The sequence below is a fragment of the Artemia franciscana genome, chromosome 9, assembly GCF_032884065.1.
Source record: "Artemia franciscana chromosome 9, ASM3288406v1, whole genome shotgun sequence".
In the NCBI taxonomy this organism is placed as follows: domain Eukaryota; kingdom Metazoa; phylum Arthropoda; class Branchiopoda; order Anostraca; family Artemiidae; genus Artemia; species Artemia franciscana.
The window spans coordinates 41,339,484-41,455,148 of record NC_088871.1 but is presented as its reverse complement, the minus strand read 5'-3'; the positions used below and the strand labels follow the sequence as shown (position 1 = coordinate 41,455,148).

The 115,665-nt window shown below is 34.7% G+C and overlaps 2 protein-coding genes and 1 long non-coding RNA gene across 3 annotated transcripts in view; all 3 read right to left on the bottom strand.

The window, feature by feature from the left end:
- LOC136031423 (uncharacterized) overlaps window positions 1–1,946 on the bottom strand; it is a 9,615-nt gene extending 7,669 nt beyond the window's left edge. Inside the window, exon 1 of the long non-coding RNA XR_010618506.1 lies at window positions 1,900–1,946. This is a non-coding gene — a long non-coding RNA (uncharacterized LOC136031423). The remainder of the gene's footprint in view (window positions 1–1,899) is intronic.
- A 3,942-nt stretch (window positions 1,947–5,888) lies between these two features.
- Window positions 5,889–14,732, bottom strand: LOC136031422 (elongin-C-like). Its single transcript, XM_065710990.1, has 3 exons — window positions 14,574–14,732; window positions 7,110–7,297; window positions 5,889–6,108 (listed from the first exon to the last, which is right to left on the bottom strand). The coding sequence occupies exons 1-3, from the start codon at window positions 14,592–14,594 to the stop codon at window positions 5,967–5,969; spliced, it is 351 nt and encodes a 116-aa protein (XP_065567062.1). The 5' UTR covers window positions 14,595–14,732; the 3' UTR covers window positions 5,889–5,966.
- A 14,751-nt stretch (window positions 14,733–29,483) lies between these two features.
- On the bottom strand, window positions 29,484–115,314 carry LOC136031421 (uncharacterized). The gene is made up of 8 exons (XM_065710989.1): window positions 115,058–115,314; window positions 91,871–94,253; window positions 76,046–76,334; window positions 68,377–68,444; window positions 58,260–58,438; window positions 40,676–40,809; window positions 33,698–33,892; window positions 29,484–30,750 (listed from the first exon to the last, which is right to left on the bottom strand). Exons 1-8 carry the CDS (start codon window positions 115,161–115,163, stop codon window positions 30,307–30,309), a joined length of 3,798 nt encoding a protein of 1,265 aa, XP_065567061.1. The 5' UTR covers window positions 115,164–115,314; the 3' UTR covers window positions 29,484–30,306.
- Between the last annotated feature and the right edge of the window lie 351 nt (window positions 115,315–115,665).

Genomic DNA, 115,665 nt, shown 5'->3' with positions numbered 1-115,665 from the left:
TTTACCGACTCTTGAACATGCAACATATAATGGTCCATGGGAAAACAATCTGTATTCAGATCTATACCTCATGATTCTAATGATTGCCCTTGAGCTTTGTTGATGGTGATTGCTAATCGACCATTCCCTGTCCCGGTGTCCCGGTCGTCATTTATATCCCCCTGTTTCCCCCGGTGTCCCCGTTGTAGTTGTGTCCCTGTGTCCCGGTCGTCATTTATATTCCCTGTGTCCCGGTCGTCATTTGTATCCCGGTGTACCGGTCTGTATATACATTCGTTTTTTAGTTTTGTTTTTCTCCTTTATTTTTTTCCTTTTTTTTCTTTTTTAGTTTATTTAGATTTTCAGATTTTTTAGTTTTTTTATTAGTTTTTAGTTTTTTTTTCTTTTTAGTTTTTTTGTAGTTTTTACCTTCTTTTTAGTTTTGTTAGTTTTTTTTTTTACTTATGTCCTGGTCGTCATTTATACTCCCTGTGTCCCGGTGCTTTGTTGATTGCTAATCGAACATTCCTTTTGTCCTGGTCGCCTTCTCTTTGAGTGTCGTCATTTATTTTTTTCTTTTTTAGTTCTTTTAGTTTTTACCTTTTTTAGTTTTTTTTAGTTTTTTAGATGAAAATTTTTTTTAGTTTTTTCCTTTTTTTTCTTTTTAGTTTTTTATTGGTTTTTACCTTTATTTTAGCTTATTTTTCAGTTTTTTCCTTTTTTTTTAGTTTTTTTTTATTTTTTTTTAGTTTTTTACCTTTTTTTAGTTTTTTTTAGTTTTTTAGCTTTTTTACTTTTTTTATTAGTTTTTAGTTTTTTTGTAGTTTTTGCCTTTTTTTAGTTTTTTCAGTTTTTTATTGGTTTTTACCTTTATTTTAGCTTATTTTTCAGTTTTTTCCTTTTTTTTTTAGTTTTTTTTAGTTTTTTACCTTTTTTTAGTTTTTTTAGTTTTTTATTTTTTTTATTAGTTTTTAGTTTTTAGCTTTTTTATTAGTTTTTAGTTTTTTTTGTAGTTTTTGCCTTTTTTTAGTTTTTTTTAGTTTTTTAGCTTTTTTATTTTTTTTATTAGTTTTTAGTTTTTTTTTGTAGTTTTTGCCTTTTTTTTAGTTTTTTCAGTTTTGACGTCACCTGATCCAGTTTTTTAGGTGACGTCACCTGATCCACGATCCACAGACAACTTATTTTATATATATAGATAGTTTTTTTTTTTTTACTTATGTCCTGGTCGTCATTTATACTCCCTGTGTCCTGGTGCTTTGTTGATTGCTAATCGAACATTCCTTTTGTCCTGGTCGCTTTCTCTTTGAGTGTCGTCATTTATCTTTTTCTTTTTTAGTTCTTTTAGTTTTTACCTTTTTTAGTTTTTTTTAGTTTTTTAGATGAAAATTTTTTTTAGTTTTTTCCTTTTTTTCTTTTTAGTTTTTTATTGGTTTTTACCTTTATTTTAGCTTATTTTTCAGTTTTTTTCCTTTTTTTTAGTTTTTTTTTATTTTTATTTTTTTTAGTTTTTTACCTTTTTTTAGTTTTTTAGTTTTTCAGCTTTTTTACTTTTTTTATTAGTTTTTAGTTTTTTTTGTAGTTTTTGCCTTTTTTTAGTTTTTTCAGTTTTTTTTTTTTAGTTTTTTATTGGTTTTTACCTTTATTTTAGCTTATTTTTCAGTTTTTTCCTTTTTTTTAGTTTTTTACCTTTTTTTAGTTTTTTTACTTTTTGTAAAAAGTAAGAAAACCTAGCCTAGAGGCTTTTTTATTTTTTTTTATTAGTTTTTAGTTTTTTTTGTAGTTTTTGCCTTTTTTTAGTTTTTTTAGTTTTTTAGCTTTTTTATTTTTTTTTATTAGTTTTTAGTTTTTTTTGTAGTTTTTGCCTTTTTTAGTTTTTTCAGTTTTGACGTCACCTGATCCAGTTTTTTCAGGTGACGTCACCTGATCCATCCACAGACAACTTATTTTTATATATATAGAAGATATATATATGTGTGTGTGTGTGTGTGTATGTATAGCATGTATGTTTGCTCTTGTCTAAATATGGTATTTGTTGTTGGGAAGCATACAGACACTATGGGGGATTTTATGCAGAGGAGGGTATTTTTCATGTGAAGAATGTTCTATGGAGAGGGAAGTTTCGTGGGGGGGTTGAACTTTCCAGGGGAAATCTTACTATCACGAAATTCTTTTTATTTGTCTTGCTTTCTCTGGGTGACTCAATTTTAAATGACGAATCATTTTGGGGAAATTTTTCAGCAGGGTTGGCATTGTCTGGAGGATTTTTCCTGTATTGGGGGATTTCTGAGGAAAAATTCTGGATGTGGGGATTTTCCGTGGGGGAAACCTAAAATATTTCACAGAGGGAGAATTTCCTGCATGATCTGAAAAACGATCAGAAATTAAATAAAAACGAAGTTTTTTTTTAATGAAAGTAAGCTAAGGGGATTTTTTCGGTGGAATCGTTAGCAAGAAATTTTCCAGAAAGAAATAATCAGCGAAGATGGCATTGTCTCGAGGGAACTTTTCACTGGGGCATTTTGCATAGAGGGGGATGAGATCTTCTGTCATTATTAAAAACTAACAGAAATTAAATTTTTTAAATCTATTTTTTTTTTCAAAAAGTACTATAAAACTTTAGCGTGACGAGCGAAGTATTAAGGAGGGGCAGCCCCCTCTTATACGGGATAATTTAAATTTGTTTTAAGTTTTAATGATGCTCTTTATCTGCAGTTGATAAATCTTGGTTTTAAATTTAATTACTATAAAGAATTATAATAAAAAAGAAATGAAGCACAGTGTTATTCAAGAAACCCATATTTTCTTCCTGGCTTATTTATTTTGTAGCGAATAAATTGTAGTATAGCAAGTTGAATGCTCTATGCTTGATTGAATAAAAAACACTAATTACAAAGCTACTATTCAATTAAAAAAAAACATGCTATAAATTTTTGTATTGACACTAAGCAAGGTGTCATCTGTCGGGTGTTATATATTGAACCCAGAGATAAATCTACTGTTAGAACCTGTCTTTTGCTTCACCTCCGAAATCTTTACCCCCCCCCCTGTAGAGTTTGAAAAATGCTCTTGGTATTTTATGTATACCTTGTTTTTGTCCACCTTAGATTTTGAAAGATATTTTTAGCCTTATTATTAGTATTACTATATAAGAGTGTTGCAAAAGACAATCAGAAAAGAAAAATAAGGTGAAATATTTTTTCACTCCAATTTTTATTCATGGTGACTTAATTGTAGTGCATCAACTTTGATGTTTTATCCTTGGTTCAATTTGGCAACAAAATTGTACCCCTCCCTCTAATTTCAAAAATTGTTGTTGTCATTAGTATCACTAGAATAATACTAAAAGAGAAACAAGGTGAAACGCTGTTCAGATCCCCTATTGTCTCTCATCCTTATTTACTTTTAACGATTAAATTGTAGTATATCTACTTGGAGGTATAATGCTTGGTTGAACTTTGACTCTAAAAGTTATTTTATAGTTATTACTTGTAAGATGGTTTTCGACTTTGAATATTCATTTTTTTAACCAAATTTTTTGTCTTATTTTCAGGGATTTGAGGCCAAGTCTGCTCAGTTGGCTGTTGTCACTCCTGGTGCTGGAGACAACAAGCCCTATGTGCGAAGATAAGCTTTTGTCCTTTGTGGAGAAATAAAATCTCTGCCCTCATTTCTGTTATACATTTTTCATAGGCAAAATTGTTGACATGTATCTTAAAACTGTTGACTAATTTTGAACATTTCTTTAAAAATTGATAGAAAAGAAATCAGCTCCAACAAAGACTCAGAAGTCAGAAAAGAAATACATTAGCTTTTCTTTCAGTAATCTAAAACTTTGTGAGATTGTCATGGGAAATCTATAAAAAGAAGGTCATCCTTCAACATCTTCATTTTTTTTTTTTTTTAGAGAGAGAGAGAGAGACAGAGAAATTGAAAATGCTTAGTCACCTAAAAATTTTGTTTTGCATCTTTCTTTCTTTTTTTATAAATTCTCGAACGTTTTTTGTTACCCTGGAAAAGATTTTATATTGAAAAAGAATCTTGAAATTGTTTAATATAGCATTACAGCTCACATTTCTGAATAAGAGAATTGGAAGTTTAGCTCAGAAAATTGGACGAGATAGCTTTGTTTTGACAATCATTTATGTGACAGCTCGAAGCGAATAAATATGTAACAGTGTCAAGGCAGTTTTTTTCGGGAAGGGGCGTTTCAAGGATGATAAGACGGTAGAGACTTGCCCTAAAGTTTTTCGCATAGCCTCAAATCATACCTTTTCCTTTGCACATGAAACTATACGGTGATGCTTTTATAATCAAAGCTTTGTTGTCGCCTTTTTATAACACAATTGTGCACTTCCCTCGTCTTAGAGTGGAATGAGACTAGTTGGAATAAGACACTTCAATGAGGAATGAGTGAGCCAGGGGGAGAAAAACAAAAATAGATTTTGGGCAAATGAAGCACAATAGCCTTCATTGCCTCCTCGAAAACCAAAAATCAGAACGAAGCATAGAATGCAGTAATGTTGGGGAAAAAATAAGTTTTATAATAATAAGAATATGAACTACAAAAAGAAATCATAACCCTCCAGTATTTATACTGGAGGGATTCTTCTAATAAGTCTTTGCAGTCTTCAGTTTTGCCACCAAAATTGTTTATAAAGCGAGGACTACTGGCCCCTCGGGAACCTTTAAATGCCTTAGTCTAAAAATATTGCTACAAATAAAAAGGTATTAGGGGGTAGACTGCCTCTTTTTTCAATCAAACTCTCGTCCGTCAAGAAAAAAGGCTATAACAGTTATTACTAAAATATACTGGCTAAGGATTAATTTCCATCGATTTTTCACACGAAGTAATGGACTCGTCGAATTTGCTGGAGATACAAGAGGCAGTGTTTACTGTATGAATACTCGGAGAAGCACTTTCACCACGCAACGAAATAAAGCATATCTACTTACAAAATTAATAATTGAAAAAACGGTATTTATATTTTGTTATGGTTGTATTTATAACAAAATAATTTGAGCATAAATTTGGGAGCTTCCTAATTGACTTATAGTATATTTCATGTTAGGAGTTACATCAGCATGTGAAAGAATTCATTTACTCAAAAATATGATCGTGAAAAACTATTTCGTAGGTTTCCAAAAGTGATTACCGCTTAGGAGTTCAGAATATGTTCTATACCCAAGCAATTAACTTTGTAGGCACAAACACATATTCCAACACCTTTTCCACAAATTTTTTCCTAAAAGGCCTCTCAATTTTTGCTCGGTAACCTACCTATTTCTGGTACTGGTAGCAATACACAAACTATAAAAAAGAAGTGTTCTACAAATCAATTATTCTAAAAAAGATGCTAAAAGCGTGGAAGAAACGATTCCAAAATTGCTAGAGAAGCGACCGACGGGAATATATGATTTGAATTATTCGTGATATGAGAGCAAAATTGTCCTACTGCTCGAAAAGTCATTAAAATGGAAACGTAACTAAGATTTTGAACGCTCTGTAGCTAGTTAATAAAATTGTATTAGCTTATTTATGTTTAGATGTAAATGATAGTGTATAAATAAGTGGGAAAGGAAAAATTCGCTCTCATGGAAAGTGCTGACATGTTCAATTAGGATAAAAATTTAATTTTCTATTAGTGAACAACGATGAGTCACACAGTCCCTACACAAACCATTCAAAAGAGCTTAAAAATTATGTTCAATGCCAGTCGTACGATAATTTCTCTCTCGGGTTGTGCAATGAGTAGAACTATTACAGGCACAGAAAACACGTAAAAACAAACCAGAAACAGAGTAAAATCACCAAACATACTTATTAAAAAAAAAAAAAAAATTGAAATGAAAGTAGCAGATACTACTCTGCAAAAAGTCCTTGTAAAAACTCGTAATTAAATGAAATCATGTTGAGATTTTAGAATTTAATTCAAAAAAATTTTGAGATAAGCTTAGCTTGTACTAATAAACAAAAAAGGAAATACAAATCAGCAGTCTAAAAAGTTCGCTGCCATCAGTAGCTCCAAGGCAACTTCAGGGGCAATCGGGAATTCAGGTATTTCGGTGGTTGAGTTGGTATACTTGACCTTGTACTGAAAATAGCAGCACACCTTCTGAAGCACATGTGATCTATAAAAGAAGAGACATACAATAAACAAATTCAGAGACTAATGTGTCGGATTAGTTGCATAACTAGACTACAGTTAAGGTAATAATGACTTGTTAGGGCTTCAAAACATCATTGATTAATATGTTTTTAGTAGGTAATCAAAGAAACTAGACAAATTTTAAGGAAGACTTCAGTTTTCTCTGTGGGAATACGAGTTTTATTTTTAGGCAATAAAAATAATAGAAAATTGGAAGCAGTAAGGTATTTACAGTATTCTTAGATGGGACAAGGGAAAAATCAGTCCTCCATGAGGCAGCGTTTTTCCCTACATTTTACAGATTCACAAATTAACCTAACTACACAAGAATCAATGATAAGATAAAAGAGGTCAAAAACGCTTTCAGTGCAAATTTAAAACAATAGTTTTTGTTGTATGATTTTACCCATAGATTCTAAAAGTGGTCAGGATATTTCAATTACACACAGTTTTGCTCAGACATTGTTACAACAAAATTAAGAAGTTTTGCAATGTTAGTGAAAAAATTCTTAAACTGTCAAGAAGGTTTTCTTATTAAACTATTTATTCTACATTAAAACTATCAGATTCATTATTCCACCATATTTTCCCAAAATTTTTCAATGATTTTTCCTTTTTGTCAATCAAAGACAGAAGACACTTCACAAAAGAAAATTCATAACGCATTGAGAAACAACTGAGGTTGCAGATTCACAAAGTTTGAAGTAAAGAAAACTTGACAAAAAGTGATCATCTCCCGAAAACCTTAATAGCAATACTATTGAAAGATTTGGAATTATTTGTGACTAGAAGTTGTGTAGCTAGGAGGGGGACTGGGGTAAAGCGCCCCTCCCAAAAAATAAAAACATATAAAGGTGCTTTATTTGATTAAATGACTATGATTTTCAAAAAATGTTCTTCTTTCTTTCTTGTTCCCATCCAAAAAAGTTTGACTATTTCACCAAATATTTGATATAGAAGAGGACAGAATTAGCTTAAACTTACGGAATTTCTCTGAAGTTTACTTCATTTGTTTCATTTTCCGAAAATTGGCCAGGTCCACTGAGCATAGCTTTTATTGTTCCACTGGTCAATGCATATTCCCGTTTAATAATAAATTCATGTCCATCAGACGAAATTAGCTTAACATATGGTGAATCAACCCCAACTAAACCACCAAATGGCTCATCCATCTGAAATAAAAGTCAAATTAGATCTAAAACTATACAAAAAAAATGTCTTGCTGAAATGCTCTTGCTTAGAAGAGCGATTTTTACAACAAAATTATGAAGCATATATCCACCCAGCCAAAACTTAAGTAGAGGAAACACAAGATCCAATAAAGGGAAAGAATGTCCCTGGTACTCAAGATAAAGCCCATCTTCAAGAAAGAGAGAAAGGACCAAGCCCATAATTATCACCCTACAAGTCTTACTTCTGTTGAATGCAAGGTCCTTGACAGCATCATAGATGAGGCACTGGTCTCTCACCTTGAGAAATCAGTCACTTTCAAAAAGTCAACATAGTTTCCGTTAAGGTCGCTCAATTGATAAAAACCTCATTGGATCATGTAAGACTCTTGGATGATGGCTTTCAGGTGGATGTCATATTGCTTGATCAAGCAAAAGCCTTTGATAAAGTATAGCATCAATTTCTTCTCCTGAAAATGGAGGCTTATGGAGTGCATGAGGATATAGTTCCCTGGATTGAAGCCTTTCTTACTGGAAGAACTCAGAGGATAGTAGTTTATAATGCCACCAGTAAAACTGTTTATTCTGATGTAATTCCTGTTATTAGTGGAAATCCCACAGGGCGCAAACTTGGGGCCCATGTTGTTCAGCATATATATTAATGACTGTACAACTCACCTAAAAAACCCCTCTCAAGTCAAGTATTCTCCTCATCCCTTGCAAGTACTAGAAGAGGTCACACAAAGAAGCTGCAAGTCCTCTGCCATCAACGTGAGCACTGGCAATTTTCCTCTGTATGCACTGTCACTTACTGGAACAACCTCTCTGAAGCCACCATCCAGTCCCAAAACATAAATGTGTTTAACAAATGAGTTGATCAGGACTGGGCCAATATAGAGTGTAGACTAACCTGGGATGCCAGACCATAGTCATGTCACACCGCCAACAAGATATTTCCCAGGAGGCTCATCACCACCTTATCAAGCTGGACCTGTGATTTGAGGTAATTTAATGTACTAAAAAAGACTTGATCTAAAATAGAGCAAGTAGTAACAGCAAAAAAAGAACTATAGGACCCTGGAACAGTAAAGATTGCATAGTGCATTTTGCAAAAGCTTATATTTTACTTTTGAAGGAGGGACTGCATTCAAATTTTTACAGAGAGACTGTTTGCTTTATCTCAGCTCACTGTACACTGGCACAAAAACACACATGTGCCAAGGAAACTTTGAGCAGAAGTTTGAGGACTTGTTCCCTGATTCAAAGAATTGTGCATAGGTTAAAATAAAATAAAGAGATAGGGTGACTTTAGGGAGCCAGGAGGACAGTGTAGCTTCTAAAATTTAAAATTGATGCAAAGCTATGCAATTAAGCTATATCATGGCTAAAAATTTAGTTTTTCCCAACTTTCCTGACATTGACAACTGGTAATTTACTTGTAAATTATATCCTAAATATGGTTTCAAAATTCATAATGTGGAACTTCTGACTTCTTGTGAATTTTCTTATAGATTTTAAAACATCATATACTTATTAAATATTGGAAATTCTAGGCTTGCAAAGATCTGGAGTAGCAACTTTTTTAAATGTAGATGGAAAGTATATCCATAATCTCAAGATTCCCCAATATCCTTCTAACAAAGTCAGATACAGCCTAACACTACATACAATAAAAGTAGCAATTCAATAAAATTTTGGAACACGCAACTAATGTTTTTTTTTTACTCTCTTTCTAAATATAATAATTATTTCACTTCTGAATGCATGACCCCCCCCCCCCCTCTGATGGTCCTGTATACAGCTCTAACTGATGTATTCCTCTATTTTTTTTGAATCAGTTGATGCTTTCTTTTCTTTGTGAACAGACTCCTTGACCCATTAAAATCATTAAGGTTATATCTGATTGTAAAACAAGTTCCTATCTTTCAGATGTTGCATATAATTTAAACATAATTTATGCATGCAGATAACAATGGAGGTAAACATGCTAATCTAATTAATAGAAAACTTCTGTATATTCTAAAGCAAGAATTTTGTTGTTGAAGCATTTGCTCTTAGTTTTGTACAAACCTATATCCTAAGATTATTCATGGGATCATCAGGATGGAGGGGTATTTTCAAGTGAAACCATTATTATATATGGACAGCATATAAAAAAAAGCATCAAGTAGTGTGTTCACTTTGTCTCTACATTAGTAACAGAATAATAGATATATAGAATAGAATAGGTTTTATTTGCACAATCTCTTGTAGTCATAAAACTAAATGGCGCTTGTGCTTACAAAAAAGAAAAAAGGATTAAATCAAACGACAAAAAAAATCAGAACCCAAATAGTTTAAAATCAACAATTGTTATACTTTGATACAGAGAAAGGGATGAATGAGTTGGAAAAACGATTTGTGCGTGAAGGAGGTGCTGCTAATCTGTCAAATTTCTTCAACCTAGTACTTCGATGTTTCACTAAAACTGATGGTAGTATTGATCTGTATTTATCACTTCTGAGAAGATATTGGCCAAATTCAAGGATCAAACTGAGACAACGCTCTTGAAGAGAGGGAATTTGTAAAGTGGATAATGCTAACTTATATTTGGTAAAAGCATTGCACAATATTATTTTGACTGCTCTTTTTTGTATTGACTCAAGCTGGTCACTTAGGTAAATAGTGTTATTGACTTTTGGGCCCCATACAGGACATGCATACTCTAAAATTGGTCGAATGTAAGTAAGATAGGCTATCCTTAGTTGTGTCACTGAAAAACCAAATCAACGCATTAGTGTAAGTGTCCGCATTGCACTATTTGCCTTTTTGATAATTGTATCGACATGGAGGCTGAAAGAGCAGTCAATGCTAAACTTGACACCAAGCACTACTGCCAAAGATTCACTAGGATAAGGAGGAGGAGGGCACACAAAGTCTCTCTTCAGGGGATTAAAGCGAAGGATTTTAGTCTTTCCTTCGTTGATTTGGAGGCTGTTTGCAGTACATTCATCTTTGAAGTTGTTGATTATTTCGTTACAGAATTGGGGGACAGCCTCAGACTTCTCAACAATGTACTTCAGTAGGACTGACAAGTCGTCTACATACTTAAATCTTTCTTCATAGCTGGAAAGGATGAAATTTATCACTGCCAAAAACAGTAGACTAGCGAGCTTAGTACCTTGTTGGGTTCCGCATGTAAGCTCGACCCATTTGGAGTCGGTATCTCCTGGGAAAAGACTGTAAACGCACTGATAGCAGGCTTGTAAAAAATTGATCACTAAAAGGAGAATATGTTTTTGCGCACCCATGGTGCGTAGATTTGTGATAGCAACAGAATGGCGAATAAGATCAAAAGCCTTTTGGTAGTCTACAAGGAGAAGGTCGACTATAGCACTTCCTTGGTCGAGCCACTTGACAATGAGATGGTACATCCATACTAAATAAACAGTTGTGCTGCTGCCTCTTAAGCATCCATACTGATACGGGTCTAGATGTGCAGAGACCTGTGACATAAGTTTGTGGTAAATAAACATTTCTGCAACTTTAGAAAGGTTCGGAGTTATTGATATAGGCTGGAGTTGATCACAAGATTTTGGACACCTTACTTTTGGAATAACACGGACATATGCTCTTTTCCAAGCACTAGGGAATACTTGCTGAAGGAAACGTTGGTTGATTATAGAAGAGAGTGGCTTAGCAAGAAAAATGGCGAATTCACGTAACAGCTTTACTGGAAGCTCACCTGGGTAGGATGCACAGTTTGCTTTCAGTCTTAGGAGTTCCTTATAAACAGTGAATTCAGAGACCTCACATACGTCCTCAATCTCTGCACCAGCAATGATAGTATCAATTTCTGATTTGGTGATTGATGGAAATGAGGTACGAATGTCAGCAAAAAAAGAATTGACTTCATTAGCTGAGGTTAAGGTACCGTCCTCTTTGAGGAGCCTTAGATCTCTGAGTGTTGTCTTACCGGTAAGTCTTTTTACTGAGGAATGCCATTTGTGGGGGTCTATTTTGAGTAAGGGAGTAATTTTATCCCTCACATACTGCCTCTTGGCACGCTTGTTCAGTTTAACAATATGATTATGCAACTTGGCTGAAGCTACAGTATCACCAGCAATATGAAGGCAACAATGGGTTTTTATTAAATTCTTTAGATCATTGGTTATCCATGGTTTATCAGTGTCACTCACAGTAATGACTTTTATGGGAAAACAAGTCTGAAATTGCTCCTGAAGCAGAGTATTCAGCTATATATATAAATATAATATATTTACTATAATATATTTGTAAGTAAATATATATATTTACCATAATGTATGTATCACAGTTTAGATACCAATACAGCTATGAAAATTCAATTTATTTTTGGGAAACAGAGCATTGTAGCAATGCTAGCAGCTGGAGACAGGAAACTGGCATTGGTATATAAGCTGTGGTCTGAATCTAAAAGTTGGAGTAATTCATAGCTTACATACCAATATTTCAGAGCTATGGTGTCCCTGCCCATGGTGTTGTAATACAATCTACATGTCAGAGCACAAGCCTGGAGGAGCTGCCAAGTTCAGAGCTCTGTACCAAAAGCTTCTCATGGGCAAGATAGGAATTTTCATAACTGTATTGGTATCTAAGGCATCTAATATAATAATGTATATAACATAAATATTTAATAATGGTATCTAATATATATGAAAAAAAGGTTTATCTTAAAACTGAGTATTCAATTTCTTTTTCATTGATTTTAGTCTTTGGAAAATGCAATTCCTGTTACTTCATCAGAATTTTAAGTTATATCAGGGTTTTTTCTCAAACTTAAGAATTAATTTTAGAGATATTCAAAACCTTACAAATTAGGATGAAAGTGTGAGGCTCAAAGCACTTTTTTGTGCTTCATTGGAGCAAAAGATCTGCTTTGCTAAGTTTCACTTTTATAGCACAAAGATTGTTAAAGATCATCAAGGTTTAGTCCCCTCTAGAGGGAGTGAAGAGCAGCTCTGGATACACTGGAAGTAAATGCTTTAAAATATATCCCCAGGAGATTATATGCATGCCTGACAGTTTTGTTCACATAACTAAGCTACTTTCTAAGACAGGCTAAGCAAAAAGCCCCTAGACCTGGAATTTTGTAAATTTTCAGTGGGCCAAATAGGCTAATTTAGCTAGGATGAGAGTGAAAATGTCATTAGATGTCTTTTATATGCTTTTTCTAACTGAAAAAGTGCTTCTGGGGCTAATTGCATCTTGAGTTCTTCAAGTCCCAAAGGTATTTCATTTTTGTAACTATACAAAGAAGTTATCAACACTAGTTAAATGATTCAAAAATGGTTAAAAATATATCATTCGTTTGTAAACAAGTTGTTCATGAGCAATATATTCCAAAAATAATCATTTGTAACAATTCAAACCTCATTTCTAGGAAAAATCAAATATAAACTGTTTTCTCACTGTTCTAATTTAACTGTTGATAAAAATAGGGTGAAATTCTAGTTGATTAACTTCTTGCTATCTCAGAAATGGGTTAGGTTGGGAAAATGAAACTTTCAGGAATGGGTCTACAGGCTAAAGTATGTCCTGGGAAGGTATTTTGAAGTACCCACCTCTACTCCTTCTCCCTCTAGAGGCCCCTGACCTTTGATGACCTTCAAAAATATGTGTGTTATAAAAGTAAAACCTTGCAAAATAGATTTTCTGCTTGAATGAAGTACAACAAAATTGTTTTCAGCTTCACAACTTTGCTCAATCCCAACTTATATGGTTTTAAGGATATGCAAATACATTTCTTAAATTTCAAAAAAAAACATTGATATGGCTCAGAATTCTACTCAAATAACAGGAATTGTATTTTCAGAACTAAAGGCAGAGAAAAAGCAACTGGTAACAAAAAATTAAGGTAAAATGCTGTTTTGTCAAAATTTCAATAGGTATAGACTATCTTGTAGGCAAATTTCAGGGCTCTCTAGAGGGAGAAGGAGTGGAGGCGGGTACAAGCCCTGAAAGTTTCATTTTTCTAACTTAACCCCTTTCTGAGATAGCAAGAAGTGACTCAACTAGAATTTTACAAGATAAAATTCTAGTTAATTGACTTTTGGCTATCTTGGAAAGGGGTTAGGTTAGGAAAATGAAACTTTCAGGGATGGGTCTAAAGGCTAAAATATGTCCCGGGAAGGTATTTTAAAGTACCCATTTCTACTCCTTCTCCCTCTAGAGGGCCCTGAAATTTGCCTACATGACAGGTCTATACCTATTGAAATTTTGATAAAACAGTATTTTACCTTAATTTTTTGTTACCAGTTGCTTTTCCTCTGCCTTTAGTTCTAAAAATGCAATTCCTGTTAATTGAGTAGAATTCTGAGCCATATCAATGTTTTTTTGTTTTTTTTTCAAAATTTAGGAAATGTATTTGCTTATCTTTAAAACCTTATAAAATGGAATTGAGCAAAGTTGTGAAGCTGAAAACAATTTTTTTGTACTTCATTGAAGCAGAAGATATATTTTGCAAGGTTTCACTTTAATAACACACATATTTTTAAAGGTCATCAAAGGTCAGGGCCCTCTAGAGGGAGAAGGAGTAGAGGTAGTTGCTCCAAAATACCTTCCCAGGACATACCTAAGTCTGTAGGTTCATCCCTGAAAGTTTCATTTTCCTAACTTAAACCCTTTGCAAAATAGCTAGATGTCATTAACTAGAATTTTACCCAAAATAATACTGCATTTTCCCAGTGCCAAAATCAATAGAAGTGATTATTACATTTGTAAAGAGCATAAAAAAACATCAAGTGGTAGCCTATGTTCACTTTAATGGTAAGTCAATAATATGAACTGTAATAGGCTACATTTACCTAACTTAGTAAGGATGAAAATGAAAACATCACTGGAAGTTTATATGTGCTCTTTAACAATTCATAAAAATACTTTTGGGGCCCCTAAAGGAGCAAGATATAATTAGCCTCAGAATCAATTATTGAATTATGAAAGAGCATAAAAAAGGCATCAAATGACGTTTTCACTTTCATCCTAGCTAAATTAGCCTAAATGGCTCACTACAAAGTTACCTAGAATTTTACCTAGACTTCATGAACAGTGGCAGTTCTAGATCTGTGCAGGAGGGCAGCAGAGGATAAGATATATCCAAACAAAAGGAGTTCAATAAATTTCTCAAGAAATTAGAAGCCCAAAAATGACCACTTGTTTGGGACAGCCCAGCCTACAAAGCCTTTTTAAGTCCGCCGAATTGATATTAATCTAGCCTAATATGTAACTCATCGGAAGAATTGGCTGGAGTAGCAAAACTTACAGGTTGATCTTCTCCAGCCATGTTCAAAGTTTTTCCAATCCAAATTAAGCTACGTAAATCTTTTGTTTCTTCTTCAGAGCTACACTCTGACTCTTTTTAACAGAGTTGCCACTTAATAAAAAGTTTTCAAAATGCACTTATTTACTTTCTTACTTAACCCCCATTCTGTCCTTTGACCTTAGTTCCTCCTGTGCCGCCAGAGGCGCCCAGTGCATCCAGGAACAGCTGCCAATAATCCCGCATATGTGCTGCTGCCCAGAAGTCTTCCCGGTGGGATTGGACTATCGAATTGATAAGCTTCAGGCCCTGCTGGTATGTACGATTATGTGCCTTTTTCAGTATACCTCTTCTTTGGGTTCCCTCTGGTTGCAGCACGAGTACCGTTGTGGGAAGTCTATCTTCCGCCATACGGAAAACTTGTCCTAAGTAGCGCCATCTTCGTTGGCGTATGACAGCTATTATAGGGGCTGATGCGTTACAGAGCGAACTGTCTGGTTAGTTATTTGGTCCTTCCAGTTAATGTTCAGTATCATACGAAGACAGTTGTTCTCGAAAGCGAGAATCCTCTTTTCTTGCTGTTGGTTCAGTTTCCAGCATTCACACCTATAGAGGAGGGCAGAGAGGACGTTAGTGATGAATAGCCTAGCCTCACTTTCAGTCTCAGGGAGTATTTTTTCGATTGCTAAACTGCCTTAAGTCGATTAAAAGCTCCACTCGCTTGTTCAATCCTAAACAGTACCCTCTGTTCGCTTGATCTAGTTTGTTCGACTATACTTTCGAGGTATTTGAATTCCACTACCTACTCTACTGAATTATCCCGCACTTTATGCCAAGTGGTGAGTCTCTTGTTGCCATGTTTTTTGTATTATCCGAATTGATCTTCAGTCCCAAAAGACTTGCTTTCTGTCGTATGGCATCAAGAAGTTCCTGGAGCCTTTCATTGTTGCCTCAATCATGTTGATGTCGTCGGCGAAACCTAAATCAGCTAGTGGTTTATTAACGCGTATACATCCAAAATACTGTGCAATCTAAAAGTGCATTATCTATAACAAGGACAAGACGCAGGAAAAGAGGACACATTCCTGTTTAACATCAGACATGATACTGAAATACCTTGTTTTTATTCGAGGGTGTGAACGTAGCATTCCGTGGTTAAGTACAGCGCATTGATGAGGGATGATAGTTTATCTGGAATGCCGTAGTGCCGGAGGATTTTCCACAGCAACTCTCGGTGTATCGAGTCAAGGGCTATTCCGAAATCCACAAAGACAAGGAGACTTTCTCTGATTTCTAGATGCATGCAAAGAATGCAATACAATCCAAAAAAGGGATTGTTGGGATATCTGCTGTTTTTAGAGGAATTGGTCTGTTTTGGACTTTCTCAAAATATAGGGCCCAAATTTAAAAGATTTCACCTGGGGCTGTGACCATTTTGCCATTTTCGTCTTTAACTTGCCTGTTTAGGTTATTTCGTTTCTCGATGATTTCATTGATAATTTTGTAAACAGCTTTGGAATAACCGTGTTTGGCTGCTTCTTCTGTCAGAGCTGCCTTCTTTTCTAGAAAGTCCCGTTTATCTCCCCTTGCTTCATTAGCTTGTCTTGATGTTGATATAGATGATTTCTCAAGACTTTATCGTAGTCATCTCCACTGTTTAGAAGACGTTGTTTTAATTTCCAACGTTCTTCAATGAGGATCCATGTCTTCTTGAATAACCATTCATCTTGTTTTTTTTGGGAGAGTTTTTTTTTGTGTCCAAGCGTTTCTAGTGCTGTCTGGTTATGGGCTTCTCTTTGGGCCAGAATGACTCCACGCCACCTTCATTGTTGAAATCTCGGGCCAAGTTCTCAAACCTGTTTGTAAGCTGGATACTGAAGTTGTGACGAGCTGTTGCGTTTGAGAGTTTTTCTAAATCGTAGGTGGTCTTTTCTTTGGATTCTGACCTCTGTGTGGATTTCAGCTTGAGGGACAGTTTCAAGATCATCAAGGCATGGTCTGAGGCAACATCAGCTCCTCTGTTGGCCCTAACAACCTTGAAACTCGACTTCCAGTTTTTGTTTATCAGAATATGGTCTATCTGATTATGGGTCCGACCGTCCGGCAAGCTCTCTGAGTATTTGTGGATGTTTTTATGTTGAAACAGAGTTCCACCCATGATGAGGTCATTTCGTCCCTTGAGAGCGGTTTTGTTGTAACTAAGGTTTTCAAAATTCCAAGAAAAACGACTTTGAAAAATTTACCTTTGCTAGAACTTACACAGTACAACTGATTTTCTTCACAAATACATGAAAAAACGGAAAAAAATAACTAGGAGGTTCTTCCCAATTTGAGATAAAAAAGGTGAAGTTTTCATTGTCAAAACTTGAAATGAAATACAAATACAACAATCCAACCTTACCGAAATTTCATTAAACTTAGATACGACAAAATGGTGTGGGCAGCCTATTCTTTTCACCATTAAGGTACGACAAACGAGTTCTGATGCAGCAATACTATTTGAAAAAGTATAAAAATAAAAAAAAAACATCAGAAACGTTCACTTTTCTTGAGTTTCTTTGCTGGCCGCCGTTTTGCTTCAATGAAATCCCCCTCTGGACATGGGTCTCGCGCAGACGGAGAGGCATCCAAACATTCAGTAGCCCCCTTGGCCTTGTACTATTGTTCAATCTTGGTTTCGAAATACTTCTGATCTTGGTTGGAGATGAACTTCAGGAGATAGTTGACAATCTTTGATTTTCGTATCAGGTAGATCAATATTTTTACCACAAAGTTTGGGCAAAACAAAACGTTCAACAACACAGACAGCCGAAGTGTTGGGACGCTTTTTAACCGAAGTTCTTGTGATATAGAAGCCATTTGCAAGCCACCAGATAAGGAAGTTCTGAACCAAACTCTTTCAGCGTTATCCTGACGGAACTCTAAGTTTTTTTACGTTTGAATACGGCGACTAACGAGTACTTGTACAGCTTTGCTGGCTTTTGCAAGTCAAATAACTTTGACTGGGTCATTTGTAGGGCATTCAAAGGACGTATCTTTCTTAATTTCAGTAACTTCCTCACCAGACCTAGTGGAGAAAAAAAAAATCAAGGTGCTTTAGCCCCCGCTCAATAGTGCTATGTACAGCATTAACCTCCTATATAGTCGAATGACCTGGTTCACAAAACTTCATAACCATTTTTTCTAAGCGTGGAAATTTTCTTATAAAATTTTGAATGGCGAAGCTTATAATTGAGTTTCGGTTCTGGGACAAGCAGGAGTCTGACCAAGTAATTAACTGACAGATATCAGAGTAAGTATCAAGAAATTTTTCTAGTATGGCCACTAGTCCACTAGCTATTTCGTTTGCTCCACCTCCAGCCTCAAACTCGGACCAAATGCAACAGTTCACCTTATTGATTTTCTTACTGTTTCAGACAGTTTGAGAAACTAACTGTTTCATTATAAATCCATTTTTTAATATTATATAATCCACAAGCACAAATTTTCAACGATTAAGTTGGATAAATAAATTTTAGTTTGCAGTTTATACCATTTTCTTCATCCTTGACGCTAAATTTTCAATTAAAGTATGCGTTTTCTCAGCGCCAAAATTATTTATAGTTAGGTTAGGTTGGGATAGTTAGGTTAGGCTGGTTTAGTTAGGTGAGGTCAAAAAGTGTTTAAAATTTGAATTTCCGATAAAAGCGATTATTATATTTGTAAAGAACATAAGAAAAAGCATTGAGTGGTATGTTCACTTTATTTGTAAGTCAATAATATGAACTGCAAAAAAAATTCACCAACAGACTGCTGTATTACAAGGAAACATTACCAAAAAAGGATCATAGCCAAGATTTATTTTGACCCTGATGCGCAACAAAAATCATAACAAATCAACTATTTAATCATATCAAATTATACACTATATATGTACAATATATTATATAGTATATAGAATATATATTAAGTTCTTGGAACAAAATATTAGTGAATTCCACAAAAATGAGGTACCTTGATTCCTGTAAATATTGTGCAGCTTGTGCAGATGTAAATAATGTCCGTTTGTGTCTCATTCTGAAACTTTTACCAAATCTTTTCTTCTTCAAGAGTGTACGTCGACGGAGTTACGACAAAAATACCCATGTAATTTTCCCACATGAGATACGACAAAACCGCTCTTAACAAAACGGCAAAATGTGAGATACGATAAACGAGAAATCTAAAATTGAGGCACTTCTAGTTGAGATACAATAGAATGGTCGATGGAATCGGATAGAGCAAAAAATTTCACATTAGATGGCCGTCTTAACTCCACTTCCCGAAAAAGTTGCAGATACGACAAAACCGCTCTCAGGGGACGATTTGTTAGAGCAAAGTCAACTAACAAGGACCCATTCTCGTTGACCTTGTCAAGGCCTTGACTGCCAAGAGCTTCAGGACGGTAGGACTTGTCCCTCCCCACTTGGGCATTGAAGCCACCAACAAAGCAGACAAGATCATGGCAAGGGATATCTTCGGCGAAAGCTTGTAGGGTGTCCCATCCGGTCGGGTTGGCCGATTCAGGGCTTCTGTCTAATGGCATTATGGCAGTATATTCGCAATGTCTCTTTTTTGTCACAATATTCACAGTAATAAGAGGGATGGCCAGAAAAGTTCTCTTGTGTGGGAGAAATTGATTCTTCCTTAAAAGGATATTTTTTTAGCAGTTTGGCTGGGGGCATATACTGAACATGTCCTAACCATCGAAGCTGTTGGAGCCTGATGGTCTATATGGTTTTTGAGGATAGTCTAAAAAAGAAAGTAGCTGAATATCACTAACATGTAGAGTATGTTACTATACGATTACATAATGTAACGTAATCATTATATGATTACGTATGTAACATAAACGAATTTAATTAATAAAAGAAAGTGAAAATCTGCTTTCACAGACACCAAAAACAAGAAGAACAATAGGGAATTTTTAAGACAGTAGGAAACAAATTAGAATGAATATTTATTTATTTAATCATGGAAAAAAATTTATTTAATCATGATTTCCGCTTATCAATGGAAAGACTTATTAAAAAATTGGAAAACCTACGAAATGAATCTTCAATAAATAACCCTATTTATGCTCCAAGATTCACTCTTGGACCGGCTGTGGTTAACTTGTCCTCTAGAACGCTTGAACCATTGGAAATTCAAACTCTCGAAAAAGGTCCAAAATTCTCTTTTCTTCCAAAACAAGTTCCTGTGGCGGATTTGATTTCCTCTTTGGAGTCGTCTTTGCATAAACTTCATTCATCTATTTCCAAACCAGACGAAGTTAGGGCTTGTCTTATTGATACACTTTACAAAATAAAAAAATGGCTAATCCTCCCGCCAATATAAAACCAGATAATTTGCGTGACCCAAGAATTCTATCCAATCTCCGCAAAGATCCGTCCATTATTATAACTTAAGCAGATAAAAGGAATCCTTTGGTTGTCATGGATACGAAAGATTACGACACAAAAATGTATGCATATCTAAACGACGATCATACTGATCAGTTTGCTAACAAAATTATAAAAGAATTAAAAGATCTAAAACAAAATGGTAAAATTACTCCACAATTATATAATAAATTTTTCCCCCGAGGTAGCTTTTGTCCAAAATTTTATGGTCTACTAAGATTACATAAGCAAGGCATTCCTTTAAGGCCAATTGTAGCTTATACGAAAGCCCCCGCCTCCAACATTGGAAAATGGTTATTTACAGCCTTCAACCTTTGCTTTTTTCTCAAAAATCTTATATATGTAGGTCGATTTAGTTGAAAAACTCCAAAATGTAAATATTTCAAAAAATACAATCAAACAGTTCGTGGTAACGAACTGTAGTAAGGAGCAACCCGGCTCAATACTAACCAAAACTCTAAAAAATGGAATTTTGATACCAATAGCTACATCAAAAGAATCCCATTTTAATGCTGATTTTAAATATATAAGTTTTATCAAGTTTAGTCTTACCCATCAAAAGTTACGAGCCTGAGAAAATTTGCGTTATTTTAAAAAATATGGGGACCCCCCTAAAAGTCACAGAATCTTAACAAAAATCACACCATCAGATTCAGCATATCAGAGAACCGTACTGTAGAAGTTTCAAGCTCCTTTCTACAAAAATGCGGAATTTTGCATTTTTTGCCAGAAGGCAGATCACGGATGCGTGTTTATTTGCGTGTTTATTTGTTTGTTTTTTTTCCTAGGGGTGATCGTATCGATCCAGTTGTCCTAAGATGTTGAGATAGGGCTAATTCTAACGAAAATGAAAAGTTCTAGTGTCCTTTTTAAGTGACCAAAAAAATTGGAGGGCACTTATTTTCCCAAAGTCAATGGATCAAGATTCTGAGATAGCCATTTTATTCAGCGTAGTCGAAAAACCTTATAACTATGTCTTTGGGGACGACTTACTCCCCCACAGTCCTCGTGGGAGGAACTACAAGTTACAAACTTTGACCAATGCTTACATATAGTAACGGTTATTGGGAAGTGTACAGGCGTATTCAGGAGGATTTTTCGGTTGGGAGAGGGGTTGAGAATAGGGGGATAGGCTGGGGGAACTTTCCATCGAGTAATTTGTCATGGTGGAAGAAAACTTCCATGAAGGGAGCCCCTGATTTACTAGCATTATTTAAAAAAAATAATAAAAAAATTAATATGAAAAACCTTTTTTTCAGCTGGAAGTAAGGAGCAGCATTAAAACTTAAAACGAACAGAAATTATTACCCATATAAGGGGCTCACCTCCTCCTAATACCCCGCTATTTACGCTAAAGTATTTTTAGTAATTTCAACTATTTATTCTACGGCTTTTGTGATTCAGGGGTCATTCTTAATGAATTGGGAAATAATTTAAGCTTTAGTGTAAAGAGCGAGGTACTGACGAGGGGGCGAACCCCCTAATATATGTAATAAAAACATGAGAATACAAAACTTCTTTACGTAAGCTAATTTATAAGTTACGTATATCTTTTACTAATAAAAAGATTCGTAAAAAATTAAAAGTTCTAGTTGCCTTTATCTTAATTAACCAAAAAATCGGAGGGCAACTAGGCTTCCTCCCCCGCTCTTTTTTCTCAAAATCCTTCGATCAAGATTATGAGAAAGCTATTTAGCAAAAAAAAAATATGCAAATTTCGTTTTAATTATTCCTCTGCGGAGAACCAAAATCAAAACATTGATTCAAAAACGTTCAGAAATTAAATAAAAAACAAGTTTTTTTTAACTGAAAGTAAGGAGCGACATTAAAACTTAAAACGAACAGAAATTACTTCGTATATGAAAGGGGCTGCTTCCTCACCAACGCTCCGCTCTTTACGCTAAAGTTCTTTACTGTTTTAAAAAGAAGAGTTGAGAGAAAGAGTCAAACTTTAGCGTAAAGAGCGGGGTGAGGAAGCAGCCCCTTTCATATACGAAGTAATTTCTGTTCATTTTAATGTCGCTCCTTACTTTCAGTTAAAAAAACTTGTTTTTTTTATTTATTATCAGTAGCTTTGCCGTTGTGTCTAAGTATACAAATATTAATGTAGCAGAATCCGAGAAATTATTAGAAAATAAAATAAATGAAAATTATGACTTAATAGAAGTTTCAGCAATAGGGTTAGATTACGATGTTTTAATGACCTTGGTTAAACTTTGTAATAAGTATTCAATGTATTTCCAATTCCGTAATTCTTTCTACCAACAAATAAATGGCTTACCCATGGGTGCGCCTCTCTCCTGGTTACTGGCGAATATTTATGTAGATCATATTGAAAATTGGGCATTAAATTCATATTTTTTGAAATATATCTTTTGGGGACGTTTCATGGATGAAGTAATTTGACCTTGGAACTATGGGGAAAATGAACTTAGGGGTTTTTTAGGTCAACTTAATGCAAATGATAGGAATTTACAGTTTACCTTAGAAATTGAAATTGCAAATAAAATCTCATTCCTAGATATTCTAATTATTCGTAACTCAGATGAACTCAATTTTACTATTTACAGAAAACCAACACAAAACAATAGATATTTAAATTTTGAATCCCCCCCCCACACACACACACAACTTAAAAGAGGTGTCGTAATATCTCTCGTAGATCGTGCCCTGAATATTTGTTCGATTCCTACATCACAGCTGGACTAGACTTTATCAGGGACATAATTTTTGGAAATGGGTATTCTCTTTGATTTATTAATAAGACGATTAACCGTAGAGTGAAAAGACACTCCCATAAAATCAACAATAATTTACCATGGAAAAATCCCGATAAGCCCCAAAACATAATTTACCTCCCATATATCCCAAAAATCACTAGAAATCTTAAAAAAGTATGCACACAAAATAATCTGTCGGTTGTATTGGCCAATAATTTGAAAATCATAAATCTCCTAAATTGTGGTAAAGATAAGACTCCAGTTACTCGCCAAAGAGGTGTCTATCAAATACCATGCGACTGTGGCAAATTCTATGTAGGGAGAACCCACCAGAATTTCGGGAAACGCCTACAACAACAAGAAGATAATATCACCAAAGCTCTGAGTTCTAATATTACTTCTGTTTCTTTTGATTCTGCTTTAAGCAGCCATGTTTTCGAAAATCCTAGCCACAAAATACTTTTTGAAGAATCCGCCATTATTAGCAATGATCTAGGCATAAAGCAAGTAGTTCGAGAAGCAATTGTAATCAGACTTAAAGATTAATAATGCTGTTTCCTTAAATAGGGATTTAGGAGAATACTCACTGAATGCTTTATACACAAATTTAATTAAAAATTACCTTACGAAATATTATAAAAAACCAACAGATATTAACACAGAACCTGTCACAAATAGACCTGTAAGATCAGCAGCGAAAAAAGCTAGGCTAGCATTAAAAACCTGTTTTTAAAACATTTTCTTTCATTTCAATGAACTGCCTCGTTTTATAACAATTTATTTATCAGTCCTGGTTGAACTTCGCTGAGGTAAGGATGCAGGGACTGTTTTGAAAAACTGTTCATTTTAGTTTTATTGATTTTTTCCTCTTGTAAGTTATTTTTTCTTATTTCTATTGCGGATGACGGCCCTTGGACATAGGGCCGAAATATTCATTCTAATTTGTTTCCTACTGTCTTAAAAAAAATTCCCTATTGTTCTTCTTGTTTTTGGTGTCTGTGAAAGCAGATTTCCCCTTTCTTTTATTAATTAAATTCGTTTATGTTAGGTTACTGACCCCATTGTCTAATAAATTTCTTTGCCTCAGTTCATCCTTTTTCATATTTTTTTCGAAGAACACCTTGTAAACTTGATAAAAAAGAAAAAAAAACTCTAAAGACAAAACGACTTAGTTAAAATAGAAACAATTGAAGATCCATTATGGTTAGCTGCCATTAAGGGAAAGAAGCCAAGAGTATTATGAGGAGAATTAAAAACGTTAACAATCCTAGTTACTGCACTCTCATCAATGAATCTGATAAAGATTAAGTAAAAAAAAAGTTTTTTTTTTTTAACTGAAAGTAAGGAGCAACATTAAACTTAAAACAAACAAAAATTACTCTGTACATGAAAGGGGCTGTCCCCTGCTCAACGCCCCGCTCTTTACGCTAAAGTTTGACTCTTTCTCTCGACTCAAAAGTTTGACTCTTTCTCTCAACTCTACTTTTTAAAACATTAAAAAACTTTAGCGTAAAAAGCGGGGTGTTGAGGAGAGGACAGCCCCTTTCATGTACGGAGTAATTTCTGTTCGTTTTAAGTTTTAATGTCGCTCCTTACTTTCCGTTAAAAAAAACTTGTTTTTCTATTTGATTTCTGAACTTTTTTGAATTAATGAATGTTTTGATTTTGGCTCTCCGCACATGAATAAATTAAAATAAAATCTACATATTATTTTTTTTTTGGCTAAATGGCTTTCTCATAGTTTTGACCGGAAGATTTTGAGAAAAAAGAACGGGAGAGGAGGCCTAGTTACCCTCCAATTTTTTGGTTACTTAAAAAGGCAACTAGAAATTTTATTTTTTTACGAACGCTTTTATTAGTAAAAATATACGTAATTTACGAATTAACTTACGCAACGAGCTTTTATATTCATAAGTTTTTACTAGGTATATGAGGGGGTTCGCTACCTCGCTCTTTACACTAAAGCTTAAATTTTGTCCCAATCCCTGAATCACAAGGCCTGTGGCATAAATAGTTGATATTGCTAAAAATACTTTAGCGTAAAGAGCGAGGTATTAGGAGGAGGTGAACCCCACACATGTGTAATATTTTTTTTGTTTCAGGTTTTAATGCAGCTCCTTACTTCCAGTTCAAGGAACTTTTTCATATTTATTTTTTCATTTCTTTTAATGCAAGAAAATCCTGCGCCCCCTTCACGAAAATTCTCTTCCCCCATGACAAATTCCTCATTGGAAAGCTCCGGTCAGAATTTATCCACTGGTTTGATAAATTCAACATTTTGTAGATAAGAGCTTGAAAATTCTACAGTAGGGTTCTCTGTTACGCCGTATGTGATGGTGTAATTTTCGTTATTCTATCCCTTTTAAGGGGTGTTTCCCCCTATTTTCTAAAATACGACACATTTCCTCAGGGTCGTAGCTCTTAATGGGTATAACTAAACTTGGTGAAACTTATATATGTAAAATGTAACTCTTTATGTAACTATTGGTATCAAAATTCCGTCTTTTAGAGTTTCGGTTACTATTGTGCCGGGTCCCTCCTTACTACAGTTCGTTACCACGAATAGTTTGAAACGACTAAAAACATTGGTGAGGCAAAATATAGGTAATCGGTTGGAACCTCCAATGTCATTTATTCTAGAATAAGATAACAGACATGAATTGAAAATCAGACATGTACTAGGCATGCTTTTCTCCCGAACTTTTTACAGAACTAGAGTTTTACTCGGAACAAGAATAAAGTTAACTCTCTCAGCTTTCAAGTGTCACAATTGTGAAGAAATGGAGATTCATTACATTATTTTTATTTTTTTATATTCAAACTATCATTTCTTATATTTTTTTTAGAATTATAAACACAAGGATATACGTGACGCTATTTTCCTTGTGATATTGCGCTAGCTTTGGGAACAGCTTGATTATTTTGTAACAATGATGGCTAAAAGATCTAAAAAATCTAAGATTGTACCTATTTTCAACAATTTAGAGACAAACATTTAAGATATTTCGAAGGAGAATTGTCAGTTTTAAAATAAATAGATTTATTGGATAGGACCAAACTAAATTGAGTTCTTAAATACTAAGCACTTCGTATTTCTTCAAAATAATTAACACTTTTTAAAATTAAAACGATTAAATTTTGTATATTTCTAAAATTGGTTCTATTCCCTACACTAGGATTTTGGCGTGTGAAATGACTCTTCATTTTGAAACCTGAGTTTCACAATCAGGTCATTAAAAGAAATATTCGCGTCATGGGGATCTCTAAAGGCCACGGGCACGATTTTCATTTAGTGTCATTGACCAATATAGGATGGATAAATTTTCTGCTTGCTTTCTTTTTTTAAATGAATTTCAGGGGAAAGGGTTAGGGAGGAGGGTGTTCAGGAGTTTTCGAAACCAGGGTAGAGTTCAAAGATCCAAAGTTTGGTTTTTTGTATGGCTTACAGGCCCTGGGCGTAAGAGTATGTGTTTATTATTTGCTAAAACACCAACTATTTCGGATTTCTGCAAAATAGCATTATTTTAAAGTTAAACAGATTAAGTTTTGTATATTTTTCAAATTAGGCCGATTCCCTCAAATGGGCTCTAAATATTTCAAGTGACCCCTCTGTTCGAAGCTTTCTCATCCTGGATTCCAGCAATCATGATCAGAAAAGAAAAGGTGTGTTCATTGGGTTTTTAAAGAACATGGGCCCAATTAATACAGTCAAATTAAGTCTAATTCCTGTGCCTTTTGGGTTTCAATTATTCATTGATAATAATTTCTGTTGTTTCAAGTTTGAATTATTCATATAGCTCTTTACTCTTCTTTGGAAACTTGATCTATGAAAAAAAAAAGATTAGTTAATTTCTATTTGTTTTTTACCTATCTTTTACTAGTTGATATTATGAACATTTTTTTTTCATATTATGGTTCTTTTGACAACCTCAACATGCAAAATGTCTTAAGTTAATTTAACATTCCCCTCAACAATTTTTAACATAATACCTTTAGCCGTGTATTGCACATGTGCCCTTTTTACAGCATGGATACAATTAGTTTTTTGATTCAGTGCAAAAACCTTCTTCAGATTCCCAAAAAGTCTCTATTTAATACCCTCATCTTTTTCTTGACCTTACAGTAGGACCAGGGATTTTCTGCCTCGTCTGAAAGGAATGGTCTGTGTGGTGGAACCTCATTTGGCATCTCAAATTCAGATGTTACTTGGGAATTTATGTAACCACAGCTATTCCTGAGATATCCTATTACTTCTTCTAAGAGCTATGAAGAAAACGGGACCAAGATCACAATGGTGATCACAAGGATCACCAAGATCACAATTAATTTAACAGAAAGTCGTACTTTTTCGCAACGCGTGAGAACGTTTTATCGATAGCCCCAATATCACATTGATTCACTTTCAAGTAAACTACGCGTTTTTTTTTTTAACATAGAGAAGATTTACTCGTCAAGCATCCTCTCTTTGTGCGACAATGATACATGTCAAATGACCTAAAATATAGCTTAAGTATAACTTGGGATATATTAAAATACAGCTTGGGTATAACCAAGATTTTTTAGCATTGATCTGCAAATGCACGAGGCCAATAAAACCTATCTCTTATGAATAATGATAAACCGACTTTCAGGTTTGCTCCTACTTCTTCTGAGAGCTAAAAAAAAAACCGGGGCCAAGATCACAAAGGTGTGATTTAACAAAAAGTTGTGCTTTTTTGCAACGTGTGAGAACGTTTTATCGATAGCCCCAATGTCACATTGATTCACTTTCAAGTAAACTACGCGTTTTTTTTAACATAAAGAAGATTTACTCGTCAAGCATCCTCTCTTTGTGCGACAATGATACATGTCAAATGACCTAAAATATAGCTTAAGTACGACTTGGGATATATTAAAATACAGCTTGGGTATAGCCAAGATTTTTTAGCATTGATCTGCAAATGCACGAGGCCAATAAAACCTATCTCTTATGAATAATGATAAACCGACTTTCAGGTTTGCTCCTACTTCTTCTGCGATCTAAAAAAAAAACGGGGCCAAGATCACAAAGGTGTGATTTAACAGAAAGTTGTACTTTTTTGCAACGTGTGAGAACGTTTTATCGATAGCCCCAATGTAACATTGATTCACTTTCAAGTAAACTACGCGTTTTTTTTAACATAGAGAAGATTTACTCGCCAAGCATCCTCTCTTTGTGCGACAATGATACATGTCAAATGACCTAAAATATAGCTTAAGTATAACTTGGGATATATTAAAATACAGCTTGGGTATAGCCAAGATTTTTTAGCATTGATCTGCAAATGCACGAGGCCAATTAAACCTATCTCTTATGAATAATGATAAACCGACTTTCAGGTTTGCTCCTACTTCTTCTGCGAGCTAAAAAAAAACGGGGCCAAGATCACAAAGGTGTGATTTAACAGAAAGTTGTACTTTTTTGCAACGTGTGAGAACGTTTTATCGATAGCCCCAATGTCACATTGATTCACTTTCAAGTAAACTACGCGTTTTTTTTAACATAGAGAAGATTTACTCGCCAAGCATCCTCTCTTTGTGCGACAATGATACATGTCAAATGACCTAAAATATAGCTTAAGTATAACTTGGGATATATTAAAATACAGCTTGGGTATAGCCAAGATTTTTTAGCATTGATCTGCAAATGCACGAGGCCAATTAAACCTATCTCTTATGAATAATGATAAACCGACTTTCAGGTTTGCTCCTACTTCTTCTGAGAGCTAAAAAAAACGGGGCCAAGATCACAAAGGTGTGATTTAACAGAAAGTTGTGCTTTTTTGCAACGTGTGAGAAAGTTTTATCGATAGCCCCAATGTAACATTGATTCACTTTCAAGTAAACTACGCGTTTTTTTTAACATAGAGAAGATTTACTCGCCAAGCATCCTCTCTTTGTGCGACAATGATACATGTCAAATGACCTAAAATATAGCTTAAGTATAACTTGGGATATATTAAAATACAGCTTTGGTATAGCCAAGATTTTTTAGCATTGATCTGCAAATACACGAGGCCAATTAAACCTATCTCTTATGAATAATGATAAACCGACTTTCAGGTTTGCTCCTACTTCTTCTGAGAGCTAAAAAAAAACGGGGCCAAGATCACAAAGGTGTGATTTAACAGAAAGTTGTGCTTTTTTGCAACGTGTGAGAACGTTTTATCGATAGCCCCAATGTCACATTGATTCACTTTCAAGTAAACTACGCGTTTTTTTTAACATAAAGAAGATTTACTCGTCAAGCAGCCTCTCTTTGTGCAATACATGTCAAATGAATTAAAATATTTCTGTGTAACTAAAATACAGTCAACAGAGCGGTGGAAAAACGCTGAAAATTAGGGTCAATTATGAGACTAACAGTTTATTTTCTTCATGACTCGGCACATCAGTTTCCCCGAATATGTAACAAATACATAAATATAGATGATTTGATTCTGTGTAGCTTCAGTAGCTTATGTAGCATTCTTTTTCAGTGTAGTTGATTCTGTGTAGCTTCAGTAGCTTATGTAGCATTCTTTTTCAGTGTAGTTGATTCTGTGTAGCTTCAGTAGCTTATGTAGCATTCTTTTTCAGCACGGTTGCTCCAAGGGAGGGGAACCCTTCCTTTATTCAACCCCGGGAGTTTTGAAATTTACACAAATGAGAATAACTCCCATTGTTCAAATCAAAACCAATTCAAAACCAATATCCTAGATCACTCGTGTGGATCACCAAATTCGAAGTCGAAAGATAAATGACAGATCTATATGGAATTATTGACTGAAGTTTTTATTTATTACTAGATCACAATAAATACTATTACAATGCAATAAAACGAGGCTTACAGCATTAATCTAACAAAGTAAAACAAATTTTCCGCCAGACCCTTGAAACTCTTCCACAAATATCATCAAAAATAAAAAATATCACAGCGAAAATTTTCAGTCAAATAATAAGTAATTACTCCACTGCAATTCTTTATTAATAATGCAAATACGTCGCAGTTCTTTAATGCATCGTTCTCGAAAATATTTTGATACAATTCAATTTGCTAGAGCTACAATTTGGCCTGGATTTCAACAAATCATGATAAACATTGAGCTTTAAATGCAGTTACTGTTTAATCCACCCAGGAGCGTACAGAGGGGAGGAGATCAGGCCCCCAGCCCTCCTCCCCCAAAAGCCATTAATTTCTGTACAATTTTTATTCAAATTCTCAAATGTATATTTTATTATTGTCCCCTCTCCCTCCTCAAATAAAATATATTCTTGGGATCCCCCGAGAAGAAAAATTCCTTCTCGCGCGCCTGATTCCACCCAAGCCCTGAATGGCTGAAATACCAGTTCAAGCTGTAGATCTTACAGCTCGAATTGTACCAAAGCACACATGAGAACTGCAAACAACGAATAGATACATAAAACAAAGGATATAGAGACCAAGTTGAACAATGGTCCTCGTTTAAATTTCTCCAAAAATGTGTTTTCAATGAATAATTCTTGCTTTCATAACTTATAGAAGTAAATTGAATTAGACGATGTCGTATATGATAGCTATTAAGAACAGCTCAATAGAGGCTTATGTCACAACACTAACTAAAACTCATTATCGTAATCCGTTGGCCTTCTCAAAGTTCGTGCGGCACTTGAGCGATTACTACCTTGAAACACTGAAGGGGACCACCCACTCTCAATACCAAACCCTCTCCCTAAACTGCTACTCCTACCAGTAGCTGCAACCCAATCACTTGTGTAATTATTAACAAGGGCAGTATTTGTGTAGCCTCTACCCCAATCGTGGACCATATTGAAGCGATTAGCCAAACTGGAGCCAGGTCTTCTGACTTCTGGATTTCTTGCTTGATTGTTTGGCAAAAGGTCACGGGAAAGGCTATATGATGATCCAGGGGCGTAATGGTTTGATTGGTTGGATGTGTATGATGCTAACTGGCCATTCCATTCCGATTTCCATGAATCATATATTCCAGGGTTAAAATTTTTCAAATTTCTATTGGGTATTCCAGTAGAAGATGCGGGTCTCTACAAAACAAAATCAAAAATAAAAGATTGGCAATGTATCTTAAGAAAAAAAGTTCGAAAAACAGATACGGGGAAAGACAGAGAAAGAAAGAGAAAGAGAAAGAGAAAGAGAGAGAGAGAGATTTTATTATTTGTAGCACTGTAACACGTGCTAAAAAATAGCACAAAAATGCAATTTTAGTACAATTACAGACAATTTTGTTTACTATAGTATCGAAAATGACTCTGTAGCACACAAATTTGGGCAATTTAAGCACTTTTGGACCTGACCATGGTGGCAACCCTGTTTGAATACCTGTTTTGTTAAACCTATCACACGGTTACACTTTTTCTCGGCCCAGAGAAAAAAGACAAATCCAAAGTCAAGACAAAGACAAATCCATGCCGAGACTTATGATAACCTTTGATCCATTCTTTTTAGTTTTGCTCTAGAAGCTGCTGTTTACTGTAAAATAGCTTGTTCTCGGTTGGCATTTGAATGTCCAATTTTCTTTTGTGGTTCAAGAGTCCAACTAAGAACTGTCAACTAATGGCAAGGATTCCGACACATTTAAGGAGCAGGGTTACCACTGAAAATTTAAGAATATGCCAAGATTCTCCGGCCAAAAATTTTTAAATATGAAAAAAAAACCAAGACTTTAAATAGTAACAATGGATTTACTGACTCACAAATGTACCCAGGATTGTTTTGGGGGGAGAGAGGAGGGGGGATAATAATAAAAATAATGGCGAGTCCAATAAAAAGAATGGGAGTCCATAGCAATACAAAATTGATCTGATAATTTGAATAAGAAGTGACCAGAAATTCAAAAAATTTAGGATTTAAGGATCTCAGCACTTCAAAAAACTAGCAGCTTCTTAATTTGTCTCAGCAGAAAATTCTGTTCCTTCTATTTCTTTTTTTTTATATCCACGTTCTTGAAATGTTTCCTAGCCCGTGTACACGGGAATGCAGAGAAAAATGATTTGTATTTTATTTTCTGCCATCAAAGTAATTTGCCATCGACATAGCTAGAGAGGTGAAAACTCCTGATCGATTCTAAAATTGTATTTTATAATTTTCTTTTTATTCTTCATTATCTATTTACCTATTTTAGAATATTTCCCGCATTTACCCTCCGTATACAAAGAATCATTCAGAACCAAGATCGATCCATGCAAAAAGTTGACATATTGTACATTTATGTTACTTATTTATGAATTTTAAGCGTTACCATGCATGGATACCCTGTCGTGCACCAAAATTACAGTTTTCTAATGGATGATTGATATGATAACTCAATTTATTATCGAATTAGTACCGTTAATGGACATTTATTGATGATTGTCAACAAAACATTGTCAGTGGGTAATAAACCAGAAAAGTCCAGCCAACATTAATTATGAAAATTGTCATTTGGCTAATACTTGAAGGACTATTTGATTTTTTTTTTTTGTCTCAAGGTCAGAAACGGATGACAGTTTTTTCAATTACATACATGCAACAATGGAGAATTCCAGGCTATTGAAACTACATGAGATCGTAACTATTTATCGCGACGAAATGAGTCGTCGTAAATTTATGACGATATGATGAAAAGATGCAAATATAATGTCCGAAAAGAATCTTGAGAATGCCTGTCGTTTTTACGGATGAGAGATTGTGAATTATATACGTTTCATTATTTTCTTTTTATTCTTTACGGTATGGTAGGCTTATTTTACAACGTATTATAGTGAAATAGAAAATGAATACAACCAAATAAATCTACAACTGAAATTTGCATCTAAGTAGTAAAAGTATTATAGCGTGAAAAACAACTAACAAGAAAAAATAAGATAATGTGCGTTTATCCTCTTTTATTTATAAAATTTAAAAACAAGTTCATTCCACTGAAAGTAAGGAGCAATATTAATATGTAAAATGAACTGAAATTATTTCATAGACGAGGGGATGAAAGCTGCCCCCTTCTGAATCCCTCGTTCTTTATACTAAAGTTTGAATCGTTGTCAATATTCTCTAAGAACAAATACTGAAACATAAGGGACATTGAATTTGAATCTGAAGCTTTTTTAAAGCACTAAATTAACCCTGTCCTTCTACATAGGGTTACTAGAAGATGAAGATTATCTTGTAGACCCCTTAGCGTGCTGCTTTGGAGCAACAAGTCATATACATGAGAACTAAAACTTAGATCCCATCTCTCCAAAACGATGTCCCTCGAACGAGACAAGTTACAGAATAAACCACAGAACCTCAGATGATAGAGCTTAGAGCAGATCCTTGCCGAACTCCTTTGAAAAGCTGACTGGGTTCAGACCGCCTTTCCTTGCGGCACTGTGAATAAATTTACAAAGTATAATCAAACTCAGTAATTTTTGGCTACTACATTATCGGCGCATACAAAAAGCTCCTCCCATTTAATCTACCATCAGTGGTCCAGTGTATATTACCCTGGAACATGTATTTTGGCAGATACTTTCTCAAAATGTCTTTGAAACCAACTCGAGATTTTGAAACCAACTTTTAATTTCTAATAGGATCTAATAATAACATTACACTACTAATTACTGATTTTTAGATATTTGTTAGAATAAATTATTACAAAGGGGAATCCAAGTTTCGCGTTCAAGAGGAATCTGACTTGTCTAACCGTGAATTAATCTAATGTCGCTTATGTTTCTAATTGTTTAAATGTTCTCCGGAGCACTTGCATCTTGGTCCGGCTTTGTCTAATGGTTGAGATAGGGAATGATTGTACTGTCTAAATTTATATACAGTGGCTTGCCGTGATCAGCGATCGTTTCCCATCAAAAGCTAGACGAAAACGCACATGGGAGTGCTAACCATTCAGAATCAGGACAATGTGAAGGTTGCCTCCTGAATATAAAGGGCGTTACAGGAGAGGAATAGATTATTTTAATAAAAGTCGTAGTTAAATAAATGGTATGAAGTTTTATAACTCACCCTTGCTGGTGGAGGCCTTGGCCTAGAAATTTTACTAAGATCATTCCAAGGATCTATAGGTAAGGGTCCTAAGTCATATGGATCCTCAAGCGCATAGTTGTCCACCCCTTGGCTCGTCTTGTTCAGTTCGTTCAACATCTCTTCAGACAGAGGAACGGCTTTTTTAACCTGACTGACACGGCGCCTTCTCATCAACTAGAAAAAGGAAAAAAATATTATCATTATTTTTGTCACATCCTAATGGGCGATATATTCTTTATTTTCAATCTCAGGCAATCCCAGGACTGGTGAAGAGCACCGAACAGGAGTTCGTTTCGAGTGCACAAAATAATAAAAAAATAGTCACAACTAACAAATAATATGAATAATATCAAAATTATGCGACAAATAGTAGAAATAGTGATTTTGTTGTTTTTTTTTTGGGGGGGGGAGGATAAAGCCCAACCCCTCTAAGAACGAGCTTGTTCTCTTTACTCATTTGCTATGCACCATGATTTCAAAAACAGCTGTGATTAACAAAATAGTAAATTGGTGAATCAAGAACTGCTTATATATATGATGTTATTTTTTGAATGACTTCCTTCATAGTACCTGTAATATCAGACATATAAAATTAATATTGAGTTACTGTTCTTCTACTATTATTTTATGTTTGCTGGGAATAGTTTTTGCAGAATCAAATCTTTTTACCAAAAGAGCCGATTTAAAATAAAGTGGGCTACCTTGATATTCAACATGTACTTAATAGTATCCGAGTTATGCTACAACAAAGAATGTATTACAATACTGTATTAATAATATATTATAGAGCTGCCAATTGGCGGGCAGGGGGGTCATTTCCTTCTGAGGTTTTGTAAAAACCTTTCTGGGTATTTTACTTGAAAAATGGAACAAAATTAGATTTGGAAAAAAATCTCTTTGTGTATCTTCATTTCAACAAATAAAAAAAATACTTGCCCCCTCCTACATTTTTATGAATTTGGTGTTAAAAATAATTTTATTTTCGGAAAACAAAAAAAAAGAAGCTAATTGAACACTAGATAAATTACAATTGCTGTCAAGACTTAACCGCATATCATTTCCAGCCTTTGCGTACCAAGGTGCAATTCTTCTCACGCAGTTCAAAATAAATGAGGTAACCTTTTTTTAAATAGTATTTATGTTAATCACCATTATCACAGCAGAAATAAAAAAGGGAATAAAAACCACATTTGGCTTGTTGGAGTCACTTATTCCGGTGCTAGGCGTCTACCCCCTGAAAAATACCCCCTTTTCCTCTGAAAAATACTCCCCTGGAAGATACCCTTCCCAACGTGGAAGATACACCTCCCGGAAAATACCGACCTGTTCTTCTATGACAAAAATTACATTCTAGTATGCCTCTAGGTTAAAGACGAAATCTGACCGCAATATTCCAATAAAAACGGAATTCCAAAACAATGCTAAAGACATGGTTAATACAAATTACTGAGTAAAATCCTACTATAAAGTGTTGTAAGCACATCGACAAATTGTGATTGAATACCAAATGAAATTGTGATACTATATTCTTTTTCCTCTGAGGCTGTAACTCAAATCAGTTGATAGAAATATCCCACTAAAAACTCTTTGATCTTTTTTCTTGATCACCTTGTATGTGCTATGGGAATACAGTGATGGAGCATTTGACATTGGAAAGGGATATATGAGGGATATAAGGGATATATCAGATGAACAAGTTTCAAATGAGGCTGTAACTCAAATCAGTTGATAGAAATATCCCACTTAAAACTCTTTGATCTTTTTTCTTGATCACCTTGTAAAAATGTGCTATGGGAATACAATGATGGAACATTTGACATTGGAAAGGGATATATGAGGGATATATCAGATGGAAAAGGTTCAACTGAGGCTATAACTCAAATCAGTTGATAGAAATATCCCACTTAAAACTCTTTGATCTTTTTTCCTGATCACCTTGTAAAAATGTGCTGTGGGAATACAATGATGGAACATTTGACATTGGAAAGGGATATATGAGAAAGGTCTGTGAATTCACTGCAGGGATGAATCCTGGATATGTTCCAGAAATCAATTCGCACTAATGACTAGCTTTATCCGTGACATGTTGCTGCGATTTCAAAAGAAAGGGAATTAAGGGAGGGTTTAGCCCCCCAGAAAATCTCCCGCTGTAAATCAGTCCCACAGCAAATCCTCCAGTGGTAAATCCCCACGGAAAATTAATCCCCGATGATCCCTCTTGCAAAATTTTTCCCATATGGAGACAACCTGAATTAAAAGCACTGAAAAAAAAATAGGCTAGGATTATTAACTTGCCCGTCGTGCGTTGTTGAATAATTAACATCGAGAAGTGAAATAATGTGAGCGGAAGCACATGTCAAGTATTTGTGTGCAGAGGTCTCTAATTTCAGTCGGTTCTAAAAGGGTTCGAGAGATCAAGAGGGTCTTTGGGGGCGGGATTCCTGTACCTAAAAACCATTGCAAGGTTGTACTCAACAATGTCTTCAATTTTGTTTTGACGATCAGATGAATAATATAGTAATACATACACACACACACACACACACAGACACACACACACACACATATATATATATATATATATATATATATATATATATATATATATATATATATATATATATATATATATATATATATATATATATATATATATATATATATATATATATATATATATATATATATATATATTTTAGGCGATTTGTACTGTTGTCAGTTCAGGACCGAATACAATGCCTAGCCCTTTTCAGGCATTATAAGTATTTTAGGGGCTAAATTTGTTTTTATCTACCATTTTGGGCTAAAGGAAAGAAAAAATAATTAATGATCATTGAATTCCGGAATGCATTCTGTGATAAACTCAATATGGATTACACCAGGCCCTACCCTATCCTATCCGGTGATTAATTTTACACAACTTTTTCGTGAAGTAAATAATTTACACAAATTTAAAAGTAGGGCCAAAAATAGAACAGAAATAAATTATGTTTTCCGGTCAAGAAATATTTTTTTTTCAGCTTGGTATCACGTTGCCTTGTGACGTGTCTGCTTTCTTGTTGATCTTTTCGTGTTTATTTACTATTTATTCTCTGATATTGTTTAATTTCACTTTTTTCTTTTAATCAGTTGTCAAAAGAAGTGGTCTCAAGCTAGATTTTCATGCCTAAGCCTGTATTTGCTCACACATACTCTAACCGTTTTTCTACGACTTAACTAACCGCTTTTCTACGACTTAAGTAACTGTTTTTTAGTGGTTGAACAGACAATAACCAACACAGAATAGGCTTTTTAAAAATACCCGTTTTCAATGTTTCACGTACTGATTAAATGCAAATACAAGTTTTTAAAAATATGGTACCGGTATATGCCCTTGGAGTCAGAATTTGAATCATTTAGACTAAACCATCATTTCTCTGTCATTCACTAAAGTACTGACAGTTTGTCAAATATCCATGTTTACGTTGAAACAATTTATTTTCAATTTTTGATATTTTAATACCTATTTTATAAATAATATTTTTATATTACATAAATTTATACAATATATAAATAATAATAAATAATAATATATACTACTATTATAATACATAATACTTGTATAATATAATATATAAATAGTTAAATCGTTTAAATTTATTTTATAATAATTTGTTTTAATATTATTACCGACTTAATTCCATAAAAATGATAATTTTTTTTCGGAACTACATTTTACAAAAGCAATTATGTATGATTTTTACTTTTTTTCTTTTCATTGATTTGGTGATTTTAGCCTAAAAAATTTCCTCCTCTCCAGAAATAAATTTGAGTGCCTATTTTAAGTATATGACCCTCTTCCATTGGCCTAATAGTAGCATATCTTCAAATGTCCTTTTTCATAAAAATAGGTCGGTCAGGGTCATCGGACAGCGTATAATCATCTCAACATCATGACTATGGATAAGTAAACATGGGCGGTTAGAGATTTTATAGCGGTGAGCAAGCCTAAGATGAAAAAGACTCATTAAGCTAAGGTGGAGACCTTACTGGAAGTAATGTAAACTTATTGAAAAGATAAATCATAATTGACCATTATCGTTCATAATTTTAACCAGCTATAGTAAAGGTTATAGACCAAATTGACTGATTGTTTTTAATTAAGAAACAACATTGTTAATTTTGACCATAATTTTAACCAGCTATAGTAAAGGTTATAGACCAAGTTGACTGATTGTTTTTGACTAAGAAACAACATCGCTTGTAAAACGATCTGATTCTGACAACCGTAGACTTTAGATTTCAGACATCTTTGGTTTTGGTTGGACTTCTCCATGAAAAAAAGGAGCTGAAAAGAGATCCGTGAATTTTATTTATTTTTTTTTTTTTTAAAGCTCGAGCAAAGGTCTTATACCAGACTATAAGTGTGGGTAAACTTAAATATAGAAAATCGAAATGATTTCGGCTTCCAGAAAAAAGAGAGAGAAAAATTTCAAGATGAAGAAAACAAACGGGACTGCGTGAAGTAGAAGGGGAACACAAACTAAAACGACGCGGATATTTCGCCTGTATAAAAGATAGCGTATCCAACGCAATGAAATATAGATAAAATATAAAATAACCTCCAATTATACCAAGAAATAAAATCAATTTCTATACATACAATTGTTGCTACTGTGATTGAGCACCACAGAAGCTAAATAGAGTTGCTTAAACAAAAACACTGAAGCGACTGCATAAAATAAAAAAAAAGAATATCAAATTAATTATATTTCTCCTGTATATTTAACTTTAGGTTATTTCATCTTTATTTCTTAGCGTTTAAGATGCCTTGTTTTATATAGGCGAAATATCCGCGTCGTTTTTGTGTCTTTTGCTTTTACTAGCCGTAATCCCGTTTGTTTTCTTCAGCTTGAGATTTTTCTCTCTCTCTCTCTTTGTTTTTGTCATTACTAGCCAGTTCGGCTTTAGATCTTTCATTAGTATGTATGTTATTGGCTGGATGGGTGTTCTATGATTCATTTCTCTTTTAAACTTTATGTGCGGGGTGTTAAAAGGCTTACAGTGAAAAGACGCCTGGAAATCACTTACAATAGCATTATTTTATTTTTGTTTTAAACCTGATTTTAACGGAAAACAGGGGGGGGGGTACTTGACTGGAAAACTTTGTCCCTACTTTGTCTCTACTCTTGATCTGCCCAGGATTCTTTATTACTAGAATAAATAATTGAAATTTTTTTTAGTTCCTGGGTAGGGCATCTCACAAAAATAACTACTTTTTTAATTTTAGGAAGGGGCCCTTATGCATGAATAAAATCCTTATCATTAAGAGAGGTGAGATTTATAGAAGTGGGTTTTGGTGAAGCGAGAACAGAAGTAGCAAGACTACCTCCACTGGCATTAATCCTGAAAGCTAGGGCGATAAGGATAGGCGTCCAAAGCTATCGCATAGCCGATCTTCTCCCAATCGGACGGCATTAAAACTTGACTTTAGTTGTATCCATAGAAACAGCGTATTAAATAACAAAATGTTCATTCAAAAACATTATGTTAATGTTATATTAAAAGTAAAATCAAATGTTAATTAAAACAAAATGAGTTTGGAGATTAAAAACCCGATAATATAGGAAACTGGAGAGCATAGGATATTTTGGGAATAAACATAGCTCTAGAGAGAACTACAAGCTGCTTTCATCGCAGAGTCCTCAAATAAGTTTAAAAATCAAAGAAAACATCATAGTTGTTGTTATAAAAGCAGAATATTTATGATTTGTGCATCCGGGAATGTTACAACTTGCAAGTTTCCCCTGGTCCTTGGAGTTAATTAGAACTGGCCTTGAATGCAAATTCAGCAGCTTTCATAACATAAGTACACTGATCTATACACCTCAGAAATTGGGGGGGGGGGAGGAGTTCGAAAGGACAGCCACACAAAAAGTTTATCGTTGAGTAACAATCTTCACCTGATGTGGGTTCTTCTGACCAGCCTTTAGAGGAGAACTCTCCCCAATGCAGGTACTTTTACTGATAAAGAAATCTTTGAAAAACCATGGTGAGCAGATACAGGTACAAATATTTTTATAGATTTCCTTGTTGTCCCTGAGCCTATGACAAGAAGTTGAGGGAAGCTTTGTAGAAAGAGTAGAAAATAGTCTTATTAAATTACTTAAAGCTGTTGCTAAGACCTTGAAGAGAAACAAAAAACTTCCGACTGTATCAAATTTAAAGTATACCGCAAGTAATCAAAATAATGGCTATTCTAGGACACAGAGTCAATTATAGTGATCGTTTACATGGTCACTTGTCTGAATTCCCATGAGATTAAATGAGCTAAATAGAAGTTAACCTATATTAAATTGATGGCAGACTTCTGGTATATAATTATTTTGTGCTTAAACAGAGGGAGGGATACCAGTTTATATCATAATCTTAATTACTATATTAACTGAGCTGTTTTTTTTAACCTTGCAATATGATAATCACTCTTGGAGAAATTGTAATCTTTGACAGTATAAGTATGATAGATTAAGTTTCTTGTTGGGAGGTTCGGCTGTTTTATAGTATGATTTTTTCTTTGGATGCCATCATTTTCATGTCTCTTCTTAGAAAGCTTAGCAACAAAATCAGTAAAATTCTGAGAGCATGAAGAAAGATATTTTGAATCTTAACTCCCTCCCCCACCTTAACTATAATACTAAGCTTGCATAGTCCCTATGAGCATCACATGATTTTTTTAAGGTTATTAGAAGGTTGAAAACATGCAAAAGTTTTTTTTTATAAATTGAAAACTAGATTTGAGTATTCAGGAGACTACATTATGCCTAATATTCTCCCGCCCGCCGAGTTATGTTTTAAACTAATATATATATATATATATATATATATATATATATATATATATATATATATATATATATATATATATATATATATATATATATATATGTGTGTGTGTGTGTGTGTGTGTGTATGACTTACCATTGTTACACCAAAACTGACAACCAGCAAAAGAGATAGTAGTCCAATGACAATTACAGCGATAGCCCAACTTGGAAATAATGAAGTGTCACTCTCAGACTCAATACCAGCAGCAGATAAATTCTCTGAAAGAACTGCAAAAAAAGAAAACAACTACATGAGTATGCATATAAAATGAATTATAAAAGCTTCGTTTAGAGTAACTGAGATGAAAGAATTGTCACCTCAGTTACACTTCTTTCATTTTTGCAGTTATTTGAGTTTCTGAAAGAACTGCAAAAAAAGAGAAGAACTACATGAATATGTATATGAACGATTTATAAAAGCTTAGTTTACTGTGACTGAGGTGAAAGAATTTTTACGTCAGTTACAGTTCTTTTGGTTTTTGAAAGAACTACAAAAAAGAGAAGAACTACATGAGTATGTATATGAATGAACTATAAAAGCTCCATTTACTGTAACTAAGGTCATTTACACCACTTTTACTCAATTACAATCGAGAGCAATAGTTTATGTTTTAAGTCAAAATTGATTAGACATTAGTATCACAACATTTTAAGAGGCGGGCCAGAGAGGGGGAGAGGATACGTTTACAACATTTTCACACTTTGATTAATAACTGAGAATTGCATGAATTATCTCAAGTTCCATTTGATTACAGGCATTTGATTCCGCTCATAAAAAAAACCTTTGTGAGTCTTCAAGCCTTGCATGACAGTGGCGTCGTTTGGAGGGGGACAAGGGCGCGGTTGCACCAACTCCCCCAGTAATTTGGAAAAAATTGTTATATAGCCCATGCTAGGAAGTCAGGCTGGCAATCGCTTTTGTGTGGAGCCAGGAGTAAAACAGGGTTTTGTTTTATCCCTGTTTACTAAAAATATTTGGGCGAGCTATGTTCTAAGGAGCACATCAAAAGCTACGAGAGAGCATGGTATTGAATAAGAAAGTAAATCCCTCGCGGACTTAGATTGTGTAAACGACTCGAGCGTACTAGTGAAAAATGTTAGAAACATGAAAGAATTGTTGGATATTTTCAAGGCTCATGGTTCCAAGAAGAAATTGATTGAAACTTGTTAGCCAATGCACTTGATTGACTAAGAGCTTTACATAGTTAAAGGGTACCTAATATTTTTTTATGGTTATATCACAGCTTAGATACCAATATACAGTTATGAAAACTCCTATCTTGCCCACGAGAAGCTTTAGGTACAGAGCTCTGAACTTAGCGCCTCCTCCAAGCCCGCGCTCCGACGCGTATATCGTACTACAACACCATAGGCAGGGAACGCAATTTTGTTTTGTTGCATACACAGCTTAGATACCAATATTGGTATCTAAGCTATGCTGCCACGTTTCCTGTCTCCACCCGCTAGGATCGCTACCGCGCACTGTGTCCCAAAAATAAATCGAGTTTTCATAACTGTATTGGTATCTAAGCTGTGGGTTGTGTTCATTCCATGAAGTTGACCTTATTGATACTAGTACTACCGTTTGTTTAACTTTTATTGAAAAACGGGGAATAGATCCTGTGATTATTATTATATTCTACAAAAAATAAGGCTGATATTCAAAAATGAGAAATATTAATAATTAAAAATACAATGTTAAGTAATGAACAGGCTGTTTTTTTCTGATATGGCGAAAATAGCCTCTGCGCGATCCAAGAAATAATTGTATTTCAAGCAAAGCTGTCATGTGAATACCTTTAGCCAGGATAATTCCATATAAACCCTTTGATGTCACACATCGATAAGATATCTAATGATGTAGGCTTCTAGATGTTACAATTTAAACATATGTCAATTTTAATAACATCGGAATTTTGCACTTATTTTTGTCCATTTTTGCTTACTATCATGTAGTTTTTTGACTAACTCTAAATTTTGATTATGTTTGTTAGATAAAATATGCATTTGGTCCCATTATAACCAAATGCAAAGAAAAATTTGACCTCAAGTTTTACAGCTCTGCGTTTAAAGAATTCCAAAGATAAAATTTTACAAACTCGCAAAAAATTATTTTTTTCGAAAACATTCTTTGCTTAACATAAAAGCGCGCATTCCCTGAACACTTTTCCTCACAGTATTCCGAAGCACAAGCTGTTTCCTCGAAAGCCTTTGTTGCACTCCGTTGAAACCTCTTTAAGTATATTAAAATTCAGCTTTTGTTATCATAAAAGTGTGTTTCGCCCTGAAAACCTTATTCAGCAGCACAACTTCGATTGAAACCTCTTGTTACGCTTCATTTTAAATGCAGCTTATAAAGAAAATAATTCAAATTCAATGCAATAATGTAACAAGACTTAATTTAACCAGCGCTGCCAACACTTTGAGGTAAATTGTGCAAGTTTACCGATTTAAATTGTGCAGCTCAAATTTGTTTTGTTTTTTTGAAAAAATTTAGAAACCAATTTCTAAAAAAAAATACTTTTAGAGGATCAATTTACCTAAAACAGCCATAGTTAGACCAACAGCAAAGATCCAAGCCTTTTCAAAATGGTAGCTGTATAATACAGATATAATCGCCATTCGGACCCAATTCGGACCACAAGTTTTTAAACAGAAGAGATGGTATAAAACAGTACATTTAAATTGTCATATTGTCATGAGTCACACCTAGATAGAATAAGCGAATCACTGGCTACTTTTTTGCCGAAAAAGGACCAGACACAGAAGTTTAATATCCAGCTAATAAATCCTCTTAGTAATAAACTAGCACTTTTTTTCTTTCACATAAGTATGTAAACATGTAACAGAAATAGTTCTTTAAGTGCTGCACGGCTGAAAGACCTACAAACATGGAGGATAGACAGGATATATTCCATTTAATTTTGGGTTGGTCCAAAAGAAGCAATACAAAAGGGTGACCTAAGAATATATTTTTTGCTGGAGGGCGACCTCCAGCAAAAAAATCAGCAACTGCTGCCTTAAAAAAAAATCCTCAAAAAATAAAATTTACTAATCCAAAGAATAAAAAAAAAAAAAAACAGCAAGCAGCAATTCAAAAAAAACTCAGCAGCAAAATAAACTCAAAAAATGTATGAAAGATTTGTTTATATACATTTTGCTACGTTTTTAAGAGTGAGACAATCATTTCGGGGGGGGGGGGGTTCAAACCCCTAACCCTCCTCCCGGTTACAACCTCGGCGGTATCTATTTTGAGGGATCTTGTCACTGAAAAGTTGAGAAACAGTGCTGTTGATTTTAGTTCAAAAATTGTAAATCTCATCGATTTTGTGCACTTGTTAAACGACTAAGATTCCCCTTCTGCCTTATGGCCGGAAAAGCAGGAGCTTAATCAGAAGGCGATATGTTACTCTTCTACCCTGTACCGCTTAAAAATAAAAAACGTTCAGCTATACCAATGGCTGGACTACAGTATGTGTTTGTGCATAATGTGTTGGCTTTTGAATATCCGCATGCCATACAAAGATGGAAAAACTTATGTAAAAGGATAAATTATTCATTCCGATAGGGGGGGGGGTAGAGAAATCCTCCTTTGATAATTTTGAGCACTCAAATAACGCTGTGATTTGTTATAGAAAGAATATGAGTATGAAGAAATAAAACGCAATATTGCATGCCTAAAAGAGGCTCACTCTAACTGAAGATCGCTGTATAGAATTAATTAATTATTTTACTTTCACTTGACAGCCTACAGTCAAAACACAGTACAGTAATTACTTCTAAAACAAGGTGCGAATTTTGCCGTCGGAAAAAGTTTTTTAATGAACACTCAGCAAACAAAATTTGTCACGAGTTGAACTTGATAATCAAGTTACTTTAACTGGCCTTCAATATTGTGCCAAGTCTTTTTGTATTATTATATTGGATTTGAGTTTTTTTTTTTTATAAATGAAGCTTGGAATGGAGCGTAAGCAGAGGTTTCAATCGAGAGAGCTGGATGTACTTCAAAATGATGTTTCTAGGGGAAAACAAACTTTTATGATTTATTACTTGAAGACGAAGTAGCTAAAATTATTAAATTTAGTCAGAAATTTTCATTAAGCCAAGGTACATTCAAATTATGGGTTTACAGACCATGTATACCCTTCCGCATATATGGCGTTGACCAAAGAGTAAGGAAAACTTACAACAGTGGAAACTGGTCGGATGTCCTAGAGATATATTACTAGCCCATCAAGCCTACGCCATTTAAAGCCAATTAAACTTTCAATATTGTTCAGCGTTGCCATCGCGGTACAATTATACCGTTTTTTGAAAAATCTAGAATTCATGAGACAATGCGGTACATTCGGAAAGTGTTTAATGGAATAGAAAACTTCCTAGTACATTTTGCTTTTACTCGCTCTTTTCTTACTCGGATTTTGCTTTTCTTTTGCCAGATAACAGATTACGGATGCGTTTTTTTTTTTTTTTTTTTTTTTTTTTTTTTTTTCAGTGGTGATTGTATCCAAGCAATGGTCCTAGAAGACAGTGAGAGGGTGCGTTCGAACGGAAATTGTAATTTCTAGTGTCCTTTTTAAGTGACCATAAAGATTGGAGTGTAACTGAATCTCATCCCATGCCCATTTTTCCCAAAAGTATCTTATCAAAATTTTGAGATACCCATTTTGTTCAGTATAGTTGAAAGATCAAATAATTATGTCTTTATGTGTAAAATAGCCCCCACAGTCCGTGGGGAGAGGCCTGTAAGTTATGAAATTAACCCATTGTTTACGTATAGTATTTGTTATTGGGAAGCATACAGATTTTTTTTTGGGGAGGGGGAGGGAAGTTGTGCTTGGGTGGCTTTTTATAGGGAGAATCTTCCTTGGGGAGGGAATTTCGGAGTTGACATAATTACTATACCGAATTCTTTTTAATTCTCCTACATTCTTTTTGCCAAATTTTTCATGTGGAGATGTCCCGGGGGAATTATCCAGGGGCTTTTTTTCGCGTGTTTGATTTTTGGAAAACAATTTCCACGGAAGGGGGCATTTCTAAAGAGATCAAGAAACTAATTAGAGATTAAAGTCTTATTCAAATAGAAGAATGCCAAGGAGAATTTTTCAGTCTGAATCTTCCACAAGCAATTGTAAGGGATGGGGACTCTTAGCGAGGATGGAACTGTCTGGAGGGAATTTAACGGGGGGTAGATCGCACTTTACGTTGGATGAAGTTTCCACGGAGGAGTTTTACACCAAAACTCCTCCAGCCAGATTTACCGGCATTATTTCAAAAACGAACATAAATTATTCCATATATAAAGGGTTGCCCCCTCCTCAATACCTTGCTCCTTACGCTAAAGTTTGACTGTTTGTCTCAAAATTTTAAAAGCGTTCACTGAAACACTGGGCCGTTTAATTAGAATATGAAGCTGTTTTAAAAGTACTAACAGCTTTAGCGTAAAGAGCAAGGTATTCTGGAGGTGGCATCCCTTTATACACGGAATAAATCTGCCAAAATTAACATACAAATTTGTTTAAATTTTTCATGTACGGTAAGCCAAATTCGAACCGGCATTAATTGAAAAACGTTCCGAAATTTAACTGAAAGTAAGGAGCAACATTAGAACTTAAGAATGAAGTAAGAACTTAAGTAAGGAGCAATATAGAACGAACAGAAACTATTCCGTGTATGAAAGGGGCTTTCCCTTCCTCAACGCCCGCTCTTTACGCTAAAGTTTTTATTGTTTTAAAAACTAGAGTTGTCAGAAATAGTCAAACTTCAGCGTAAAGAGTGAGGTATTGAGGAGGGGACCACCCCTCTCATATATGGAATAATTTCTGTTCGTTTTAAGTTTTAATGTCGCTCCTTACTTTCAGTTAAAAACTTTTTTTATTATTATTTAATATATCAAGAATGGAAAAGCTTGCTAAATTGAGTTTCCTTTAACAATAAAAATTTTATTTCAAATGTTCAAGAGGCAATCGGTAAATATTTGAGTATTTACCGGTTGCAATAAATGCTTTTAACATAGTATTATGAAAATTTAGCGTAAAGAGAAAGCGGTTAAGGTAGATCAGGGCCTCTCATAAACGGGATAATTTCTGTCCCTCGCAAGTTTTAAGGCCACTTTTTAAGTTCCTTTGAAAATACTTTTTTTTGTCTTAACTAGTAAAATCTAATGAATCTTTCCCCACATTAATAACTTCCTGTTACAGTTTCAACCATGCGTAAAGATTCCAGCTTTACGATAGCTACATCGTTGCGGTGAACCTGAAAGTGAAAGTTTATTCTCACTATCTTCTAGGAATAATTCTACCTGATTTTTAAATTCCACCTTATTCCTGGACTTCATATATATATATATATATATATATATATATATATATATATATATATATATATATAAATACCCAGTTTTAGGTTCCCTGATCAAGTTTTTCATATGTTATTTTTCTACAGTCCTATTGTCTTGATTTTCAACGTAAGACTATAATTTTTGATCTCATTCTATATCTAAGATTCAGCCCCATCTAACAATTTTGGACTTTGCTTGCTTAAGTTGAAAAGAACGCTGTAAGTTCAAAATTGAAAATTCTTCCTCTTCTTCCAAAATGCGAAAATTTCCCTATTTTTAAGCCTATTTTGATCATTATGTAAGAAACGGTGTAAGTAATATAGAAATTCTGGCTCGGTGAATAAATAGATATGAATATGCTTCCTATATATATATATATATATATATATATATATATATATATATATATATATCTATATATATAAAAATAAGTTGTCTGTCTGTGGATGTGTGGATGGATGTGTGGATGGATGTGTCAGGTGACGTCACCTGAAAAAACTGGATTAGGTGACGTCAAAACTGAAAAAACTAAAAAAAGGCAAAAACTACAAAAAAAACTAAAAACTAATAAAAAAAATAAAAAAGCTAAAAAACTAAAAAAACTATAAAGGTAAAAACCAATAAAAAACTAAAAAAAAAACTGAAAAAACTAAAAAAAGGCAAAAACTACAAAAAAAAAACTAAAAACTAATAAAAAAAGTAAAAAAGCTAAAAAACTAAAAAAACTAAAAAAACTAAAAAAAGGTAAAAAACTAAAAAAAATAAAAAATAAAAAAAAACTAAAAAAAAGGAAAAAACTGAAAAATAAGAACTAAAAAAGAAAAAAATAAATGACGACACTCAAAGAGAAAGCGACCAGGACAAAAGGAATGTTCGATTAGCAATCAACAAAGCACCGGGACACAGGGAGTATAAATGACGACCAGGACACAAGTAAAAAAAAAAATTAACAAAACTAAAAAGAAGGTAAAAACTACAAAAAAACTAAAAAGAAAAAAAAACTAAAAACTAATAAAAAAACTAAAAAATCTAAAAATCTAAATAAACTAAAAAAGAAAAAAAAAGGAAAAAAATAAAGGAGAAAAACAAAACTAAAAAACGAATGTATATACAGACCGGTACACCGGGATACAAATGACGACCGGGACACAGGGAATATAAATAACGACCGGGACACAGGGACACAACTACAACGGGGACACCGGGGGAAACAGGGGGATATAAATGACGACCGGGACAAAAAAACTAAAAAGAAATAAAAACTAAAAACTAATAAAAAAAACTAAAAATCTAAAAATCTAAATAAGCTAAAAAAGAAAAAAAAAGGAAAAAAATAAAGGAGAAAAACAAAACTAAAAAACGAATGTATATACAGACCGGGACACCGGGATACAAATGATGACCGGGACCCGGGACACAGGGAATATAAATGACGACCGGGACACAGGGACACAACTACAACGGGGACACCGGGGAAACAGGGGGATAACCTGACAATCTATTTATATGCAAAGACAATGGGACAGCAAAGAATGTTGTATATTCGCAAGTTTTACGTAGTTAAAACCATATATATATATATATATCTATATTCACAGGTGGGACATAGGGACACAACTACAATGGCGCGTAACTATTATGGCGCGTAACGACTTACGCGCGCGGGGGGGCTTGGGGGGGGGCGCGAAGCGCCCCCACCAACTAGGTGTTGGGGTGGCGCGAAGCGCCCCCACCAACTAGGTGTTGGGGTGGCGCGAAGCGCCACCCCAACAGCTAGTATATATATATATATATATATATATATATATATATATATATATATATATATATATATATATATATATATATATATATATATATATAGGAAGATAACTCTGCGAATCAAGATCAGAATATTTGAAGCTATAGTGATGACAGTGGTCAGGTATGGTTCTGAAGCGCGGGCGCTCCATAAAACGAAGGACGATTTGCTGGATTTTTCCGGAGAAATTGCCTATGGATTGTTTCGGATACCCGACTGACTGACATTATCTTAAACAGTAAACTGTACGAAAAATGTGATTCAATCCTGTTTTCTATCATATATATATATATATATATATATATATATATATATATATATATATATATATATATATATATATATATATATATATATATATATATATATATATATATATATATATATATATATATATATATATATATATATATATATATATATATATATATATATATATATATATATATATATATATATATATATATATATATATATATGTGTGTGTGTGTGTGTGTGAGTACGTTTGTAGACCGTTTCTTAGGATAGACCATCTAAGCTAATTATAAAGTGCGAACAATGAGAAGGCCTAAGTGGGTTGACATCGATGCCAGCAAGCAGAGCCGCTCGAAGGGGGTGGGGTATTTCTGGGGTAAGCTGTCCCGGAAACCACTGTAATTTTACAATAATTAGCTTCTGTAATTTTAACTAGGAACCCTGTCGTTCTACCAGAAAGAGAGAGAGAGAGAGAGAGAGAGAGAGAGAGAGAGAGAGAGAGAGAGAGAGAGAGAGGGAGAGAGAGAGAGAGAGAGAGGGAGAGAAATGCGAGGAAAGAAGAAAGTGACTCTTAATTCGGCTGTATTACTGTCGTTTTTTTTCATTTCTTCAGGTTTCCTACTCTTGTTATGCTGCTGCTCCAGCCTTCTTATTTCGACTGGCCACTGTTATACTTCTTGCAGCGGTGGTATTTGTCGTTTAAGTCTAGGTTCTCTTCAGCTTTACCACATCTTAGATACCAATACAGTTATGAATAATACGATTTATTTTTGGGACACATGCGTGGTAGCGATGGTAGCGACTGGAGACAGGAAACTGGCATCACAGGTTAGATAACCAATATTGGCATCTAAGCTGTGTATGCAACAAAACAAAATTGCGTTCCCGCTTATGGTGTTGTAGTACGATCTACGCGTCAGAGCGCGGGCTTGGAGGAGGCGCCAAGTTCAGAGCTCTGTACCAAAAGCTTCTCATGGGCAAGATGGGAGTTTTCATAACTGTATATTGGTATCTAAACTGTGAGCTTTACCATGTTGTTGTCACAATCACGAGAGAGTACTTGAGCATCTCAATAAATACAACTCAAGCATTTATTGAATTGTCAAACCCAATAAATGCTTAAATGAAGAACTAAATAAAGCACCGAGGGTACAAATGAAGAATATTGTTTCAGAATATGGGCATAAACGTTACTTTTACCGATAATGATGAATATTTCTCACCCTGTTCAAAGTTCATTGGTATTAGAGCCCCCCCCCCCCGGAAAAATAGTTTCTGGCAGAGGAACTTACAGTATGTCAATTTTCAAAAAAATGGTAAATCTAGAAGGGTAAACAGGAGTCATGAAACTATAAACTAATAAAAAATTCTAACGAAGTTTGAAATTTTTTAATTATGTTCAACTTGTCAAAAAAAAAAAAAAAAAAAAAAAAAAAAAAAAACCAGCACTCCAAATAGGGTTTGCAAAACCCATAGGGTTTGCGAGTACAAAATGGGAAAAATTTAGTATACAGTGCAAGTGCTAGATCTTAACTAGTCCATTTGAAAGTAGTATTGCGCAGTGATTGCGGCATCTTAAGGTCAGACGAAAGAAAAAGCACAATAAACCAGGATCAAAGGTGATTGAATGTTGTTAAGAAATTAATGCTGATTTTTTTGTACATTCAAATTCGTTCTCAAAAAAAATATATGTGGTATCACCGCTGCAGCTGATGCAGAGAAATAGGAAAGAAGTCTCATTTGTAAATAAACAACCAAGAGAGATAAAACTCTACAAAAAGAAAACTTCAAACGAGACAACGGCCAGTAGAATTGAAAGACTAAAACAACGCGGATATTTCGCCTGTATCCAAACAAGGCGTCTTCAGCACAAGATAGAAAATTAAAAGAAAACTAATCTAAAAACCAACACCAATAATAATAAATACAATTGTCGCTACTTATCCACGTAGGGAAAAGCAGCTATTTGAGTTGCTTCAATGAGAATCAAAGAGCAAAACTTTCACTCATCTGTAGCTTCCTGGTAATAATCAGTTTAGCTTAACCCTTTTTTTAAATATGGAATTTCATTCAAACATCATCTTACTGCATAAGCGGACAAAGGCACATACAAGAAAACTTTTTGTTTTACTTATTTTCATTAAAATAACGCGCGCACAGTACTGCGCGCAGCTAAAGAAAAACACTTAATTTTCAAAATTCAGCGGCTGATACCCCGAGACACACTTTTCCATATGGAAGAGAGAAGAGGTTATTACTTCCCGTCTTATGCCTCAGTTGACCAAAATAAAGGGTTTTAACCTAATAATCCTCGCTAAACTGTATAATTCAACAGCACTATACACATTTTCTATAAACAGAACCATTTTGGAAGATTTTTTCACAAACAGATAAACGTAAACTCCGGTCGGTATATTTCAAATTTGAAAAATATTTAGTTCATTTACACCCATGGACCGAAATTCAGCACTAATCTACAATTATAAAATAGTCGAGTAGCAATAGCTCTATCAAAACGTATTTCGAAACATAATAGTAAGATCAGTTTTCATCCATGATATCCCCTTCTTATACAGTGATGATTAAAGTTGTATGTATATAAAAGTTGTTCAGTGTTTTATAGATATTGTTTATTAATTGTTCTGATAATATTCCATTTTTTTGTCTTTTTCTCTATGTACTCTCTCTCTGTGTACTTTTATTTTGCATTGTATGACGGGTTAGAAAAAAGTAAATAAATTTACTTGTCATATCCTTAAAAAAAAGTCATATCCTTATGGACAAGTCTAAGTTTTGAATCGTAAAATATCCTTATTAGTTCTAAACCATTTCTAAAAGATTAGATTTCAGAATAATATTTGCCTCGTTTACTCGTTTTATCCTTTCTTGCAAAGTTTTGAAAACAAATTCTGACAGGAGGACTGGATCGAATCATATTTGTTTATTTGTTTTGATAGATGCGAAGTAACATTATCTGGAATTTGAATTTGCTTTATGTTTAATGTACCTGTGACTCAATTCAATGAAATTCGATTAAAAGCATAGGAAAGTAAAAAATATTATTTAATACTATCATAAAGGGAGGATGTGTAACTCCTTCATTGAGAGGTGCACCCACTTAAGTCTAGCTTTAGCGGCCACTTACCAAATTTACCCATATATTTTTCAGTTTGAAACTCACCGACAAATTTGTGTACATTAAGCTCGTTGCCCCCTCCCCTTAAATTAGTCCTGCATAATAGGCAAACTACCCTTTTGTAGGTCGGATAGCACATGTGGGATACTATTCTAAAAAAATATAATCTTGCTTCTTCTTAAAGAGATTAAGAAGAGTGTATCCATAATTTATCTTTATAATTATCATAATTTATCATAATTTATCATAAGTTATGCTTAGATTATAAATGTGTCATTTTGCATATACATTTTGCATATGACTTTATGACATGTAAGACAATATGACTGAATTTAATTAATTTCGACACTACAGACGCTCTTTTAATGCTGATTTCGGGAACTAGACAGAAAATTGATTGGCTGCCTGACTTGGCGTTTTAGCGGCATTATCTTTTTGGCCAAGTTATGCTCAAGTCTGCACTTTTCTACCTAAATGGTACAACAGCCATCAACAAAACATTCTCAATGATGTGTGACCTTAGAATTGTGGCGATCAATCCATTTTCATGGATTGACGCCACGGACTTTGTCATTTGAAAAGATGGTGATTTGAAAACTAGGGTGGAACCATTTTCCCTGAGGGACATCACAAGAACTAATAAACAGGTAGATAAGGCTTAAGAGCCACTAGGTCCTTGGCCAAAAAAGAGGAGTCAAACAATTGTTTAGGTATACTCTGATAGTAACAGCATTATAAATGGATCTTGAAACTTAGTTGATTGGTTACTCAAAACAATACTCTGCTCTGAATTAGGGTAAAATTTGGAATCTTTACCCGTCCCCCACCAATATACTGATTGGAAAATTAGGGATATTTTAACAGTTCGAATAACCCTACTTCACAGGAAAATGTATGTTGTTCTATATTTTATTCATGTGATGGGGTATAAGCGTTAATATGGGATCTCCCGGAGTGTCTGAGTAGGCCTACGGTGAAAGACAAGTGGGGGAAGAAGTTTATTTTAAGTTGGGGTTGAAAAAGGAAGAAACAAAATGGATTTTAAATTTAAGGGGAGGGTCGATTGATATGGAGGAAATAGAGAGAAAATTTTGGGGTCATAGTGTTGACCCCGTCCCTTGTCCGATGTGTGGGGTAGATGAAGAGGATATTTTTCATTTTTTGGAGAATTGTCAGGAATTAGCGGATATGAGAAATGAGTGTTTTCTTAGTGTTGACAGATAGAAGGTAGGTGGAAGGGATTGAAGGATCAGGAGTTAAAACGACATTAAGGAATCTGGCTCTAAGTATGTTGATGAAGGGCTGATACTTTGTGAAAGATGTATCTCCTTATAAATAATTTTGTGAAGATTCATATATAAGTACATTTTTCGTTTAATTTATTTGTGTTTTTCGTTGATTTTGTTATGTTTGTTTTTTTCTCCTACGGCACGATGGCTTATTTTGGAAACACATAAATACATAAGGTATTCAAAGAGAGAATATTGTGCATCAGCCGCCATCTATTCAAATAAAATCGGCCATTAATCCCGGAAACAAAGGTTAAAAGCCCTCGTCAGATTAATTCTAGATTTAGGATTTCCATTTGTCAAAAGTATAGAAAGAATTATGTTTACATCGCAGAAAAGCGCCTAGGGGAAAGGCGTATAATTTCTTACGTTCCACAGCATGAAGATTCTCAATTGGGAGTTGAGATTGTCAATCGGGCCACACCCATGCTTGATAGTAACTAACTCATTCTTGTCGGTATAATTGCATTGTATTTAAATCAAATGACATAAGTCGGGAGGAGGGGGTTATGCTGAGATTCAACTTCCTGCTATTAGGTCCAAACACTGATAACTATATTCTATTCTGCTAAATTTAATGCATTCCCGACTGCTCTATGAAGAAATACAGGGATGCAAACCGGCAAGGGGACCCATACCCACCCCTGAAATTATAATTTTCTAAAAATTCCTGGGGACTTCTTATTCAAATTATCAGATAATTATTATCAGTGTCACCCACCCCCCAAAAAATGCGTCCGTGCTCGAAGAGATATGTTGCTTGATTTCTTAGAATCCAAAATATATTTCCTCCAGTTCGTACCATTTCAAGCGAATCATTAAAAATGTCCAAAGTTCAGAAATTTTTAAGCTTCGAAATTGTAAAAACTACTTTTATTTAGAAGTATTACATTGCCAAAGGGTCTACGGACCTGCCCTCCCCCTTTCCAAAGAAATCTAACGATTTTTTCAGTTTCCTATAATTTGAATGTTTTGTAGTTTTATCTACGTTATGTATTTTCTCCACAGTTAAGAAAGTACGAAACTTTCAAATCACATTTTTTCCCATTCCTAATGTCTATGGATTGACGCAAATAAATGATAAATAAAATATAATTGGGAGATTCCATTGACCCTGCATTTACAATTTTATAATAGAATTATTTTAACAGCTGTAAGGACCAAGCTAAGGAATAATCCAAATAATAACTTGCCATTGCTTTTCTTCAGTTACTTAATATTACGGATTTTAAGTATTATTGTCTGATACAGTGTCTTTGTAAGATCTTTTGATGTAATTTTTTTTTTCAAATATTGACCAAAATTGAGCCAGTCTTTTATGGACCTAGGAATACTTCCAGTAACCAGCACCACACCAAGGTCTAATTTGCCATCGAACCGATTAAATTGGTATCACCATCATTGGATATCGATACATTGGAGGAACTTCAAAAATTAACAAAAATGGAAAACAACATATCTGACCGTTTGATCAAGTAAAACAATACCTCGCCCTTCCATCAATCGAGTTGATTCACTAATTAGTTAAAAGTAATTAGCTTGTGCACAGTTACGTTTGGGCGGGGTTTAAATTGATAATGAAATTAATTTACTAAGCCTGTGAGATTTAATTATTTATCAAGTCACCTGTAAATTGAAAAGTTTAAGCATCCTTCTAAAAAAAGGGATCAGACTTTACTTCACTTGGACGTCAAATAGCCAAAAAAAAAAAAAAAAAAAAAAAAAAAAAAAAAAAAAAAAAAAAAAAAAAAAAAAAAAAAAAAAAAATATATATAAAGTTCATAGGGAATTGTCGAGAAATTTGCAAATGGCAGACTCCAGGAGGGAACAAAAGGACTTTTTAATCAAAACTCGATATCTATAATTATATGAAGTTACTATACACTCTTTAAAATATTTGCAAAATTTACGCGTATACATGACTTTTCACATGTGGAGGGGAGGGACAAGAACCTCTAGCCCTTTTTTGGATTGTTGATGGATTTGAATAAAACACAGATAAGAAAACTCTACAACTCTAAACATATAGGAAAAATAGAGAAAAATGTATAGAAAAAAGTTTCAATTCAAAAATAAGATTTAAGCAGTTAAATTGCCAACCGCCACTCTACGAGCGATTTTCCATCAAGGGTGGATCCATCTATTTATTAAATAAATAAAAAACAAGTTTTTTAACTGCAAGTAAAAAGTGACATTGAAATATAAAACGAACAGAAATTATTCTGTATATGAAAGGGGTTGTCCCCTCCTCAACGCCTCATCTATTTACTGATACCTCAGCGAAAAGAATTTTGTTCTTTTTCCTTTGCTTTTACAAGCTTTCTCTTGAAAATTCTAGAGCTAGAAAGACCCAAAGCCACATAAATTTGTCTATACAAAGAAAGTTATGTAGTTTTGGAATCGAAGGAGATATGCCCCAAAAACTTGACATTGACATTCAACTAAGACTTCATCAACCGCAAAATCCTAATTACTAACCAGTGGAACGAATTTATTCTTGCTCACATAAAAACGGAAAGTAAATTTCACTTCCGTCAAATAGGTATATTTTAATACCTATCAATCGTATTATTATTAAATAGCCATATTTACTTTTCTATTACTCACACAAAAAGAAGGAAAATTGTGAGGCTAAAGAGTTTACAGAAAAGAAAGCTAATAATATTGAACATTTGGCAAATCAACTTCAAATGTCAATTTATTCGCGTTTGTAACTGTTTTCCGTTGTAAAATGATGATTAAAAGTTCTTTTTTTATAAGCTTGGAACCGAGCCAGCTAGTGTAAAGATAGATGCCAACAGGCAAAAACTAAGGGTAGCAGATCGGGGTCTAGGTCCCGTCCCAAGGCTCAAGTTCTTATGGTTTTTCCTAAATAACTTTTTTTCGTTCCAGCTGACGTTTCGTAGTAATTGGAACAACATAAAAGAAACTTTGAATTTACTTTTTTAGTAGCTTTTACTAAAGATAGGTAACGAGCATCTTTAGTGAGGTGACTGTGCATCACTATTATCATTGCTATTAGTATCAGTCTAAAACATATTGAACTTATTATTAGACTAAATTATACAGAAAGAGAAATGAATACAACTGAAAGTCATGAAGATTATACCCTTACAAGTCTAATCAGCCAGTAGCCACTTCACAACCACTCCCGGTCACTTTGAGTGACGTCTGTAATTAAAGTAAATTTACTACGGCTTGCAACCTGGAATACAGCCTCTGCTTCGTAAGAGACTATATAATTGCTATATTCGGTTATGAATTTACAACTCTTTCGGCACCCCCCATATCTTAGCCCTGTCGGCTTTCTAGCCCATGTTTACTTTTGATGAGAAAACAAGAAAATCCGTAGTGTATTTTATAAGTTTGCTAAACACATGCTAAGCCTCCCCCTCTGCCGAAAAAATCAACAGACATCAGCAAGTTCTCGACTATCCATTAGCTGTGGTCTCTGGAAGGAGAAGTAATAGACTATAGACGTTCGATGTTACAGTCTAAAACGTCAACCGTATAACGTATATAAGGATATAACACTATATACATATATAACGTATATACTATAAATGTTATAGTATATAACGTCTAGTTATAGACGTTATAGACCCGACTATCCCTTATCTGTGGTTTCAGAAGGGAGAAGTTCCTAAAGTCTTTAAACCCTAAAGTCTTTACAGTATGCACAGTACGCAGACGGTATATACATGTAGCAAGGTATGTGCGAAGCAATAGTCAGTAGTTCGTAAAAGACGTCTTCTTTTTACGTAAATTTTTGCCATAGCTTTCTGCTGTTATTTTTTTTTTAGTTTTCTCTTAGCTAGTGATGTATTAATTTAATTTGATCACTCATTAGTTTTGCCTGTTATTTCATTTCGTTCTTCATTACTTCATTCTTTACTGTTAAAGATGGGCAATAAAATTCACTCATTCTTTGACCATTATCACAAAATATTGACATTGAAATAATGCTAACTAATGGAATTATAATGACAACTAATGACAATAAAATAATGACAAAAATAGTAAAAAATAACTGTCGGAAAACATAAGCCAAGCTCAGAACATTGGGATTTGTTATCATAAGAGAATCTGGTTGTTCATAAATCCCTGGTATTTCTATAAATCCTTGAGTTGATTACAAACCCCTGAAATTGGTTGATTATAAATCCTTGGAATTTCTAAACCGAGCAGCTATTATGTATCCCTGTAACAACTATTACAAAATTACCATAGCGAAGAGGATTTATGATTACTTTTCTAGAGCTTCTTTCTGACATTTCATAATAGATACTTGACTTTTATATTATTCCATTTTTAGATTCTTGAATTTGACACATCATCTGTTTTTGCTTTTTTGCTGGCTTTCATATATTCTACCTCACATGAAAAGTTTTTAACTTCAATCCTTTCAGCTATTCTTTGGGTATAAAAGACTATTTGGGTGTTATTGAGATTACAATAGATTCAGCCCTCTGTACTTCAAATTTGAATTAACTGTTATGACCAATATTTTTAGAAAGTGAAGAGCTTGGAAAACGAAGTTAAATGAGTTTGAAAGACGGATTCACTTTCCATTGAATTGTGTGTCCATTTTCAAGTATGTAATTTTACCTTTACTCTTCATACAATTAAAATTCAACACTTATGCAGGATTTTTTACATTCCTCAGAGGGGTAGGAGAATGTTTGGATCCCCCCTAATCTGCTTAATGGCTCCGCCATTGAATTCTTTCCGGAAATTATCCCATTAAGAATAAAGAAGCATGGACTAATCTTGACCAGTTAAATTTTAGTTTGAACCTGATTTCTTCGATTGACATTGTTTGAGGTGTTTACCTACGAGATTGTTTGAGGTGCTTACCTACGAATGAAGATGCTCGGGGGTCAACTGTAAAGTTTCCAAAATGCAGTCCTTCAAATCCATCATTAAGTGCTTGATGAAAGAGAGTCCGAATATCACTAGCATTGATAGCGTTCAAGCTACTCTCAGAAGTTGGTAGTGCCAAGTGCACGTAGTAGTCAACAATCACGCTACCAGGGCTGAAATAAAGATTGTGCTTGAATATTTCGCATATCAACATAAACGGGAGCTAATAGTCCCTCGTAAAATTGTTGTAGAGATTGTCTGAGTCAGAGCCACCACGTGAGTTCTCTTCACTGCTGTGAAGCCAATGGCCCCACCCTCCCAAGAATGTTACAACATATGTTTAAAGATTAATTCAAATAAAGTCCGAACGGCATATTAGGTCTTTCCTTTGGTGTCATGCCCCAATATAGTACGGACTTATGACAAAGAATTAAAGTTTAATTCTTCTGGTACAAGCCATGCGCTAGATGCCTCAGAGTGGTATTTTAGGAGAAAAAAGTGTTTTTGTTACAGTTGAACATTGAGAAAAGGGGAAAATTTAAAGCTTCATGATACATCTTCTCAAAAAAATATATTTCTTCCTCACTCTCTTTTGTCACAAGAACTCAACACTGAGTACTATAGAATGCTGAGTACTCATGTCCTAAGTAGTTTATAACAGATACGAAGCATTCTCTTTTCCCATAATCAAACATATAAAGAAAAAGGGAAAAGTTCAAGCTAATCAAAAATTCTTCTTATAAATAATCTATTCCTTCATCATTCTGTTCTGTCCTAGACTGCCCAAATCCTGATAACTCTAAAACGCTGGGATCAAAATTAAATCCCCGGGTACTCCAAGCATAGGTACTTCAAAATGATAACAAGGCGTTCTATTTTTAGCATTTGAATATTAGAAGTCGAAGGGGAAGGAAAATTTTAAAATAAATTCCTGAGAACTCTAGAACGCTGGGATCTTGAGAACTCTAGAACGCTGGGAGGCAAAATTTCAAAATAAATTCCTGCGAACTCGAGAACGCTGGGATCAAAATTAGATCCCCGGGTACTCCAGTGTTAGGTACTCCAAAATGATAATAAAGCGTTCCATTTTTAGAAATTGAATATTAGAAGTCGAAGGTGAAGGAAAATTTCAAAATAAATGTCTTGAGGACTCTAAAACGATGGAATCGAAATTAGATCCCCGAGTACCTCAATGCTAGGTACTCCAAAATGATAATAAAGCGTTCTATTTTTAGCAATTGATTATTAGCAGTTGAAGGGGAAGGAAAATTTCAAAATAAATGTCTTGAGCAGTGCTAGGCACTCCAAAATGATAATAAAGCGTTCAAATTTTAGCAACTTAGTATAAAAGTCGAAGGAGAAGGGAAAAGTTGAAAATGAATCAAATTTTGTTAAAAATTGGACCTTGATGCCAAAAGGATTGAATAAGATGAATATGAAACGCCAGGCTTTTTATTACAGGATTTATTTGCTCTTTTCTTTCTCCTTTCATCACATCTTCTTTTCTTTTCTTCTTCCTTAGCATTTTAAAAAAGAAAAAACAACAAAATCAAATAATTTCTGAAACACTTCAAGATAAACATTGTTGGGAGGAAAAACAAAACCGGTTACATGTACATAAACATAACATATAAAAAGACCAGGACGATCAAACAGTTCGTGGTAACGAACTGTAGTAAGGAGCGACCCGGCTCAATAGTGACCGAAACTCTAAAAAATGGAATTTTTATACCAATAGTTACATAAAAAAAAATCGAACTTTAATGCTGATTTTAAATATATAAGGTTCATCAAGATTAGTTCTACCCATCAAAAGTTACGAGCCTGAGAAAATTTGCCTCATTTTAGAAAATAGGGGGACCCCCCCCCCTAAAAGTCATACGATCTTAACGAAAATCACACGATCAGATTAACGCTAACTTTTTTTACTGTTTTAAAATGTAGAGTTAAGAGAAAGAGTCAAACTTTAGCTTAAAGAGTGGGGCGTTGAGGAGGAAAAGCCCCTTTCATATACGGAGTAATTTCTGTTCGTTTTAAGTTTTAATGTCGCTCCTTACTTTCATTAAAAAAAACTTGTTCTTTTTTGGTTTATCAAACACCTAAGTTGTGTAATCTCTATTAAACCTAGTTCGACAATTAGTTTCTCGAGTCATTTGACATGATTTGCTTATACCCTATATCCGTATGCTATGTTTTTCGCTTAAGAAATCAACCTTAAAATTCAGCATGACTAATTTTTAGACAACAGAGCTTAAAACCTTGAAGAGTAAAAGCACAATATTTAAATTACTTCTAATCGATATCCATCGATTTGAATTCGGTAATCAAACAGTTCATGGTAATGAACTGTAGTAAGGAGCGACCCGGCTGAATAGTAACAGAAACCCTAAAAAACGGAATTTTTATACAAAGAATTATATCAAAAGAATCGCATTTTATGCTGATTTTCAATATATAAGTTTCATCAAGTTTAGTCTTACCCATCAAAAGTTACGAGCCAGAGATAATTTGCCTTATTTTAGAAAATAGGGGGAAACATCCCCTAAACGAATCTTAATGAAAATCACACCATCAGATTCAGCACATCAGAGAACCCTAATCTAGAAGTTTCAGTCTCCTATCTACAAAATGTGGAATTTAGAATTTTTTGCCAGAAGACAGATCACGTATGCGTGTTTATTTGTCTGTTCTTTTTTTTTTTTTTTTTTTTAAGTGGTGATCGTGTCGACCCAGTAGTCCTAGAATGTCGCGAGAGGCTTCATTCTAACGGAAATTAAAACTTCTAGTGCCCTTTTTGAGTGATTAAAAAAATTGCAGGGCACCTTGGCCCCCTTCCACTATCATATTTTCCCCAAAGTCACCGGACCAAAATTCTGAGATAGCCATTTTATTCACCATAATCGAAAAACCTAATAACTATGTCTTTGAGGACAACTTACTCCCCCGCAGTCACCGTGGGAGGGGCTGCAATTTATAAACTTTGGCCTGTGTTTACATATAGTAATGGTTATTGGGAAGTGTACAGACGTTTTCAGGGGGATTTTTTGGGTTAAGGGGGGGGAAGCCGAGGAGCGGCCTACGTGGAAGGATCTTTCCATGGAGGAATTTGTAATGGGGGAAGATAAATTCAATGAAAGGGGCGCAGGATTTTCTAGCATTATTTAAAAAAAACAATAAAAAACAAATATGAAAAGTTTCTTCAACTGAAAGTAAGGAACAGCATTAAAATTTAAAACGAACAGAAATTATTACGAATATGAGGGGTTTACCTCCTCGTAATACCTCGCTCCTTACGCTAAAGTACTTTTAGTAATTTCAACTATTTATTCTACGGTTTTTGTGATCCAGGGGCCATTCTTAAGGAACTGGGACAAAATTTAAGCTTTAGTGTAAAGAGCGAGGTATTGACGAGGAGGTGAACCCCCTCATATACGCAATAAAAATATACGAATATAGAAGTTTGTTACGTAAGTTAATTCGTAAGTTACTTATATTTTTACTAATGAAAACGTTTGTAGAAAATTAAAAGTTCTAGTTGCCTTTTTAAGTAGTCAAAACATTGGAGGGCAACTAGGCCTCCTCTCTCGCTTCTTTTTTCTCGAAATATTCCCATTAAAACTATGAGAGAGCCATTTAGCCAAAAAAAAGAAAATTTATATGCAAATTTCATTTTAATTATTTATTAAAATAAATTTGGTTTTGGAGAATCAAAATCAAAACATGCATTAATTAAAAAACGTTCAGAAACTAAACAAAAAAAACAAGCTTTTTTAACTGCAAGTAATGAGCGAACAGAAATTATTCCGTATATTAAAGGGGTTGACCCCTCTTCAACGGCTCGCTCTTTACACTAAAGTATTTTCTTGTTTTAAAAAGCAGAGTTGTGAGAAGGAGTCAAACTTTAGCGAAAAGAGCCGGGCATTGAGGAGGGGTCAACCCCTTTTATATACGGTATAATTTCTGTTCGTTTTGTTTTAATGTCGCTCCTTACTTGCAGCTAAAAAAAACCTTGTTTTTTTCTTTAGTTTTCTTACAAAATTAATTATGCAGGTTGACAGGAAAATATAAAACTTTTGAAATGCGTAGGGACAGCCATGAACAGTTGACATCACCGTAGAATATGGATTTCATTGTACTTATCTATACTCTACTTATTCATTTTTGCCATAATACCTTTAAATTAGGCATTTTTTCCAAGACCACACTGCCTTTCTACGATGAAAAATAATGCCTGCCGATGACAACCGCTGTATACGTGATCGAAATATCCTGACTTTGTATCTTTTTCACTGTCTAATAAATGGACTTATCCCCATCTGAACGTTTATTTGTTCGTTCTATTTATATGTAAATTTTCTACTTTAAGGACTTATTCTAGAAAAATTCCTGTTCTACAGTGCTGCCAACTGCACATGGTTGCCGCCAGGTGTACAATCATTCTTCATTTTTGCACAATCAGTTATATGAGTCGGCTGAGTTTAAAAGCGATAATTTTGATTTTTTCAGTGTTTGGAAAATTACCGAAATAAGAAAGAAAAAGAGGGCTCCAGTTTTCTGTGGCGTTAACTAAAAATTGCCAGTTTTAAACCCTAAATGGCCCGTCATAGTGCTGCTTGGATGTGCTCTTTTGCAAGATTAAACAAAAAAAGTATTTTTCAACAAAATAAGGAGCAACATTAAAGCTTAAAGCGAACTGAAATCATTACGTATATGAGGGCTTTGCCCCCTCGTCAATACATCGCTTTTTAGGCTAAAGTTCGAATATTGTCCAATTCTTTAAGAGTGATCCCTGAATCACAAAGGACATTTAATTAGGATAATGATGGGTCAAACGGTAATTTAAATATATGGGGTGGATGGATTGTAATTTCAATTAGGTTGTGCAGCTTTGAGTTTTGTTAAATTTAAATTTTAACTTAAAATTTAGAGCATAAAGCAGCGTTTCAACAACTTGTCTTTGGAGGATCTTTTATAGCATAGTCTGCTTATCAAACATGAAAATATGAATCATTTCATATAATTCTTCTTAAATATCCAGAACAGTCCCGCCTGCAAAAATAGATTGCAATTGGTCATTTACAGCCAATAAAACCTATTTTTTCAAATCCAGTAGTTTTCACTGACTCTTAGTGGCGAAAGCCACTTGCAATTGATTGCAAAAAGCTATATTCCACGCGGGGTTAGTGACACGAATTTTGTCGACCTGTTTAAAATCAATAGGGTATGTGTGACTCACAAGGGTGGATCTAAAACACAATCTTAGAGAAGGCCCAATGTGACAAAGGTGCCAATAATTTACCAAAATGACAAATTTATTCTAAAAAAAAGAAAAAAACAGGAATGAGGGGGTTGGAACAAATGTTGGTGGGGTCCTTCAGCCCCCCTGAACCCGTAACTGATGTCTCGTTAGCCGCAGCTCAGCCACTCCTGATAAAGGCTATATCTCGATCAAAACCCCTATTGACACATCCTTCATAGATTTGGAAATAATAACCAGAGGCAGTTGTGTGGCATTGCCCCTAACAATGACAAACATAAGGAGTTCACCAATATTATGCGATAAGCTTTGTAATCACAACATAACAAAGACCTTCGAGGCTCGTTTTAAGGGATCCCAATAGTTACAGCTAATTACATATTATTTAGAAGCCGGAAAAAAGTGTTTAAAAACCACGGTTGTACCACAAATAGCCCTGTACGCACACTTACTGTTAAAGGTTGATGTGCTTTCATATCCACTAAATATTCCTGAAATTACTTCATGGATTGAACAAAAAAATGAAACGTGCCATAGATGAAGGTGAACAATTGGGCTATTTCATAGAAGACTAAGTTTAAGCATAAAACCATTTTAAGAGCACTAAGGCAAAATTTTGAAGGTTATTATGCACAGAAGTAAATTGGAATTAGCTCAGAACCGTATGCACGTTTTTCTGATTTTTGGTGCGAAACCTGTACCTTTAGACTGGGAGTGGTAAATTTTCCAGTCCATTTTTTTATGTGAAATTAGATTTTGTCACGTGATGTAGTCATTCCCGACTAGCATAGCCAGATAGGAAGCGTCAAAGTTTTATAGACTCTCTTAAAAACTAGATTCTCCTCCATTGACATATTTCCCCACACACCTTAAATTTTTCTTCAATGAACCTGAATTCCTTGTACGTGAGGGTCTTAGCCCATCCTGCCATCTATCTGCAATCCTTTCGCAGGATGTTTATGATTTCAATATCCTGCCACTATATTGAGTTGGGGACTAGTTAGCGAATCATCTGTTCAGGTAGTCGGAAGCTTAGTGAATTTACCCCGAAGAAAAAGAAAGAAACATTTGATGCCATGCTCGTTTTGATTTTTGCCACAATAAAGCACAGCATATGTAGGGTTTATTAGTGATTAAGGAAAAAACATTGGTAAAACATTGAACATACTTATACAAACTATTACAAATAGTGGAACATAACTAAGCACAGTTGAAACTAATCGACCGAAACTGGGAACACAAGAGTAGGATATAACGCTAGAATTAGGAAAAAGGAGACCGTACACAGAATGCGCTGAAAAAAATCCTCGCAAACAAACCTTGTTGCACTGAGAATGAGAAATATATAACTATTCAGATGTAGAATGATTTTCTCTGCTAAGTAGCCCTTGACCAAACTGAACAAACTGAAAATGTCAGAAACACGAGCCTATTTTACATAGCATATTGCTTGGCCATACGATAGGAACATGCTATGGACGGAGATAAATAAAAGTTCGAATAGTGATAAATACTTTTACTGGACTGTGATAATTCACAAAAATACTGGATATTTCGGTCGCATGTACAATGGCCGTCAACAGCAAAAATTCTGAATTTCTGGTCACATATAGCAGTATTTCTGCTGATGACAGTCACTGTACATGAGACCAAAATATCCTGTATTTTTGTGAATTATCTCACTGTCTAATAAATGGATTTTTCCCAATTCGAACTTTTAGTTATCGCCACAGAAAGGCAGTGTGGTCTTCAAAATTACCTAACTTAACGACGGCGGAGGGGGATCCTGCATGCCCAGCGTTAAGTATTAAAATTTATCTGTATATTTCAGGGTCTTCTTATAGATTTTAGTGTTTTCTGCATTAAACAGCTATTTTTTTTGTCCAAGAATTGAACAACCTAAATACCTCATTTGAGGATGGGATACATCTTTTGTAATTTTATAGTAAGAACACTTTTAAGCAGCAAACTGTAAGTAAGGAACAGCTCGTACTAATAGTAACCGAAACTCTGAGACAAGGAATTTCTATAATAACATATTCATAAGAAGAGCAGCTTCTTATGGTGGTTCCAAATATTTATGTTAAATTTTAAAATTCATCGTCAAAAATTATGAACCTACGAAAATTTACATAATTTTCGAGAAGGACTCCCTGTAAATAGATTTGTTCGAAAAACTCCCTTTGGAAATCTTCAAAATGATGACCTTAAAATGACTTTCAAGATTTCAGACTGACCCCTCCCTTAAGAATATTTGAAGGGGTTTACTTTTTAAGGTAGTATAGCTAAACTTATTAATTATAATAAAATTTATTGATTATAAGGTACCATTATAATATAATTAAACTTGGTTAACTAAAGGAGGAATTAAATGCAATAAGGTTTAATACGATAATTCGTAATTTAATATTTAACTCAATACAATAAGTCTAATTATAATACAAAATTGATAATTTAATGCGATAAGGAGGAATGAAATATATTAATTAAATACTATAATTAAAGGAGGAATTGGTGGCCTCTCTCAAATTTAAGAAAGCCTTGATCAAACAATTCGTAGTAACAAACTGTTATCAAAACGCGATCAAAAGAAATCAGAATTTGAAAAAAAGTTTACAATATATGCAACAATAGAACCTACAATTGTTATAAATACTCAATATCTATGATTCATTATTTTGGAATTTTTCCATCAATTCTACCAGCATATAAAAATTGGCAAAATTTTAGAACAGGGGTTAGAACATCTATTATAATCGTGAAACCTCTATCTACAAAAAAATGGAATTTTCTATTTCTCCAGAGAAGAATGGTCACGCGCAAATTTTTTCCTCAAGGGTGATGGTATTAAACCATTAATAGTAGACTACTGAAAGAGGGGTCTCTCGAACGGAAATTTAAATATCTACTCCTGTTTTTAAATAACGAAAGAGATGGCGGCACAGTAAAGCGCCGATTTCTAGCATTTTAGACAGAATGAGACCCAACTGCTATTGAGTGGAAATTCTAGAACCAAGAGTGTCTATACGGCCTCACAGTCCCAGAAGCTACACTAGCGTGCGGTATACCCTCCATCCTTAACAATACACACAGTCCATAAAAAAAAAACTGCTATGATAGGATGCTCACGCAATAAAATAACACCAAAAAACTACCGTATAGTTTCACATCAGATAAATTATGATCGAGGCCGGCGTATTCATTTATGGGGAGGAGATATCTAGGACCTCAAACAAGCTTCTTAAGCGAAAATGTTTTCTATGAGAAGTGCTTAAGAGAAATTGAACGACTATTCAGATGATTGACTATTTAAAATCCGACCTCTTCTCATTAGGAAGAATACATTACATAGACGAATATAGGACGAAGCTTGCGTTATGGACACAGGGGGGGGGGTGACGTAAGCCCTTTTACTACCGAAAAGATGGTTTATTTACAAAAATTCCCTTTTATTTTGAAAAGAAAATACACTAAAAGCGTTACTTTTCTCGAAGCATTGATGGGGGTTGATGGGGGAACGCCAAAATTTATTTTTAAAGAATGGCAGCGATGGGGTATTCTCGAGTATATTTGGAGAAAACCTATGTAGCCTATATTATTAAAAAAAGAAATGAGATCAAAAAGTGCTTTTCAAACGTAAGTAAAGAGCGATAAACTGTAAACCCAACCCGGGGTTACAGTCAACCAAAATTATCCGGCTTATGAGGGGACGCCCACTAATCAAACACTCAATCTTGGTGGTAGGTTAATGCTCTAAAACATTATTTATTGTAGTCAAAAATTATTTTGTATTCAAATATACATTCAGCAGATTTAGGGGACAGAATTGCGGGGTCAAGGAGGGGAAAAGACCCCATTATATACAGAACATTTCATTTCTGTTGCAAGTTTTATTATAGCCCTTTACTTTCAATTAAAAAGTAACGTATTTTTCTTTTTAATCTTATACAGAGATGTGGTTCAAAGCCACCCAGAAAACCACAACCTGGGGGGATTCATACCTTATAGATATGAAGCGACGTTGACAGAGACAAAATGTCGTTTATTGGGAAAATATCATAAGAAAAATAATCTTTTGAATTAATCGCCAAGTAAGTTAAGCCCTGTCTTCATTATGGCTTTTTCAGGTGAAGTGGGCCGAGTAAAAACAGCTTTTTATTCATCAAAAACAAACACTTCTGAAAAAAGTGATTTCAAATGTGCCTGATTTGCCTTTTTGAGTCTTAAAAAGTACTAAAGGAGACTGGGCTTGCCTGAAAAACTAAAAAAGCACGGGTGACATTGCCTGAAAATCCCAATGAACACAAGGCGTCAGTTTGTTTTGGAGTATTTGGCCTGTTTTGCGTTGACACTGGTACAGCATAAACTTATTTTATTTTTCTAGTGTATACTTTGAATTGTTTTGCTTTTGTTTTAGTGCTTTCTCATGCTATGGCCCTTGGATCGAGTCCCACGTCACATGGCATTTGAGTTCGAGCTTTATTTCAATCAACTAAATCGAGTTATTTCGAGACCTTCCAAGGTATATCGCCCAAGCTTTTCTCAACTCGAACTTGGCCTGAATTCAAGTTAAATTGACATTATAGTAAGCAGTTTGTGTAAATATTCCAATTAACAAACATCTTTAAATTAACGGTTCAATTCAAGAGCAGTTTTATGACTGCATTGCCCAATTCTTGTTGCTTAAAAAAATGTTACACTAAATTTATAAACAAATTAGCCAAGCCATAATTACGACATTGAGTCGTGGTTTTGACCAGGTCTTGAATTACACATTGTTAAAACAAACACGGCAGGGGAACCAAAAATCAATTAACTAAAATAGAGAACAAATAGTAATTAAAACAAAATTACCTGAAGCCTTCAATATCAATCCCTCTGTAATATTGGGCCAATGCACTTGACCTATAAACACCATCAAGCTGAAGAAAAAAATGAATTAGAGTAAAAAACTTTACAGTAAAATTGACGGAGGCAAAGTAAAACAATGTAAACAATGATATAACAAAGTACATGGTAAATAATGGTGTAAATAATGGTAAAACAAAGTAAATAATGGTATACAACAGAGAGTTACAAAGGCTACTGTCACTGAGATCCAATGAAAACTATATGTTTGCCAAAAATGCACATAAGGGGACATAGATACAAGCAGGGATTTTTCTAGGGGGAGGAGCAGCTAGCGAGCTGCAGGGGGATTAAACAAAATATTGTTTAACGAGTTTTTCAGAGATTTTATTTTCGTTCACAACTGACAATTTTACTGGGTGGACAATGAGTATTTTAACAGGAGGTACAATGCCTCCTTATGTGGTTTAGGGCGCCAAACTACGACTTTACCCCCGAAGAGGACGACTTTGTAATCAATGCAAAATCCTTAGAAGCCAATTGATTTAAAAGCATCAATAACTATATTTTAGGCTTCCCAGTTACAAAAGAAGTAATGCCACACGGTAGCAGTACTGGATTCAACCAAGTTGATTTGCTTTCTTTGTAATGAAATTAGGCTACATTTGGTGATCTTTAATTGCAAATCTATAATGAGGGAGGGGGGGTGATTCATTGTTTAGGTGGGGGTAGGGTAGATTCCTACTAAAATGCATTTTAATGGACAGACTGCTTACTTTTCATGAGGCTTCAAATAAATGTTGAAATATTTAGGGGGAGTAAAAATTAATTAAAATGTTTTTCAGTTATGTACAAGATCAACGGTCTCAAGATCAATCCAGAATTTCCATCCATACAAACAATAATACTCCTTTTCATCCAACCAAAATTCTTTAGTAGTAAGATTAACAAAAAATTTCCACCAATATTACTACTCGTTGCCGATTTTTAAGTATATTCAAATTTTATCCAAAATTGAAATTGCAAATTTAAACGTAGAACGGTATTAATTAACATATAACAATTAATTTACACATTTTAAAAGCACCTAAATTGGGATTTATGGGACATGTACCTCAAAGTATATCTTGGTTAGGCCTGGATATGATTTGGAAAACAATCAGAAATTAAATAAAAAAAAGAGCTTTTCAACTGAAAGCAAGGACCAGATTTGGAACCTATTTGAATGGATTATTCTTTGTATAAAGGGGCTCTCTTCTCATTAGCTCCTTACTCTTGACTGTGAAGCTTGATTTTTTTCCAAATATTTAAGAAAATTTGGAGAAAAAGATTTTTCAAAGCACTAAAAAACTTTTGTCGAATTAGCAAGGTGTTAAGAAGGGCGGCTGTCCCCCTTGTATACAGAGCAATTCGTATTTGCTTTAAGTTTTAAGCTTGCTCTATACTTTAGCTGAAAAACTTTTTTCTTTTTGTTTAATTAGCCTATATTTCATGAAACTGTAAAGTTTTACGAATACAATACTATTGGTAATGCAGAAAAAACGACCAATATTTCAATGATTTCTGTTTTGATTTTGAAGGGTAATCAAACATTTCGTGGTAACAAACTGTAAGTAAGGAGCGACCCCGCTCAGTAGTAACCAAAACTCTAAAAAACGGAATTCTGATACCAACAGATACTTCTGAAGAATTGGTTTATTATGCTGATCCCAAATATTTGTCTGATTTTTTAAAAAAGAGGGAAAACTCCCTTGAGTTCATAGAATTTACACCATCAGATTCAGCCTATCAAAGAACCCAACAGTAGAGGTAACTCATATTTCATATCTGCAAAAATGTGAAATTTCACAATTTTTGTCAAAAGAAAAATCACAGATACGTGTTTATTTGTTTTTTTTTCCAGGGGTCCTCATTCCAGGGCGTAGCGAATGATTCTTATTTGGAAGGAGGAACAACTGACCAGCGGGAGGGAGGATTTTCAGTCTTCTCTCAAAACTAAGCCTTTCCTTCGCTTTATAGAATGTTGCGAGGAGCAATGAATTGACTAGGAGGAAGAACTGTCCACTTTCAACAAACTACCCGCACCCTTGCCCTGACAAGAAACAAAATAGGAACCTGATTGTGAAATAGCTGCGTAAAAATCAAGAACTCCGAAATAGGGGTAGGATGTTCACATCTCAGGTTTATTACATTGGAATGCAGGTATGACCTTTCGTAGTACGGTGACAAACCCGCAATTGAAAGAGAATGTTTTTGATTCAGTTTCACAACTAGGGATTAGGCATAATTTAGCTTTACTTCGAACTTGTGTACCAACTAATCATGGTAGCCTATTCCTTTTCAGAAACAAAACGAGAACCAGTCATTGAACTGAGCCATTGTGCAGAAGTGATGCCTAATTAAACGTAAAAAACAACAACAAAGCAACACATCCTAAACTGGATTGTTGCTTTATCTTAAAAGGGATTGATCCTAACAGGGATTGATAATACTTTTATTCTGTAAAAAGTATCCTTAATTGGTTTGCTTTTACTGTACCAAAACTCCTGTATTATTTTGTGTTTTCAGTAAAGCGCTAGTTTTCTAAAATCCTAAAAGCAAAGGGAAACCTAATTAGTTGTTTTATTTGCACTAGTTTTATTGATATATATTAGATAGGCTATGAAGTAATAGTGTTTGTCCGTTTTAAGTTTCAACTTCGCTCTTTACTTCCCTCGGAAAAACTTAGTTTTTTTTTAAAAAATCAATCTTTATTCGTTTTTGATTAAAATTTAACGGAGAAACAGCGCTGCCATGATCTTTTTTATTTATATCGAATAATGTATGGTGGTTGCAAGTTTTAATGTACTCCTTAGTTTCAGTTGAAAACTTATTCTTAATATAATTCCTAATTATCACCGATCTAGGGGAGATAAGACACCTCTAGAAAATACTGCAAACAATCCCGCATGAAAAAGCCATAATGATGACAGGGCTTTATGAATCATCTACCGACTAGCAGAAACTAGAAGGCTACTCTAAAAAAAGAGAGGTGTTTAAGGGCTCATTTAAAAACCTATATTTATAGTTAATGAATTATATAAATTTGACTTGATAGCACATACCCACAAAGTGCACTTTCGGTTTTTTCCCCATTTTTTGTAAATGAAAAAAAAAGTCCCTTTTCCAATGAAATGACCAAAAAAGGTGTTTTTCAAAACCTAGGCAGGAGTAAAAAACTAAGGGAGCAATTACGCCACTTCCCCTCAATAACCACCAAAAGAACTAGCACATAGGCTTCATCGCAGAGTGAAGTTTGAAGAATCAATTTAAAACTGTTGATCATTGAAGCTTAGTTTTTGGTAGATTTTTAGTTGGAAAGTTTTTAGTTTTAGTTTATTTCTTTTCGCAATAATCTTTTACTTTTAAGATGAGTAGACGATTTATGAAACTTACTAAGAGGGTTTGGAGGGGGAGTATATGAGGGGCTCTTATAAAACTCCAGTTAAGGGCTTTGCACCATAACTGCTGCAAGGGTACAGTTTTATACTTCCAAACTCTTCCGCCAAACAAATGGCACCAAAAGCACCGTTTTTGGTGCTGTATGGCACTTATGGATAGTAAAATTGATAAAAAGCACGTAGATATGAGTAATAGGGTTAAAATGAGCCTTCCCAGAATATGCTTTACAAAATGAGTGCATCACATTTGCTGAAATAGTGGATTATCTGAAAAGTAATTACAAGAAGGGACCAACCATGATTGAAAAAAAAAAAAAATCGAAGCTGGAATCGAACGCATGATGGTCTAATTTGAAATCCAGCACTGTCAAACAGTTCGTGGTAACGAACTGTAGTAAGGAGCGACCCGGCTCAATAGTAACCAAAACTCTAAAAAATTGAATTTTGATATCAATAGCTAAATCAAAAGAATCGCATTTTAATGCTGATTTTAAATATATAAGTTTCATCAAGTTTAGTCTTACCCATCAAAAGTTACGAGCCTGAGAAAATTTGCCTTATTCAAGAAAATAGGGAAAACCCCTAAAAGTCGTAGGATCTTAAAAACACCATCAAAATGACACCATCAGATTCAGCGCATCAGAGAACCCCACTGTAAAAGTTTCAAGCTCCTATCTACACAAATGCGGAATTTTGTATTTTTTGCCAGAAGACAAATCACGGGTGCGTGTTTATTTGTTTGTTTTTTTTTTGTTTTTTGTTTTTCTTTTTCCCAGGGGACATCGTATCGACCAAGTGGTCCTAGAATGTCGCAAGAGGGCTCATTCTAACGGAAATGAAAAGTTCTAGTGCACTTTTTAAGTGACCAAAAAAATTGGAGGGCATCTAGACCCCCTCCCACGCTCAATTTTTCCCAAAGTCAACGGATCAAAATTTTAATTTTGAGATAGCCATTTTGTTCGGCATAGTCGAAAACCATAATAACTGTGTCTTTGGGGATGACTTACTCCCCCACAATCCCTGGGGGAGGGGCTACAAGTTACAAACTTTGACCAGTGTTTACATATAGTAATGGTTATTGGGAAGTGTACAGACGTTTTCAGGGGGATTTTATTTTGTTTGGGGACGGGGCTGAGGAGAGGGGGCTATGTTGGAGGATCTTTCCTTGGAGGAATCTGTCATGGGGGAAGAAAAATTCAATGAAAAGGGCGCAGGATTTTCTAGCATTACTATAAGAAAACAATGAAAAATAAACATGAAAACTTTTTTCAAATGAAAGGAAGGAGTAGCATTGAAACTTAAAACGAACAGATATTATTACGAATATGAGGGGTTCTAATAATACTTTAGCATAAAGAGCGAGGTATTTAGGAGGAGATAAATACCTCGCTCTTTATGCTAAAGTATTTTTAGTAATTTCAACTATTTATTCTACGGCCTTTCTGATTCAGGGGTCATTCTTAAAGAATTGGGACAAAACTTATGATTTAGTGTAAAGAGCAAGGTATTAACGAGGGTACAAACCCCCTCGTATACATAATAAAAATATAAGGTTATGAAAGTTTGTTACGTAAGTTAATTCTTAAGTTACGTATATTTTTTACTAATAAAAACGTTCGCTAAAAATTAAAAGTTCTAGTTGCCTTTTCAAGTAACCGAAAAATTGGAGGGCAACTAGGCCTCCTTCTCCACCCCTTATTTCTCAAAATCTTCTGATCAAAACTAAGAGAAAGCCATTTAGCCAAAAAAGAATTAATATACAAATTTAATTTTAATAATTTATGTGCGGAGAGCCAAAACCAAACATGCATTAATTAAAAAACGTTCAGAAATTAAATGAAAAAAAACTAATTTTTTTAGCTGAAAGTAAGGAGCGACATTAAAACTACGAACAGAAATTACTCCGTATTTGAAATGGGTTGTCCCCTCCGCAATCCCTCGCTCTTTACGCTAAAGTTTGACTCTTTGCCACAATTCTACTTTTTAAAACAATTAAAAGCTTTAGCGTAAACAGCGAGGGATTGCGGAGGGGACAACCCATTTCATATACGGAGTAATTTCTGTTCGTTTTAAGTTTTAATGTCGCTCCTTACTTTCAGCTAAAAAAATTAGTTTTTTTTATACTAACATAACACGCCTCTCATACGTAATTTAACATATTGGTGTTTGTAGGACTTTCATTGCGTTGCTTATTAATGGGGCCTGGAGGAGGAACATGCGGGAGTTGTTCTTGCAAACCTCCGGTTAATTGTTTTGGACCATACTTATTACAATGACACCGTTTTATACTTCCAAGATCTTCTACTTAGGAAGTTTCGCCAAAAGTGCTGTTTTCAGTGCTATATCTCATTTACGAACGGTAGAATTGATTAAAAGCATGTACATATGAGCAAAAGTTTTCAAATTGGCCATTAAACATCACTCTAAAACTTCTGGTAGCCCACTAGCCCCAGCTTTTCCACTTGAGACACGACACAAAAAATGCCGTTTTTTATGCCATTTGGAACTTGTAGATGGAGGAATTTAAAGGAAGAATGTAGAGAGCAATATCTTTCATATGAGCTATAAAAATCTATCTACGATGTCCTGGTAGCTTGCTAGTGCCACCCCTTGAGATATGGCAACAAAAGTGTCATTTTAGTGTCATATGGCACTTGCAGATAGTGGAACGTATAAAAAGCACGTAGATATGCGAAATAGCTTTTGAATGAGAGATTTAGCATCTCTCTATGATGTTCTGGTAGCCTGCTAGGCCTGCTGAAAAAAGAAAAGAAAAGAAAACTGGAGAGAGATCAGTGCTACCGATGCAAGAAAAAGTGATTTTCCCTGTTGTTTAAAGAGGGGGACTGTAATTTTTCTGTACAAAGTTTTCGACCATGCTGATTCCAATGGTACTCTTTCATTTTCATCATACATCATTTTCGAGGGGTTCAGGCCTTTTTTTCGAAATCACCATACATTTCTTTTCGCAATAAACTTTTACTTTTACGTGAACCGAAATAATAGTTACCATTACTGAGTCAGAGTCAGCTGCCTTTTTTTTTAACCAGGCAGTCTTTTTCAAAATACGTTTTTTAACTTTTGGTTACTATGGGCTGTGGTTCGCTCTACTAGGTTGCAGCTACCGCTCCAACCATGATCTATGATACTTTTTCCAGTCAATTAAACCACGATCATGATAACATTGCTGGATTTGGTCGACAGAGTAAATCTTGTGAACATCAAACTAAAATGCACATTCTCAAGGCAGGGTTGTAGACAAATTTATTTGGGAGGCAGTAGACGATTTTTCGCAACGCTTAGGCGTTACGAACATTATTCAAGTAATGATATGGGTTTCGAAGTAAAATAATTCATAGAGTTTTGGATGATAAATAGTAAACTAAATAGTTGCTTAGAGATTACTTATATCGCTTGAGCATTATGAATTATTAGCAGATAACGTCCGATCCGTCGATTGGTATTCCTTTGTCTTGTTGATTACCGATAAAAGACATATTTCTAATGAAGATGCAACAATTAACTGCCGTACGTTGCGGTTTGGAAAAAAAAAGAAATTATGCAATTTTGGGAGCTGGAAGCAATTTTCTTTTCAACGAAGATTTGCAGATCTGATTTAATTTACTTTTAAATTTGTTTGGAACAATTGTCACCTTCGTGTATTTTTACTAGGACATATAGAACAATCACCTGATTGGGAATGGGAGTGGGGGGGGGGGGGCAAATACTTAAGATTCTATGGCTTAGCCTGGGATGATTTGGTATGTTTCAACAGCTTTAGCCTGAGTTGTCCAATTTGTTCGGTCGTTAGTTTGAGCAACATTTCTAAATACATATGTTGGTTGTTGTCACCTTAAATACCAATACAAGGCTAACTCCTGGGGATTTAGGGCTTTCACCCCCCCCTCCCAATTTGTGTCCGACTCATAAAAACGTAAAAAAATGGCGTTTTTTTGTGTACTCCCTCCCCAAGGAAAAATCAAGGATACAGCCCTGACCAATATACTTTAAATTACTTGATGTTAATAGGTGCATACAGTCTAAGATTTCGCAGGAGGCAGAATCTGAGATACCAGCTTGCAGGATTACAGGGACCCTTCTAAGTGGATCTAAAGATCCTTCCAAGTGGATGTAGCCGAAGGTATATTTCCTAAAATATTTCTCAAAATTCACCATTTAAACTTAGAGGAGCAATAATCACTGAATTTAAGTTATTTAAGGTTTAAAAATATTACCTGAACTTTGAAAAAGGTTGCCGTACTTCTATATTCGGAGGTTAGAGGATTCGCAAGCTCTCCTGACCAGTCAATTCCATTTACGACACGAAGAGACGCCGCAATTTTGCATGAATCGATACACGTGCCATTCACACGAGGAACAGGAGGAAGGGTAGTTGTCATCGGTCGTAAGGTTGTCGTCATTGTAGTTAGTTCAACAAAAGAAATCGGCACTGGAATAGGTGTAGTAGAACGAAGTGTTGCTGTAGTGTTAGGAGTAGGCCATCCTGTAAACTCTGTAGTAGCTCTGTAATTGAATAGATCCATTAAAGTATTTATAGGCTACAGCTAATGCTCCAAAGCTTCATATCTGTCTGCTTAAAAGTTTGTGTCACCACAAAAAGATCATGTAGCTAATTTGAAACGAAATGATACGCTTTGTAATATTTTCCTACCTCCCATCATATATATATATATATATATATATATATATATATATATATATATATATATATATATATATATATATATATATATATATATATATATATATGTATATATATATATATATATATACATATGAATATATATATATATATATATATATATATATATATATATATATATATATATATATATATATATGAATATATATATATATTATACATATATATATATATATATATATATATATATATATATATATATATATATATATATATATATATATATATATATATATATATATATACATACATATATACATATATATATATACATGTATATATATATATATACACATATATATATATATATATATATATATATATATATATATATATATATATTTATATATATATATATATCTATACATGTATATATATATATATATATATATATATATATATATATATATATATATATATATATATATTCTCGTTTTCTTTTGTTTGTCACATAAATTTGTTAAATTCGTGCATCGTTTTTTTGACCACTTCCGAACTCTGAATTACTTCCAAATTTTATCATATAGGCCTATGCACTCCCGACGACAGTGCAATAATAAAATTCAATAATAATACAATAATAAAAAATAATAAAATCCCCCCTTAAATGATTTCCCTTGTATAAATAAAACAACATAAATGGTTGATTGAGCACAGCAAAAAATATAAAATAAACATTAGTATAATAAGACTTGATAACGCAGCAGTAACATTACTCGACCCCGACTGTAGGATCGAATCTTAGATAAGATAAATTTTTGTCTTAGAGAAGACTAGGAAGTCGAAAATAATGCATATAATTCTTTTTTAAACTCGTTTTCAAAATGGACTGAAGAATACCGTTTTTTTTCCCTCGAGAATCCATGAATATAAGTGAAAACTAGGGGCGCAAAAACGATTGGGCTTTACATAACTTGACCTTTTAACTCGTTTTCCTCAACTTGACGACTTTTTCATTTATGACTTTATAACTTAGATGAATTTGATATCTATTTTATGCAAAACCCAATCATACCCCCTCCCTCTTTCTTCACTTGTATTAACAGATTCTTGAGAAAAAACTCTAGTTTATAACCCATTTTGAAAAGATTTTTTAAAAATATAGAAATTATTACTACATTTTGTGGTTTTAGATCAATTAAAAAGATTATTATATTAATCAAAAGATACCGAAGTAATATTACCTATAGGATCTCAAATGTCGGTTGGCATATAAACAAACGTATACAGCACAGAAAAAAAAAATCACAGACTTTGACATAAAAAGATAGAAAGGTTGTCCAACCCTGCCTAGAAGGTACCCCTTTACTTGGTTGTAGTTATTGGATACCTTTAATTGGCCTCCCTTGAGCGCACTATCCATGTGGCGTATGTTTCAAAGGACGAAGACTGTTTTATTTACCGTATCATAAAAGTACCGCACGTCGGTAGTTCACGACTCCGGCCATGGTTGCTACCTGAACAAGTGTTAGTAAAAGTGACAAGTCACGTTGTTAGGCACCTCAAAATTTTAGTTTTACTCATTAGACACACATTTTAATTAAGTACAAACAAAGTTCTTATATTGGATCTTAGCACGACAATTAGAAAAATAAGCTCAAAGGTTAAATTAAGGCTCTGGAGAAAGGGGCGTTTCGTTTTTTTAATGGTACGTCATTTATTAGTTGGTTCAACAAAGCAGCGTTTCAGGCCCACTCCTAACCCCTCTAAAAAAGTATTAATAATTTTTATGAATGCATCCATATTTTCATGTCACTCTTTACGTTTTGACAATTTTACAGTCACGCCTTTCCTGTCCCAGATTAAGCTCTGGCGTACATGACTACCACTAGAAAATTTATAAGGGAAAGAAAGGGGCAAGTGGTACCAGTAGCTTCGTTTTTCTCATTTTTCCCCTTTTTATTCTTCTGTCTAATTTCTTCTTCGTTCACAGGGGACCAGTGCCTTATACATGGCTGTATCCAAGTTTTTGTTCGGGAGGAGGAGGTATTCTTTCAGGGGAGTTACATAAAACTTTAGAAAACGGATCAAAAATGTGTTTAATGTATTTGTGTCATGTTTTTACGAGTCGGACAAACATTTCGGGGAGGTAAAATTCCTTAAACATCCCCCTGAATACGGTCTTGGCCCCATGGCATCTCCTGGTGGCGGCCATGCCTGTGTAAATTCTAGATTGTCATCACAAGTTTGTTTTTATTCGTCTCTCCACTTGTATGCTAAGCAGAGAAAAGATGTGAAAAGAATATGTCCTTCCTTTTATGGAAGCAGGAATTCCGGTTTTTGACAGCGACTGAGGGCACTTTGTGACGGAATTATTTTCTCTGAATTCTTTATGTTGCAATTGCTGTGCTTTTTATAGTTAAGGAATTTTGATTATAGCCAAAACCGGAAACTTAGTGGTTTCAGAGATTCATTATTCTTTACATAGTCTGGGTATCTTTACCGAGACTGAAATTTATCATAGAAGTTTTTGAACTCAAATTAAAAAGTCATTATCAAAATCTATTTACCAAGATGTCACATTCATAGATCCACACAGTAAAATCTTTGGGGAGGGATATCAGAAGGTTCTTTCTAATTACACGGATGAGTTTCAACAGCTATCTTTATTTTCTCTCTTGCTGTAGAATATTTATTTTAGATGCTAGGCTTTTGTTCATTTGATTTACTTCTTACCAAGGCCTTATCCAGAGAGACAGCCTGGGTTTGCCCCCCCCCCCCCAAAAAAAAGGAAATGTCCAAATCGTTAAAAAGTAACAAAATACATATAAACAAATGTTTGATGCGTTTCGTAAAGTTTTTGTGCAACCCCTCCCACTAACAACAATCCTTGATACTGCCTTGCACCCTACTGTACTTCCTCTTAATTTTTTTCCTTATTTTGCTTTTGTTTTATTTTTTCGTAGAGAAGGGCATTTGTTTGAGAAACCAAAACATCTGAAATATAGTTGCGTAATTGTTCGCTGTTTAGACTTTTTCTCTTCATTTAATTTCTTAAATTGGAAGGCAGTGTCACATGAGGAATCATTCAGTACGAGAACCACAGAAACAGGAAATGGGTAGGGAGAATGGCTCTTGGAGCTTAGTGTCAATAACAAAATTAGAAGAAGCTACGCCCGAAAACAAACATTTTTGGGGATTGAGAATCCCCCCCCCACCCCTGACGAAGTCATCCGGTAAACTTTTTATTATGAGTGTGAACATCTATGAAATCTTGTGTTTTTAAAGCAGCATTATAATACATATCCATGTAGGCTTCTACATCTATCACATGTCTGGCCAAGTATTTGTGTCTATGCAGTTCCAGTCAAACACTTCGTTTTTAGGAACTGTAAGAGAAGAGCGACCCGTTCCAACAGTAGCCAAAATTCTGAAAACATAATTTTTATAAAAATATAAACATAAAAATGCTTTTCACGATGAATCCAAATGTGAAATATTCAGTAGGGTTAAAGTTAGTCATCAGAAGTTATTAACGAAGAAAGTTCACATAGTTTTATAACAAGGGGGAAAGCAACCCCAAAAGGGGGTTCTCTACAGGAAGGATACACCACCAAATTCAGCATTTTCGCGAACTGTATATCAGGGGCTTCAGGTTCATGTATGCAAAAACACAAATTTTGCACTTTTTCTGAGAAAGTTGATAATGGATGTGCATTTTTTTGTCTTTTTTAAGAAAGATCGTGGCGAGCCAATGATCGCAGAGTATTGAGAGAAGGCTCATTAAAAAAAATCCAGATTGAAGTATGTGCAACAAGACCCATGCAGCCACTGCTACAATGTTAGAGGTACCAGTGGGTGGGGGGGGCAACCCACCCTCTAGATTTTCATGAAAACTCACTTTTTTAATGTTTTGATTACAAATATTTTAAAAAATATCCCCTCCCCCTAGGTTTAGGAAAACATGTTTTTATATCTTCCTTAAAAACCGAATGAATCCTCGTCCTCCTACTTTTTGTGAATTGTGTCCCTAGAAAAGGTCCCAAAATTATGAACAACATTATTTAATAGGATTCACAAATAAATCCTCTAAGAAATGTCGAGAAAATACCACAATTCTCGCAAATGAACAGTTTCAAAGAAAAAAGTTTATCATTGACTGCGTTAAGAAATGGAAAATGTTGATACATTGATAAAAATCTAGACTACACAAATTTGTAAAAAATAATTTTGGAATTCCAAGGATCTTCCCTTTTTACCGGAAATTTCCAACTTTTTAAAGGGCATTTTTCAACTTTGTATTTTGGTACTCACCGCTCTGTCTTTTTTTTTCTATTTTTCTTTTTTTTTTGCAGAGGAAAAAAGAGCTAAAGAGAAAATGACTAGACATTTTAGGAAAACTGTATTTGTTTTGCGTAGAAATTATACCACTTTGATTTTTTTTTTCATTATTAGTTGTCTTTAGCTAAGTAGCAATCAGAGATGGAAATTAGAAAACTTTTCTGTTACAGAAGCGTAAAAAGAAGAAAAGTTCCTCTGAATATATTTATTGTGATGATGTTGCATTGTGCAGTATCTTACGGGTTTTATTTTGTTTGTGTGTTTCTACAAAAGAAATAAACAAACAAAAACAAAGTACATAACCTTATGTATGGTGCTTTTAGCGCAAAAATACAAAAAAAAGTGTATCTATCAGGTTAAAAGGGACAATCAATCAAAATTATCTGCTGACAGCTGTAAGAAGGATAGCAAACAAACAAAAGAGAAAAAAAAAATATAAGAAGCTGTGCAACGATAATTAAACGACGTTTAAAATTGGAAAAATTTGAAAGTCATGGCGTATATTGCAGTCAAACGTTCATTGTTGAATGACTAAGGAATTCAGAAATAAACAATTCAGAAGAACGCAAGATCAGTAATGAAGTCGTCCTAAAAATGACGTGTCCTTTTTCGCTGCACACAATAATATGCCTAACAATAATTCCTATATGTAGTATAAAAAGACCAAAAAGATTCTTGAAAAGTAGAAAATTTATATTAAAACCCGGATGTAGACATGACAAACCAAGACGCTACCACTCTCCGCCGCCTGGTGTATAACCTGGTGTATGACTGCCACTTGTTCTGTGACAAGTGTCATGCTTTTACCTCACCGAGCCTGTTGGTGCCACTTCTTGACACAGTAACGAACTGTAGTAAGGAGCGACCCGGCTCAATAGTAACCAAAACTCTAAAAAATGGAATTTTGATACCAACAGCTATATCAAAAGAATTGCATTTTAATGCTGATTTTAAAGGTATAAGTTAGAGCAAGTTATAGTCCTACCCATCAAAAGTTACGAGCCTGAGAAAATTTGCCTTTTTTGGAAAATAGGAGGAAACACCCCCTAAAAATCATAGAATCTTAAAGAAAATCATATAATCAGATTCAGTGTATCAGAGAACCCTATTGTAGAAGTTTCAAGTTCCTATCTACAAAAATGTGGAATTTTGTATTTTTTGCCATCACGGATGCGTGTTTATTTATTTATTTTTTTTATTTTTATTTTTTTTTTCCCACGGGTGATCGTATCGACCCAGTGGTCCTAGAATGTTGCGAGAGGACTTATTTTAACGGAAATGAAAAGTTCTAGTGCCCTTTTTAAGTGATCAAAAAATTGGATGGCACCTAGGCCCCTCCCACGCTAATCATTTTCCCAAAGTCAATGGATCAAAATTCTGAGATAGCCATTTTATTCAGCGTAGTCGAAAAACCTTATAACTATGTCTTTGGAGACCACTTACTCCCCCACAGTTCCCGTGGGAGGGGCTACAAGTTACAAACTTTGACCAGAGCTTACATATAGTAATAGTTATTGGGAAGTGTAAAGACGTTTTCAGGGGGATTTTTTGGCTGGGGGGAGGGTTTGATAAGGGGGAGGGTTGGGGGAACTTTCCATCGAGGAATTTGTCATGGGGGAAGAAAATTTTCATGAAGGCAGCGCAGGATTTTCTACCATTATTTAAAAAAAAAACAATGAAAAAATAAATATGATTTTTTTTTTCAACTGGAAGTAAGGAGCAGCATTAAAACTTAAAACGAACAGAGATTATTACGCATATGAGGGGCTCACCTCCTCCTAATACTTCGCTCTTTACGCTAAAGTATTTTTAGTAATTTCAACTATTTATTCTACGGCTTTTGTGATTCAGGGGTCATTCTTAATGACCTGGGAAAAAATTTAAACTTTAGTGTAAAAAGCGAGGTACTGACGAAGGGGTGAACCCCCTCATATATTTTAATAAAAACATAAGAATACAAAAGTTCGTTAAGTAACCTAATTTATAAGTTACATATATCTTTTGCTAATAAAAACATTCGTAAAAAATTAAAAGTTCTAGTTGCCTTTTTAACTAACCAAAAAATAGGAGGGCAACAAGGCTTCCTCCCCCACTCCTTTTTTCTCAAAATCATTCGATCAAAACTATTAGAAAGCCATTTAGCCAAAAAAAAAAAAAAAAAAAATGCAAATATCGTTTTAATTATTCCTCTGCGGAGAGCCAAAACCAAAACATGCATTGATTCAAAAACGTTCAGAAATTAAATAAAAAAACAAGTTTTTTAACTGAAAGTAAGGAGCGACATTAAAACCTAAAACGAACAGAAATTACTTCGTATATGAAAGAGGCTGCTTCCTCATCAACGTCCCACTCTTTACGCTAAAGTTTTTTACTGTTTAAAAAGTAGAGTTGAGAGAAAGAGTCAAACTTTAGCGTAAAGAGCGGGACGTTGATGAGGAAGCAGGACCTTTCACATACGAAATAATTTCTGTTCGTTTTAAGTTTTAATGTCGCTCCTTACTTTCAGTTGAAAAACTTGTTTTTTTTTATTTAATCACAATAAAGAAAGGTTTAGGTAGAGATTGCATACAATATAAGAAGTGATGAAGCCAGATTGTAATCACCATACCAGTACGCGAGAGGTTGGGGAGCCGGAAAAGGGAAAAACTCATCTGTTAGCCATTACACACTCAAGAATTTGGATCTATAAAGTCAGACCACCCGTTTATTGCTGTTTGTATACAGAGACAATTATCTTCGGTCAGTACCTACATTATAGCTATATTTTAATAGATATTTAGTTGGTATTTTGGTTAGGTTACATTTTGCATGCAGCGCAGCTATACTTAACTTCCAACCCTCCTAATGTGCAAATTTACAGACCAAATTATAAAAATCCTATATATCTCCCAAATGTTTCAACCACGTACATGTAGATCCAAACAGAGTGGCCTCCCGGTGAAAAAAAAAATCACTAGATACTTGAGAAAAATTACTAAATGAGCACATAAATCACTAGATTGTTGACTAGAAATCACTAGAATTATAATACTGTTTATCATTGCAAATAATAATTGTTTCGTTTCTTTACCATGTGCTATAGAGGTGCATATTCAAGAAGGGGTAAAATGACCCCCTTAAATGTAAAAAACACCTTTATATTGGTCGTTTGTTTATTCTCCAGCGGAAATACCCTAGAAACTGTGAAAAATGCCTTTTTCCGGGTTTATGCAGAGAATAGAACAAAATCCTTGTTTCCTCCCTTATTTTGCAGAATTGGTACCCTTGGCTTATACCCCGATCACTAAAAATTGGTTACCGGTGGTCTAATCGAAACATTAGTTTTTTCTTTTTATTTTTTTCTTCCTTATCAATCCAAAACCCCAGTCTTTTCCCCTCATAAATATTGAAACTATTTCTTTTTACTTTAGTTGACCTAGTATAATTACTGGGACACCAGCGACAATTTTGAAAATGGCCTTTTTATATTTTCATGGAAAAATGTGTCCCACCCTTCACAGATTTCGATAAGCATCGGTCTTATTACTTCTTTAATAAATAAAGAAGGAACTTGTTAATAATAAGGAACACACCCAAGAAGTAAAGTTATGTTAATCCTAATGAAATATGTCAAATATGATGAAAATATAATACTTTAATTTATATAATAATGTAATTTATTTACACAATAATGTAATGTAATTTGGGCTATATATTTGCACATTTGGGGGTGTGGGGGTAGTATAGCCTAACCTTATCCTCCCCCACCCCTAATGTGAAAATATATAGCCTAAGTTATACAAGTCCAATGCCATCTGTCACTCGTTATTTGTCTTTGTGGTAATGAAACTGGTTTTCATAGATCTTACATTATCCTTATTATTCCCAGCAAATTATCATTAACATACTTTTATCCCCAAACCTATCCTCAGGGGCCGCATGAGCCATGTTAAATCTAAAGGTACCGTTTTGGAACCTTTCAACTATGCTCACAAAATGGTTATCTTAAACTTTTGATCGAACAATTTTTGGGAAAAGGGGACATGGGAGGGGAGCTAGTAACCGTCAGATCCTTTTTGGTCAAATAAGGGGATACCAGAAATTTTAATTTCCACTTAAATGAGCCCTCTCCCGATGTTCTAGGACCATTGGTTCGATACAATCCTGGAAAAAAAAAATTAACACGCATCCGTGATTCTTCTTCTGGCACATAATACAAAATTCAACACTCATTTTTTATAGAACTTGAAAAATTAAAAAAATCTGATTGACTTATGGGAGCATTGAAGATATTTAAAGTAGAATAGTTCAGGCTCAGGCTGTTTTTCATAATTGAAAAAAGTCTGGTAGAATAGGAAGATAAGTCTCCAAACTAAGACTAGAAGTTTGGAAGCTACAGTGATGACAGTGATCAATTATGGCTTTGAAGCATGGGCGCTCAGGAAAGCAGATGAAGATTTGCTAGATGTTTTCCAGAGAAATTTCCCCCTGGATCGTTCTGGGTACCCTGGGCTGACTGTCCATATTTCAAATAGTAGGCTGTTCGAAAAGTGTAGTTAAATCCCGCTTTCCAGGGCTATGGTAAGAAAAAGGTTGAGATGACTAGGGCACGTTCTGCGGATGAAGGATGACAGATTGCCGAAGATTGTCCTTTTCGGCCAACCTCCTAGGGTTAAACAGAAAGTAGGTCGATCGCGGTTGGGATGGGAGGATATCATAAAGAAAGATCTAAGGGAAATGAGAACTTCCTGGGAGGGTGTAAAGAGGGAGTCTTTGATTAGATCGGGATGGAGTAGGAGCGTGCGTAGCTGTGTTGGCCTCAGAGGGCTTGGCTCTCCGGTGAGTTGTTAATAGAAGCAGTAATAGTAGTAAGTCTTGGAATTAGTAAAATAACGTTATGAACGGGCTGGTTCCCCTCATCTTAATTCTTAAGGACCCGACACACTTAGCTTTTTTTTGGGAACCGATTTCCGTAGCTCAGTGGACAAACGATAGCGGTACAAAAGCAATGCCTTTTGATCGAGATTTTCAGGCCCATATATCATGGATACCAATTGCAGGTTATCATTAGTTGCATGATTGATCTCAATTTATTGTTTTGTTCTTTTATTACTTACGTTTTTATTATTTTATATTTTTATTTCATTAAAAAATATAATTAAATCTTAAATGACTCAAACATTTAAATATATAATTCTTTTATTTTTAATGTACTTGATAACAATTAATATTATTTAATTCTTTTGATTTTTCCTGTTGAAGAGCAGGAAACGACTGAGGATTTTTTTGATGATTAGCCTACGATGAAATTCGGCGCTGTTTTTGTAAATCGGCACCAAAAATTAGAAAGTTTTTCAAGCTCAAATTTATGACGATTTGTTAAATCGGCGCCAAAAAAGGGCTACGTATGTCCAGCCCTTTAGGCCGTTTTTTTCCAAATATCTTCTTCATTCTACTCTGATCAGTGGCATAAGGACTTTAATGAGATTGTCATCAAAGTTTTCTCTTCAGTGCTCAATTTGGCAGTGAACTTTAAGACCTAAGCATTTTCATAAAGCAAAAAACGATAATGTAAGCAGAAAGAAGTAGGATCTTAGACGTAAGGCCTTAACAGTTTGATGAGAAAAAAAAAATGACTCATTGAATGTCCCCTTTTCATGAAATGGCCGAGTTACAACTAGGAGAAACTGGCAAAGAAATAGATTGAATATGGTCCCATTCTCTCCCCCAAAGTAGCCCCTGGAATGGCGAAAGTTTAATTCACCTAAACACAACATGGGCGTAACCTCTCATAAGGAGATCCTAACTTGAAATAAAAATGTTGCAGTTCTTGTCCCTTAATTTTTTTGTTTCCAATTATGTTTCCCAACTATTTATAGCTAGTAGTAGTAATAGCAGTAAATCTCGGTATTAGTAAAATATCGTTGTGAACGGGCCGATTCCCTTGTCAAGTTCTTTTTTTCTAAAAGTTAATATATTTTTTTCCAAATGTTAACGGTCATAATGAAAGGTTTAGTCCGTTATTCTATTTTTCATTTTGCAGGTGCAAGTTTGGAAAATGTTTTAAAATGCTATTGAATCTTGCAGTTCTAAAATATTGTCAAAGTCACTGTTGCCAAAAGATACTCAAAAAATTAGCTATTGGTTTTGGGTCTGTGCTTAAAACACAATTAAAAACACAACGAATCAAACTTTAGGGAATATAGCCCCTGGCTTGGTGAAAGTTTAATTCACCTAAACACAACAGGGCCGTAATCTCTCATAAGGAGATCCTAACTTGAAATAAAATGTTGCAGTTCTTGTCCCTAAATTTTGTGTTTCCAATGATATTTCCCAACTATTTGCTGCAGTCAGTATGACCTTTGAGGGCTTGATTCTTTCAGAGAAGGGGATCAAGAACCAAATTATATGCTCTGTCATCAGCGATTCATCAGCAAAATATTTTGAACTCCAAAAACTTTACTATTCTTAAATAAGATACCTTGACACTTCTGACCTTCGGATTCAGGGTGTATTTTGAAAATTGCTGGACATTTAACCCCCAGGATAAAATTCCATATAATGCCACGCCCAAAGCCTGACACTCCAGTCACGATTTTTACTTACTCTCAAACAAATTATAGTAACTATAATATTTCTTTTATGATTGAAATAATGACGAAGGAAATTAGAGACAATAAGAAAAAACTCTTTTCTTCCTTGAATTTTTACTTCGACATGAAACAATTCTTTGACCTTGTTCTCATTACTTATGTAATTAATATTCATTGACCAGTAATTAATTTGCTGACCCGAAGAAATTACTTTACAGAGAAAAAATTAATTGATATACATCTTGTTTCGCTGTAGACCATACCCTATTTGACAAAAAGGTACTGCAACATACCAAATAGAAACCAAAACCAGTGTTTCCATCCTCCCCGAACTTCCCCGAAAAAAAAAGTAGATTCACTGGAGTCTCCCCCAAAACGAACGCTCACAAATAAACGCACGCTGATACGAAATACAAATCGCTAATTTCAAAGATATTAAAACAAATCAATTATCTTTCGGGAAAATTCATGGAAACCTTAAAATATTCGAGAATATTGGAAACACTGGCTGAATTACTAATTTTCGAAAGTTCTGCAATTTGGTAATAGTTTTAAATCGATGCACCTTTTCCAGCTAATGCCAATATTTCTATTATTTTTTTTATATATTTCTACCTATAAAACGTTCACAAAGTTGTTCCAGCTTTGAATAAATTGGTATGGTGGAGGAGCGTATACAGCTATGTTCGCCAGTGGAGGCATGGTCCTACAGTGAGTTGTTAGTGGTGGTAGTAGTACTATTTCTTAGGGGCGTTACGATGTAAGCTGCCAGTCATATGTTGTGTATACGATTTGTTTTCTTATTTTTAAACCACAGGGATGATAACATGAACAACAGATGCCTTGGTTTGAAAAAATTGGAAATCAAAATAAAATATTTACAAACTGAGGTGGGGCAATATCTCATGAACAAGGCTTGTCTGATAGAAGAAAAATTTTACTTGCTAAAAAACAGTTTCGAAACTAGACAAAATTATGGAAAATGTATTTGTCTTTCAATTAGTGAAAGGACGTTGAGACAACGAAAGAATGTTGAGAAGCCAAGGCCACCTGTCACAGGTGGAAGGAGATAGATTATGGCCTGGGCCATTTGTTCCTCCGTGTAGGCAGCTCTTTTATTTAAGAGGTTTAACTTTTTTTATGGGAAGATAGGCGGATTAGCGAGAAAATATGATATAAACCTCTTACTTATACAGCAGCATCGAAGGAAATTTCTTATTCAAGGGAGTGATGTTAAAAAGAGTGTAACTTACCAAGCATAATGTATTTGTATAGTTATTCCATACCGAATAAAAATACAAGAAAATATAATAAAAATTTGGAACGGGATATTTACCGTTAAAACTGAACAACATATGGCCTGAATGAAAAAAAAAAAACACCTTTTTGTCAATTAAAGCAAGCACCCATAAACCTTTCCACAGAAGATTATTTTCCACTGAAAGCAAAAGTTTTTTGCTACTTGAACTTAAATAAGTGATGAAAAGTTTGGCATGTATGAATAGCAGATAATAATCATCATTCATAAGTAGGAAGACAAAACAATTTACTGCTACAGACTCTGAGTGGCCTTTAATGTAAATGAAATATAATTATTAATTTTAGGTAAATAGCTTTGACCAAGGGAAAGTTCTTTTTCATGGACAAGAATTTCAGTTATATGCTTTCTTGACAAAGTGAGGAAAGGGCAAATAAAGAAACTTTTTTAAAGGACAGAGCAGCAGCATCGATTAAAAAAAATTATAAGGGAGGGGGATATTATTCGAAATCTAAATTTGTTGTTTTTATTTAACTTATCAAACAGTCCGTGATAACGAACTGTAAGTAAGGAGCAACTCGGCACAATAGTGACCAAAACTAAAAAAAAAAGAAAAATTTAATAACGATGGATTAATAAAGAGAATTGGCATTATGTTGATTTCAAATCTATAAATTTCAGTAAGTTTAATGTTGCCAATAAAAATCAACGAGCCTGAAAAAATTGCGCAATTGTAGAAACAGGGGAAAACACTCCCGAAAAGTCAAGGAAAATCGCAACATCAGATTCAGCGCATCAGAGAACCACGCTCTACAGGCGTCAAGCTCCCATCTCCAAAATGAGGAATTTTGTGTTATTTATTTGCTAGAAGAAAAATCACTGGGGCGTCTTTTTTTTTTTTTTTTTTTTTTTCTGTATTGTGTCGGTCGTATCTAACCAAAGGTCCTAGAAGATCGTAAAAAGGCTCATTCGAGCGGAAATTAAGTTTTAGTACCCTCTTTGAGCGACCGAAAAGATTGGAGGGCAACTAGCCTCCCTTCCATCCCCTTTTTTCTCAAAGTTATCCATCAACATTTTAAGATAGCCATTTTATTCAGCATATTCAGCAAATACCTGAGCTTCCCCGCAAGTAAGAGCCAGATCGGTAGGCATATTTAATTAAATATGGTCAGTTGACTTACATAGGCAAATTTTAACTATTCTTGGAATTTATCTGATTATTCAGTTTTGATGATATTATCCATTCTGTTTAAACTGAAAATGCCTGGTTTTAATTTTTACTTCTCAAACCTAATTACTGAAACATAGTCAATTCTTTCCAGCAATAATCCCTCAATATTGAATTTATTCACGAAAAATAATTTTCTTAGAGGTTCCTCTACAAACCAAAAATCTTAAGAGGTTCTTGCTCTAAGGTTTTGATACTTCTGACTATATATATATATATATATATATATATATATATATATATATATATATATATATATATATATATATATATATACTACTGAATGTCCGAAACCTGGTTGATGTCGACATTGACCGGTGTATGTCCCTCTGCTTGGATTCAATTAGCTTTGCAAATCAGCTTTTTCAATCTTATGCAAGCTTTGATAGCAAAAATTAAAGTTAGGTAATGTTGGGCTAGGCTAAATTAGATTATAAATCAAAGAAATAAGTAAAAACCTAACCCAGCCTAACCTGTCACAAAGAAACCTTGGATAAAACTGAAAAGGTGACTAGCAATATATATATATATATATATATATATATATATATATATATATATATATATATATATATATATATATATATATATATATATATATATATATATATACTGAAATCAAGTTCGAATTTTTTTTTTGCAGAATATAAGCATTACAAACTTAGAAACATGCACATAAGGGGGATGGAAGAGCTTCTGTGAGGTGTACAAGTTAAAGAAAACGGTACCAATCAGCGAATTATCAAAAAATATACGAAATATGGGTGAAATACATTTGAAATACGGAGGAAATTATTAGCTGAATCTTGAGATTGAAGGGAGGGGCAGATCAGAGGTCACAAAGACTCTCCTCCTCTGTGTGCACGTTCAGATTAGAAACTACATAAAGTAACATGGGATTAACGAATAAACTTTATCCTTTTAAGACTAGAAAATTGGATTAATACGAATATTTCACGGCAATACTCCTTCAGCCACACACGGCAACCGTGAACGCGATTTGACCTTTGTTAATTTATTTGTATGATAAAAAAAATATAACGTAAATTTTCTCACTACTCCTCTTAAAAGAGCGACCAATACTAATAGTAACCAAAACTATAAAAAGACGAATATGGCAATAACCCTAAAATTCATTTTGATGATTTGGACCCACCCTCCACCGGAAATGCTTCAAGCAGAAAATTTATTTGGGATGTTATCTTTTTTAAAGCATTGTTATACGAATATTAAAGTTGAATATAAACAATGGCTGTAAATAGGGAGGGTGACAGGCTTTACCCCCCTCCCATCGCCCATATTCGACAACCGATCCACAGGGCTTCATTGGAGGGGGGGGGGGGGGCAGTTGCCCTCAATAATTTGGAAAAAATATTATACAGCCCATACCCCTTGACTATCCATATATGATCACACCCCCCTCTTGCCCCCCCCCCAAATGAAATGCTGAAGACTCGCACCTAGTGATCCTGAACCTATCTATTTGTCTATATTGTGGTGAAAGACTTCATAGTCCGAACGACGTCGCTGATTTCTATTTCATGGTCCTATAGCCAAAAAGTGCAATTGGAGGGAGGCCAGTCATCCTCTGCTTTTGCAAAAACTTCTTGCTTACATTCTCCAGACTTCTCCAGGTACCCATGCCTAAGTCTCCAGGCCTAAGATGGGTCCAAGGTATATTTTAATTTTGGTTTTCTTGATGCTATAATATGACCTCATTATTGTTGGGACCTAGAGGAAGGGGACATTGGAATTTTTTCTAAGGGGATATGATTAAAGTGAAGCGTATTTCTAGGCCCCAATTATTTCATTTTTCCAAAAAGATCTTTAAGACAGATCCCAGGAGTGTCCCTTTAGCCCCCCAATGTGCGCACATAGCTTGGTAAGGATGACAGCCAAAGACCGATGGAATGCAAACAAGCAAAAAATACAGAACCGAAGTTACAAAAAAGCAAAATTATAGACGGATTAAGAGAATGAAAATGTTTAACCACTTACCGAACTGGCCATCCAGTTTTTATAACAATAGGCTCCGTCGTAGTTGTCTTGATTGATGGTTTTTGTGAAGTTGTCGTTTTTGATCCTAGCCGTCCAGGGCGGGTAGGGAAAACTAATCGACTTTTAGAGATTTCTGAAGTGTCTTCCGTCTGTGGAGGGGGTGTTGGTTCACTAGGTTTTTCAGTAAGTTTGAAGCCTTTTGGTAAGAACTTCGAAATATCATCTTCTGCAATACCTGAAGTCAATTTGAGGTCAATTGAACTTTTCTTACTTGTAGATTCTTCAAGTTTGAATCCAGGGGGCAGTAAGCCATCTAAACTGTCTTGTTCAATATCATCATCTTCAAATTTAAAACCAGGAGGTAGTAATCCAGCCAGAGTATCAGAGTTGGCGCTATTTTCATTTTCGTGTTTTCCCCCATCTACTACCCCTTTCGTAGTTTCTGAAATTTCTGTAGTCCCTTCTAGAGAGAATCCAGAAGGCAGGAGTCCCTCAAGGCTGTCAGAAGTAAAATCTTTTGGAACAAGCCCTGATAATGCATTTTTAGATTTCATTAGTAGCCTATCAATCAAACTTAGCTCTGTAGTAGCAATACTTTCTGTAGGATTCTCAAACGTAGTTGTGCTTGAAGTCTTAAAGTCTGGTGGCAACAATCCATCAAGACTGTCAGTTTCTAATGAATCAAAAAGCTTATTAAATGATTTACTGACCACAGTTTTTTCCGTCTGATTATTTAAAATTTCTACAAGGCTAGAGGGTGGATCCGCTGTGGTGGTCAATACTTTGATAGTTGTAGTATCTGAGTCAGGCGTCTCGTTATTTTCACTGTCGTCTGGAGGCCCAACTTTCAAATCTTTGATGATTTCCAATGGGCTTTTTGGGTAGATAAATTTTGGCCTTTCCGATTGTTGAGGAGGACTAGGAGGGGCTCCACCAAAAAGGAACGAATCTGATAATTCACTTTGAAATTTATCAAGCTTATCACTAATGTTTTCGGATATTTTAGGCCTGCTGATTGAGTTTACTTCACTCTTTTGGCCTCCAATAGCTTTACTCCCTCTATCAGAGCTAGGTCTTGGAGTGATTTCAGCAATAGATATAGAGTCAGTGATTCTAGACACAACACTCTTGGTGGTTGCTACTGAAACCACAGTTTTCTCGCCATTACGTTCTCCTTGTTCATTTCCATTTTCCTCAACAAAAAAAGTAACTTTGTTTCCTCTTTCAGGGAAACGTCTAGGTGCAGGTCGAAAGCGATTAGGTCGGAAAGGTCTTCTAAAAGGTCTTATAGAAGGTACATTAAGAATTTCTTTTACTGGAACATCAGCTACTGTCACTGGTACAGCACCTTCAGTAGTTGATAGAACAGGAGTTGATTGTTCATCTACTTCAGGATTTGTTTCAAAACTATCCGATATTTCTTCTTCTTCTTCGGATTGAAACTCAGAATCATCTTCAGTTGAATTAATTGGCTGATCTTCACTGACAACTTCATTTTCATATTCCAAAGTGTCTATTTCCTCAAAATCTTTGCTTGAGGTTTCACTTTCAGACTCATCTTTAAGCACAGGTTTGTCAGTAATCTGTTCTTTCTTAATGTTTATTTCTAACAAGGGAATTTCTTCCAAATCAGTATTTGTAGGCTGTTCAGAGGGTACAAGAGTAGTGGAAGGGATCTTTGCAGCAGATTTCACTTGAGTAGTAACACGCTCAATAACTAAGGGCTCATCAGCTCCTTCTTCAAGCAACTTGCGCAGCTCTTCTGGAAGGTCTTCTTCATCATAATATACATAATAATCTTCCTCTTCCTCTGAAAATGTGTCTGAACTTAGATGAGCGTTAGAGACTTCTTCTTCTTTGATTGTAGATTTGTCTGGATTTAGCGTATTTGTAGGAGTAGCCTTATTTAAAGTTTGGAGCAAAGACTCGGTACTTTTTTCAAGCTTTGTCCCAAAAGTAAAGCCAGTGGTTGTACTTTCACTACCCTTTCCTATCAATCTATTGGAGCTGTCTAAAGGTTGGATTTTCCTTCCAACTGGCTCCGGTCGGCTTCTACTCTGATCCTTGTCTCTTATATCTAAAGAATTGTCAATAGGAAGATTTCTTCCTGAATTCTGCCTTTTCGATCCTGATTCATTTTGCAGATTGCGACTTCGAGGATTCAAAGGAAGCTCAGTTGGCACACCAGACTGCGGTGACGGTCGACGAGCAGAGGGATTGGTTTGAGCAAAGTTACTAGGTGGTGCAGGTACTGGATGAAAAAACTGATGGCTAAATTGATTTACTCTCACGCGATCATCTCCGTTTCCAAGCTCTCTACTTGGTGTAAATATACGAAGTTGCTGGAATGACTGTGGAACTGGGAAGTCACTGAAGCCAAAGTCTAAAAAAAAAAAAATCAATAAAAGAGTTCACATTTTCTAGTTCATGACAGAAAAAGTTGAGAGGCAAACTAAGAAAACTAAAATCGCAATTATCACTTACATAATAAAAACGTAATAAAAATTTGATTTTTGGTTCTCTAAGCCCCTTTTTTATATTATGCTTTGCCGTAAAGACCCTTTTTTATGTTGCTGTAAAGGAAGATGTCACTTTCGGAATATACAGTGCTCATCCAACATCTAGGGTGCTTTAAAATAAGTCTTATTGAATGACTCTCTTACAGAGCCGCTATCAGGGAACACACTTAGGTATCCCCCTTGATTGGGAAATTTTGTACAGAAATAAACACTCTTTTACTATTTACTGATAGAAGACAAAACAGTTAGTGTTTTCCTCCAAGGTTTTTTTTAGTATAAAGGTATAGGTGCTCAACGGTCCAAATTGAAAAAGGAAGGTTTCAGAAAGAGGAAGGAGGTTTCAGAAGGAAGAAGGAGGATCGGATTTTAGGAAGAATAAGTAACTAACAGTTGTATTTTTGAGCTAGTATTTGGCCTTTAGCTCCCTATATTGGGTGGCAATTACTCTTTCTTGTTATGGTAAAGATAAGGTACTATGAATATACTCAATATTTGCGTTTCGTGTGCTAAAAAGGATGAATGTCCGCCACAAAAGTAAATAAAAATAATAATTCTAGAAACATAGCCAAACAGCACGTGTAAAATAAATAGAGTGTGTCGCACATTAAGGTATAACTTCGATCTTTAAAAATGAGAACACTGATATCAAAGATTAGTAAACATTATGTACAGGTATGCAGGTGCGATTAGAAATATAAAGAGCCCATCAAATAGGTGTGTTTAGGGAGCAATTAAATGATTTTACTGGGGGGGGGTGATTTTATCCCTAAATTTTAGACGTTCCCTGGGCACTTCGGACCAGTGTCAGGGGAACCCTTCACCTGCCAAACTCCATGTGTGCGGGAAAGATATGTACTGTGCAAGAAGAGAACCTAGACTATTATGTGAATAAGCTGATCAATGACTTACAAAAAGAAAAGGATTCTTTCCAAAAAGGATTTTCAGCTAGGGGCTCCAAAAAGGGAAGCAGCGGTTTCTTTGACTTTAATCTTTGATGTGAAAGGATAGGGCTCAGTTCCGACAAAAAATATGCATTTTCAAACAGTTCGTGGTAACGTACAGTTCGTTACCAAAACTCTAAACTGAAACTCTAAAAACGGATTATTGATGCCAATGGATATATCAAAAGGATCGGCTTATTATGCAGATCTTAATTATATAAGTTTCATCGAGTTTAGTCTTACTGATTAAAGGCTAGAAGCCTGAGAATATGTGCGTGATTTTAGAAAAAAGGGAAAAACACCCCCTAAAAGTATTAAAACCTTAACGAAAATTAAGCCATCAGATTCAGCGTATAAGAAAACACCGCTGTTGGGGTTTCAAGCTCGTATCTGCATAAATGTGGTATTTTGTATTCTTTGCCAGAATAAAGATCACAGATGCGTGTTTATATGTTGTTTTTTTTTCCAGGGGGGATAATATCGATCCAGTGGTCCTAGAATTCCGTAAGAGGACTCATTCGAACGGAAATTAAAAGTTCTAGTGCTCTTTTTTTCCCCAAAGTCGTCCTATCAAAATTTTGAGATAGCCATTCTGCTCATCATAGTTGAAAGACCCAATAACTATGCCTTTTGATATAAAATGAACCCCCCCCCCAGCCCCAGGAAAAAGGTCTTTTAGTCATAAATAATATTTGTTGCTGTGAAGTATGTAAACATTTTCGAGTGAGGGGGAGGAGGCGAATTTCCTGCTGTGGATTTTTCTACGGGGGAATATTCTATGGGGAGGGAAGTTTCCAGGGGTCAACTTGTCAGGGGAAAGCATACAGTGGGAGAATTGTCAGAATTCCTATATTTGGTACTTGTTCATTATTCAAAACACACTCAAGAATTCTGCTGAGAAAATCCGGTTTCATAGCCACAAAGACAAAACTCAATTTAGGTTGTTACGCATAGTGATAGAAGATAGTGTCTGAACATGGATTTTGAAATAAAGATTTGGGATTTGCCAAAAACTGTGTTCTGTGTTCTGGGATTTGCCATTTCTGCGTTCTGGGTACATAATTCTAAGTTGTAATTTTACAATTTTCCTAATAAAGTATTATATTTTCATCAAATTTTGTTTTATTTCATTAGCTTTATCAAAAATTTGGGCTATATATTTGCACATTAGAGGGGGGGGGGTGTATTATATCCAATACCTAACCTAACCACCTCTATATATATATATAATATTTAATTAAAATATACCTGCATCATAGTTTGTCAAACAGTTCGTGGTAACGAACTGTAGTAAGGAGCGACCCGGCTCAATAGTAAACGAAACTCTAAAAAACGGAATTTCGATACTAAAAGATGTATCAATAGAATCGGATTTTTATGCTGATTTTAAATATATAAATTTCATCAAATTTAGTCTTTGTCATCAAAAGTTACAAGCCTGAGAAAATTTGCCTTATTTTGGAAAATAGGGGGTAACACCCCCTAAAAGTCATAGGATCTTAACGAAAATTACACCATCGCATTCAGCGTATCAGAGAACCCTATAGAAAAAATTCCAAGGTCCAATCTACAAAAATGTGGAATTTCGTATTTTTTGCCAGAAGACAAATCACGGGTGCGTGTTTATTTGTTTTTTTTTTTTTTTTCCCAGGGATCATCGTATCGACCAAGTGGTCCTAGAGTGTTGCAAGAGGGCTCATTCTAACGGAAATGAAAAGTTCTAGTGCCCTTTTTAAGTGACCAAAAAAATTGGAGGGCACCTAGGCCCCCTCCCACGCTCATTTTTTTCCCAAAGTCAACGGATCAAAATTTTGAGATGGCCATTTTGTTCCGCATAGTCGAAAACCATAATAACTATGTCTCTGGGGATGACTTACCCCCCAAAGTCCCTGGGGGAGGGGCTGCAAGTTACAAACTTTGACCAATGTTTACATACAGTAATGGTTACTGGGAAGTGTACCGACGTTATCAGGGGGATTTTTTTGGTTTGGGTGTGGGGTTCAGGGGAGGGGGCTATATGGGAGGATCTTTCCTTGGAGGAGTATTTCATGGGGGAAGAGAAATTCAATGAAAAGGGCGCAGGACTTTCTAGCATTACTATAAAAAAAAACAATGAAAATATAAACATGAAAAAGTTTCTTCAATTGAAAGTAAGGAGAAGCATTAAAACTTAAAACGAACAGAGATTATTACGCATATGAAGGGTTCTAAAAATACTTTAGCATAAAGAGCGAGGTATTTAGGAGGAGATAAATACTTCGCTCTTTATGCTAAAAATTTTTTAAATAATTTCAACTATTTATTCTACGGCCTTTCTGATTCAGGGGTCATTCTTAATGAATTGGGATAAAACGTAACGTAAGTTACGTAAGTTATGTACGTTTGTTACGTAAGTTAATTCTTAAGTTACGTTTTTTTTTTTTACTAATAAAAACGTTCGTTAAAAATTAAAAGATCTAGTTGCCTTTTTGAGTAACCGAAAAATTGGAGGGCAACTAGACCTCCTTCCCCACCCCTTATTTCTCAAAATCGTCTGATCAAAACTAAGAGAAAGCCATTTAGCCAAAAAAAAGAATTAATATGCAAATTTCATTTTAGTAATTTATTTACGGAGAGCCAAAATCAGACATGCATTAATTCAAAAACTTTCAGAAATTAAATAAAAAAAACAAGTTTTTTTAAATGAAAGTAAGGAGCGACATTAAAACTTAAAACGAACAGAAATTACTTCGTATATGAAAGGGGCTTTTCCTCCTCGACACCCCGCTCCTTGCGCTAAAGTTTGATTCTTTCTCGCAAATCTACTTTTTAAAACAATAAAAAACTTAGCGTAAGGAGCGGGGTGTCGAGGAGGAAAAGCCCCTTTCATATACGAAGTAATTTCTGTTCGTTTTAAGTTTTAATGTCGCTCCTTACTTTCATTTAAAAAAACTTGTTTTTTTTTTATTTAATTTCACAAAAGAACCTAACTTCACTTATTGAGTGTGTTCTGAATAACACACAAGTACCTTAAAATGTACCTGCATCGTAGTTCGTTTCACAAAAGAACCTAACTTCACTTATTGAGTGTGTTCTGAATAACACACAAGTACCTTAAAATTTACCTGCATCGTAGTTTGTTTCACGAAAGAACCTAACTTCACTTATGAGCGTGTTCTGAATAACATACAAGTACCTTAAAATGTACATGCATCGTAGTTTGTTTCATGAAAGAACCTAAATTTACTTATTGAGTGTGTTCTGAATAACACACAAGTACCTTAAAATGTACCTGCATCGTAGTTTGTTTCACGAAAGAACCTAAATTTACTTATTGAGCGTGTTCTGAATAACACACAAGTACCTTAAAATGTACCTGCATCGTAGTTTGTTTCACGAAAGAGCCTACCTTCACTTATTGAGTGTGTTCTGAATAACACACAAGTACCAAAAAAATTATCTAGATATAAATACTTAAAAGTTTCCTGACTACAATAATTTTGGCATTATACTTAAATTAAGGGCATATATGAACACATAATTTCGGATATCAAACCTGCTCCAAACATCAAAAGGTTAAGAACTCGCATATATTTACTCTACGAGATTTTAATGAACCAAGGCTATCTACTACTTCGCGTGTTCACGCAAATGTCTTCAGCAACATCTGTTGTGAATTAGCGAATTCACAAAACAACTTGAGGCAACTTTTGTGCGAGCCCCCTGGTGGAACATTAACAATAATAAGATTGGAAATACCCAAAATAAGTGACAAAATCGGTTGAGATTCGTGGAAACGTGTGAACTGTCAAGATATTAAAAAATCTTATGAACCAGTTAAAAGAAACCGTTGAAGAACACGTTTATTAAAAAAAATCTTATGCTATCAAACAATTCCTAGTACTGGTAAACTTACTAAAAGCAGAGGAACCGGCTTAAATAGCAACCGAAAATCTAAAAAAAACAGAAGTTTAAGAGCAACTTGCGCATAGAAAGAATCTCAGTTCTACTCTGATCCGAAGTATGTTAAATTTTAAAACTGTAAAGGGTCCACAGAAATTTATTATCGAACGCAAGTGTCCCTAATTTCAGAAAAAAATGGAAAGGGAGACCCTCCAAAAGTGACCCATACTGAATTTGGGCTGTATAATCAAATTCTGGATACTTAGAGGCTCCCTTATAGAATCTGCAAGCCCTTCACAACAACATTTCATATTTTTCGTGTCACGAGTGCGTGTTTTTTTGTTGTTTTTTTCTTCACTGGGGGTAATTCCATCGAACTAATGAGAGAAGAATTTTGGACGAGGTCTATTTGAACGGAAATCATAAGCTCCAGTACCGTCCAAAATTTCCATCCAAATCATTCGGGAAGCAACTAGGCCCCCCTGAGCCCTTTATCGCGCCCGAAGTTTAATGCAGTCAAAAATGGTGTCGCATTTAAATTTCAAGGCAACTGTTTTAGTCAGAAATGTAAAGATTTAAAAAAGAATACGCTTCCAAAGATAGTACAAACTGTAAAGTTCTCTGTGCAAAGGCCTAGAGTTATGCAAATTGACCATTTTATATAAAATGCCTAATAAATAAGTCTTCGTAATCTTGTTACCCGTTATTGAATTCAAGGATTTGAACTGAAGGATCTTAAGGATTTGATCACGAATATTTCACGTTCCTCTGAACCGATATTTCGGGAAAATGCCCCCAACTAGCACAAATAACCTAATCTCAAATACAAATATTTATCAATAAATTGCATTTCAACAGTGAGAATATTATGCATTCTTCTGATATTGTGTCTTTTATAAATTTTATCCAGGACGATTTTAGGACTCCAAGTACTTCAACTTTATTATACTGCTACTACTACTACTAACAACTCACAGCACACCAAGCCACATGGGGCCAACACAGCTGAGCATGCTCCTATTCCATCCCAATCTATTCAGAGCTTCCCTCTTAAATACCCTTCCAAGAAGTTCTAATTTCCTGAAAGCATTGGTCCTGAAAGCATGAGAGCAAAACAAAATCTTATTGCTGTCCAATTTAGCCACGCTCTTTGAGTTTCGAATATCTTGCCTGTAAATATTGGGTGACTTGAAAATACTGTGTGGACGAAATGACAACTAAACTTGCTCATGGATGTGATTTACGAGTATGGTCTATCATAACAATTTTTTTCTGTGTGAACTAAGGGTGATATGTTTCCCAAAAAATCGTGTTTGGGCTAAACAAAAAACAAGATGCCTTCAAATGGTTTGGGAAGAGGTCATAAACTGCCCCTACCAGACCTGGGTTTTCCCTCCCTGACCCCAGTTTACCCCCCCGGCTCAAAATTAGTTTCTTCACGAAAGTAAATCAGTTCAAAATAGGGATGAAACCTTTTTATTGACAGTGAATAGATATAAAATTATTTAACTGGATATTTCGAACACATATAGTTCGAAATATCCAGTTAAATAATTTTATATCTATTCACTGTCAATAAAAAGTTTCATCCCTATTTTGAACTGTTTTACTTTCGTCATGGAAAGGCAGTGTATTCTTCGAAGTTATCTACGTTTAGTTTCTTCCAAAATCTTGTCAAAACTAAAGATAAAACTAAGAAGACAATCCTGCATAATTCAAGCATCAACAGAAACAGCGCTGTTTTTTTTAGTACATATTTATCTTTTTAGTACTGTAAAGTATATCTAAGAAATTTTATAGTACCAAATAATATTTCATTAATGAGTTATTTTTTAGTTTTTACAGTAATTTTCACTTAATTTGGGAAAATTGGCTCCAACTTCCCCCCCCCCAGGATTTTAACAAATTACGCCACTGGTCTTGGCTTTAGGTGGACTGGTGCTTCTATGGGTTATCAGTAATAATAGCAGTATTGTTATACTAATTTTTTTTATTAAAACATTAAAAAAGAGTTAAACTATTGTAAGCTTATGTTCCTGGTGGGTGAATAGAGACCCTTTTGACCCTTAGGAGAATGCTGCAATTTTTGAAATTCTTATGAAAAGTTTAAACAACAATGGAAGGTCAAGTCGATCGCAGATTATGAATGATTCACTTTCACTATGGGATTCTTATAACTCTGCAATTTTGACACGAACTTTATTATGTGTAGGAAGATTTAAAACGGGTATGAATTCAAATATCCTTCATATTAAAGTAAAAATGTATATGGTAATTTAGGAAACTGTATGGTAATGTGGTAATGTCATGAAATGGGATCATTTTCGTAAGTCTAATAAAAAATTATCAAAGGCGAATATATACCTTGGTGACCTTGAAGGTAAGGCATATAGAAATAGATCCTCGTTACAGTGCTCGAACAAGGTTCTGCTTTTATTAATGAAACTGTAAATGTTCTCAACGGCCAGCTCTTTACGCTAAAATTTGACTCTTTCTCTCAATTCTACTTTATTAAACAGTTTTTTTTTAAACTAGTTTTTTTGTTTAATTTCTGAACGTTTTTGAATTAATACATATTTGATTTTGGCTCTCCGCACATAGCTAGAACTTTTAATTTTTAACGAATGTTTTTATTAGTATAAAATATACGTAACTTAAGAATTAACTTACATAACGAACTTTTATATTCTTGTATTTTTATTATGAATATGAGGGGGTTTGTCCCCTCGTTAATACGTCGCTCTTTATATTAAAGTTTAAATTTTGTCCCAACTCTTTAAGAACGACCCCTGAATCAGAAAGGCCGTAGAATAACTAGTTGAAATTACTAAAAATACTTTGGCGTAAAGAACGAGGTATTAAGGAGGAGATGAACCCCTCATATGCGTAATAATTTCTGTTCGTTTTAAGTTTTAATCCTGCTCCTTACTTTCAGTTGGAAAGAACTTTTTCATATTTATTTTTCCATTGTTTTTTTTTTATATAATAATGCTAGAAAACCCTGCACCCCCCTTCATTGAATTTCTCTTCACCCATGACATATTTCTCCAAGGAAAGATCCTCCTACAGAGCCCCCTCCCCTCAAACCCTCCCCCAAACCAAAATAACCCCCCTGAAAAACGTCTGTACACTTCCCAATAACCATTACTGTATGTAAACACTGGTCAAAGTTTGTAAATTGCAGCCCATCCCCCGGGGACTGTGGTGGAGTAAGTCATCCCAAACACATAGTTATTATGGTTTTTGACTATGTTGAACAAAATGGCTATCTCAAAATTTTGATCCGTTGACTTTGGGAAAAATGAGTGTGGGAGGGGGCCTAGGTGCCCTCCAATTTTTTGGTCACTTAAAAAGGGCACTAGAACTTTTCATTTCCGTTAGAATGAATCCTCTTAGGACACCTAGGACCACTCGGTCAATACGATGACCCCTGAAAAAAAAAAAAAAAAAAAAAAAAAAAAAAAAAAAAAAAAAAAAAAAAAAAACCGTGACCGGTCTTCTAGTAAAAAATACGAAATTCCACATTTTTGTAGATAGGAGCTTGAAACTTTTACGATAGGGTTTTCTGATACGCTGAATGCGATGGTGCGATTTTCGTTAAGATTATATGACTTTTAGGAGGTGTTTCCCCCTATTTTCCAAAATAAGGCAAATTTTCTCAGGCTCGTAACTTTTGATGACAAAGACTTTGATGAAACTTATATATTTAAAATTAGCATAAAAATCTTATTCTTTTGATGTATCTTTTAGTATCAAAATTCCGTTTTTTAGAGTTTCGTTTACTTTTGAGCCGGGTCGCTCCTTACTACCCTGTAAGGTCCTTACTATCCTTACTACCCTGTTTGATCAGTTCTTGTCTCCTTACCACGAACTGTTTGATCAATTTTTAGGATAATATTTCATTAGATTTTCTTGATGGCAACAAAAAATTGACAAGAACATCAGCCAAAATATTACAATTCCCCTTGCGAGGTAAATGTGATAGAAGCCAATAAATAAATATATTGTAAATAAATGTAAATGTAATAATTGTAAATAAACGTAAATGTAAATAAATAAATAATGTATATATAAATGTACCTACGCAGGACTGTCAGTATCATTACCATTAAAGAAATGACTTAAATCAAGTTGAAATTCCGCAGAATCAGGATTGGCTACATTCAGGGTTGTATCTAGGATTTTTTTTTCGGGGATTTTACAAAAAAAACTTAACAAAGCCCAACAAAAATTTGTTGAAATATATTTTTATTACTTTTGAAGGAGCCGAAAAAAAATATTGAAGGGAGGGGTTCAAACCGTGTACCCCCTTCCCCTTCGATACGGCCATGGCGACATTTTCACTATACACAAGTATAGCCTGTTGAATATAAGTGGTTATGTGTTTTCTCTGGGAAACAGGAAAGGAGTAATCTGATAGAGCTAAAGTAGAAAATTCCATGATCAGCCTACGTAGAACAGAAGACTTATAAAGATTTATAAGTCTTTAAGCAATCAACAACTAATTTAAGCAATCTCTTAAGTCTCTTAAGTCTTTAAGTCTCTTAAGTCTTTAAGCAATCAAAATTTAAGATATCAACAACTTTCGGTATACCATTTAAATTCTCTAAAGAAACTCGAGCAAGCTCAGTTTTCAGTAAATGCTAGTTTTTAGAATTCTACAGATAATCGAGATTTTCACACATCAGCTTGTTTAAGCTAGTTTTAATGATATAACTTGCGTATTTGCGAAGCAATAACTTTTGGTTGTTTCGAGTTTCAGATTCACTCTACTTCTGTTTTTTAAAGTTAATTTTCGCATTTTTTTTAAACTCATACAATAAACCTTTCAAAAAGAGCTTTTTAATCTAGGCGATAAAACTAAAGAATCCATATGATTCTTTGTTAAAATATGATGTTAAATACAGGTTCTCCCTTAAACTGTCCCACGTGATATGTGCAACATTGTCATATAACTAAAGAGTCCAAGGGATATGTTGTCACCGGTAGCTTTGAGAATTTGTTCAATTCAACTATTTTCAATTGTTTTTGAAATTCAATTATTTTCCTGAGAAATGAAAACAAATAAATAGCATTTCTTTTAATTTGGCATTTTGGTTCAAAACCAGTTTTTTAGTTTTCACGTACTAAGGAGGCTGAGAGGGGGATTTTAAACCTGAGGTTAAGGATTTTCGGCCATCGATATAGTACCTTTATTATCCTTCCCAGGGTTTGCACTCTAGGAGATGCCATATGGCACTTTGCGATGGAGCTATTAAGAATCCAGTTGAGGATTTTAGATCATGGCTAATCGATTGGCCAGCTTTCACTGGCACTTTGACCTTCCTTGGGCAAAAGCATACCTTTGCTGTGGCACGATCTCTTTCATTATTTAGAAAAGGCATTAAAAATTATGACAATTTCCTTTTTTTAACTGAGTTTTAACTGCAAGTAAGGGGCGACATTACAACTTAAAACGAACAGAAATTATTCCGTATATGAAAGAGACTGTCCCCTCCTCAACGCCCCGCTCTTTACGCTAAAGTTTGACTCCTTCTCACAACTCTGCTTTGTAAAACAATAAAATAATCACCTTTATAGAAATTATCTTACCCCGCAGATCCTCCCACGTAACCCAATCCCCCACCAAAAAAATCCTCCCTGAAAACGTCTGTACACTTACCAATAACCAATGCTAGATATAAACAATGGGCAAAGTTCATAGCTAGCAGCCCTTCCCCCGGGGACTGTGGGAGATTAAGTCGTTCTCAAAGACATAGTTATTAGATATTTCGACTATGCTGAACAAAATGGCTATCTGAAAGTTTTGATCCGGTGACTTTGGGAAAACCTGAGCGTGGGAGGGGGCCTAGTCGCCCTCCAATTTTAGGTCACTTAAAAAGCACACTAGAACTTGTAATTTCCATTCGAATTAGCCTTCTCGCAAAATTCCAGGACCAATGGGTCGATACGATCGACCCTGTCAGAAAAAAAAACAAATTAACACGCAACCGTCATCGTTCTTCCGGCAAAAAATACAAATTCAACACTTGCGCAGATAGGAGCTGGAAACCTCTAAAGTAGGGTTTTCTGATACGCTGAAGCTGATGGTATGATTTTCATTAAGATTCTATCACTTTTAAGGGGTTTCCCCTTTTTTTCGAAAATAAGGCAAATTTTTTCAGACTGGTAACTTTTGATGGGTAAGACTAAACTAGACGAAACTTATATATCAAAATTCCATTTTTTAGAGTTTCGGTTACTAGTGAACTGGGTCGCTCCTTACTTACAGTTCGTTACCACAAACTGTTTGATTATATGACTACCGGTTCGACAAGATTACAACTAGGGAAAAAAGGAGACATGTCACTGCTTCCTTTTCCTTTTTATTTCAAGGTGGGGGGGGGTGGTTGTAACTCTCCTACATAGGTTTTTTTTTACCACGGAAATCCAAATGGTTCACTGTTCATTTCGATCTAACGCTATTTTCGAGGGGTATCCGACTCTTATTAAATGTGTTTTTGCAATAAACTTTTACTACAAAGATTATTCGAAGCAATAGTTACCATTCTTGACTCGGCTTTAAATACCAATTTGTCTCACTAGACATTTGTTTTCCAAAAATATTTTAAAATTTTGGTTACTATGCACCGTAGTTTGCTCTTTAATCGACTTTGGCTGTCCCTGGAACCGTGATTTCAGAGAAATAGGTTTAAGACCACGCCATCTCTTCAAAATACATATAGATTTATTTTCCCCTTCTGGATACGTTTCTATATATTTTCAGGCGTCCCTCCTTTATTTTTTTTCTATTTAAATGGACCTATTAGCGTTCCAGTTGCTCACCCATAATCTGAGACAGTGTATTTCGACTATGAATGAAGCCCATCTGTGAGGACTGAAGTCCCAAGACTCAATGCAAAGCAAGGGTTTTATCTAGCCATTCCATAATCTATATATATAAAAATAAGTTGTCTGTCTGTGTGTCTGTCTGTCAGGTGACGTCATGTTTCTGTGTCGACTGACGTCATGAAGTTAGTTGTCGTCATTTTTGCTATGACGGTGACGTCATTAAAGATATTTAAGACATATATGTTCACGTAGAAATCTATTAATGTTTAAGTTTAAAATGACTGATGAACTTACAATGGTAAAAGCCGATGAAGATGCTCAAAGAGTCTATACCAAAAAACTTGCTGCTGATAGAGAAAGTCAGAAAAGAAAGCGTGCCGAGGAATCAAAAGAGCAGCAAGGAAACAGGCTTGAGGCTAAAGAACGCAAAACCGCGCAGTTAGATGAAGATCCAACTGGAGAGCGAGAGTCAAAACATATCAAAACTGAAAATGATAGCGATGATGACTGGGTTTGGGATTTTGACTTGGATAAGGTCATCAATGCCTACCAGATTTTAGTTAAAAAAACAAAGGTTCGGCGATATGTATTTCATAGTGAAGCTGAAAAATAAAGAAGAAAAAGAAAACTGAAAAAAGAAAAAATGTAAAAAACTAAAAAATACTAAAAAGAAAAAACACTCAAAGAGAAATTACAGACCGGGACACAAATGACGACCGGGACAGAGGGAATATAAATAACGACCGGGACACTCAAAGAGAAATTACAGACTGGGACACCGGGACACAAATGACGACCGGGACACAGAGAATATAAATGACGACCAGGACACAGGTATTTAAGAATATCGTTCAAAGACAAATTTTTAATTGTAAGAAGACCGTTGAAAGAGAAATTTCTAATTGTAAAATGACTGAAGAACCTACAATGGCAACACCCGAGGAAGCTGCTCAAAACGAATGTATTCAAGCCAAAGTAGCTGAGTTGGTAAAGCGTTATGTTTCAGGTTCTAGGTCCGAGAGGCTCCAGGTTTGAACCTTGGCTTTAGCATTAATACAAAAGAAGAAAAAAACTAAAAAAGGTAAAAACTACAAAAAAATGTTTCTGTGTCGATTGACGTCATGAAGTTAGTTGTCGTCATTTTTGCTATGACGGTGACGTCATTAAAGATATTTAAGACATATATGTTCACGTAGAAATCTATTATTGTTTAAGTTTAAAATGACTGATGAACTTACAATGGCAAAAGCCGATGAAGATGCTCAAAGAGTCTATGCCAAAGAACTTGCTGCTGATAGAGAAAGTCAGAAAAGAAAGCGTGCCGAGGAATCAAAAGAACAGCAAGGAAACAGGCTTGAGGCTAAAGAACGCAAAACCGCGCAGTTAGATGAAGATCCACCTGGACAGCGAGAGTCAAAACATATCAAAACTGAAAATGATAGCGATGATGATTGGGTTTGGGATTTTGACTTGGATAAGGTCATCAATGCCTACCAGATTTTAGTTAAAAAAACAAAGGTTCGGCGATATGTATTTCATAGTGAAGCTGAAAAATAAAGAAGAAAAAGAAAACTGAAAAAAGAAAAAATGTAAAAAACTAAAAAATACTAAAAAGAAAAAACACTCAAAGAGAAATTACAGACCGGGACACAAATGACGACCGGGACAGAGGGAATATAAATAAGGACCGGGACACTCAAAGAGAAATTACAGACTGGGATACCTGGACACAAATGACGACCGGGACACAGGGAATATAAATGACGACCAGGACACAGGTATTTAAGAATATCGTTCAAAGACAAATTTTTAATTGTAAGAAGACCGTTGAAAGAGAAATTTCTAATTGTAAAATGACTGAAGAACCTACAATGGCAACACCCGAGGAAGCTGCTCAAAACGAATGTATTCAAGCCGAAGTAGCTGAGTTGGTAAAGCGTTATGTTTCAGGTTCTAGGTCCGAGAGGCTCCAGGTTTGAACCTTGGCTTTAGCATTAATACAAAAGAAGAAAAAAACTAAAAAAGGTAAAAACTACAAAAAAACTAATATGGCGCGTAACGACTTACGCGCGCGGGGGGGCTTGGGGGGGCCCGAAGCGCCACCCCAACAGCTAGTATTAAATATGTTTCAATGTAATTGCACCTTATACTTTCATACATTTGAACAGCTTATATTACTGTAAACTCGCTCTGTGGATGTTATCTGACAAAGAATTAGTTAAAAAAAAAAGTTCTTCTGAGGAAAGTAAAGAGCGAATTTGAAACTTAAAACGAACAAAAAATACTGCTTCGCAGGCTATGCAACATATTTTGAAACACTGTTTCAAATAAACTGGCTCTTGATATTTTCTCACGTTTATAATAGACTGAAAAACTAGCGCTTAACTGAAAACACAAAACTGACGCAACAATTAAGGATTAGGAGCAGAGAGACCCTTAAGTAGCCCTCAGAAAATAAAGGACTAATTCATAAAGCTCTCAATAGTAATTTACCAACCATGAAATGGATACTTCTTATATACAGTTTGAATTCTCTTGGAAATTCAAGCAAGCTTTTTTTTTTTTTTTTTGGTAAAGCGCTAGTTTTTCTCGAAGTCTAAAAATATGGAAAAGAATCAAGAGTCAGTTTATTTGGAAAAGTTTGCCTACTAGTGCCAGTTCGAGTCAATAGGTGAAGGGGGGATGAGGAGCTTGTTCGTCCCTCCCTCTATATTTTAAAAAACATCTTTTTGGAGCATTTAAATTAAAAAAAATGCTCTTCTTCGGTAGTTTTAGTGAAGAAGATTACCCGCTCCCTTCTGACACTGCAAAGTTAATTTTGCACCCCACCCCCCAAAGTTTCGTGCCTATAGCCTAGGACTATCTTAGCCTACCCGCTAAAACTGGGCTAGTTTTGTTAGTCAGCAAACAATTTATAAAATTTATTATGGGGGACGAGAAGGGAAGTTTACAGTATGGAGAACTGTAAACCTCAGATTTAGGGTTTTCGATCTTAGAATTTAAGATAGTACCCTTTTTATGTTTCCCAGCTCTTCCACTTAGAAACGGCACCCAAACTGCTATTTTGGGGTGCCACATGGTACTTCATAATGGCATAATCGCACAATTCACGAAAAGTGTGTATATATAAAAATTGGCTTTCAAATGAGTCCCCAAACAGCTCTCTATGATGTTCTAGTACTCCCCTGTTGACGAAAAAAGCAAATAACTAACAAGACAATGCAAGGGATACTTGCAAAAATTACCTTTTTTGTTTTTCATGGTAGGTTTGAGAGGGGACTTTAATTTTCCATGCCTGACTTTTGACAATATCATTTACAATAGTGTACTTTTCATCTAGATCTGTTGCATTTTCGAAGGGTTCTAGGCTATTTTTCGAAATTTCCATAAATTTGTTTTCAAAATAACATTTTACTATGAAGATTAATCGACATAATAGTTACCATCCCTGAATCAGCTTCAAACGGCCGTCTTTGGAAGTTTTTTAAAAACGTGTTTTTACAATTTTGGTTACTAGGGACCGTGGTTCACTCTTTACAAGGTTGCAGCTATCGTTGCAACTCTAAAAGGGATCTGCATAACTTATGAGTTTAAAGTACCAATGACAATGAGGAATAAAATGTGTTTCTTTGAATTATTAAAGAAGAAACTAATACAACCATCAGGCACGTACAGATGAATATCTTTCAGGGGGAGGGATAACAACAACAACAAAAAATCTAATTTTATTAAAAATTTGACGAGGAATTGCCCGAAAATAAAATAAAAAAATGATATTTCAAAGGGACCAGGCCTCGAGGGCCCCTCCTCCGTAAGTCCCTAATAACCATTAAGTCTTAAAAAAATAGGATGACTCGGTAATTCAATATTTGATTGAAAAGTTATGCAGTTTTTGACAGCAGGGAGTGACAGATTAAAGAAAAGTAAATGCGGGTAAAAATTTGGGAAAAAATAAGCTAAGAATATATGGAAACAGACAGCTTAAGAAAATATAGCTTTCCTTTTAAGGAGTAGCTGTCTTTTTGAATCAAGAGATTGCTATTGTTTTAATTTTTTACGCACAATTTTTTTTTTTCAAATTTAGAAAATAGAAATCACTTACTTATTTTAACAGTTCATTGTCGCAACGTTGAAAAAATGTGGTATTGCCCTAAAAAATTCTTATAACACAATAACAAAAAACTTACTAAATCGTAGTTTTCAGGTTTGAATAGGTCTAACATGTATCGGGGGAGGGAGGGGATATGTCCTTGGTGCTTTTAGAGCAGCTATTTTAATGAATAACTCAAAGTATGATAGTTAAACTTCAACTCTTCTACTTTCGGTTTAGCATCAAAGAGTAACCTACTAAACTTATAAGAGTGGAAATAGGCGCTAATGTCGTAAAAAGGACACGAGCCATTTAAAGCTTGGCAATCAATTTTTCGACCAAAAATAAGGCAAAATTAGAGTAATCAGTGAAATTAGCAAAAACAGTAGAGTGATAAGTCTCTGATATCAATTATAAAAGAAAGTTGCGAATTTTGAGAGAATACAAATAAACACCAAATGCTAGATAGCGTTGAAGTATTTTTTTTTTTTTTAAATAAGACCAGTCTCCACTCTGTTAAAATTCCCTTCGTTCAGCACCATGAATTTACATCATAATCATTCTTAAAAATTGATTGATTAAATAAAAAAAGAAGGATGTGAAAAAAAATCATTGACAAAGATCAATATAACAAGCCCTTGACCATATTACTATTTTTAAGTGAAGTCAATGATCTAGCTAGTTTTATAGAGCATTTTTGTTGTTGGCAGATGTTTGACAAGGCAAGGGTAGTATTTGATTGCTTATAATGATATCATCCATTTTTTAGTTTTCCCACTTACATCACTAGGATAATGTTAATCATTTCCGGGTACGTTTATTGGTACTTCCTAACATTATATATTAGTTTAAGCATGTAGACACGTAGTACGCAGTTTTATCAATTATGAAAGGTTTTATCACTTGGAGACTGTTTTAAAAACTGTCAGTCATTTTTTCAAAGGTTTTATGGTGGATGTCTAGCCAACTCGGTTTTGAAGAGAAACTCGGTATGCAATGTGATTAAGATACTTAGAAGAATTGGATTTATTAGAAATGACTAGACACTGACTTTTGCAATCTGGAATTAGCTCTATGTCAACTCTTCCGTTTGAGGCTGACGTTTCAAATTCAAGTTGTATTTTCGGAGGGGGCCTAATCACGCCAACCAATTGGATATAAAACCCGCAATGCTGGGTCAGTAAATCAGTGTTGACCCTACTCACACCCCTCACCGTGAAAATCAGTCTGGCTCAGAACTTTCATGACTTATTTTTTATATAGAAAACATATTGAATTTTTTTTGTGCACTTCGTTGTCCACTAACTAGACGCATTGGCGTAGTTAAGGGCAAGGGGGGGCATCTTCGGGCGCATGCTCTTAAGGGGTTTGTATTATTGTTATTTTGTTTTTTCATTCATATTTCGGCAGTGATGGTATGTGTGTGGGGAAGGGGACATAGCTCTCGGGTGCTGAGCACCAAGACCGTATCTAGGGAAGGGAGAGGAGGTTAGGGGGGTTTGAACCCCCTAACCCATTAATGTATGTCCGACTCGTAAGAAATGTAACAAAAATGAATATAAAGAATTTTTTATGTGTTTTTTAGTTTTTTGTCCCCCCCCCCCGAAAAAATCCTTTTGTGAGCCCCCTCCCCAAAAAAACTCTGGAAATAGCTCTTCCGAGCCCCATATTCATTTAGGTCTTTATTTACTATGGGGTAAAACCTTTAAATAAGATATTGATTTAGATATTTCTATATTTTTATTCTGTTTATATACAGTTCTTGTAAACATTCTTTGACCAGTTCATGATCAACCTCCGGGCCCATTATTCCTTTTATTTTAGCCTACTTTCTGATAAATTATAAGTTTTTAATTAACATCTTTATTAAAGTAACGTCAAATGTAACCTTCTCAATTTTCTAAATTTTCCTCGATGTCATAATGTCTTTATAGTACTTGAGTCAAAAAGTGGAAGAAATAATTCCACAATGCTTAACTCCATGCAGAAGTTAACTGCATCAAATTTTGTCAAAGATTTTAGCGCCCTATTGGTAAAATCACCACATACGAAATCCTGTACAATTATCCTAAAACTAAGTTCAGTAACCATACAAAAAAAAAGTTATAATTAAAAACGGCTTCTAGTCGAAAATCTGTAAACCTCAAGAAAAGAGCAATTTGATCAAAAATAGTTAGGCCTATTATAATAAAGGCAATTATAAACAGTATATGAAGATTTACATTCCGGACAGGAGAACATTCTCAGCGCTGAAGAAATTTATTTGCTCTACGAAAAAAAAAAAAATGAAAATGAAAACAACGGGTATTATAAGATCAAAAAAACAATGGATTAGTTCGTATCTGGCAAATTGACTGTTGGGCCCTGGGTCAAGCCCATCACTACACCCACAAGATTACGGACATGTTTCTTACCATATTACCAAATAGGAATATACTTAGAGTCTATGTATCATAATTGCAAATAGGAAGGGGGAGAGAAGTCAAATTTGGGGGGTCAATTTGTAAAGACTCAAAGTCCTTGAGAAACCGAAAAAAAATTGAAGACACGACAAGTGACCTCATCTTCACTTCCCACGTACCGTTGCGGCAGAATAAACCACACGATGAAAACGAAGCTAAGCCTTTTATAAAACTCGGCTGGGAAAACAGATTTGACTCTTCTTTATTTTTAAAAACCAACAATTTGCAAATTAGTAGAGTTAACACCTTTCTGAGTCTTTACTTAGACTGTATATCCATTCTTGAAAGTTTAGTTCAGAGCTCAACAACTAGTTGTAGGCTGTCCCTCGCCCACCGAAAAATGTCCGAATAAAATTTCCCCGCATGTAAAATTGAGCAGCCAAGGGGAGAGTCCCCTCCCCCGCCTACTGTGCAAACATATAGCTCAAATTATATACGTTCCATCTACTCTGTCACTTCTCTTTGTCTTGTATCAGGCTAAGCTGAAAGAAACTGACGAAAAAAACTGGATCTATAATGCGCCAATGAATGAACAATTTGAGCGGTAGGGCGCATATAATACAAGTACCTTTATTTTTAAATCATTATTTCTTTTAATTCTTTTTTAGGTGTTTCGGGGGGTGGAGTTATCATAGAAGGGTAAGACACCTGTCTATTCTATAAAATACACTCGAGAAGTGTCTCACCATGGATGATCAAATTAAGATTTGGGATTTACCAAGGACTGGAGAACAGGCAATTATATTTTTCCAGGATAAGGGATTGTTGCCCAAAACAAAACACTGCGTCAATGGACACATCATGACTTTGTACTCTTACGAGAAGCAACATTTTTGGAAGTGTAACATCCCGTTCTGGGAGCATATTTCTAAGTTGTAGTTTTCACAATTTTGCTAAATAAGTATTCTATTTTCATCATATTTTTTTTTATTAGGATTAACCAAACTAAATTTCTTTAGTGTATTTTATATAAATAGACAAGTACCCAGGGTATGATAAAGGTTAAAGAAAATAATGTGGAAATATGAAATTATTGGAAACTGTGGAAAGAGGGCCCCACGAGGAAGTGCAGAGATTTAGGCTGGGACAAAGAAGTACGAGCAACACATGATACCAGTTCACCCCTAGTGATCAAAAAGCGTCCACTAGGCGTACATCAGAAGGTTTTCCCATCTGAAGTAGGCTACCTTTAAGGGGAGTTTTTTTTTACTTTTTTAAATGTAATGTAAATAACATGGATTCAAACTCCAAGTCAGAACCAAGTCAATTTAAAAAGGACAAAGCTACTTATTTTTTCTGGCGAGGGGGGGGGGATCAGCCATACACCCGACAACTATCCAAACTAGCCTAGTAAAAAATCTGGTGAACCAAATATTTAAACAACACAACCAAGGCCAAGCATTACATGGACGTGCATAGGTACTGAGCGTGAGCTCCCTCCCAAAAGATATCCCCCCAAGCCAATTATTCTAGTCATACTTTAAAATATAAAAAATAGGTATTCCCCAAGATTATTGCAGGGTAATTTTAGGAAAGTGTTGAATTGCAGAAATATTTCAACAGTTTCAGTAAACACTATTCCACCTATAATCCAGGCGGTTAGCCTAAACAACTTTACTCCAAACTTAATTATTTCATCTTTCTTTTTGTTTAGACATTTCTGTACATAGGCTAATTTTGTAAGCTTTAGAAGTAGACAAGGAGTAGATGTGGAACCAGGAAACACCTTCCTGGGTCTCAATTTGTTTCCCTTCCATAGTTTCTGTCACATAACACAATAAATTTCTGAGGTCATGAGAGACTCACTTATAGTCACTTATAGTTTTCGTCTGTTTTTTATTTATTCATTTTTAGTTTTCAGGGCGGGAAGGACCAGCAAAAGAGAGACCCCACCTAAGGTCCATGGGCTACGTTATTCGTTTATATTTCTTTTGAATTCTTTAGCTCTACTTCATATAACCTAAGCATAATTTCTATTTTTAAGAAGGATACGACCTAAAATTATTTGAGAAGAGGGTACTTGTGTCTTATAGTCACCACACTCAAGATCTTGTATTGCGCACATGAGCCAATAACCGGTTTTCATGGTCTTTATACCAGACAATATTATCTTCGGCTCGGTGGGAAAATACATTGAAGCTATATTTTAATTAAATATTTAGCTGGTATTTTGGTTAAGTTAGTTTAGGTTATATATTTAATATAATGCAGTCTGGGCGGCCCCTTTCCATAATTCTTTGTTGTAGTTCTTATAATTTTGTTGATAAAGTATTATATTTTCATCATATTTTGTTTTATTTCATTAGTATTAGCCAAACTTAACTTCTCGAAAGAACTTCAGTGGCTATAAGACACAAGTATACCGATTATTTCAAAGCGATTTTCTATTTGGACATAAATTTCGTGAGGAAGCTGGCCCCAAGATACATCCACTTTGACTCCATTTGTCGTAAAATTCGTACCTCGTTCTCGCTGTCTCTGAAATTGTGCCTTGCCAATAGAGAAAAGCAGTCCAAATATGAGACACTGCACTGTCTTTAACTTCACTTTCCAAGTTATTCCATTCATAGTAATCCCTTTGCCACCCTTTTCTAGTCACATATATTTTCAAAAACTGTCCCCCAAAAATCGTATGCACTTCCAATTCTATATCATCCTCAAAGTACCGTGTATTGTTTTCACTCTCTTTACAAACTGGTTTAGGTTGAATACGCTACCCAGGCTCTACCCGTGACCGTCAACAATACCAATCTAAGATATTTAAATGATTCTATTGGTTGGTCTCTCAACTCAAACTCAAGGTATGTTTTGCGTTAGAGGGTAAATCGGAAGTATTTACATATTTACCGCTTCTGTTAAAATAGCAAAATACACATTTTCAAAAATAAAGCCAAAAAATGGAATATCACTAGTAGAGTGATTCCAGAGCTTATAATAGGGGAAAACCTGAACAGACCCAAAATGTGACGCAAAATAAGCCTTTCCACGACTAATAATTCGTGGCTAATAGTGAAACTACCCAAGGGTGCCAGCAGAAAATTTTCGAGGGGGGCCAGACACCAAAATACCT

Excerpts from the sequence above, each read along its gene's own strand:
- LOC136031422 (XM_065710990.1), bottom strand. The coding sequence starts at position 14,594 with ATGGCTGGAGAAGATCAACCT. Across the intron at positions 7,298-14,573 it reads TGGCTGGAGAAGATCAACCT|ATGGATGAGCCATTTGGTGG; the intron begins GTAAGTTTTGCT and ends CTTTTATTTCAG. Across the intron at positions 6,109-7,109 it reads GTAAACTTCAGAGAAATTCC|ATCACATGTGCTTCAGAAGG; the intron begins GTAAGTTTAAGC and ends CTTCTTTTATAG.
- LOC136031421 (XM_065710989.1), bottom strand. The coding sequence starts at position 115,163 with ATGAATGGAATAACTTGGAAAGTGAAGTTAAAGACAGTGCAGTGTCTC. Across the intron at positions 68,445-76,045 it reads CAACCTTTTTCAAAGTTCAG|CTTGATGGTGTTTATAGGTC; the intron begins GTAATATTTTTA and ends TTTTTTCTTCAG. Across the intron at positions 58,439-68,376 it reads ATTGATATTGAAGGCTTCAG|CCCTGGTAGCGTGATTGTTG; the intron begins GTAATTTTGTTT and ends TCTTTATTTCAG.